Consider the following 144,179-nt stretch of genomic DNA (forward strand, 5'->3'; position numbering starts at 1 on the left):
AATTAATGCATCTATATACTTGGTAAAGGGTGGCAGGCTCGGCCTTATGCCTGGTGTTTTGTTCCACTCTTGTCGCCCTAGTTTCCGTCATATCGGTGTTATATTCCCGGATTTTGCGTTCCTTACATGGTTGGGTTATAATGGGAACCCCTTGACAGTTCGCCTTGAATAAAACTCCTCCAGCAAGGCCCAACCTTGGTTTTACCATTTGCACTAACAACCTACCACCTTCCCTTGGGTTCTGCAGACTCAAGGGTCATCTTTATTAACCCCCCCGGGCCAGTGCTTCTCTAAGTGTTGGTCCGAACCGAGTAGACTGTGGGGCCACCTCGGGGCAACTTGAGGGTTGGTTTTACTCGTAGGATGTCTCATCTGAGTGTGCCCTGAGAACGAGATATGTGCAGCTCCTATCGGGATTTGTCGGCACATTCGGTCGGCTTTGCTGGATTTGTTTTACCATTGTCGAGGATGTCTTGTAACCGGGATGCCGAGTCTGATCGGATTGTCTTGGGAGAAGGAATATCCTTCGTTGACCATGAGAGCTTGTGATGGGCTAAGTTGGGACTCCCCTGCAGGGATTGAACTTTCGAAAGTCGTTCCCGTGGTTATGGGCAGATGGGAATTTGTTAATGTCCGGTTGTAGAAAACCTGAAACTTAACTTAATTAAAATGCATCAACCGCGTATGTAACCATGATGGTCTCTTCTCGGCGGGGTCCGGGAAGTGAACATGGTGTTGGAGTTATGTTTGACGTAGGTTGTTCTAGGATCACTTCTTGATCATAGTTGTTCGATCATGCTTTTGCCTTCTCTTCTCGCTCTCATTTTCGTATGTTAGCCACCAAATATGTAGTCGCTTGCTGCAGCTCCACATCATACCTTTTACCCTTCCTATAAGCTTAAATAGTCTTGATCGCGAGGGTGTGAGATTGCTGAGTCCTTGTGACTCACAGATACTTCCAAAACCAGCTTGCAGGTGCCGATGAAACCGTGCAGGTGATGCAACTGAGCTCAAGGAGGAGCTCGATGAGATTCGCGTTTGTTATGTTGTTCCGTTTCCAGTTGATCAGTAGTGGAGCCCAGTTGGGACGATCGGGGATCTGTGTAGCACTTGGGGTAGTCTTCTTTTATTTTGGTTCCGTAGCCGGACCTTGATTGTATCTGATTGATGTAATGCTTTATTCATGTATTGTGTGAAGTGGCGATTGTAAGCCAACTATGTATCTTTTTCCCTTATGTATTACATGGGTTGTGTGAAGATTACCTCACTTGCGACATTGCTTTCAATGCAGTTATGCCTCTAAGTCGTGATTCGACACGTGGGAGATATAGCCGCATCGAGGGCGTTACAAGTTGGTAATCATAGCCTTCCCCGACTTAGGAGCCCCCTGCTTGATCGAATCGTTGGCGTTGTTGAGTCTAGAAAAATGTTTTGAGCCTTATAGGATTATATATATCGGAGAGTAGGATTCTTTTTACTCCTCAGTCCCTTCGTCGCTCTGGTGAGGCATCCTGACGTAGAGTTTTGACTCTTCTCTTCTCAAATTTCACTAAAAAAATTTAGGATCACGCGGGTATCTTGGAATCGTTCTGATGGTTTTGTGACGAGAACATTGTTCTTGGTGCCTGGTGACATTTAGGGGTTGTGGCAGTGTCCCGGGGAGTTGAGCTCCAAGGTGTTGTCATCACAATTTTATCGTTGTAGTTCTGGAATACCTGAGTTTCGCCGACATCAAAAATCTCTTTTATGCAGTTGTTGGTGATATAACCTCGACGCCACCCAGTACTGGGGCGGGTGTTCGGGAGTATTGCCATAACTCGTATAACAGATGCTTTTCGAAGGTTGAGGTAAACGATTTCCGAAGGTTTCTTGGTTATGTGTTGAAGGATGGATACAGCTGGATGTAGGATTTGCTAGTTTTGGGTGAGATATTATGCTTCCCCTATATCCCCAACACCTGATTGCATAACCGGAAAATTTCGGGAGTTTATAAGTGGGAATTCAAGTAGCTCTTAGGATATCTTTCCGACAGATGTATGATATGAAATTGGGGTTCGATGTCTAGTGGTCCGCCTATCCACGGTTGGTTTTACAGTGGTCTCGTTGTGTCTTAAAGAGTCCTTGGCTATGCCGACTCGGGGACGCTTCGTATGTCATGTGCACTGACTTGTACATGATGGAGTTGTACGATCGAGCCCGTGTGGGCCCCACCACGAAAACTTCGGATGAAATCTCTATCATATGTTTGTTCCAGCTTATTCTGCAAGCCAATCCTTTGTTTTGTTTTGAGTTGTGGTATTCGAGTTGCTTCAAAGTCAAATGGTGATTCCATACTTTTCCTAAACGGTGTTCTCATATTCCTATGTGAATACTAATCCTTCTCGTTTATTGAGATTGTCATGTCAATCCTTTTCATCGGTGTGTTTCTCTTCAAGTGGTTCCGATCATTTCAACAACTGCAAGATCAAGTATCAGTTCTTCTCAACGGTGTTTGTTTCATCCGCCTCCAAGTTGCCTTTGTTTTTCCCGCCCACCCACCCTTTTTATTCAAGGACTAAGATTTCTTTATCAAGTATCTATCTTATGATTATGAAGTCTCTCCATTCTTTTCTGTCAATGTTCTTACCCAGTGATTCTCATGAAGATCCTAACGGAACCTCAAGTTCATCATTATTCATTCTCTTTCTTCTCCGGTGGAACCAATTCAAGCTTTGTTGATCATATCCTTTCCTCGTTTCAAATGCCTTCTCATACCGGTGCACCTCATAATAATTCACTTCCCACTATTCATTTGTTCCGGAGTGCTCAAGATATCTCAAAAGGCTCGTCTTGTCATTCAAGATCCGTTCAACCTATTTCGAGGTTGTTATCTCATTCAAGCCTTTTAAATCAACCAGCGCAATCTCTCTTTTAAATCGTTCAATGGTGTATCTTTTCAGTGGGCCCTAACCCACAGGTCTTTTTCCAGGATCTTACCTGACTCTTCTAATTGTACCGGAGTTATTCTCAAATCTTTTAAAGTTTGATGTAAGTATGAATTTTCATCAGTCAGGTGGTTTCTCCAAGATCTTTCAAATTCTTTTCATCATTGGTTCAACCTTTCTATTCTTCATTATCCCGGAGTACCTCAACAATTCATGGTGTTGTTTCTCTTCGTCATTCGCAACACTTGAAGACCGAAGAAGAGTTTTCCTCCATATCTTCCTCCATTCTCTTCAAGATTCAGGGTTCTAGCCTTTTGCCATCCTCTTATAATTATTTTCGATCACGAAAATTCTTTTCACCCACCCGGAGCTTTTCATGAGTAGTTTCCATTTCTTTCCTGTGAGGGCCATTATCGCAGATTTATTCATTCTCAGCTGTCAGTTATCATTCTCCAATCTTACCGGTGCATCGTTCAAGTGATCTCTAATCATTTCATGATTCCTTCGTTCTCATGTATCTAGATTGTCTCAAGTATGTTCATTCATTTCACAATTCTTACCGGTGATTCATTCCTTTACTTCGTTCGTTTTTCAATTCTTACGGTGGTTCTTCCAAGATTCTTCTTCCTTCGTTTATCATATCAATTTATTCATTCATGCCTTCTCCAATCCTTCTGGTGGTTCGTTGAAGTCTTTTCTCAAGTTTATGTTATATCTCTCTTAATCTTTTCTACGAGAATAAGTAATATGTCAAATCCGTTGATTGCCATCAATTTAATTGGTGAAGGATAAGCATAATGTAATTCTTATTCTTGTTTCATCGAGTATATTCAATTACTTATTCCGGAGGCTCATCAAATTCTCGGTTTCATTTGTTTCATCTTTTCTTTTCCCGGAGTTTCAAGATCTCTCATTTATCTCGTCGCAAAGCTCCATTTAATCATTCCAAGGCTTCACCTTATTTTCTCAACTTCTCTTTCTTTTGTCATCCTTTTGATTACCGGAGTTATTCATGGAGGCTCTACTTGATGGTTCATAAAGGATTTAATTCCTTCTCGAAGTTTTCATCGAGATTCTTTTCTAAGGAGCTCAAGTATTCTTCGTCTTGCAATCCGGAGTGCAATTCTTTTTACCTTATCTTTTGAGGTGGTGTTATGTCATAACTGACGATTTCTATTCGTGCTTCATGTTTCATAAGTTGTCAGGAATGAGATATTTAAACACATCAATCTCTTCATTGGAATTATCTTGGGTTATATTTCACCTAAAACTTTCCCTAAGGATTGTTGCTAATTACGGTGCTTATAAATGATCCAAATTCTTCATTTATCCTCCCGGTGAAATAAGTTTCTTGTCTCCTTGTTGATATCAATCCAATCTATTATTTTTCGTCAGTGGCAGAATTTCACCTCATAGTTTTGAGATGTTTTCCATAAGCCCACAACAAGCTTATCCTTTTCGTTGTTGTTAATCCAACAACTCCGTCCAATCCTTTTTTAAGGATGCTTTTCAAATTCTATTGTGGTAGAAGATGTCATTTTCTTCTCAACTCTTTCCTTTCCAACGATCCAACTTCTATTCTTTTGTTCCGGAGGCATCATGATGTTGTTCTCTTCAACCCATCTTCTTGTTTTGTCAGGATCGTGTTTTTTTCATGCTTATCAATTTAACCGGAGTGTTTTCTCCTCTGCGCAAGATCTATTCGCCTTATCAAGTCTTGCATCTCTTTTCAACCGGAGTGCTGCCCGAATTTGTTCTTCCTTCTTCCTCCTTCCTAACGAAGTGCTCTCAACTTCGTTTATCTTCGTTGTATCCTTTTCTTTAAATGGTTTAACTTTTCAAGGATCTTTGGTTTCACTCGTTTGTCAAAGAAGCAATTTAGTTCTGCCACTTCTCTTTCTCTTCCGTTTTCCCCTCCGGTGCCATTCTAGATCTCGGGTCGAGATCCTCTCGTAGTGGTGGAGTGTTGTGATGCCCTGAGACCGTTGCGCCAGGTGTCTTCCAGTTACTCGCCGTCGTTGCCATGTCATTTGCTTGTGTGTTGCATCTTGCCATGTCATCATGTGCATTGCATCATCATGTTTTCAAAACTTGCATCTGTCCCGGTCTCCCAGTTTCTTCCGTTATCTGTTCTGAGCCCAGACACACTTGCACGCACCCGCGGCATGTCCGAAATATTATTTTATATGTGGCCGGAAAATGTTCTCGGATTGGGTTGAAAGTTGGCATGCGGTGTATTTTTAGTGTTAGTAGACCGCCTGCCAAGTTTCATCGCATTCGGAGTCCGTTTGATGCCCCAACGGATAACTATAGCGGCAATATAGCCGGTCTTTTCGTCGGACATTTTCGGTCTCGGGAAGCCGCTACCGGGCCTCTCTCTCCTTTCTCTCTCCTCTATCTCTCCTCTCTTCTCAGCCCATCTCTCTCTAGCACATCCCACAAACCCCACCTAGTTCCCCTCCGTCCGGAGCCGTCCGATCGTGATCCGAGGGTCCGAAAAACATACTAAAACCCCCCTCTTCTTGCCTATTCCTATAAATGGATACCCCCTCCTCCAATTTTGGAAACCCTAGCCATCACCCCTTGTTTTCCGCACCCCTCCACAGTGCCGCCGCCACTTGGTGCCTCCTCCTCCACCTCCAAGCCACCGCGGCCCTGCAGGCCCACCGCGAGCCCATCCGGGCCCGAAGCGCCGCTGCTCCTCCCATAGTGCCTGATCCAGTCTAGATCGAGGCAACTGCCTCTGCCCCGAGCGTCGCCGGGAGTCTGCACCGCCCCCGTCAGCTCGCCGTACGGTCGCCGGCAAGCCTCGCCGGAGGACCTCCCAGACCGGATCCCGCCGCCCTGCTCCTCCTTCCCTGGCCATCTCCTTCTCCTCCTTCCTCTAACCTCTCTCTATCTCCAGCCTTGTATAGGGACCCCATGGCCGCCGGATCTGGGTGCCCCGCCGTCGTCCTGCCCGTTTTTGGCCTTCCCTGCCGCTGCCTGACCCGGATCAGGTGGATCCGGCGAGCTCATGCCGTGTCGCCATCCGGCATCAAGTCCCGCCGCCCTGCCAAAGGCCATGGAGCCGCCTTGCCTGCTGCTGATTCCTGCAACGCCAGCCAACGCATGCTTCGCTCGTCCCCAAGTCCCACTTCTCCGCCTCCTCAAGTTGCGCCCTCGCTGGCCGGAGTTCCTGCTGTCGCCGCCGTCGTTTGAGGCCAGCGCCTCGCCTCTACTTCGAAAACAGAGACCAACGTTGCCTGCTCCCTGTTGATTGCGTCCTGAACCGCCTGGAAAGGCCTTTTTCTTCCAAGGCCCAGCCGCCCTCCTTTCCTCTCTACCGCGTGGGCTGAGCCCCTCTGGTGAGGCCCAGTCAGCCTCAGTTTTGGCCCATTTCTGTTTTTTTAGTTCTGCGATTTTAGCAATTATCCAGAGAGCAACAGTTTTGCAGTTTAGACCCTAAACTTCATGCATTTAATAAATCACCAACCATGCATCTTTTGTAAAAACTTTATATATGAAAGATGCTTAGAATTTTGTGTAGGTTCATATTGTGCAACTTTCATCAATATTTAAAATGTTTAAAATGTTGTTTGTTTAAATTTGCTTAAATAACTTGCTAAAATGATTTAATTCATAACTACTTAACCATAACTCGGTTTGTAACAAACTTTATATGTAAATGGGGTGGAAAAATGCCTAGTTTAACATGGTGGCTTTACTTTGCATGTTTAATAACTCTAAAATTGTGTTTAGGGCAGAACAGTACCAAACCTAAAATATGCACATGGGTTTTTTTCTGGACTTGTTGTTTGTTATTCCGGCCTCATTTAAACTTGCCTAGATAGGTAGTTATCTTTTGCTTCACCCCTTGCCATGCTAACCAACATTTAACATTGTTGAGTACCTAACGAGAGAGAACTAAATAAGTCATGTGGTGTTTTCTTCAATATGCAACTCAGTTGCATATTGAGCTCCACTTAATTTGTAGTTTTGTTTGTTGCACTTTGCCATGCCATGCCATGTATCATTAAACCAGGCATGCATCATACTTGTTGTGCATCATGCCATGATTATGTGATGGTTGTTTACTATGTTGTTTGCTTCTTTCCGGGTTACTTCTCGCGTTATCTTCGGTTTTCGTTCCGGAGTTGTGAGGATCTGTTCATCTACGTCCGTTTGTCTTCTTCATGGACTCGTTCTTCTTCCTTGCGGGATTTCAGGCAAGATGACCATACCCTAGAAATCACTTCTATCTTTGCTTGCTAGTTGCTCGCTCTTTTGCTATGCCTATGCCGCGATACCTACCACTTGATTATCATGCCTCCCATATTATTGAGCCAAGCCTCTAATCCACCTTGTCCTAGCAAACCATTGTTTGGCTATGTTACCGCTTTGCTCAGCCCCTCTTATAGCGTTGTTAGTTGCAGGTGAAGATTGGAGTTTGTTCCGTGTTGGAACATGGATATTTTGTTGGGATATCACAATATCTCTTATTTAATTAATGCATCTATATACTTGGTAAAGGGTGGAAGGCTCAGCCTTATGCCTGGTGTTTTATTCCACTCTTGCCGCCCTAGTTTCCGTCATGTTGGTGTTATGTTCCCGGATTTTGCGTTCCTTACACGGTTGGGTTATAATGGGAACCCCTTGACAGTTCGCCTTGAATAAAACTCCTCCAGCAAGGCCCAACCTTGGTTTTACCATTTGCACTAACAACTTACCACCTTCCCTTGGGTTCTGCAGACTCAAGTGTCATCTTTATTAGCCCCCCCCCGGGGCAGTGCTTCTCTAAGTGTTGGTACGAACCGAGTAGACTGCGGGGCCACCTCGGGGCAACTTGAGGGTTGGTTTTACTCGTAGGATGTCTCATCTGAGTGTGCCCTGAGAACGAGATATGTGCAGCTCCTATCAGGATTCGGGCGGCTTTGCTGGATTTGTTTTACCATTGTCGAGGATGTCTTGTAACCGGGATGCCGAGTCTAATCGGATTGTCTTGGGAGAAGGAATACCGTTCGTTGACCGTGAGAGCTTGTGATGGGCTAAGTTGGGACTCCCCTACAGGGATTGAAATTTCGAAAGTCGTGCCCACAGTTATGGGCAGATGGGAATTTGTTAATGTCCGGTTGTAGAAAACCTGAAACTTAACTTAACTAAAATGCATCAACCACGTATGTAACCGTGATGGTCTCTTCTCAGCGGGGTCCGAGAAGTGAACACGGTGTTGGATTTATGTTTGACGTAGGTTGTTCTAGGATCACTTCTTGATCATAGTTGTTCGATTGTGCTTTTGCCTTCTCTTCTCGCTCTCACTTGCGTATGTTAGCCACCAAATATGCTAGTCGCTTGCTGCAGCTCCACATCATACCTTTTACCCTTCCTATAAGCTTAAATAGTCTTGATCGCGAGGGTGTGAGATTGCTGAGTCCCCGTGACTCACAGATACTTCCAAAACCAGCTTGCAGGTGCCGATGAAACCGTGCAGGTGACGCGACTAAGCTCAAGGAGGAGCTCGATGAGATTCGCGTTCGTTATGTTGTTCCGTTTCCAGTTGATCAGTAGTGGAGCCCAGTTGGGACGATCGGGGATCTGTGTAGCACTTGGGTAGTCTTCTTTTATTTTGGTTCCGTAGCCGGACCTTGATTGTATCTGATTGATGTAATGCTTTATTCATGTATTGTGTGAAGTGGCGATTGTAAGCCAACTATGTATCTTTTTCCCTTATGTATTACATGGGTTGTGTGAAGATTACCTCACTTGCGACATTGCTTTCAATTTGGTTATGCCTCTAAGTCGTGCTTCGACACGTGGGAGATATAGCCGCATCAAGAGTGTTACAACTCTCCTTTGCGTGGAAGGCAAGCTTGACGATTCGGATATGTAGATCTCCTCCCTTGTAACCCGACTCTGTGTAACCCTAGCCCCTCCGGTGTCTATATAAACCGGAGGGTTTTAGTCCGTAGGACAACAACAATCATACCATAGGCTAGCTTCTAGGGTTTAGCCTCTCCGATCTCATGGTAGATCAACTCTTGTAATACTCATATCATCAAGATCAATCAAGCAGGAAGTAGGATATTACCTCCATCGAGAGGGCCCGAACTTGGGTAAACATTGTGTCCCCCGCCTCCTGTTACCATCCGCCTTAGACGCACAGTTCGGGACCCGCTACCCGAGATCCGCCAGTTTTGACACCGACAGCTGCAACTTCACGTGGATAAATTATCCAAAGCCCTCTTTTCTCTCCAAAACTACTATGTGCACTAGGAGATCATCGGGGAGATTCAAATTTTCTCTCTCTTTCTTCCTTATTTATTCGCGTACCTTTGATCAGAGGTGAGGTTTAATGATCATGGTCAACATGACAGCCTGGGAAAAGGAACTCATAAAGGAACTATTTTTTCCAGAAGATGTTTCTTATGTTAAATAGTAATATAACATATCTCTTCGCATACCTTTGTTTACAAAATCATATGGCTAGATTGCCTTGTTTGATGTAAACCTTTACCCTCATAAAGGCTTTATAAAGTAGGACAAACACTCCCCGACTACTGGCCGAGGAGGTTGAAGCTGATGGTCGGTCAACAAAGTTTTGTACAATGCGGATCCAAGCGTTAATGATGTAAAGTACTTGGATACATAGAATAATTAAAACTAAATTTTGATTAAAGTCAATTAAATCCAGCCCATCTATTAAAGACTCAAGGGCACAATCTTGTTGAGACAACTGAGCAGGTGACATAGCGCTCTCATAATTCATGTTGGCTTTGATTTCCTTTCCATCAAACCCCTTGAGGTCGACCTTGGCAAGCTTGGCTTTCACTAGCTCCGACTCCTTTAAGATATATTTATTCTCTTACCAAGAAGTCTGTATTAAACAAAACAAAATTGTTTATCAAACAGGTATCAATCCTTATTTCAGCCACCTGTGCCCAAATTAAGGATCGGGGGCTACTAGGCTTTGTGCTTCTTAATTAAAAGCCATTAAAGGGGTACATCAATTCCCTAACCTGGTGTTCCCACCCGACCAGTGGCTCGGGGGCTACTGCATTGAAAATTCAATGTAGGGAAATTAGAAGTGCAAAATACTTCCCGAGAAGATTACGATCCTCGGGCTTCTCGGTCGCACCCAACCTGAGTCTCGGGAGCTATAGTGCACCGCGTTTTCGTTCCTAAAGTATGTTGCCAAGAAAGAACTTGATCCTCAGGCCAATTTTTTGAATTGACCTGAGTCTCAGGGGCTACTGTGATCAGTGGTTTATGTTATCCTTCAGGTACATACCATACTTTTGAGCCTACAAGCACCTTGAAGGCTACTAGCTATACATCTCGGTAGAGAATAAATTGTAACAATCAAAAATAAATTCAGCAAAAATCATCCCAAGGCTGAGGTGGTGCACCACCTCGGACGTAGTCCGTCATAAAGCTCGGATGTGAGTGGCTAGCTCCCTAGAGGATGTTTTCGGCATTAAGCTCATCTGAAATCCTTCAACTTTTTCAAAATACCAAGGTAATCTATGACACCTCAGAGGCCGATTGGCATTGGATCTCGGCTGCAAAAAGACACCTTGATGCGGTTCGACGATTGGAGCTCGATTTCAAGAAGATACCGCTGCATGGGAAAAACTTCAAACCCGATGTGTGGAGTACAAATAACAAGGCATTGGTAAAGGCGGAGAACTTAAAAGGGCCCTCGAACACCCAACATGTGAACTTCTCGGATACCCGATGTGTGAACTCTTAGGCTACACCTCGGTGATCCTCAAGATCAGAGATGGGAAGAATTGTTGAACCAGCTTTCAAGACCGATGACGAAGAACCAAGGAGTGTCCCCAACTTGAAGACCGATTCAAGGGGCTACTGATGGAGTCTTGGACTAGGGGGTGCTCAGCATGTCATCTCCCTGCCAGGTGGGTTGGGACGAGGGCCCCCATGGAAGTGCACTAATGGGCCACTTAGGGCAGCCCATGAAGTATACAAGGAATATTCCACAAGACTTGGCGCACAAGATGAGGACTCTTCCAAATCCTAGGCCTCTGGTACATTATATAAGCCGAGGCTAGGCTAGTTCATAGATGATATTCCACATCATTAGAATCATACACAACAATCTCGTGGTAGATACATGTACTATGTACCATCCCTTGTATCAATACAATCAAAATCAGGACATAGGGTATTATCTCTTCTTCGAGAGCCCGAACCTGGGTAAAATATGGTGTCCATGTCACCATCGCTCCAAGATGCCTAGCTTAGGACCCCCTACCTTGAGATATGCTAGATTTAGCACGGATACCGAGGGAAATATCTTGGTTGCCAAGAATGGATCCTTTCTAGAGAAGGAGTTTCTCTCAAAAGAAGTGAGTGGGAGGAAAGTAGAGCTTGATGAGGTAATCGTACCTTCTCTCGAATTGGAAAGTAGCGCATCACAGAAAGAAGTTCCTGTGATGCCTACACCAGCCATAGAGGAAGCTAATGATGATGATAATGAAACTTTGGATCAAGCTGCTACTAAACTTCATTGGTCAACCAGGAGACGTGCCGCCCCTAAATGGTATGGTAATCCTATCCTGGAGGTCATGTTGTTGGACAACGATGAACCGATGAACTACGAAGAAGCAATGATGAGCCCGGATTATGACTAATGGCTTGAGCCATGAAATTCGGGATAGGATCCATGTATGGGAACCAAGTATGGACTTTGGTAGACTTACCTAATGACCGAGAGGCCATTGAGAACAAATGGATCTTTAAGAAGAAGATGGACGCTGATGGTAATGTCACCATCTATAAAGATTGACTTATCGCAAAGGGTTTTTAACAAGTTCAGGGGTTGACTACGATGAGACTTTCTCACCCGTAGCGATGTTGAAGTCTGTTAGGATTATGTTAGCAATTGCTGCATTTTTCGATTGTGAAATATGGCAGATAGACATCAAAACTGTGTTCCTTAATGATTTCTTAAGGAAGAGTTGTATACGATGCAACCGGAAGGTCTTGTCGATCATAAGGATGTTAATAAGGTATGCAAGCTCCAGAGATCCATCTATGGACTGGTGCAAGCATCTCGGAGTTGGAATGTTTGTCTTGATGAGGTGATCAAAGCTTTTGGTTTTATACAAACTTATGGAGAAACTTGTATTTACAAGAAAGTGAGTGGGAGCTCTGTAGCATTTCGAATGCTGTATGTGGATTACATGTTGAAAATGATATAGAATTTCTGGAAAGCATAAAGGGTTATTTGAACAAGAGTTTTTCAATGAGATACCTGGGTGAGGCTTCTTACATATTGGGCATCAAGATCTACAGAGATACATCAAGATTCTTGATAGGACTTTCATAGAGCACATACCTTGACAAGATCTTGAAGAAGTCCAAAATTGATCAGTCAAAGAACGGGTTCTTGCCTATGTTGCAAGGTGTGAAGTTGAGTAAGACTCAAAGCCTGGCCATGACAAAAGAAAGAGAAAGGATAAAAGTTGACCCCTATGCCTCGGCCATAGGCTCTATAATGTACGCCATGTTGTGTACTAGACCTAATGTGTTCCTTGCCATAAGTCCGGTAGGTAGGTACCACAGTGATCCATGAGTGGATCACAGGAAAGCGGTCAAAAATATCCTAAGTACTTGAAGAAGAGGACTAAGGGAATGTTTCTCATTTATGGAGGTGATAGATAGCTCATCGTAAAGGGTTACGTCGATGCTAGCTTTGACACTGATATGGATGACTCAAAGTCTCAAACTGGATACGTATTTATTTTGAATGGTGGAGCAGTCACGTGGAGTAGTTCCAAGTAGAGCGTCGTAGCGGGATTTACATGTGAAGCAAAACATATAGCTACTTTGGAAGCAGCGTAGGAAGGATTCCGGATGAAGGAATTCATATCCGATCTAGGAGTGGTACCTAGTGCACGGATCCAATGAATATCTTTTGTGACAACACTGGTGCCATTACCATTGCCAAGGAACCAAGGTTTCACAAGAAAACAAAGAACATTAAACATCACGTCAACTCCATCCGTGATTACATCAAGGAGGGAGGCATAGAACCTTGCAAAGTACATACGAATCTGAATGTTGCAGACCCATTGACTAAATCTCTTCCACGAGCAGAACATGATCAGCACCAGAACTCTATGGGTGTTAGATTCATTATGATGTAAACTAGATTATTGACTCTAGTGCAAGTGCGAGACTATTGGAAATATGTCCTAGAGGCAATAATAAAGTAGTTATTATCATATTTCCTTGTTCATGATAAATGTTTATTATACATTCTAGAATTGTATTGACTGGAAACTTAAATACATGTGTGGATACATAAACAACACTATACCCCTAGTGAGCCTCTTACAGACTAGCTCATTGATCAAAGATGGTTAAGGTTTCCTAACCATAGACATGAGTTGTCATTTTATAATGGGATCACATCATTAGGAGAATGATGTGATGGACAAACCCAACCATAAGCTTAGCATCAGATCGTATCGCCTAGTTTATTTGCTACAGCTTTCTTCATGTCAAGTATCTATTACGTAGACCATGAGATCACACCACTCACGAATACTGGAAGAATACTTTGTGGGTTATCGAACGTCACTTCTTAACTGGGTGGTCATAAATATGCTCTACAGGTATCTTGGAAAGTGTTTGTTGGGTTGCATGGATCGAGACTGGGATTTGTCGCTCCTGTGACGGAGAGATATCTATGCGCCCTCACGATGATAAAACATCACAAGAATCTTCCAAGCATGTGACTAATGAATTTAGTTACAGGGATCTTGTATTATGGAACGAGCAAAGAGACTTGCTGGTAATGAGATTGAACTAGGTATGGAGATACCGACGATCGAATCTCGAGCAAGTAACATATCTCAGGACAAAGGGAATTGTATGTGGGATTAACTGAATCCTTGACATCGTGGTTCAACCGATAAAGATCTTCATTGAATATGTGGGAGTCAATACGGGCATCCAGGTCCCTTCATTAATTATTAATCAGAGAGGACTCTCGGTCATGTCTACATGTTCTCGAACTCATAGGGTCACACACTTAACGTTTGGTAATGCTAGTGTGGTATTGGGAAATTAATAGTGGTGAGACCAAATGTTGTTCGGATCCTTGGATGAGATCCATGATATCACGAGGAGCTCCAGAATGGTCCAAAGGTACATATTTATATATGGGAAGTCATATTCAGGGTTTCGGAAAAGTTTGGGAATTTTTAGTAGAGTACCGCGAAGGTTCTAGAAGGTTCCAGGGGTTCCACCATGGGGCCCAATGACCCGAGAAGGTCCCACATGGACCGAGGGGTGGGGATACAGCCCACATGGTTGGCCGCACCAATCCCCAAGTCCCATGTCGTTTAAATCTAGAGGTAAGGTCTTATCTCTCAAGTTAAAGGCTTGAATCTAGAGATAAGATGTTATCTCCAAATTTAAAGGCATTTCTTCCTTGTGGCTGGCCCCGGGAGGGTTTTGGATGCCCTCCCCTGCCCCCTAGACTATATAAAGAGAGGGGAGGCACATGGGGGAAGCCACCTTCCACCCTTGGCCGTCGTCTCTCCCAACTCCTCCCATCTCCTCGTGTAGACAACTTGCCCTACATGGTGTGGACTAGAGGATGAATTTGAGCTACTAGATCAAGATATGAATTCCGGAATTGGGATATGGCTAGGGTTTCGGGAGGGTGGAGGGATGTGGAGCTAGAGGGGTGCTTTTGGAGGGGTATGGCTACAAAATGGAGAGGGGGAAACCCCAGAAGAGTGGGAGGAGGCTCCTCAAGGTGAGGGGTCTTATATAGGAGAGGTGGGATGCTCTGATCCGTCGGATGGTGATATGATGGCTCAAACAGGAAAGGGAAGAAGGTGGAGATAGGTGGGATATGGTCTATATGCACTAGGTGGCCTCGAACCAATAACAGTTTTATTCGCAAATATTTATCATTTAGAACGACTAATACCACTTGCATATTTGAAGTTTTGGGTAGCAACGACTAATGCCGCTTGCATATTTGAAGTTTTGGGTAGCATACGGACTCCATTTCGATGAAACTTGAAACGTAGCCTCACTAAACAGTTCTGAGACCGCATAAATCATACCAACTATATGGAGGCCGTTTGGCATATACTTAAAAAAATATGCATTCATTTAATAGACGGAGGGTTTGCGTGATGGTGACAGCTAGGCTTATGCAAAAGATGTGAAATAATTTGTGTACCCCCATAATACTACAACGAGGTCGTGTTTGATTGTTCGAATCATAGTCTCGATCCAAAAGATCTCAAGAGAGAAGGTGGCTTATTTATTCACCATTTAACTAAATGGTGAAATAAAATATTCAAGATAATTATTTAATTAGGGAAACCAATTTTAATTAGGGAAAAACTTTGGGATGTTACATTGGCGAGCTGGTCATTGAGTGTGGATTCCCTGGTCGAGTGGGAGGCCTTGTAGGTCCCATGGTTATGATATTTGCATGGGTCGCTCATGATCTCCTTGTAGGTGCGTCCTGGTCACCTTTCCTTGCTCTCCTACTTCTTCTTCTTGGTTCCAGGCTGGATGGCCTCGTTGGTTGCTGCAACAAGGTCTGAATCTTGTTCTTCCTTCCTAGTGGTCCTAGTTGTGGTTTTTGTTCCATCCTCTTGAGCCCTCGCCATCAACGGGCTCCTGGGTGTCCGGTATTGGCATCGGGCGCGGGACGGTGCTGGCAGTTCTTTTGCTTGTGATGTAGTCATTGGCGGCCTTCATGAGTTGTGCCACCATGGCGAGCCTTCCACCAGCCTGCTTCTTGTAGAACTTGTGATGGAGGAAGGGGTCCTGATCACAATTGATGAAGGCGTCTATCACCTGCTAGCCGATGACCGTCGTGAGATTGTTCATTTTCTTCATGCAGCGTGAGATGAAGTTGCAGACGATTTTGTTGTCGCCTTGGATGTAGTTGTGGAGTTCATACGCGCTTCTAGGGTGTTGGTATGTGCCCCCAAAACTATTGAGGAAAGCCGTCTCGAAGTCCAACCAGGTGCGGATGGAGCTGGGTGGAAGCCCATTGAGCCAAGTACGTGTTGAGCCCGTGAGGCATATGGGTGCGTAGCGTAAGGTGTTCCCTAAGCCGTAGTTCTCCATGCCGACTACTTTGAGGTAGTCGTTGAGCCAGTGGTCTGACTTTGATTTGCCGGAATATTTTTGGACACCTCATAGTTGTTGTCGTAGTGTGCCATCTCGCAGGATTGGAGGTGATCACAGAGGTCGGGTGGTGACTCAGGCAATCATGCACCAGTGGAGCCCATAGTGGGAGGGGTGCCAGGCTCCGACCTATGGCGGAGATTGCTTGTTGAGGTTTCTGGCCTCCCCTATTGGTGTGGCCTCCGACATGGGGACCGAGGCATGTCGATTATCCTAGGGTAGGCGCTCCATAGCTGAAAGGACGTTGTTGGTGCTGGCCAGACGCTGCATGTACTCGTTGATACTCTCCTAGAGCTCCATTTTGTTGTGGAGCACCCTTCTGAGATTTGTGATGATATTCGGGTTCCTGGTGTTTCATGGAGCATGTAGGCCGGTACCGTGGCAGCTTGGAAGCTGTGGGCTGGTGTTTGGAGCAGGGTGACGTCTGTGGGCTTGTTGAAGCCCATATCGGCCTCATAACCTAAGGCCATGAGGGCGCTGGTGGTTGCCGGCTGACGTCGTGATTGGCATCGCCTCACGTTCGTAACTGTCTCAAGCCATCACGCCTCCTGCGTGGCAACATCCACCATGCCTTGTTCGAGCTGTTGTTGGGCGACTAATGTGGCTTGCCGAAAGGTCTCAGTTGCCTGTGTGGTGGGTCGCCCACTAGTATGGGGGTGCTGAGGAATCGCAACGCGTCTTAAGTGATGATGGGTTGCGTCATTGTTACACCGATGTGGCCAGGAATTCTGTCCCTAGGAGTAGCGAAGCCCATGGGCGACACCGAGGGATGTTGGATGTGCCTAGATGGTGTCTGAGCGGAGGTGGGGCCGGAGTTGTTGATGGAGCAATGACTGACAGCTATGAAGCCAGAGGAGCGACGGGAGGCCCCTTGTGTGATGTTGCAGCCCTCATTGGTTCTGAAGAGGTCTCGGTTGGTGTTGTCATCATGACCAGTTGGAGAGTGATGGCTTGTGGGGTCTCGTTGTCATTCAATGTTGGTGCGGGAGTTGAGGCCGACTGGCTGTCTTCGGCCTCCAAGGCTAGGGTCCGGAGTGATCTCGGCTTCAAACCCTCCACATCGGAGAATTGTATGACGTCGACTGTGTTGATGCTGCAGTCGAAGATGTGTCCGTCAATGATGCAATCCTCTCGTATATGGTCTATGAAGCAGTTGTCGCACATCATGGCGACTAGGTGTGACATTGGGGCGAACTGGTGGTATTCCGTGAGATTGGCACAGCATGCCGACCACGGGGTCAGGGCCCAAGCCCCGATCATCAAACTCATTGGGGCCAGGGTCATCGCCTTCCAAGTCGGAAGTTGGTGGTGAGGACGTCGTGGAGCTTGACAAGTCTGGCCAGGCTCTAACGTCACCGTCAATCTAGTTGTGCGAGCAAGGGAGGCTAATGGGTTGATGTCGACCTGGCCCATCCCATCTGCAGTGAAGGTGAAGGAGCCAAAAGTTAGGCTTTCTCTTGGCGTGAGGCTGCCGAAAACCGGAGGAGGTCCGATCTAGGATCGACCTCCGGCCAATGCATCCCGTGCCTAGCGTGCCAACTAATGGTGCATAATTCCGTTAGTGCCCATGGTAAGGTAGCGGACGTAGCCGAGCGTACCAGATCAGAGGCCGCACGGAGAGTTTACCCAGGTTCGGGCCTCCGAGAAGGACTAATACACTACGTCTTGCTTTCTGTTTGTATTCATGGTGGGATAACTCATGTGGGGGAATACAATGGGAGATGGAGAGTGAGTCTACCGAGAGTATGGTTCTACGGATATACATGAGAATGAGAGCCCCTAGCCTCCACCTTATATAGATGGTGAGGCTAGGGTTTTATAGAGGGAGTAGATCCAATATGCCCGCCGCCATATTGACTTGGGGACTAAGATGGTCTTTGGATGCATATTCAATCCTTCGGGCTCCTTCCTGTCGCCAGATCCTTGGTGGCCCCCTAGGCCCCGTGGTAGGCCTGCTGTTGGGCTCCCCTTCAAGAAGCCACCCCCGATGTATTCTGTCGTTGATGGCACTCTTCTTCGGGTTGTCAATCATCTGGTTGGTTCGCTTGGTTTCCTTCTGCTCATGTGGTTACAGGTGGAGGGGTCCGATTCCGATGGTTTGGGTCATTTGTTGCGGGGGTGCGGTCGGGTTTTCTCTCTACTCAAGCAAACGACGTATGTATCACCAAAGAAATACATGAACAATGATCACCGTTGTTGTCTGTCATTAGTAAATACAACGTAAATACAAACGCAATACAAAGATAATCACTTGCAGACAGTTCAAGAAAAACATCTTTCAAATAGTTCGCCTAAGTTCTCATTGTATTTGTTTTTTGCATTCATAAAATATGTAGTTCATAAATTGTTTGACTTTAATTGGTCTTTCGGCAAGGATGCAACGGGTCATCTAATATGATGGATAAATTCGTACTATTCTAGAAAAATGTCAAATAAACTTGGAGCAAGATTTATTTTTCCTTAAAAAAATACATGAGCGGGATTTTGTTCCTCTAAATAGCAAAAACTTGTAGAGAAAATATCTCGTGGAACTATTTGAATGACTGCTATTACATAAAACTCAACATCTTATCCACTATTTGAATGAATGCGATTACATACATAAGAATCAACGTCTTAACTACTCTCTTCGTTTCACAAATATGCTCCCTCGTCACACAACATAAGAGCATTTTTAACACTACACAAATATACGTAGGATTTTCTAACTTTTTTCTGAATTAGATGTAGATGTTTGTTCTAGGGATCTATGAGGTCGATGTGGAATTCTATTTACTCAATTTAAGTTGAGTATTTGTTTCCCTCCTTTTCCAGCCAGGATCGTTAGTGCTAATGGTAGTCTGGATGCTGTGGAAAGAGCGCAACAACCGTGTCTTCCAGCGCGTGGCCGCCGTCGCCTCAGAGCTTTGTCATCAGATCATGTCGGAGGTCGGACTTTGGAAGATCTCAGGCGCGGTAGGGTTGACACACATTTGGCATTAGAGGCTCGGTCTTTCCCAGGGCGCTGTTTCTTCATGGTACCTTTGCGGCGGCCCTCCCGTACCAGCGCCATTTGTGGTGCTGCAACAACCTGTAAACGAACTCTGTATCGTCTGCTCTCCCTCTTCTAATACATCGACACACAAGTCTTTTGCGTGTTCGCAAAAAAAAATCCTGTATTTTCAATATCCATACAATCGAGTCCTTAGGTTTCCGAAATAGTGTAATAGAAAAAGAAGTGGTTCGAATCATTGCTATTTTACTCGGACCTATTCTGAAAAAGTCGAGGTATTTCGATATTGGGAAAGTCCATAAAATTTAGGAACATTAGAGTTCTCATTAAAACAAATTTCGTTTGGTAGTATCGTTTCCATTTATTTCTTATAATAAACTCTGCATAAATTTCAAGTCATGTGTAGTGAAGACTATATTCATACACTTCGACTATACAGGTAAAAGAGAAACATCTTTAACAAAATATGCTACTACTATACCAATATAACATTCAATCGGATTCCATGTGCTTGTTGTCTCAATGTTTTGGTACATGTTAGACGTGGAGCTGAAGTTAGGTAATAACTTGGAAGCAGGCTTCATCCCTGCACACAAATTTGATCAGGCGGCGGCGGCGGCGGTGGAGGTGGAGGTGTTGGTGCACTCTCCGCATGTCTATCTGTGCTGCTGGTGTTAGTCTTGTGAAGTAGAAAAGTCCCTGCAACAATAGTCACGAACCCACATAGTTGAGTAGCTATCTGTGTTGCACTCTGTGAAACCCAATCCTGAAATGGGGAAATAATCATGGCCTTAAGCCAGATAAAAATTATGTATACATATTACTTAAGAAAGGATCAATTTATTAATGCACATAATTATGCCAGGATATTGTTTATAGTACACGACTCATCAAGTAAAGAAGCAACCACTTCAATATTACTCCCTCTGTAAAGAAATTTAAGAACGTTTAGATCACTACACTACTCTAGTGATCTAAACGCCCTTATAATTCTTTACAGAGGGAGTACAAGATTAATCTTACAGGAGCACATAAAATGTCGCATATTTCCACTATCTACGTGTTGTGGAGATGGGCTAGAGGCGTACATATGCAAGGCAGTGACTACATTATCGGATTATTCCATGTGTTGGTTATGAAAGCCTTAGGCACGGATTTTTATGGTTATTTCTACTTGCCGGCTATCGAGACGAGGGGTGGCATCTTGGTTGCTTGGATTAGTCGCACAGTTTGGATGAGCAACGTCCACTTATCGGACAATTGTGTGACGTCTCTGGTCTCCCCCTCCCTTGAAGACCATTGGTCGGTGGACAAGGTCGCTTTGCTCGAAGAGATGCGAGATGTCCGACTAGGCCACTAGGTCGTCATTTAGGGACTTAAAAGATGCTCTACCGTGACGAGGACAAGAGCAATGACAACCTCCACCGCTTCATGGTGAGGAGATTATGCCGTTTCCTCAATGATTGCAAACTTAAATAACTTTACTGAATCAGCACCAGGTTATAGAGGAACAACTCCACCTTAACGCTACAAAGTGTACATCACTAGTGTTGAAGAACTACTTTAACGTATTGCGCCACATATCGCTCTAGAAGCAACTATAGGCCGATATGGCAGCATGAGTGCAGTCCAAAACTCCTTAAACACAAGATCTAGTCCAAGATCTTAGATTAAAACACCAAGTTCTATTATAGGCAGTGAGTACAAAGGTTGGTTAGAAACTAGAGATCAGGACCTCTATTTAGGCCTTATACAATGCAAGGTGCTTAGGAGAGGTGCTTGAAGAAATAAACTAGGCTTTTCTTAAGCACCGGTGCTTATTTGTACAGGGTAGACGCTTAACTAGGCGTCTCTCCTGTAGAAATAGGCACTGGTGCTTGAGAAAATTCGGTTTATTTTTCTAAGCACCTCCCTAAGCATCCAGCATTGTACAAGGCCTTATAGGGCCTTAACAAGCCTTCACATCTTAACTTCTACTTATAGCTGAAGACTCTGGAAAACATTACTTAAGGTTCAGCCTCTACTCATAGCTAGAAGACTCTAGAAACATTATCTATCGGATAAGAAAACAAATACAACAACTTGTGTTCTACCCGATTTTGCGAATACTTTTGAGATTGAATGTGATGCAAGTGGAACTGACATAGGCAGCGTGCTTATGCAATCAAAGCAAACAAGCAAACCATAGGGGTGACCTGATCTTCACGAACTGGAGATGGATGCGGGGAAGAACATAAGCAGAGGAAAACGCTCAACAAGGACAAGATTCACAACCAAACACACTTCTCATAACCAAAAGTTAACATAGGCGGTACTTCTTGATCCAAACACAACAAAGGAAGATGGAAACCAAAAGATAGTTCATCTCTTTTTGACCACGAAACCGTAGAACAATAGTTCTACGGTATATTTTCATTAAAAAGTAAGTATGTACAAGCAAAGGAAATAAAGGGAAAATACATGGCATCTACCCAACTCCAGTTTTTTCTAACATGATGAAATATTATCTGTCGGGGCTTATGAGAGTAGGGAACTTATCCATTGCTCAAGAGCGGCAACGTTCTTCTCTTTAGTTCTATACTTGACTAGAGAAAGATCTTGGTATAAACCCTGCTTCCAGGCATCTATTCCTGGGGGGACATTATTGAAGATTTTCCCATTCCTTTGCATCCAAATGTTCCAGCATCCCATAATCACAATGTCCATGGCAATCTGGGTTGGAAAGCATTGCTTTAGGAAGATGGTATCATCAAAAGCAGAGGCACCTCTGTGTCTGTTTGGAGCAATAGAATCCCAGCAGGAAAGGGCAAATTGGCAATCTCAGAGGAGATGTAATGATGTTTCCTCAACATGATCTTGGCAGAGGGCACATTCATAACTCTGAAGCAAGAAATTTTTCCTTTTGAGCAGGCTTCTGGAGCTAATTGTCATGAAGTAACAGCCAAAAGAAGATTTTGTGCCTTATTCTGCTGGCCGCTTTCCATAGATCTCTGAACAAGTGGTGAGTGTCAGAAGGTCCCATCAGATGTTTGTACATCTTACTGACAGAGAAAATACTAGATTTTCACTTCCAAGAATCATTAGAATTTCCCAGGTGTTGCAAAATGGGTGTAATATCATTCAGTTGCTGGAAGGCAATGGAGGAGAGTGGAGTATGAAATTGCTGCATGATATCCAATGACTGTTTCATGTGTGCAACTGAACATTGGCCATCAATTACGAAAGAGTGTAATTCAGGATATTGATGTGCCAGGGGGTTTTCGTGCCAATTATCAGTCCAGAACAAAGTGGTCTCTCCAGTGCCCACTGTAGAGTGTGCCACTTCCTTGAAGAGAGGAATTAGCTTCAAATGTGCTTTCCACCAAAAAGAACCTTCCACTTTGCCTTGAGGTGGATTGGTGGTGTAGTAAGATTCCCACAGCAAATTGACCCAGGGCAGATTTTGCTTGTTGAAGAATTTGTACAGATTTTTGATGAGCAGAGTTTTATTGTGCAGTTGAATATCTACCACTCCTAGTCCCCCATGAGACTTAGGTTTGCAAACTGTCCCCCAGGAAATCATTGCTTTTCTAGTTTCTTCAGAACCAAATTTTCTCCAAAAGCAGTGCCTAAGGTATTTATTAATCTGATCAATTACTCCCACTGGCAAGGCAAAGGCAACTCATGAAGAATGTTGGAAGGGCAGAGAACACTGATTTAATCAATTGTAGTCTTCCATCATAGAAGATTAAAGTTGAACAGCCAGATATTCTTCTCTCAATTCTTTGCAGCATAGGACAGAAAACTTCAATTTTCAGCTTATTGACACTGAGGGGCAATCCTAAGTAGGGAAAGGGGAAACTTCCTTCCTTGCATTGAAGTATGCTAAGGATATCACCCATTTTGTGAGATGCCACATTGATTGGAATCACAATGGATTTGTTGTAGTTGACTTTGAGTCCAGTTTGGGCAGTAAAATGTGCCAACAGATTTTTTATCAGCATTAATTGCACGTCCTTAGCAGGAAGAACCATAATGGTATCATCTGCATATTGGATTACAGGGAAATCAGGACAACTGTTTACTTGTAATGGAGGGGAGATTATCCTTTTCCTCATGGCTTCATTGAGGATGGACTGAAGCAAATCAGCAACCAAAACAAATAGGAGTGGTGAGAGAGGATCTCCTTGTCTGACTCCCCTCTTGCAGTGAAAAACTTTACCAGGTATTCCATTTAGCAGCACAGCAGATGTACCAGATTTGAAAATCATATCAATCCAGTTTATCCATCTCTTCCCAAAACCTTTGGCTGATAGGATAACAGTATGGGATCGATCTATTGCTCTCTGAAGTAGTAGCTGTTACAGATCGAGTACATAGAGCGGCGCTCTCGAATGGGGAAAACAGGAAGAACTAGGGTTTGTGAGGGATTAGGTAGCCGCCGCCGACTCGTGCCGTGATCCACTGGATGTCGATGCCGTCTCGCTCTCCCCTTCAAGTAGCTGCGCCAGTGGGCTTCAGTTAGCCTACGTTGGCCCGAAGATGCGTGGGTTGGGCTTCTTGGGCCTTGACGACCGTGGCGCCTGGACGACGCGGTCGCTGTTGTTGCTGGCTTGTGGCCCTGGCTGGTCAGGGGCGTTGACATCCCCCTCTTCTTGAGTAGAGGCTTGTCCTCGAGCCTCCGCGAGCGGGAAGCGCTCCTGGAGACTGGCCTTGTCCTCCCACGTGTCGCCCAGCACCTCGGAATTGGACCAACGCACGCGCACCTGCTCGCGCATCTTGCCCTTCGAGAGCCTCCATCTTGACTGAAGAATGGCTACAGGAACTGCAAGTTCGTCAGTACACTGAGGCAATTGAGATTCGACCGTCATACCCGAGTGCATCACGCGGCGTAGCAGAGAAACGTGAAACACCGGGTGAATCGTTGCTTGCGGAGGGAGTTGAAGCTTGTATGCAACTTCGTTGATCTTGGCTATGATCGGAAACGGGTTGTAGTACTTGTACGCCAGCTTGTGATTTGCTCTTGGCGCGACGGAGGTTTGGATGTAGGGTTGCAGCTTCAGGAACACTTGATCACCCACTTCGAACGTTCGAAATGAGCGCTTCTTATCTGCCTGACTCTTCATCACCTGCCTTGCTCTATTCAGATGCTGCTGCAAAAGTTCTTGTACTGTATCCCTTTCTTCGATCCACGCTTTGAGTGCTGGCACGGAATAGGTGTTCTCGGCTGTGATCCCCCAGTGCCGCGGCTCGTACCCAAACATGGCTTTGAAAGGTGTCATCCCTATAGCCGAATGATGAGAGTTGTTGTACCAGAATTGAGCTAGCGGAATCCAGAAACTCCACCGTCTTGGGCATGCTTGCGTGAAGCATCGTAAGAAAGTTTCCACACACTGATTAACCCGCTCGGTTTGGCCATCTGTCTGCGGGTGATTGGCCGTGCTGAGCCTGAGCTGAGTGCCTGCGGCCTTGAACAATTCCTGCCAAAAATGACTGGTGAAAACCGGGTCACGATCTAACACAATAGCTCCTGGTAGTCCATGAACCTTGTAAACTTGTTGGATGGAAAGCTGGGCTACTGATGCTGCTGTATACGGGTGGGCTAGAGGCAAAAAGTAGCTGAATTTGGTCCTTCTATCGACGATCACCAACAGGCAGTTGAACCGGCTTGATTGGGGAAGGCCCTCCACGAAATCCATGGAGATCATGTCCCAAGGCTTGGTAGGGATCGGTAAAGGCAACAAGAGCCCGGGTGAAGCCGCTCTGTCCGGTTTGGCTTGCTGACACACCGCACAGCACTGCACGTAATGTTTAATTTGTATCTTCATCTTGGGCCATGCGAAAAGACGTCTGATATGTCTGTAAGTCACCGGGAACCCTGAGTGACCTCCGACTGGGCTATCGTGGAAAGCTTGGATGATGCGCTGCTGTATGTGAGTTCCTCCTCTCAGCCAAATTCTCCCTCTGAACCGGATAATGCCTTGCTGCAGCTGAAACCTGCCCTTGGGATCTTCACGCACGGCTAGTTGTTCCAAAAGCTTCTGAGCATGGGGGTTGCTGTTATAGCTGCTGAGGACGTCTTCCAGCCAACTGGGTTGACACGATGTGACCATAGCTAGAACTTCTGTTTGGTTGGCGCGCGATAACGCATCTGCGCCGTTGTTTTCAGCTCCTTTCTTGTACTTGATGCGATACCTGAGTCCCAAAAGCTTGGTAAAGGCTTTCTGCTGCCATGGAGTATTCAATCGTTGCTCTTCTAGGTGGGTGAGGCTTTTTTGGTCCGTGTAGATGATGAACTCCGAGTGCTGAAGATACGGGCGCCATTGGTCCACTGCTACGATGATAGCCAGGTACTCTTTCTCGTAAGTGGACGGGCCTTGATATCTCGGGCTGAGTGCCTTGCTCATGAAGGCGATGGGGTGTCCCTGTTGCTGCAGAATTGCCCCTATGCCTCGATCGCACGCGTCTGTCTCCACTGTGAACGGCTGATCAAAATTGGGTAAAGCCAACACCGGAGCTGTGATGAGTTGTTCCTTCAAGACTTGAAAAGCCGTTTCTGTGATAGAAGTCCAGAGAAATGGAACCCCCTTCTTCAGTAAATCGAACGGTGGCCCCGCAATCACTCCGAAATTGCGGACGAAGCGGCGGTAGTAACCTGCCAGCCCCAAGAAACTGCGGACTCCCTTGACATCTTGCGGGGAGGACCAGTTGACCACTGCAGCTATCTTGGACGGATCCGTGGGTACCCCTTGTGCGCTGATGACGTGGCCCAGGTAGGCTACCTTGCTTTGCCCGAAAGCACATTTGCTGAGCTTCACCTTCCATTGGTCTTTGCGAAGCAGTTCCAGAACTTGCCTCACATGGCATTTGTGTTCCTCTAAGGTGGCGTTGACATTGGCCTTCAAGATATCTAGGATGGTTTGGTGCTCTATTAAATCAAAGGCTTTTTCAAAGTCCAATTTCAGGATGAGTATTTCCTCTTTAGATTGCTGGCATTGGTGAAGATAGTTCATCTCCATGGGATCTTGAATTCGTAGAGGAATCTTCTCCACAAGGGAGGTCTTGAACTTCAATAGAGTTTCTCCACAAGTGGGAGGCCTTAAACTCACTTGAGGATATCCCATTGGGTAGATAAAGGAGCAAAGCTCTCTAAGTTTGTGTTCTGAACTTTGTTAACCCTAGAGAGGAGGTGAGCAGAGCCCTTTTTGTCCCGCATTCAAGGATACTATTGCGAAGACCTCTATTTATAGGGCTTTAGGAAGCTTTCACATCTCAACTTCTACTTCTAGACAGATGACTCTAGAATACATTACTTACTTAAGGTTCAGCCTCTACTCATAGCTAAAAGACTCCAGAAAGATTATCTATAGGATAAGAAAACTAATACAACAAGCAATGACTTATGGACCAGCTTGTCTAGATTGGAGTAGAAGTATGTAAAAGTCAAAAAGGTTTTGACTTCTGTTTTTCTCTCTTTAATTTTCTCTAATGTTTCTCATCATTCTCCCGTGGTTGTTGGGAAACCAACCTCGAGTTGTCTTCATAAAGGGCTTGCTCTGGGTGGTAGAGTGTCAAGTCTACAACATTGAATGTGTTAGATATACCCATCTTGCTTGGAAGATCGATCACATAAGCATTATTGTTTATCTTCCTCGGAATAGAAAAGGGCCCATAATTTCATGCCTATGCCTCCCTTTAACACCTAAAGGCGGTCTTTCTTTCCGGAGGTATACCATCACCAACTTAGAATGATTTCGACCTCTTCTGCAGTCAGCTAACTGTTTATACTTCTGATTATGTGCTTCCAAAACCCTACGATCTTCAAATAGTTCAGTGTAGTTATCAGCAGAAGACAATGCTAATTTTTGGTTTCCCCTTGATGGTAGCTTCATCAGGTCCATGTCTTGAAACTTTAGTGCAGATAATGGAGAGGACTCCTTCATGTCGATCTATGCCTTGTGTTGTTGCAGGAGAACTCGAAAAGAGATAAAACCAAATCCCATTGTCCCTTTCTTCCTCCACATGCAACGGATCAGATTACCCAAATATTTGTTCACCTCTTTAGTTTAACCACATGTTTCTGGGTGGGCAGTGCTAGAAAATTTTAATTCAGTGTTGAATTGCTTCTACAAATTTTAATATTTGGAAAAAAGAAGAGACTGCCTTATGGCAGAGATCGAGGGACAGGAAAATCTTAGAGGGGGATAGGAACAATGCCTATTTTCAAGCTCTTGCTAACCATAGACATAGAAAGAACCATATTACTGAACTGAACAGCCCAGGGGGGGTGGTTACTTCCACCAAAGATATGCTTGATGTGGCTACTTCCTTTTATAAGGAGCTGTTTGCTTTTGAACCTAGATTTCTGGGAGGTGGATGAAATGGTTTGTGATGAGGAAAGAGAAGCCCTAGAGAGATCTTTTTCTGAAGATGAAATCAAACAAGCTATAATGAGTTCTTTTGCCAGTGGTGCTCCTGGCCCTGATGGCCTTTCTTTTTTATTCTACCAAACTTTCTGGGATTTAATTAAAGAGGATTTTATGTGGATGGTTAGAGATTTTGAGATTGGTGTTCTAGATATGTATAAGCTGAACTATGCCATCATTACCCTCATTCCTAAAGTTCCTATGGCTAGAGATATGAAAAACTTTAGACCTATTAGTTTAAGCAATTGTGCTGTTAAAATTTTCTCCAAGGCCATGACCACTAGGGTCTCCCCTTTGTGTGACAAACTTATTTCATCTAACCAAACTGCCTTTATTAAAGGTAGGTTCATTTTGGAAAGTGTGGCTATCGCTCATGAGGTCATTCATGAGATTCATAGGTCTGGTTCCAGTGGTTTAATCCTTAAGCTAGACTATGAGAAAGCCTATGATAGAGTAAGTTGGGATTTTCTGAAGGAAATGCTTCTTTCTAGAGGCTTTGGCAGTAAATGGGTGGGGTGGGTGATGTCTACTATTCACCAGGGGACATTCCAGGTCAGAATTAATGACACCAATGGCCCTCAATTTGCTGGTGGTAAAGGTTTAAAACAAGGCGACCCCCATTCACCCCTGCTGTTTAATTTGGTGGCTGATGTTTTTTCTAAAATGCTGCAGAAAGCTGTTAATAATAACTTGATATGTGGGCTTCTGCCTAATGCAATTCCTGGGGGAGTAGTCAGCCTGCAATATGCTGACGACACTATCCTGTTCCTTGACAATTCTGTAGTGTGCCAAGAACCTGAAGTGGATATTAACTTGCTTTGAGAAACTTTCTGGTTTGAAAATTAACTTTCACAAAAGTGACCTACATACTATCAATGTACCTAATCAAATGGCTAAGGAATTTGCTCAGGTGTTTTGCTGTCAGCTGGGGGATTTCCCCTTTAAGTACTTAGGTGTGCCTCTGCACTTTAAAAAACTTAGGAAAGAAGACTTGCAACCCATTATAGACAGGATTATCAAGAATATAGCTGGGTGGTTGGGGAGATTTCTCTCTTATAGAGACAAACTGATCTTGCTTACTACCTGCATTGCTAGTATCCCTACCTATCTGATGTCTATTGTTAAATTTCCTAAATGGGCCATTGACATGATTACTTCTCAGATGTCCCATTTTTTCTAGGGGAATGTGGGAGATACTCATAAATATCATCTTGCTAGCTGGGGCCTGATCTCCAGGAGGAAGGAGTATGGTGGTTTGGGGGTACCCAATCTTAGGGATTTCAATATGGCCCTCCTGGCTTCCCGGGGAAAAAGATTTTTTGATGATAGAGCTAGTGACTGGAAAAAGATTCTGGCTTACAAATATAATGTTGATAACCCAAACCTCTTTAGTACTAGAACTACCATGGGATCCCCATTCATGAAAAGCTTAGCCTGGGCTTTGACAGCAGCTAAAAACTTCTATAGGTGGATCCCTGGAGATGGTAAGACAATTGCCTTTTGGCATGACACGTGGATTGGGGATTGTTCCCTGAAAACTGCCTTTTGGGACTTGTTTGAAATCTGTCAACAACAAGAAGCTACTCTGGCTCAAGTGTGGGTTGGGGGTGAACTCCAACTAACCTTTAGGAGATGTGTGAATGGAGAAACTCTATCCAGATGGAGTGATCCTGTTAATCTAGTGAAACAAGTTGTTTTATCTGATTCACCAGATCAGCCTGTTTGGCGGCTGGAACCATCTGGTAAATATTCCGTCAAGTCTTTTTACAAACTGATTAACTTTGGAGGGATCACTTCTGAGATCAGAGATGATATATGGAAAATTAAAGTCCCCCCTAATATTCATGTCTTCCTTTGGTTGATCTATTACAATAAGAGCCTGACCAGAGACAACTTAGCCAAACGTAGACATGTAGAGGATAAGACTTGTGTCTTTTGTGAGGAATTAGAAACTATCCAACATCTGTTTTTTGACTGCATTGTTGCCAGGCAGGTTTGGGAACTGTTAGCTGAATGCTTTAAGATTAGTGTACCTGACTCTTTTACTGTATTATCCTCCTTCTGGAGGAAACGAAAACAATGTGAAGCTTTGAATATATCTGCTACTGCTGCCTTGTGGAGCTTATGGCGTTTGCGAAATGATTTTGTTTTTCAGGGGCGAAGATGGCGAAGTATACGCTGTGTTTTGAATCTGCTGGGGGCAACAATCAGGCAGTGGAAAATCCTATGCTCAGAAAATCAGGGTGTGCTTCTCCTTCGGTGTTTAAAGCTGCTGGACTACCGAAGAGGGGAATTGCTTAGAATCGCCTGGAGCTGAATGGAATAAAAAGAGCACCCTGGACCCATAGTTGGGGCACGTCTTGCTAGTTGTCTAGGGCTAGCGTATGTGTTTTTACTGGCTATGCATCCATTCGTGAGACTTGTGTTGGAAAACACCAACTGTAATAGGGATAGTTGTTTGAACCCTGCTCATGTTCTCGTCTGTGACAGCTACTCTTTGGCTGTTGCCGAGCGCTGCTTAACAGTCTGTGTGTGTTGGTTTGCCTTGGCTTTCAATAAAAAGTTGGGGTGGAGGGAAACCCCTCTCATTTCAAAAAAAAAAGTGAGCCAAAATGCCGCAAGAAACTTGCTTTCACGGGCTAAGATGGTCATCGGAACACCTGAAGTCTGACCACTTCCCAAAAGAAAAGATTTGCCACATCATGAGCATCTAGTGCCTTGTGTCATGGAATGAAATGAGCCATTTTAGAGAATCCATCCACCACCACAAACACAATATCACTCCCTCGTCTTGTTCTTGGCAAACCCAAGACGAAGTCCATAAAGATATCCTCCCATGGAACGACAAGAATAGGCACAGGCATGAATAACCTTGTTTTTGGACTTGACCTTCGAAGGTTTGACATATGGGTCACTTCTGAACAAAATTCTTAGCATCTCTTTTTCAGAAAGGGCATCTTGGTGCATGTAGCTCCCGCTTACGCAAGGTTCGGGGAAGGGTCCGATCACTTTGGGTCTTTCGTAAGCAACCTTTCCCTACATTTCTGCAAGAGGCTGTTTCCAGTACTCGAACTGGTGACCTCGTGGTTACGAGGCAGCAACTTTACTGTTGCGCCAAGGCTCCCCTTCCCAGCATCTCTTCTTAGTTGTGGCCAAAAGTAATAAGCCTAGAGGTTAGCGATACATGGCCACTAAGATCACTTGAATGGAGCTCTCTAATCAGCTTGAAACGTAGAAACTTCTTTGGATGCATAGACGACCATTCTTGTAGAGATAGCCATCATGCACAAGATAGTCTTCACCTAATGGCTGGTCTCCACGCCCCTGCCGATGTCTCTAGCAGAGGTTCCTGGGTACTCCACCTCCACGCCCATGGTGCCGGACCCTGTCCTAGTCACGCCCCACCCCCCGCCACGGACCGGGACAGACCCGCTACTGTGCGCGGACCCCGTCACTCTGCAGCTCCTCCGGCATCTCCGCGCTCCTTTCCATCGCCCGCCCCGCCCACCTCCTCTCCGTCGGCCGTGTCTACGGTGGCGGCCTCGGTGGTTACCACTCCGGTGGCTGCCCACCCGCTGCTGCCGCGGACGACAGCATACACCAAGCATGGCAGGTTGACCTCGACGCCAGTGACGTCCTCGCGCCGCAGTGCTCGGATCGACGCTGCCAGGCCGGTGAGCAGCCCGGCACTGCCCATTCCTGAGCGGGCAGAGCTCCAGGCCGCGGTACGGAACCTCGAGCCAGGTACCACGGACATTCCTGCTACTACTTCTACTTGCTCGTTCTCCGCACTTGAGTCGGCTCCGCTCGGCCACCTTGCGAAGGTCGCGGCGGACTCGGCGATTGTATTTAGGGGAGAGGTTGCTCCCCATTTAGTCCAGATCGAGGCAATCCGCGCACAGGAAATCTTGGATGGGCAGTTGGCCGAGGCTCGGGAACACATGGCCAATCCTTCAACCATCGGGTCTCCTGGCCCGCCTCCCCACACGCGGCAGCACGGCCGCGGTTGTTGAGGTCCGCAGCCGCACCCACTCCCGCACCGCCGCCCTTCACGCCCAAAGCGCCTCTCGTGTCCTAGGGTCAAGCAGCCCCCCGATGACTCCTTGATGCGGACCCTTATTTGGAACATCCGCGGCTTCGGCCAAGATGGCCGTCGCCGCCAATTCGCTGAGTATATGCGTGACGAACACATTGACATCGTGTCCATCCAAGAAATCGTGCTCACAGAGTTCTCCCTTTCAGAGCTCGAGCGCTTGAGCTCTCACTTGTTTGCCTGGCATTGGCTCACATCTAGTGGGATCGCCGGGCACTCAGGTGGCATCCTTTTATGCGTGAAGGATGCCACCTTCGAGGTAGGTAGCATGGACCGAGGATCGAGCTCTTGAGCTGTCACTTGTTTGCCAGGCATTGGCTCCCATCTAGTGGGATCGCCGCTCACTCGGGTGGCATCCTTTTAGGCGTGAAGGATGCCACCTTCGAGGTAGGTAGCATGGACCGGGGTGAGTTCTACGTCATCATGGAGCTCTTTGAACGGGCGGTTCACTTCAAGTGGGAGGTCATAATCGTCTATGGTCCTGCCGACCACAGCCGGTCGGCCTCCTTCCTCAACGAGCTTATGAGGAAGGTGTCGGCTACCCAACTCCCGGTAGTGGTGGACGGCGACTTCAACCTCCTCGGCTACGCGGAGGATAAGAGTAATGACCTAGTCAACTATCCTCAGATGCAAATGTTCAATGACTGCATTGCTGAGCTCGGCCTCCGAGAGTTAGATAGGGTTGGTGCCAGATTCACCTGGACCAACCGGCAGGTAGACCCGACCCGCTCCGTCCTCGACCGTGTCTTGGTCTCGCCAGAGTAGGAGCTTCGCTTCCCCCTTGCCTCCCTCCGCGCCATCACCCGTATCGGCTCGGACCATGTCCCCCTTCTCCTATCCTCGGAGGATGAGCGCCCTGCCACCCCCACCTCCTAGAATCCGCTTTCAGACGTTCTGGCTAAACCAGAATGGCTTCGCCGAAGCCGTTCGGGATAGATGGGTGGAGCCACGTCTCTCCCCACCATGCCCTCTCGGTTGTCGACGATTGGCATTTTTGTGCCGAACGCGTGAGGCAGTTTATGAAGGGATGGGCACGAATCTCGACCGCGACTTGCGGGAGCGCAAGAAAGCCATTCTCAAGTCCATCCAGGCCCTTGACCTTCAGGCTGGCTCGGTTGGACTGGCCCCCAACAAGTGGTTGCTGCGGTATGACCTTGAGGATCAGCTCACGGTCATTTACACGGACGAGGCATATTGGCATCTTCGTGGGGCACAAAAGTGGGTCCTTAAGGGTGACGCCAATACGGCTTACTTCCAAGCCATCGCCAATGGCCGTAGGCGGCGGAACACTATCCCTTTGCTCTGGGATGGGGTGACCCTCCTGCAACATCCGGCAGACATCCGGGCCCATGTGGACGGCTTCTATAAAGCCCTCTTCTCCTCTCCCCTCGGGGAGACCTAGCTTTAGCGGCAAATTTCTGGAGTGGCCACCAGTGCGTCTCTGCCGCGGAGAACGCTGCCCTCACGGCACCATTCTTTAAGGAGGAGGTCTGGACTACTATTAAAGGCATGAACCCAGCATCCGCCCTGGGCCCCGATGGACTCCCGGTTAAATTCTTCCAGACATTCTGGACTGTGATCAAACGCGAGGTGATGGCCCTCTTTGAGGAGTTCTATGTAGGCGCCATCGACCTTCACCGCCTCAACTACTGGATCATCACCTTGATCCCCAAGGTCCTCAAAGCCTTCGACATCCGGCAGTTCCTCCCGATCACAGTGATCAATGTGATATTCCGCGTCCTGGCAAAGGGGTTCACCAATAGGGTGTCTCCTCTGGCCAACCGAATCACCCACCCTGAAAAGTTGGCTTTCATCCAAGGGCGGTACATCTTGGACGGGGTCCTTGTCTTTCACGAAGTCCTCCACGAAGTCCGCATCAAACACCAGAAGGCCGTCTTCCTGAAAATCCACTTCCACAAAGCATATGACACGATCAGCTGGAACTTCCTTCGGGAAGTGTTGCTCCGGAAGGGGTTTGACGATCGATGGGTCACCCGGGTCATGCAGTTGGTCTCCTCCGGACAAACCGCGGTCAACATCAACGGCGAGATCGGTCCCTACTTCCCCACCCTCTGTGGGGTTAGGCAGGGGGATCCTTTCTCCCGGTTCCTCTTCAACATGGTGGTCGATGCATTGGCTACCATCCTAGACAAGACGAAGGCCGCGGGACACATCCGCGGTATAGTTCCTCACCTGGTGGGGGGACATGGTGTGTCCCTACTCCAGTACGCAGACGACGCCATCATTATGATGGAGGGGTCCACGACGGATATCACGATGTCAAATTCCTCCTACTCTGCTTCCAGCAGATGTCGAGCCTTACAATCAACTTCGCTAAGAGCGAAGTGATGGTGATGGGCTATTCCCCCGCGGAGAGCCAGAGTATAGCCAGCCGACTCAACTGTCAGTTAAGCTCCTTCCCCACCACCTAGCTGGAGATTCCCATTAGTGACTCTCGGCTCTCGTCGCGGACTTGAGACCTTCAATGCTCAAGCTCCATCACCATATCGAGCCCTGGCAGGGTAGATGGCTGTCTAAGGCAGCACAGACGATTCTCATTAACTCATCCTTGTCCAGCCTACTCCTGTTCATCATGAGCTTCTACAGCTTGCCTGAGACGCTCCACCATGAGATCGGCACGGTCCAAGCACGTTTTTTCTGGGCTGGCGAGGGTGATAAGCAGAAATATCATATGGTGCGTTGGACCGACATCTCCAAACCTCGGGACCAGGGCGGACTCGGGATCATGTCCTCCAAACGGATGAACATTGCTCTCCTGACACGTTGGCTATGGCGGATCGCCAATGGGGAGGGTGGGCTGTGGATGCATATCATCCAGAACAAATACCTGCGCGGCCAGTCGCTCGCCTTCTGCCAGCGGTCTAGGGGCTCCCAGTTCTGGCAATCTATCATCCAGTTGCTCCCGGTCCTCCGCATCGAGACCTCCATTACAGTGGGCACAGGGACCGCCACCCTTTTCTGCTTTGACAGGTGGGCTAGGGATGCCCCCTTCGCGGCTCGTTTCCCGGACATGTTCTCCATCGCGGTGGACCCTCGGGTCTCAGTTGAGGCGGCCCTTATTGACTTAGGGCGCCTCACGTTCCAGCGGCCACTTGGGCCCCCGAAAATAGCCGCCTGGCACGAGCTCCTAGACGTTGTGGCGCTCCACGAGCCGGATGGAGCTGGCGCACGACCGCCCATCCTGGTACCTAGAGCCCTCGGCCAAATTCTCCATGAAGTCCCTATACCGGGCCATCGCTGCCACTCCTGGACCCGCGCCCCTAGAAACGATCTGGTCGATCAGACTCCCTCTGAAGATCAGGATCTTCCTATGGCAATGGATCCGAGGGCAGGTGCCTTCTGGTGTGGAGGTGCTGAACCGGAATGTCCCGGGAGATGGGACATGTCCCTTGTGTGGGACGGAAGAAGACTCAAACCACATCTTCTTCTCGTGTGTCTCCGCCCAGTTCCTCTGGAGTTGCCTACATGAGGTAGTCATTGGTCGTTGGTGTAACACCTCTTCGCCGAGCTTCAGGCCTCGCCCCCAGTGCGTCACCACATTAGGTGGCTGGCCATTGGGGTCCTTGCGTGAATGCTATGGACGGTTCAAAATAAGCTTGTGATCCAGCATGTTCCTCTTCGACGTGCTGGTGTTCAAAATGTGTGGCTACTTGCAGCTTTGGCGGCCGCTTAGCTGCCACCAGGACCAGGACGCCATCAACACTATCATTGTTGATCTTCGTGCAATGGATCTTCGCTTGGCGCCGCCGCTCCCTCCGCCACCACCTGAGCCAGATTAGCATCTTCATTGTAGTGCCTCCTCCCTGTCTTTTATTTTCAGGGCTTGTTGAGTTGTGCCCTCAGCAGAACCCTTCTGTACTATTTGTCGTGCTACCTTTGTGTGTGTGTGTGTGGACCTGTGTGGTACTTTGTGGCTGTGGTGGTTTGCTTTATATATAAAGCAGGGCGAAAGCCTTTCTCCGTAATGGCTGGTCCCTGATGTGCTTTACCCAAACATGAACAAAGTCTTTGTCGTCCTCATACAACTCCTTTGCTTAATATAAACCCTAGCTAGTTTCCCCTCTAAAATTAGTGATCTGATTTGGGACACACCGCGTCTTCACCGACAACAGAGAGCCGATTTCGCTCCCGGCAGTTTCCTGGTGCCAGGACGCGTTAGGAAAAGACAGACAATAAGGGAGGGCCTTGATTAAGCGCCGCTAGATCTCGAACATCAGGGGTCCTGAGCCCTCAGACCCTTAAGCGGTACATCTAGGTCTAGCATATGGTGCACGGGGTATTGTTTTCCACTTCGCTAAAAGTCCTCCAATGGTGATGGACACCGAGGGGTCATTACACGTGCAAGAGCTGCTATGAAGCCCTCTTTTAGAGAGCGGTCGGTTGGAGCTCTTAGAAGTAGACAAAGTCCCAGGCTCCCTCCGGGGTCAGGTTATTCATGTGGCTCACCTATCAAGACCATTGCTAGATCGCTGAGAGACTGGCAAGACGATGCCTGCAAAAAGCACCAAGTTGCATGCTTTGCGACTAGTTAGAGTAGACAATGGCCCACCTCCTCACAGGTTGCTCTTTTTCATGCACGGTATGGCAGGAGGTGCTTTCCTAGATCCGATTGACGCCCCCCCCCCCCCCATGGGCAACGCTGCTGCTAGGAAGAGCACATCCTCAGTCATATGATGTTGGTACAATGGTGTATCCGTAAGCATCATAATGCAATCATCTCCGACAACCCTCAGCTCAGCCTAGTCATCCTCCTTGACACTATAAGGTGGAAGCCAAGCAATGGGCAACAGAGGGCGCATGGTGTCTGACGGCGTTGTTGCCAGCAAGGGAGACGCATACCATTTAGTGTGACGCAAGGCTTTTGTGTTTTCTTGAAAAAAAAAGATTACGATAAAAGAAATAGAGATTTAATATAATAATATCCGGTTAAGATAGTGTTATGGATGCAACTTATCTCTATTACATAGCCCAAAGATTACTTTTAAACCGTTAAATGTTTAGCAAGCCTTAACTAGTTCTGTGGCAAGCTATGATAGACACAGTTTTTCTATATATTACATTTGGAATTCAAATAGTTATTCTATATATTACATTTGAAATTCAAATAGTTACATTCCTGTTGATTCACTACGTAAAATTTGGCATAAAAAATTAAAATATAGGTCATAAGACAAGAAAATTTGTAGTTTATGTATATTTTACACTATGTTTTTACGTTTGTAATTTTACGGAACATGAAATATTTTCTACGGCGGTAATATATTTTCTTACGGACTCTTTTTACATCGGAAATAAGACAAAATTTACGGAACGTAAAATTACGGTGCATTGATGATAAAATAGAGGGGGTGAAGAATAACTATTCCTTACGGTCTCTTTATACACCCACGGTGCAGAATAAGTAATTCTTCACCCGAGGTAATTTTACGAGTAGGATTTTCTACAAGTGCTTGCCACAGAACTAGTTAAGGGTTTCAACGATGCAAAAGTTCTCAAAAATTCTAAAAAAAATACTGTACCAACACACCTATAATATAACATGATCCAACGGAGGGATTAAAAAAATACGACTGTATGTGTCCTGGACAAAAGAACAAATAGTTTAGTATATATTTATGTCGCAGTGAGCTGAAATGCTTATTATTTTTGCCGAGGACACATAGATGCATATTTTGACAATCCCTCCATTGGATCATCTTATTACATTAGAGAGATGCTCCCATATTTATTTCATATTTTTTGATAACTTTTGAGCCGTTAAAAGTTTAGGGACACTTAACTAGTTCTGTGGCAAGCTATGGTAGACACAGTTTTACCTATATATATATATATATATATATATATATATATATATATATATATATATATATTACGTTCCCTTTTTATGTATGAAATAAGACAAAGTTTACTAAACGTGAAATTACGGTGCATTAGTGTCAGAATAAAGGAGGGTGACGAATAACTATTCCTCACTCAGGGTGACGAATAGTCAATCCCTATATATATATTACACAAGACATGGGTACAAGGAAAGAGGCATAGGCTAATAAGGACTCCTAGACCAATAATACCCCTTAACACCCCCCCCCCATCAAATGCAAAGCGTATGCAATAGCATTGCATTTGAAGAAGTGTAACACTAGAGAAAATAAAATGATAATCCAAAATCCACGTCTTGAGAATGTCGTCGTACCATTAAGAGTCTTCAAAAACATGTCAAGCTAAGCCAAAGGGAATAATGAGAAGATAGTGCATCAATAGAAGATACAAGAGAAGTATCAAGAGAAGATGGATTGTCAAAAGAAGATGGGACATCAAGAGAATGAAGCATTGAGCACAAAATAGTTAGCCCAAGAAAACCGACGGCGGAAGAATCTCGACGGCAGGAGAATGATCGTAGACCAATGATGCAAAAAGAGGCCACGAAGATACAGTGGAAAATGTAGAAAACTAGAAAGCACATACTAGACTAGATGCGATGGGAACCAGGCACAGAAGGCGGGATCCAATGGTCAGGCGGCTGGTGTGGCAAGAGGACGGACGGAAGGCAGCGAATGGAGCGCCGATCTAGTGGCTTCACGCAACGGCTGCAGGAGCGATCTGGTGGCTTTACACAACGGCTGCAGGCTGGTTGACTCCATGAGCGAGCCCTCAACGGGACAAGCCGCAGCGGCTTAACAACAGACCAAGCCAAGCGGCCGGATCAGAAGCCAACACAGGAGCGTGCGGGGATGAAGTAGTGTTGACCGACCAATAGAAGGCAGCGGCCGCGCAATACTTGATCAGGAGAGCACAAGTTGCGCGTGCGAATATTTTTTCTAGGGCTCTAATACCATGTTATGGATGCAACTTATCTCTATCCTAAAGGGCATATGTATTACACAAGACTTAAAGGAAAGAGACATAGCCTAATAAGGAATCCTGGACCAATACTATTGAGAAAACACAAGACTTGCGTTTCTTTGTATTGAAAAGATAGAGTTTGTTACAGCCTCCTAGGAGGAGCGATTACAAACAGTGGTCTAAATCAGTGGGCGTCCCAGGTTTGTGGTAGGATGGCACGCAGGCCACGGGCGCCAGCTCTTGCCCAAAGTGTAGCTTCATCCTTGATCCGTGCGATCAGCAAGTTGGTCGAAGGGGTCGCGCCGTTAAACACGTAGTCATTGCAATGCTTCCGGGTCATCAAGGGATCAGCAGAGTAGCGGTGGTAAGGCCCTTTTTCATAAGCTTTGGCGTGTTCCGCCGCGCCGAGCGCCACCACTCGGACAGGGATTCCTCACTGGAGGGCGCGGTGCATGGCAGGCGTAGCCAGGACAGGATCTCGTGCCACACTTGTCTGGAGAAGGGGCATTCCAATAGTAGATGCCGGATCGATTCGGGCTCCTGGTCACAAAGCGGGTAGCGAGGGGGGTGCGGCAGTCCGCGACGAGCAAGGCAATCAGCCATCCAGCAACGCCCCAGGTGAGCGAGCCAATGGAAGAACTTGACACGCGGAGGTGCCCAGCCATTTCAGTTCAGTTTCCATGCGGGGCAGGAGATCGAGCCTTGGAAAGTGGCGAGGTAGGCGGATTGCGCCGTGTAGATGCCTGCCGCATTCCACTTCCAATGCAGGCGATCCGGCTCGACAGTGAGCTGATGTGCTCGACCGCATGCCAGGTGATCAGGTACTGGCCGATCTCGCGGATGCCAAGAGTGCCCTGGATGTCGGATGCCCATTGGTGCGCTTGCAGGCCGTCCGCCACGGTCCTGCTCTTGCGGCGATGCTTTGGGATGAGGGCATGAAGTTGTGGCGCTAGTTCCGAGATGGAGCAGCCGTTGAGCCATCGGTCCCCCCAGAACAGCGCGCGCTGGCCGTTGCCGAGGATCATGGTGGTGGACGCGAAGAAGAAGGCGCACTCCGTAGCATTGAATTGAAGGTCGAGGCCAGACCATGCCCGGGTGTCATCTGTGCGGGCGAACCAAAGCCATCTGGTACACAAGGCCAGGCCCGTGCGCTCCAGGTCATGCACTCCAAGTCCACCAAGGTGAGTTGGGCGGCAGACGCGTTGCCAGTTGACGTGACAGTGGCCACCGTGCGCCTCCGTGCGGCCTGCCCATAGGAATCCTCGTTGGATTTTCTCCAGGAGCTTGAGGATCTTCTTTGGCGGCGCGAGCACTAGGAGCTGGTGGATGGGGATCGCGCTTAGTACCGATTTGACGAAGGCGAGGCGTCCGGCCTTGTTCATGAGATGCGCCTTCCAGGGGGGGAGTTTTCCAGCAGTTTTGTCGACGAGGGGCTGGAGTTGTGCAGCAGTTGGGCGTCCAAGGGTGAGCGGGATCCCCAGGTAGGTGACGGGCATCGCCGCGGTTGGGCAACCCAGGTTGGCGATGGCCGGGGCAGCCATGTCACCGTCGCATTTGATCAGCGTGGTTGTGCTCTTCTCGAAGTTCACTCGTAGGCCTGACGCCCGGCTAAATAGCTGCAGGATTTCCTAGACAGCGAGTGTGTCACGTGTCGAGGGGTGGCAGAAGAGTATGACATCATCCGCGTACAGCGAGAGGACGGGTAGCGCCCGGCGGGGGTGCAGTTTTTGCAGCACGTTGCGCTCGGCAGCGCGGCGAAAAAGGCGCCCCAATGTGTCGACAGCAAGCACGAAGAGATGTGGCGATACCAGATCGCCTTGACGAAGCCCACGACGGTGCCAGATCGCTGGTCCCGGCGCACCATTGAGGATGACCTTTGTGCTTGCCGACGATAGGAGAATGGCGATCCAGCCGAGGAAACGGTCGCTGAAGCCATATCAACACAAGACCTCAAAGAGGAATGGCCAGGATACGGAGTCAAATGCTTGCGCGAGGTCGAGCTTCAGGAGGATGCGCGGGGCGCCCAGCTGGTGGAGAAGACGGGCCGATTGTCGGGCAAGCACAAAATTGTTGTGTAGGCTTCGTCCCGGGATGAATGCGTTCTGAATGGGGCTGACCAGCTCGTTCAGCTTGGGCGCTAGGCGGAGGGACGGCACCTTTGCGAATATCTTGGCGACAAGGTGGATTAGGCTGATGGGCCTATAATCGCCCAGCCCGGCTGCATCGGAACGCTTTGGGATCAACATGAGCAGCGCTTGGTTCAGGCAGCTGAATCCCCGTCCTCGGAGCGCGTAGAGCTGCTGGAAGATACGGACGAAGTCATGCTTCACAATAGGCCAGCAGGAGCGCAGGAATTCTGCGGTGAAGCCGTCCGAGCCGGGCGCTTTGCGCGTCGGCAAACGCTTGACAGCCTGCCAAAACTCCTCTTCGCCAAAGGGGGTGTCCAGGTCATCCAGGTTGGAGGGCGTGATGATGTCGTCGAGGTTGAGGGCACACTCGCGAGGGTGATAAGTTCCGAGCAAGGAGTCAAAGTGCGCGAACGCCGCGGCGGCCAAGTCTGCTGGATCAGTGAGAATGGCTCCCTCAACCGTCAGAGTGTGTATCCTGTTCTTCTGCTTGCGGTACGTGCATTGATGATGGAAGAAGGAGGTGTTCGCGTCTCCATCCTTGAGCGATGTAACACGTGCGCGTTGGCTCGCAAGGGTACGTTCGAGCGAGGCGAGGCCGAGGTAGGAGAGCTTGATCTGCCTTCGTAGCCAATCCTCATGTGGCGTCAATTGGCGACTCTCCTGGGCCATGTCAAACCGCAGCAGCAGTTCGCATGAGATCGCGAGCTGGTCGCGGATATTGCCCACGGTGCGCGCGCTCCAGCTCGTGAGCTTGTGTGCGGTGGCTTGCATGCGTCGCATGATGCAGCGAAACGGGTCCACGTCGTCCACAGAGTGCCACGCGTCTGCGACCACGTCATGAAATCCATCGACTCGTGTCCAGTAGTATTCGAAGTGGAAGCGCCGGCGTGCTGGGGGTAGGGGCGAGCGGTCAAGGAGGAGGGGGTTGTGGTCAGATATGACCGAAGCCAAACATCGCAGGTGACACTCGCCATTCCGCTCTTCCAAATCAGCGGTGCATAGGACGCGATCCTGGACCAATACTAATACTCCTTAACAGAGAGAATGTATCTGGTGTATTGGACATCCATCTACAATGTCAAAAGCTTTAAAAATATATAAAAATAATTGAGTGCGTAGACACAATGATGTATAACAATCTAAAAAAAATTCAAATCCAAATTCAAAAGACAGTTTGTAAAACAAAAAGACCAACTCAGTGTCAATAGAGATAATTGGACGAATTCACAACCCAAATTAGATTAGCTACTATTCACTGAGATTTGTCTTTTTTTTTTGCTTCTCGAGTTGTGTATTATTATGTGCTGATTTGTTTTCCATTTTTTTATGACTTTTAGATGAGTGCACTGAGGTTGGGTGCACCGTGGGCACCACAAGCCTTGGTGCACTGGATACTCTCTCCTAATCCTCCTGGTAAAGCTCTAGCTCAGATTAGGTCCTGCAGTAGCCAGACAGGGACAGTGCCCTATCCTAGGTCTTCGGATTATTCTACCCAAACCATCTCGTTAAAGCTTATATAATGTGGAAATAATTTCTTCTGCAACATGCAAACACAGTTTAAAATTGTCTAATCAATTAATACATTAAAGACAAAAGGAGATACAAAAGAAAGTAGAACAATTTAGTTCCATATATCCCTGGCGATGAAACTTTCGACCCTTATCACTTATAAATGGTTTCATCGAATCAGTGACAATCTGCTAGTTCATCGTTACTATGCAGTACAATTCCTATCTAGGAGTAAATAAGCTATGAATGTTATCATGCAAAGATATTTGCAAGTTGACACACAGATATATCACCTTGTACATAATCATGTTAGCGAGAATCGTAAGAATGGTGAACATCACGTAGTATACCGGAGAGACCACAGCCGTATTGAAAGAGTCCAAAGCCTAGAACAATTCAACAAGAGGTGAAATAATCACAAGAGACTAGTTAGAACAGATTTCAGATTAACCTCTTTCTGCAGCATTTAAGATATCCGTAAAACATTGTAGAACAAGAACTCACCATTTGTATGAATAATTTAGAATTCTACCTGCTTTTTTCTTTTAAAGCAATATTTTGTGTTAGTTATCTTTGGATGACTAACTAGTCAGGATTGAGAGAAGGATAAATTTATTACCAGGCTCTTGCAAGTGTCCTTACATTTGCAAAATCTAAACTAAACAAAGAATCTGCAAGTTTCCCATTTAAACCAATAGCATGCTTACAAAGATATTCTATACTAAGAAAACTCTGCTTGCTAAGATTATCAGTTAAAAACAAACAGAAATATGCTTGGAAAATCAAGAGATAAACCATCAGATGCTTTAGGGGTTGTTTGGATAAGCAGAATATACAAAACCCGATCGCCATAAACTAGGAAAACAGACTAACAGAATAAAACCTTGTTTGGCCGCTGTAACAAACCATGGATATAGGAAACTCAGTTCTCGTAAAACCCAGAATTTTGCGTTTATGGAAAAACGAGTATTAGTGGTTTTTCCAAAAACGCGATTTACATATACCCGATCCCATACAGTTTCTCTTCTTCCTTCGTATCTCCTCACGCTCGTCCTCCTTGTCGCGACTGCGCGGAAAGCATGCCGATATGGCGTTCCTGTGATTAGCAGGCCTCCATCCACGACACTAGCTCCCCCGTGTGGCTTACCGCCGAGGGCGTCACCGCCAACCGCATCAAGCACTCGCATGAACTCTCCGCTGCCGGTGTCGAGGGGCTACACGCCCGCAGGCCGACCTCGTCTCGTCGGGCAGAGCTCGTAGGAGGACCAAAGAATGGCGGTAGGTAGTCGCGTTGAGAGGAAGCTTTGGCGTCTGTGTGCCGAATCATGGAGGCCTGATGGGAGGCGAGCAGAGGATGAGCAGTAGACATGGGGAGCGATCCCCCGAGTTGGGGTGGCTGCATGATGCACCGGCGACAAGGAATTAACAGTTGTACCTTGGGAATTGTCAATCAAAGGAGGAAAAGAAAAAAAGTGCAGAGAATATTACGAGGCAACAGAATAGGCCCCGTCCGTAACCAAACATGGAACAGGAAGAACTAGATTTGCACTTTCCTAACCCCAAACATGATTTTCTTTAAACTGATTATTCCATAAAAAAGGGGTAAAACCGGTTTTGCTAAAAACCAGCTACAAACTCGTTCTGTACAAATCCATCGCTAATATTTGCTATCCAAACAACCCCTTAGAGTGATTAGGGCATCCCCAATGTGGCTAAGCAAACAGACCCCATCAAATGTCCATGGACACGTCCGGGCATGTCCATGGACATCTGGCCAGGTGTTACATCCCATAATTTCTAAATTTGGAATGTTAATAGAATCTTTAATTTGCACCATTATTTCTGAGCATATTTTAAATTTTTTTTGGAATATTCAAAGTATTTTTCAACTCAAGGCAAATTATTGGAGGAGATAATATGAGTTCTCTATTGTTATATATAGTTGGAAAATGTTAAGAACATTTTTATGGACTTTTAGAACCAATTTTGGGAATAGATTAAACCCTAAATATTTTTTAGGAAATTATATTAAGACTCAAGTTCACTCTATTTGGAGAAAATGAATTTACAAAATTGCATTGAGGCTGGAAATATTTTTCCTATGCTCTATACTAGTACTGGTATATTTGTGATTTGTCTGGTATTTTTAGGAAGTAAATTGGCATTTTATTTAGACACGTTTACATAATGTATTTAATAATTAGGAATAAAACCAGGCAAACCCTAGCCTACTCGGGCTGCATTGTGTGAGCCCAAGGCTATGTTCCCCCGTGTGCGCAACGCAGCTTCCCCTCTCCCTCGTTCGGCCCAGCCCATGTTCCACTTCACATTTTTCTCCCCAAACGGTATGTGGAGCTCCCAAGACCGTCAGATCCACTTAAAATTGAGCACGCGCCACGCCGCCCTCTCACCAGTGACGGCGCTAGCCCACCCGCTCATCTTCAACCTCTGCACACTATCTTGTTTCCTTACGACAATCGTGTCATGCCCGATCCAAATTTGATCGATTTGGTTCAATGATTTGACCCTCGGCCACGCCTCGATCCTTATTAAATAATCTCCACCTCATCTTCCAAATTTTCGAATAATCTTGATTTGTCGTGCCCTAGAGCAACCGCACGATCTCTAGCAAACGTACCTTGACCTGAAGCCAGTTTCCACCATCGCCGCTCCAGCCAATCACTGTCGTCACAGGAGCAAGTTCGCCGCCAAGGACGGATTCAACATCACCAAGAACCACCACAGACGTTGCTGTCACTAATTCCGAGTTGCCGCGGCGTTCTTCTCCAATTCCGACAGCTAGATCCCATCTCTTCGGTGAGCCACTCCGCCACATTCCAATATGTTTCCTAATGGCGAGATAATATCGCGAAGGGGTACGCGCCCTGAGCCCTCGGATCTCAATTAGACGTCCCATGCCCATCCAGTTAACCAAAGAGGTTTTGAGGAATCAGAGCCTACCACGTGGCACATCCTCAGTAAATGTGGCAACATTGACAGATTCATACTATTTTTTTGTCATGGACCCGTTTAGGGGCTACCGACGGTGTTACGGCCCAGGGGTGCCTCAAGCCATCGGAAGTCGGCCCATCAGGGTAACCAAAGGCCCCTTAGGTCACTACACGGCCCCAGCCATCAACCCGGCATGTGGGCCCTCTAGAAGGAAGGAACCGACATCTTGGCGTCCAAGGCAAGAAGACCGAATCTCTAGGAGTCTCCACACCTCCCTAGCCGACTAGGATTCGTGTAAACCTAGGCCTCGACGCCCTTTATAAGTCGAGGCCGGGCAAACCATTAGGGCACCTTATCATCATCCCTCAGTATACCTACGATCCTAGGGATCACCATTGTACACCCGATTACATCAATACAATAAGACAGGAGTAAGGTTTTACCTCCAGAAAGAGGGGCCGAACCTAGGTAACTGCCTCCTGCTTCCCCTCTAGGCTTTCAAGCTAGTCGTGACACCCTACCGAGGGGTCTGTCAGATTCTACACTTGCAGAAGGCCATCTTGCAAAGCAAAGGATGGCTGAATGTTGTTGAGATAGGTGAATGTGGAGACAGCGTCAGGCGAAAGAGAGGCGGCAATCATTAACGCAGGAGCCGTCGCGAGAAGGTGATGATGCTTGCGCTCAGCCACGTCATTCTAAGAATGAGCACCAGGACAAGAAAACTGAGCAAGAGTAACCTGCTCAACAAGGACTCCACACAACATCTTGAAGATATAATCTCCTGCAGAGTCAGCACGAAACAAACGAATATGCGTAGAGAACTAAGTGTGAACCATGGTAGCAAAACACTTATATATAGGTAAGACCTTACTACGAGAAGACATAACATATATCCAGATGTGTCTAGACAAATCATCTATAATGATAATATAGTAGCGATGACCTCCTTTCGAGGCAAAGGGAGCTGGACCCCAAACATCAAAGTGAACAAGATCGAAAGGACGCCGACACAATCTCGCTAAGGTAACTGGACCTGTTTACCAAGCAGACAACCCTGACAGTCTGAGGACACACCATCGGAGACGGATCCGAGAAGACCAGGTCAAACTAAGGAATGTGAGACGAGAGCCACACAAGTGACCAAGGAGATGATGCCTGCTGAAAAGAGCTGGTAAACAAGGCAACATTGGCAGACAGAGAGGCGGTGGTAGCGGAGGGAAGGTGGAGCCAGTCAAGTTCCCAAAGGCCCTAGGAGTCACAGTGTCAAAGGCCAGCACCAAAGAGAGCACCAGTGTGACGATCCTAAACAAAACATGAGTCAAAGCCGAAAATGACCCTACAACCATAGTCAACAATCTAACCACCAGAAATGAGTTGCATGGTAAGTCAAGGAAAATGAGCAACATCAGGAACGATAAAAGATGAAGTGCCAAGAATGCATCAACCATTAACCAGGCAAGGAGAATTCAGAGGGTGAATAGAGAACAGAGTGGATGAATGATGAGTCATATGAAAAGATGCTCATGTATCAAGAATCCACAGAGATGTACCTGCCTGTGTAGAAGGTGGTCTCACAATGCCAGAAGAGTCGGTAGCAGAACCTACCGGTTAAGAACCAAAGGACGCAGCTAGCAGGAATCGAAGTCGCGTAATCTCCTGCTCAGTCAGGGGCTCGACGGGGTCAACGTAGATGCCCCAACAAGGAAGAACTAGAGGCAATAAGTAGGTCATGGAGTTGCACAGTATCCTACTGAGTTAAGGATACAGCTTGAGTAGTCGACATAGTAGCACCGAACAAGGAGCAGCGACCACCACCTGTGGAAGCCGCTAGAGGAGGCGGTGTAGGATGACCAGGAGTGGAGACGAGGTCGCATGCAGACAAGCACCAAGCGCCAAGAGTAGGCGTGTGTGCGAGGCTTAGTCGATGGGGCCATATGCACCAATACTGCCGGTGAAAGTCGCTAGAGGAGTCTGTGTAGACCGACAATGTAACACCCCGGATGTAACTTGCCATATTTGTAACTTCGACTCTTACCATTTTCGGCTTTAAGTTATGAGATTCCCTTCGTGGTTGGGTTTTGTTTTTCGTTTTGCATTTTGTTCATGTCATGCATTTCATATCATGTCATCATGTGCATCGCATTTGCATTCGTGTTCGTCTCATGCGTCTGAACCTTTTCCCCGTTGTCCGTTTCGCAATCCGACACTCCTACATGCACCGGCGCACCCCTCTTGACTCTTTTCGTGAGCGGGGGTTAAACATTCTCGGAATGGGCCGAGATTTGTCAAGTGGCCTTGGTACACCACCGGTAGACCGCCTGTCAAATTTCGTTCCATTTGGAGGCCGTTTGATGCTCCAACGGTTAACCGGGTAACCGCAAAAGCCCCTTGTGTGTTGCAGCCCAACACCCCTCCAAAACAGCCCAATAACCCATCTAAACCATCTCCATGTCCTCCGTCGTCGGATCACGATCGTGTGGGCAAAAACTACACCTCATTTGGACACTCCAAACTCTCTCTACCTATATAAAAGCCCCTTCCCCTCCATTTTCAGGCGAAACCCTAGCCACCACCACCTCCGCGCCGCCGGACACATCCGCCGCCGCCGCCCGCAACCAATCCCTGCCCGCCACGTGGCACTCCGCCGCCGCCCACCACCGCCGGCCCGCGAGCCCGTAGCGAGCCCGCTGAGCCCATCGCCGCCGCCATTCGCCCACCTCGCCGGCCCCACCGCCCGCAGATCCGCCGCGCCTGCCGCCGCTCCTTCTCATCGCCGGCTCAAGCTCCGGTCGGATCCGGCGAGCTCTGCGAACTCCGGCCATCTCCTTCCTCCACTCCGGCCACTTCTCCGATGAGATCCGCCGCCGCCTCGGTTCCCGTACCCGGAACCCTAAATCCGGACCCGGAGGTTGACCCTGAAATTCTCTAAGTCCCTGTTATTTTTATGCCATGTTCATCACATCGTATCTCAGTGACTGTAGCTCCAAATGATGCATATGATATGTCGAATTGTTCGTCTCTTTGAGCTCTTCATGCCAGTAGCATTTCCATGCATGATACTGCCCATTATGATGTCATTTTCATTGATGCAAGAGTGCTATAAAATGTTAACTGCCAGTACTTATCAGTTAATGAGGTTTTGTCATTTTTGTTGCATTTGATGTGTGCATCTTTTGAGCATGAGGTCTACATGTGTTTTGATCTACAACATGCCATCTTTACAGGGGTGCTTGTCTTGTATTTTTGTGATCTATATGGTGGCTAGCACAAGCATGCAAACTAGGCTCCGTGATGTTGCTGTTTTCAGGGATTTAGGATTTTTTGCTAAGTCATTTTCCTGCTGTTATTTTGATGCCATGTAAACTTGATGCTACAGTGAGATCCATGCTTATTTTAAGGTACTTCATTAAGGATGTTTTTGAACATGTGGTTATGCTCTATCCATTCATGCCCTTGTTTGCAATTATGGAGTGCTCTAGCATGTCATTTTCTTGCTCTACTTTTGCTATAAAATGTTCCTGGCTGAATGTTAACATGTTAATCAATATTGCCATGGTTGTTGCTAGTGATCCATGCATCCTATGAACTTGCTATTGCCATGGTTAGCTTCATGAACATGTCATCTTGCTATTGGTATGCTTACTTTGTCATGCAATGCTTTGTGGTGAGTGGCATGAGCTTGCAAAGTTGCTATCATGAATCTGTTTATGACATGCTTTGTTTTTCTACTAAGGCTGAAACTGTTAATAAAACTTGCTATATTTACAAGGGTGCCATCATATCTTCTGTGCCTTTTTGACTCATGTTCAGTAAGGGACTTTTGTTCTATGCATTTAGTAAAATCATGCCATGCCTTTGATTGTTATGATATGTTCCTGTAGCATGTTGTTTGCTTGCTCTAAACATTGCTTCCTGATGTTATTTTTGACATGTTAGTATTTCCACCAAGTCTGTGAAGCTGATATCTTTTGCACTTTTGTCATGCTTGTTTGAACATGCTCTTATGTGTTTTAGCCGTAGCTCAGTGTTCATGTTTTGTCAAGCATCTCTTGTACATCACTGCCATATGCTTTGTTGCTATGTTGGAGTAAGTAGCTTAGTTTCTTGTTGCATTCTAGATGACATCATGCTGTTAATCGCAGTTTTGCGTCATTCTTGTTTTGCTTGCCATTTGCAAAACGTGCATCCGTTTCCAGTAATCTTTATATCGATTTCAACCGAAATCATCTCATCTTTCCAGCGGCATACTTGGTTTGCCAAGTTGATGCCTTGTTCATTATTTCCCTTCCGGAGCACGCATATGTATTGCATATCATATCTTGCATATCATGCCATGTATTGCATCATGTTGCTTGTGCATTGCACCGTGATTGATTGTTGGTCCTTTGCTTGTGTTCTTGCTTTGGGTAGAGCCGGGAGACGAGTACGTGAACGAGGAACCTGTTGAGTACGCTAATGAGGATCAAGCTTTCGACAACTCTGAGAACTTTGCAGGCAAGATGACCATACCCTCGAAATCACTTCTATCTTTGCTTTGCTAGTTGTTCGTTCTATCGCTATGTCGCGCTACCTACCACTTGCTATATCATGCCTCCCTTATTGCCATGTCAAGCCCCTAACCCACCTTCCTAGCAAACCATTGTTTGGCTATATTACCGCTTTTGCTCAGCCCCTCTTATAGCGTTGCTAGTTACAGGTGAAGTTGAAGTTTGTTCCATGTTGGAACATGGTTTTTGTTGGGATATCATTATTATCTCTTATTTACTTTAATGCATCTATATACTTAGCAAAGGGTGAAAGGCTCGGCCTTTTGCCTGGTGTTTTGTTCCACTCTTGCCGCCTTAGTTTTCGTCATACCGGTGTTATATTCCTTGATCCTGCGTTCCTTACGCGGTTGGGTGTTATGGGAACCCCTTGACAGTTCGCTTTGAATAAAACTCCTCCAGCAAGGCCCAACCTTGGTTTTAACATTTCGCAAGCCCGAGGGTCATCTTTATTTTAAACCCCGAGCCAATGCTCCTCTGAGTGTTGATCCAAACCAGAGCACCGTGCGGGACCGTCCCTTGGCAACTTGGGTTATGTTGGTACCTGTACGCTTAGCTTATCCGGTGTGCCCTGAGAACAAGATATGTGCAGCTCCTATTGGGATTTGTCGGCACAGTCGGGTGGTCTTGTTGGTCTTGTTTTATCATTGTCGAAATGTCTTGTAACCGGGATTCTAAGACTGATCGGGTCTTTCAGGGAGAAGGAATATCCTTCGTTGACCGTGACAGCTTGTGATGGGCTAAGTTGGGACACCCCTGCAGGGTATAAACTATTGAGAGCCGTGCCCGCGGTTATGTGGCATATGGGAATTTGCTAATATCCGGTTGTAGAGAACTTGACACTTAATTAAAATGAATCAACCGCGTGTGTAACCGTGATGGTCTCTTCTCGGCGGAGTCCGGAAAGTGAACACGGTCTTGTGTTATGCTTGAACGTAAGTAGTTTCAGGATCACTTCTTGATCACTTCTAGCTTCTCGACCGTTGCATTGCTTCTTTTCTCACTCTTATTTGCGTAAGTTAGCCACCATATATGCTTAGTGCTTGCTGCAGCTCCACCCCACTACCTTTTCCTACCCATAAGCTTAAATAGTCTTGATCTCGCGGGTGTGAGATTGCTGAGTCCTCGTGACTCACATTTTTTGAGTGTCTATTTATTTTTGATTAGTATCTATGGATTGATCACAAGCCGAAACATGGTTAGAGCTCTAATATGTCTTGAACTTATATTGAATTCAATTAATCTAAATCTCGTAACATTTTCTGATCTATTTGATAGTCGCCAATTAAAAGGAGATATTTTCGCAATTTTTGTTATAGCCCTTGCTACGTCCCAACTGGGCTCCAACAGGTGCCGAGGATACCAGTGCAGGTGACGATACCGAACTCAAGTGGGAGTTCGACGAGGATTCGGGCCGTTACTATGTTTCTTTTCCGGATGATCAGTAGTGGGGCCCAGTTGGGACGATCGGGGATCTAGCATTTGGGGTTGTCTTCCTTTATTTTGGTTCCGTAGTCGGACCTTTCACTGTACTTTGGATGATGTATGGATTATTTATGTATTGTGTGAAGTGGGATTGTAAGCCAACTCTTTATCCCTTTCTTATTCAGTACATGAGATGTGTGAAGATTACCCCTATTGCGACAAGCCTACCATGCGGCTATGCCTCTAAGTCGTGCCCCGACACGTGGGAGATATAGCCGCATTGTGGGTGTTACAGACAATCACCGGTGAAAGTCACAAGAGCCTGTATAGAGCGATAATCACCATGTGCGGAGGACGCAAGAGTAGTCGCAGAAGAGCGGCCAGTACAACCTGAGAGAGGTGCCAACGTAACAAGCGGACGAGCACCAAACAATGAAGGCAGGCGCATGTGCGAAACGGGGTAAGCAAAACCTCCTTGTCCAATCTGACACATCATATTGCTTTCTCCCTCCTTGCTTGCACTAGAATCACAATGTTGTAGTGGTATTGCGATAACTATACTTTTGCATAGCTTGATTATTGTCACCTTGATATTGCCTTTACTTCTATTCCTAACCTGTTGCCTGATGTTGCTTTTGGGGTATCACACATTTTAACCCGGCTCAGATACATTTTTTGTTATGTGATAAGAGTTAATTATGTTAATATGCAATTAAAGGCAACGGTGGGAGGCCATGTTTAGAGCATCGGATCTCTTCCATTTAGGCTGCACTAGGAGCGGAGTTCTTGTTAACTTGATCCAAGACCGAGCGCGCTAACCACTTATGGGGCCACTTTAGTTCGGGCTTTCCATTTGGCATACGCAAAGTTGCATGAAACATCTTCGTCAACGGTAAGTATGAGATGTTATTTAATCATTGGGTGAGGTTATCACCTAATATTTGCATACATATAGGAATGTGGTGCAGCAAGCGGTTATCCTATATGGCTCTAGCCGATCCTTGTTCCCGCTCACAATGGTTGAGTCTGACACATAGCAACCGCATAATATCATTCCCAGGACGCCCACCGAACACAACGTGCATGTCATACTATGAGGTTAACACTTGTTCTGTATAGTGCCGGTCCCGGAGCGTTACATGGGTAAAGTGTACAAAACTCTGCAGAGTATAAAAACTAATCATGATTTGCCACTCCCCAGTTATGGACAATTTTTGAGCAACTGGACTTGAAACCTCTGGAAGATCTTATCATCTCAAATGACTAATATGAAGTGGGTTTAATTAAAACCTATGATCCTCGAAGGCTCTCATAGGCGGGTTAAATTGGAGGAGATGCAATTTAACAATAGGTTAACAAGAGATGAACAAGACTTGACTAGTAAGTAGAAGTGGGTCGAAACCAGCTTTCTGCAAAACAAAACCAAAAGCCTTTTCTTTTGTGCTCAGCCAGTTAAGGCTTTGACAATGTAAGATATTTTAGATTGATTATATGCTTAACTAGCTGTGGTTCTGTTCATATATTGCTATCGATCAGGAATAAAATGTTAATGTAAAATAGACCGAAAATTCAATGGTGGCTCATCATGGTCAAACATCTATACTTTAAAAAGTATGTGAATTCACGCATAGTTATACACAATGACACTCATAAGAACCATGCAAGTTCATATATCAGATGCCACTAAATCCAGTATTATGCCATTTGATTGAAACTGAAGTGCTATACCCAATTTCTCAAAAATGCAAACTTATACAGGGGGGGGGGGGGGGGGGGGGGGGGGCTGAGAGATTTATAATGGTTACCTTGTTTAAATAGTTCAACTGCACCAAGCAGCAAATAATGACAACAAATATGAAGAACCACGTCTGGACGTAGATGAATTGGTTTGATTCACTAAATGACAGCTTCAAGGCAATGGCAACTGCTTTTACGCTGATAACCTGTCCAGTCAAAAAAATATGTCACTGAACAATCACTAACTTGATCCATTTAATGATTTCATCAGATGGTATTGCACTTCTAATGTACCGTGAGTGATCCCATTAGTGAACAGATTGCAATATAGACGAGCATCTTCCTATGACCAGAGCGTTTGACAGCCCAGAAAATCAAAAAAAGAGCACCAACCACAGCCACACATGAATAAACAATGAAACCTGCAGAAATTACCCTTGCATGTCAATGTTGAGAGTGCCAACAAAGATACAGCCAGATCAAAAGGGAGCAAGGCAAAACAAAATAGTGTAAGTATATCTTTCCCCTGAAGAAAAGTTTATTAAGTTAAAGTTCTCTTTTCATATACTGAATCGTTGTGATCAGCGATCCTTAAGAAATGCCATGACCAGAACAAGGGGAAACTTAACTAAAATACTCGAGTGAATTATAATCTAAAAGGTAAGTTAATTCTTAGATATTCATACGTTTGACCAACAGTTGCCAAATTCTACACTATCTGCAATTGGACAATTTTCCATGAAATCCAAACCCATGGTCAAGTCATGAAATATCAAACATTGAATGCATGATCATGCAATTAGCAGCATTGCATCAATAAAGCATGAAATACTACAGGTTTCTATTGACAGGAGCAGGTCTTCAAGTTGCTACCTGGCTGAGTTGCAAAATGCCATATTTCCTCCACTGAATTAATCTCCCTCTCCTTTGGGGCATGCAAAACTATACCAACAGACCCAACAACACACAAGATGCAACCAACAACACCAAACATATGCAATCTCTCTTTCAGGATGAAGTGTGCGAGCACTGCACTGCATCAGCAAAAGATTAAACAGAAACATATACTAGGACAAATAAGTAAATTCAAGAAAATGGTATGGCTGCTACCTAAATATGATGCTCAGAGCTCCTAGAGGAGTAACAAGTATGGCAGGGGCAAATGCGTATGCTGCAAAGTTTGCTATCTCGCCCAGAATCACTGCAAATAAATAAATAAATAAATAAATAAATATCAAGATACGCATCAAGAGTGTTTCAGCTACCATTCCATGCTACAAATGTTGTTACAGATGAAATGACTGTAATTATAAGTATTAAAAAATGTCAATTTGAACTTCGCTAGAGGTTGTCCTTATGCACTTACAAAGTAGAAACTGAAACTAATGAAGGCTAAACGGCGAACACGGCCCACCAATCTGGCTCCAATGCGGTCTGCGCCAGGGAGACCCCGTGTCCCCGCAGCTCTTTGTGCTCGCGGTCAACACCCTCAGCCGCCTCATGCGACGCGCCCACGACTGCAGCATACTACGGCCGCTACACCCCAGACGAGCTATTTTGGCGATCTCACTCTACGCCGACGATGTGATGATATTCTGCCGTGCCACCCAGGACGACGTGGCAGCCATCAAGGGCATCTTAGCCCTGTTTGGCCGAGCTAGTGGGCTCCGGGTGAATTATGCAAAGAGCTCAGCTACCATCCTCCATGGCGAACCCGCGACGGCCGAGATGATCACCCAACTTGGATGCCCGGTGGTTGAGCTGCCCATCACCTACCTTGGTATCCCGTTAACACTCCGTCGACCCTCTGCTGCACAGCTACAGCCCCTCGTCGACTCGGTGGCCACCCGGCTCCTGACATGGAAAGCTTGGCTCATGAACAAAGCCGGGAGGCTCGCACTGGTCAAGTCGGTGCTGAGAGCTATCACAGTTCACCAGCTGCTCGCCTTTGCCCCACCCAAGAAGACACTGAAGCAGCTAGAGAAAATCCAACGTGGCTTTCTGTGGGCCGGCCGCGCCGTCGCCAATGTAGGGCACTGTCATGTCAATTGGCGCCACGCCTGCCGCCCCGTGGAATATGGTGGCCTTGGGATCCGCGATCTGGAGCGCGCAGGCCTAGCACTACGGCCGCGATGGATGTGGTTTGCCCGCACAAACACTGACCGCACATGGCAGGGCCTTGATCTCCAGTTCTCCAAGGAGGAGCGCGCACTGTTCTTCGCATCTACCACTATGATGCTCGGCGATGGCCGGACAGCACTCTTCTGGGACAACCGATGGATAAACGGCCAATCCGTCCGTGAGATAGACCCCATGCTATACCAATGCATCCCCAAGCAGCGACGCAAGACGAGAATAGTGGCAGAAGGCCTGGACGGGAACACTTGGGCCCGCGATATCCAGGGGACCATCGGGATACACGAGATTGCCCGGTACCTGATGCGCTAACCAGGACCGATGTTGGACGGCGTCGAGGCTGGCCAGCCGCGGCCTGCAGCACTACCCTAGGTGCCTCCTTTACCGAAAAAGGCTTTCGCCCCGCTTTATAAATAAAGCAACCGCCGAGCACAAAGTCAAGCAAGTACCAAACGAACAACACACACACACACCGCCACCGCAGGCAAGGTCCAACAGACAAGCACACCAACACCACACGGGTTCAGCTGTGGGCACAGCACAACAAGCCCAACACAGACACAACCAACACGCACAACACACACGGCGGCGCCTCCTTTGCGACCAAGACCCGGAGACCATCCAACACCTGCTACTAGCGTGTCCATTTGCTAAGCAGACTTGGCACATCATCCTGGACTGGGCGCATATACCTGCCCAACCGCCAGCTAACGAAATCACCTTGATGAACTGGTGGCTGCGTACGAAGGCACAAACCCCTCCTATACTACGCAAAGCTCTGCAATCGATCACACTTCTCGTCCCCTGGATGATCTGGAAACAGAGGAGCAAATGCGTCTTCGACAATGCAAGACCCTCGATAGATGCGCTAGTTGATAGGATTAAAGACGAGGCCAACTGTTGGGCAAAAGCTGGGGCACAGGGGCTGCGGGTAGTCTTGCCCGCCTCCTGGGATGTCCACTGATCGGAGGCGCTAGGACTCTGTAAATATAACCTCCTAGGAGGCATGTACTCTCTCTCACCTTTTCAATGCAATGAAACGCAAAAATCACTTTGCGTTTTCTCGAAAAAAACTAATGAAGGCAAACAGAGAATAATAAATACTGCAACAATCTAGTCATTTAGACTTGCAAGTCATATGTATTAACGGTCACTTCGCTCCCTTCCTGAAGGCGTTGCTGTTGAAGAACATCATTGTCCTTGTGGTGTCATGATAGTTGGTGTGGATGTGGTCATTGCTATAGATTGTCGATCGTGGATTTGATCCCTTTGGGTTTTTTTTCTTTTTTCTCGCTTAGCCATAGCTTTGGTCTTATATGACTTTGCTATTGGCCGGCGTGTTTTAGTGTGTGTTGTGGTGTTGGCTGTGTGCATCCTAGTTATGCAAAGGCCGGATGTGTACTCATTGTGTTTGTATCCTCTTGATGCTTCATTTTTGAGTTAATAAAATCCACCCTTTGTCGAAAAAAAATGAATTAACGGTCACTTTAGTCAAAGATTCACTAAACGATGAAAAACCACAGATAAACCGATGAGATGAAACCAATCTGATAAATCTTCTTAGAGATAAGCTAGGAGAGGCTCTCTAACAGAACTGCTGTGTTCTCCAACAGAACAGAATAGATGTCCTAATTATTGAGCAAGTTCTACTAGTATTTTAAATCTGGTATTTCACAGAGGATTTCTAAATGTAAGAAGAAACTCCTAAATCTTTTTATATTTTAACTGAAGTCATATACTGTAAGAGAAGGCATGTAACACTAATGATATGAAGTTGTCCAAGTCTTCCTATCTGGGGAGAGGCTACAAAACTTTGATGCTACTCGTAGCATTTATATGATGAAATATTATTTAACCCAGCATCCAAATAGTTCTTGTTTAAAAAAAGTTATGGTTAAGGTAAACAAACAAATACAACAAATATCATGTATTCAACTTACTGAAGTTGTGTAGCCTAACTTTGTTATGAACAATGAGTTACAAAATGTTAAACCAGTATGGGCCTTGCCCATCTTCACTTAAAGCCCATGTGGCCCAGGCCCATGGCTTTGACCTAGGAGAGGTTGCGCCAGCCAGTGTCTGAAGAGGTGCAAGAGCTTCACACATCACACCATCCAACCCCAGAGAAGAAAGAGACGCAGAAGTGAGACCCTCCCTGACTAAACATGGTATCAGATGCCGGTGACGGCAGGTGATGCGGAGCATCCCAAGGCCATCCTCATGGACCCAACTACATCTCCTACGACACCTCTTGGACCCATGACACGAGCACATGCAAGAGCTCTTGAAACCGAGGTGACATCTCTCCTCTCACAATTCCACTTCGAGGCACACGAGACATGGCTACTACCTCATATGGACACATTATGCATGCTTAGGTATCATGGAGACGCTAAGGAGCAAGGACAAGAAGAGGAAGATGGACGTGAAGATGGAGACGAAGAAGAGGAGCTGCAGGAAAAGTCCCAGCCACCGGACGACCGGCCGGGAACGGACGTCCGGTCCAGACCGGACGACCGGCGCACCCGCATCCAAGCCAAACGAGCGGACGTCCGGTCCAGACCGGACGACCGGTGCCCCTGCACCCGAGGCAAAAGAGCGGACGTCCGGCCCCGACCGGACGACCGGCGCGACCGCACCCGAGCCACCATCAGCGGAAGTCCGGAGCTACCAGACGTCCGGCACCCCCATCACAGAGCAGAACCAGCGGACGTCCGGAGGACACCGGACGACCGACCACCAGCGGATGTCCGGTACCTGGCTGCGTCCAGATTCGGGCCCGAGGCCCATGTACCCCTACTTTCGCCCCCATTTGCACTTTAGACTATAAATAGACCTCTCCCTCCTCCTTTCTAGGGTTAGCATTGGTTTAGCTCATTTGAGAGATAGAGCATTGCTCATCCACATCGGATCTACTCCTCGTGAGAGACCGCGGCCTCTTCGGAGAAGATCCCTTTGGATTCAAGACCTCCTTTTGGAGAAGAACTCAAGACCTCCTCACGGAGAAGACCGGTTACCGTGTATCGTCCGTTGTTGACTTTGGATCGTGTATCTTCTCTTATGTATTCGAGGATCTAGCGCTTTTTTGACTTGTTCTTGTTAGTTTGAGTGTTCCTCTTGTGTTTCCCCTTGTGATTTCCCTTGTTTCCCTCCTTGTGTTCTTCGTGTTCATCACGGGATCCGCTCCTTTCGTGAAAGATCAGCCCCTAGGGTTCCTACCCTACATCAGCAGGGCCTGATGGGAATGCGGCGGCAGACCTGGCTGAAGAGGGGGTGGTCTGCGAGGCGGCGCGGCAGGGCTGCATGGCTGTGGAGGCAAGGGAAAGACGTCGGAAAAGGTGCCCTGCTGCTATATTGGCTGTTGTTCCTCCTGGCGTTGATCCTGTGCTGCTGCTGCATGAAGGGAGGCAGGTGACGAGAGCGCTGGCAGTGTAGCTGCTGCGCGCAGCTGCTTGACAGGGGGGCAGGAGACCTTGCTGCTGCATGCAGATGATCCGGGCCAGTGAAGGAAAAGGAGGAGGTGCGCCTGCATGGGGTTCCTGGAGGCTGGACGTTGCTGCTGCTCTTTGCAGAGGAGAAGAAGCAGTGACTGCTGCGTGCTGCTGCTGTTGCTGAAGTTTTTTACTGGTCGTGCTCGGCTGCTTGCACGTTAGGGTGCTCTTTGCACTGCTGCTGCTTGCTGTTGGTGGTGAGTGTTAGGAAAGCAACTTGTATTACTAGGAGGCAAAAGCCAACATATATACATGTACAAGAGAATGTCAAAAGACAAGAATATAGGTCAAAAGACATGATCAATATAACTCATCAAGGACATGTACGATAATGTTGTGACAAGCGTTCGAACAAGTGATGTCGACACTGATGACTTCCCGATTAAGATAGGACTGCATCAGGGGTCAGCTTTGAGCCCTTATCTTTTTGCCTTGGTGATGGATGAGGTCACAAGGGATATACAAGGAAATATCCCATGGTGTATGCTCTTTGCGGACGATGTGGTGCTAGTTGACGATAGTCGGATGGGGGTAAATAGGAGTTAGAGTTATAGAGACAAACCTTGGAATCCGAAGGGTTTAGGCTTAGTAGAATTACAACATAGTACATGATGTGCGGTTTCAGTACTACTAGGTGTGAGGAGGAGGTTAGCCTTGATGGGCAGGTGGTGCCTGCCTCAGAAGGACACCTTTCGATACTTGGGGTCAGTGTTGCAGGAGGATGGGGGTATTGATGAAGATGTGAACCATCGAATCAAAGCCGGATTGATGAAGTGGCGCCAAGCTTCTGGCATTCTCTATGACAAGAGAGTGCCACAAAAGCTAAAAGGAAAGTTCTACAGGACGGCGGTTCGACCCGCAATGTTGTATGGTGCTGAGTGTTGGCCGAGTAAAAGGCGACATGTTCAACAGTTAGGTGTGGCAGAGATGCGTATGTCGAGATGGATGTGTGGCCACACGAGGAAGGATCGAGTCCGGAATGATGATATACGAGAAGATAGAGTTGGGGTAGCACCAATTGAAGAGAAGCTTGTCCAACATAGTCTGAGATGGTTTGAGCATATTCAGCGCAGGCCTCCAGAAGCTCCAATGCATAGCGGACGGCTAAAGCGTGCGGAGAATGTCAAGAGAGGTCGGGGTAGACCAAATTTGACATGGGAGGAGTCTGTTAAGAGAGACCTGAAGGATTGGAGTATCACCAAAGAACTGGCTATGGACAGGGGTGCGTGGAACCTTGCTATCCATGTGCCAGAGCCATGAGTTGGTTGCGAGATCTTATGGGTTTCACCTCTAGCCTACCCCAACTTGTTTGGGACTAAAGGCTTTGTTGTTGTTGTTGTTAAAATTACCTTCATATTGGTACGTATAAAACAATATACTAAAAAAATAGTACATACTACCTAAAAAGTAGGATATATGCTACCCAAATGTTCTTATATATACTACATACTACACATACATACTCTCGGTTTTGACAGATACTACATACAACATACAAAACTCACATGAGGGTAACTACCCCTGGGTGGTAGGAAACATACAACATATATATAGGATAAATGTTTCATACCACCTAGGGGATGCAATAGAGATAAGTTGCATCCATAACACGAATGTTGGTGTCCCTCTAGAAACGCAGGTTTGTAAGTATGGATGTCACCTTCAGGAGGTCTAAGCCATTTTGTGGTGAGCCAAAAGATCTCTTTGTTGTTTGAAAAGCTTACTATGCCGATTGGACAAAATCATCAAGTGAAAGCTCATTTGGGTGAAGCTAGTGAATAAGATTATCATAAATTGGTTGGGAGGTAATTGTACTTGGTCATACCAGGCCAGACATTGCGTATGTCGTGGGTGTGGTGAGCATACATGCATGAACTAAGGAGCAGGCATCTTGATACAGTGCACAAAATACTAAGATACTTAAAGGGCACTCCGGGAAAAGGGTTGTGGTTTGCGAAGAGTGGACATCTTGAGGTGGATAGGTATAGTGATTTTGACTGGGCCAACTGTCATGATGATAGAAGATCAACCTCGGGCTACTGTGTGTTTGTGGGAGGAATTTTGGTGTCATGGAGGAGCAAGAAACAGACAATTGTGTCTGGATCAATAGCAGAATCTTAGTATAGAGCGTTATCTCAAGGGTTGAGTGAGATGTTATGGGTGAAGAACCTGCTGAGCCAGTTGAAACTTCTTAGGAAGGGACACTTGAGAGTATGGTGTGACAATCAGTCAGCTATAAGCATCGCCAATAACCCAGTTCAACATGATAGGACAAAACATGTGAAAATTGATCGCTTCTTCGTCAAGGAGAAACTTGCTGTTGGGATCATCAGCCTTACTCATGTCAGCTCTGGGCAATAGATTGCAGATTGCTTGACAAAGGGACTAAGATCAAAGGACTGTAACTTGGCATGTGACAAGATGGGGTTGATAGATATCTACCACCCATCTTGAATGGGGGTGTTCAACCGGTATGGGTCTTGCCCATCTTCAATTAAGCCCATGTGGCTCAGGCATGGCTTTGACCTAGAAGAGGTTGAGCCAGCCAGTGTCTGAAGAGGTGCGAGAGCCACACACATCACACCATCCAGCCACCAAAGAAGGAAGAGACACAGAGGTGAGACCCTCCCTGATTCAACACAAAGCATATAAGCTAGATATAAAATCTACACAAGCACAAACGAAAAGAAAAAAGACTGCAGAATTGTAGTCGGCTGCAATAAGCAGTATAGCTAACTTCATTATTTTATAGTACAGTGCTAATTGCTTCAAAAGCATTATCTTAATCCACACTTACTAGTGACCATTCCCAGCCACCATAATGGTTCATACAAGTATGAATGACCTCCAGAACCTACAATGCATTAGCATAAGAAATCGAAATTATTAAGTTATACTATATAAAATCTCAATAGATATCGTACATATCATTCATATTGCATAAGGCTCAAAAGCATTTAAGGATTCACTCAACGATGCTATGCAATTAAGTCTTTGATCTGATTACGTAGGTGTCAGAAGAGGCATAACCTGCTCTTGCTCTAGCCCCAGAATCCCCAGCCTTCTTCAGCCCAATTTTCTTGATTACAAAGCTTGAACCGATGAATGCACTGGATGACATGGCTAAAGTCAAGCCTCTCACATTATCTAGAGAGGCCACCATATTTGAGGAAATACTTTTTTACAAACTAAAATAACCCAGGAACCAATTCCTACAATCCAAAGAATAAGAAAGGGTAAGGAAAGATAAAAAGAGAAACTGCATATAGTGAACTGCTAAAGAATAGCTCAATCTTCCTTGCTCACTAGAAACTTACAACCTCGGGTTGCTTTTGCTTGAACTGCCAAGAACAAATTTTTGCACTAATAAAGACACGCACTGTTATGTTTCATTTGAAGATGTCATAACGAAAGAAACCAACCTTTAATTGCTGAAGTTTCTACAGTCAGTGTCAGTCCACCATGAGAAGGAACTGATGCGGAAACACAATGTCCCTCAGGAGCAGGACTTCTCTTTATTCCGTGCTAAAACCAATATGGACAGAAAAGAATATTTATGACACTCCAACTCAAGCCCATGTCTCAAGAAAGACTGAAGAAAAAATACCAAACAGTTGCATAAAAAGACCTAGTCATAATAATGAAAAAGTAGGGTTGCGAGACCGACGAGTGTGGGTGGTTGCGCTAGAACACGCACCATGTGTGAATTCCTAAGCGCAGCTAAGACACACACAGATGTCCTGCTCCTAGAGTTGGATTTCCAGCTGAGGCGTAGCCGGCGCATCGCCAGCCAAGGGGGCAGTCTCAACACTGGGCTATGTGCCCTTCGGAACATGCTCCGTAAGTGGGGCTTGTAGAGGGGAGTGAGAAGATCTAAGAGGAGGTGATTACCGTTTACCACCGACTATTTGTGCTCCCATTGGGTGACAACATGATCAAGGTGATCACGAAGCTTTACGGGTGGTCCATTGGTTCCCTTTGACGTGGCTCCATGGGTGATCGACAGGGGGTGGGTAGCCTTGTTGATGTTTGACCCTGCCGGTTCGCTAGGGCGTACCATGTCGAACTGTTAATGATAGAATTCGTCTAGGTGTACATATTAGTTCGGATTTTCATTTTTGTGCTCCAAGTCTTTTGTACTATATATTTCCCCATGGGCTTTACAATACAATCAAGTTGCATCCATAACATGGTATTGGAGCTAGTTTTTTCCGCACACGCAACTCATGCTTCTTTCTCCATGCAGATTTTTTTTTTTGGTTCATCTTGATCGATCGATCGATCTCCATAGATCGGTCTTCTGACCGAGTCCCGATTTTCTTGTTCGACCTACTTGATTCCCTAATTTTTCAAAGCCCATATCAAAACCCACGGTGTCCTACTCAATTGGATCAGTCACCTCCAAGCAAGCCAACCAACGGCTTCTGCTCGTCCCCACCTCCCCACCTGATCCTGCTCGACGTCTGCTCTCCAGTTCGCCTCGCCGATACCACCACATTTTGGTCGCCTCATCTTCTTCCTCAAGCCGACGTCGCCTCCTCCTCCTCAAGGTCGCCGCCACCACCACATTTCGGTCGCCTCATCTTCCTCCAAAAGCCGACGTCGTCTCCTCCTCAAGGTCACCACCTCAAGATCGACGTCGAGCGTCGCCTCTCTGGTTGTCGGCGCCACCTCTAGATCGACATCCCACCGCCACCGACACCGACGCCTTCTAACCGGAGCTCTGCATCCCATATGTATCTGGGGCACAATCCTCTGTTTCATTAGGGCTCTGATCTCAATCGCTGAGAACTTTTCTGAAGAAAAAAAAGGAACATGTTAGGCTATGTTTCCGTCCCTCGTTTCTCAGTGATTTTTTATGATGTTAATTGCACCAACTTCATTGCCTACATGTGTCATCTCTGGGGCGCTCTCTCAGCAAGGTCCCTTGTTCACAGTGTCATATTGACCTGGTGGTGCCTATGCCGCTGGCACCACCTGCTCTTTCCCCCAATGTTGCATTGTTGACGATGTTGTTGTTGTCGTCTACAACCAACAGGTTTCAGACTACCTGATAGCTTTTGACACTTACAGTAATCAGCTAGCTGCCAATGCTCGGTAATTTGATGATGATGCTCATTCTGCGAATGTTCTTTATGCCAGTGTCATGCCTCAGCTTTCCTCCATGGCATTCTCTACAGCCTTCGAGATAACTCACCTTCGCCAGCGCTATCAACCCTCCAATGACGCTCTCTATATGTCTATGGTTCACCAGGAGCATGCACTACAACAGGGTGATTCCACCATCGACGACTTCTAGGCACTACAACAGGGTGATTCCACCGTCGACGACTTCTATTCTCAAAATAACACTATTTGGCGCCAGCTCGATCCGCTTTGTATTATTGGTTGTCACTCATCTGTGTTGCCAGGATGCTCATCCAGACTGAGTTTCATCTTGTTTATGAGTTCTTGTCTCGGCTCCATAAGGAGTTTAAGCCGCGACATGCCCAGCTCTTTGCACGCATACCTCATGTCTCTCTTCACGGGGCCCTCTCAGAGGTTTGTGATGAGGATACTCGTCTGCACGGTGTTGGTCTATTGGAGGTACCCTCGATGCTTGCCACTCGCTCACCTGCTCCGTCTACTCCTGTACCGGATGCTTCTCGCTTAGTGCTCCGCTTCTTATATTATCTCCAACCGACGCTAGTGGTCGCCCTAGTCCTCCTTGCACTTGCTACGATATGCGTCAATATGAGTCTTCTTGCTACAATTAGAAGCGGCGCCTTTCACGAGGCTCTTCTAAAAGGACTGGTGATTCTATTTCAACCTCTTCAACCATGGCCTTCATTGAGCAAGATATTGTGCAACTTAGGGTTTTGCCAGTCTTGCTACTGACTCTTCAATCTTAAGGAGACCACCTTATTCATAGTCGGGAGCATCGCACGGGAGCTTTGTTTGGTTCTGGCCCTCGCCGCCACGATTCTCATGCCATTTGCAAGCTTAACTAGCTTCATGCTTCTTCCGCTGCCACCGCCGCCGGTCTCTCTGCTTCATTGCCTAGTCTAGTATGTGCCTTCCAGTTTTCTATATTTTTCACTATGTCCACCAAACCCGTTGCTCTTTCGTGTTTTTCATGCCTTCCAGTTTTCTGGTCATTATTCTTTTTATAGGATTTTTGTGGCCTCCTTTTGCATTGTCGTTGATCTAAGTTAATTATTTGGCTGTCGAGCTTCTTTCATCACCGGTGTCTTGGGCCAGGATTTTTTGTGTAATGTTTCATTCTCTTGATGTGCCATGTTCTTATGACAACCATCTACTCTTCATACTCATCTTGTATCTTCTCCTAATGGGTTATCTCCCTCTGATGCGTCATCTTCTCGTTATCTCAAAGAACTCGTGACATGGTGAAACTCCAAGTCCGAACAAATAGTCTAACAACAGGAACATGAGCCACAAGTAATGCGAGAAGAATCAAGTTGCACTAGATAGCATAACTCTAAGCGTAGAACGCATCGACGGTGGCATCACCCTGATGAAAACTCAGAAGAAAACCAAGGCAGAACACTGGCACAAAGGACAGCCCCAGAATGAGTGTCATCATCAAGCCCAGAACATAGGCTGTTAGTTCATGGCGGTAAGTGTCAAGAGCCGTTTGGTAGTCTGGGATCATTTTTGTTGCGGCAGCAATGGCAGCAGCATCAGCAATCTTGTCAGCATCCTTAGCAGCCTGGTAGGCATCCGGGGTAGGAGCCAGTGGTGTCGGCAGCATAGGATCTACAGGGGCAACAGAGTGCAGCGCAGAGTGCAGTGAAGAGGAGACCTTGCTAGAGAGAACATCCCAGAGAGTGCATATGGATGCGCCTGCGGGCCACAAACTCGGTGTTGTTAACACCACCAAAAATCACCAGGCAATGAGGGATGCAAATGTAACGCGATGACGAAGATATTATACCTTTTTTTACTCATTTTTTTCCAAGATCTAGCAGCGCGAATAGAGCAAAACTTGACGCTGACTTCCAGTGTCCCCATGAATAGTGCAACGAGCCTTGGAGACGGTAGCGCTCAGGGAAGAGGTGACCTCGAGTTGGACGAAGGCAGAGACAACGCTAGGTAGTCAAGGACAAGGTGATGGTCAGCACACGGTAGGGAAGCATGGCATGATTTCTGCAAAAGGAGGTACACGGCAAGCATTCGTTGGCGGGGCAGAGTCACTATCCAATCGGAAAGATGGGACTTGCGGCCTGATCCAATCTGGACATCGACAATTGAGAGCGCCGGTGGCGGCGTCCTGTTGATAGACGGGCAACTGTGAGGTGGAGGTTGGCATGGAGAGGGTCGATCCAGTCGAGGAGATGGCGATCGAACGCGTTAACCGCAGAAACGACAAGAACAAAAGAAGACCAAAACCGATCAAGATTGAGCGCAAGTGTGTGTGGAGAAAAAAAAAACAAGGGTTCTCATACCTGTTAGGATAAGCAACTTGTATTACCATGGGGCCATAGGACAATATTATATACATGCCAGGAAATATGCACAAGCCCCTTATACAACAAGGAAAATAAAAACCTTCACGGCTACACACACACACACACACACACACACACGCATATCTACCAGCGTCAATGAGATAATCTCTGTGTGTGGTTACCTAAGTTCTTTTGCTAGAGGTGTCCATAATATCTTCTGTGTAACCAAGATAATGTGTCAGTTGCATCCAAAAGATACTTCTTGTGTTAGTTGCGTCCACAAGAAGCTGAATTCCCGTGTTAGTTGCGTCCACAAAAAAATATGGTCGTTTAATAGGGGCTTCTACAACACATGTTCTTCTGGAAGTTGTGTCCACAAGTAGAGTTCTGCTGTTAGTTGCGTCCACAAGAAAAGAAACTTTAAATTCTATATGTTGAAGCAGACCTTGAGACATATTAGTGCTAAGATTAATCTTCTCAATACCCTAAAAATATGCATATTATACATGTTACATGTCCACAATGTGAGAAGGTGCTAGAAAGTTCATGCACTATCAGATGCTATGGTGGTAAAGTGAAGAGAAAGAAGTCAATTTAGATTTGTTGCCATGTAGCTTAGCTAAATTTGATTTGTAAAAAAGCACTCCCTCCATTCCAAAATAATTTTCGTGGTTTTAGTTCAAATGTTAGCCACCGTACCAGTGCCCCTACGGTCTCTATATAAGGGCAGGCACCACATATGTAACCACCACACCCATCGATGGGGTTGCGAGCAGGGTCCCCAAAAACATGGGCCAACCACCAGAGAGAAAAACAACTGAGCCTCCCTGTTCATGATTTCGTCCGCTTCATCCTAATCTGCATGGGTCGCTTGATCGGAAGGACACCACCTCGCCTGTAGCATCCCAGGTGGAGTGATCGGTGTTGGTTGCTAGATATGCGAATCGCGCAATGCCATGATCTAAGCGGCTGAAAAGAAGCAGAAATCCCTACCATTGAATTTCCCGGTCAGCCGCCCCTGCTGCTTGTCAACACCCCGTCTTGTATGGCTGTATGTTCCACCGTTCGCGCGAGCCTGCTACACTGACCCTAAACCGCCTAGTGGGTCGTTACTTGACACAATACACTAAGTTGACAACTATTTCATTACTAGATGATTCAGTTACAGATAAAAGTTTTAAATTTTAAGGCCACCTTTTTTATTTCACTACGAGACTCCAAATTCCTAGAGTCGGTCCTGGATAATCACAAGCTTGTTGATAATGATGTAAGCCAATAGAGTATAATACTTTTTTCGACAAAGGATGGATTTTATTGACTCAAAATGAAGCATCAAGTGGATACAAACACCATGATCACACACCCAGCCTCTGCATAGCTAGGATGCACACAGCCAACACCAACGCGCACACACACAAATAAACACGCTAATAGCAAAGTCATACAAGACCAAAGCTATGCATAAGAGGGAAAAAAGAAGATAAAAAGACAAAGCGATCAAAAAACTACATTAACGACTATATCCGCATCAACCATCTTGACACCACAAGGACAATGAGGTTCTTCAATAGCAACGCCTTCAAAAAGGGAACAATGCTCGAGCGTCGTCGTCATAGGATGCTACCACCAAAGCCAAATTCTAGGTTTTCTTCCAGAAGAACAAGTACGAGCATATCTGAGCCATGCCTTCAACAAGGAAACGACGCAAAAAAATCACCATTGCCAGGTATAACCAACTCGGCCAGACATAGGGATTATAGGGTTTTCATCCCAAAGCTCGAGATCAAGTGCTCGAGAAGCACCATCATATCGAAGTCAATCATGTGTTGCCACCACCCCTTTTACTCAATCCTAACAGCCACATGCGATGGGCTAGAAATCCCACTGCTGCTGAACAACCATATTCTCTATGCCAAGCCGTCGTCCATAGATTGCATCGACTGGACTGAGAGCCGTCAAAACAAACAAACGACACCCCCTCTCACGTGTGACGCAGGAAGTCAACACGTGGATAGACTCGGAGGTATGGCTCAAGACGCCTATACACGAACACAAAGGGGGGAACGACAATTTTTGGATAACCTGCGAAAGCCAGGACTTGAACTCAAGACCTTAGCCCTGATACCATGTTAAGCTTCATGCACTAGCCAATGCAACCAAAAGTCCGAACTGATGGAAACAGTTAGGCAATCCACGTATATACTTCAACACCTCTCACGTGTGATGCGGGAAGTCAACACGTGAACAGACTCAGAGGTATGGCTCAAGAGTAATATACGTGGACACAGAGGGGGCAGCAACAATTTTTAAATAAATTGCGAAGCCAGGACTTGAACTCAAGACCTTAGGCCCTGATGCCATGTTAAGCTTAATGCACTAGCCAACGCAACCAAAAGTCTGAACTAATGGAAAGGGCTAGGCAACCCACATATACACTTCAACACCCCTCTTACGTGTGATGCAGGAAGTCAAACACGTGGATAGACTCAAAGTATGGCTCAAGAGGCCTATACATGGACACAAAGGGGGGAACAACAATTTTTAGATAAACTGCAAAAGCCAGGGCTTGAACTCAAGACCTTATCTTTGATACCACGTTAAGCTTCATGCACTAGCCACGCAACCAAAAGTCTGAACTAATGGAAAGTGCTAGGCAATCCACATATACACTTCAATAACCAGTACGAGTCGCCGGCAGCAACCACTGGTTCTGGAGGAAAACACTCAAGAAGACCTTTGGTGGCCACGCAAACCACACTAAGGGCGTCGCCACAAGCCGGATTGGCCACCACACAGGCCAGCACCGACGATGGAGCACACCTGCTGACTACCACCTCACTGGAGAGAGCCTTGCACCATGCTCACGGAAACGATCGAAGCCATGCTTGCCGACACGAACTATCGCGCTACATAAAGAGCCGAAGCTTGCCAGCAAAATCAACCTCTCACATGTATGTGCACAACAAAGTCGTTCCGGACACGATGCGGAGCATCCTACGGACATCACCATGTCAAGAGTCCGTTCGGCAAGTGACACATGCGACATCTACTTCACATACATAAAGGTTAATCATCTCCTTTACACGTGTTCACTTGACCCCTTCGAGGATGGTATACTACTTGACATCCCTCTCATGTACATGCATAGGTATTACCGGAGCTTCGTCGACGACGAGGAGAAGTTCAAGCGCAAGAGAACATCTACACCATCCAAGAAGAGAGAAGGAGGAGGAAGAGGGACCCCAAGACGCGAAGCACCGGAGGCCTCTGACCACCCCGGGTGCCCGGGCCCTCAACCCCCGGGTGCCCGGGCCGGCGGCCCCAAAGGGCGCAGCCCGTCTGTCCACCCCGGGTGCCCGAGCTTTCACCATCGGGTGCTCGGCCCCCTTCCCAGGCGCCGCCCCGGGTGCCCGAAACCCTCCGGCCGTGCCTGCATGCACTGGGTCCAATGACCCATGTACCCCCATTTTACGCCCAAACTTTCCCTAGTCTATAAATAGTCATCTCCTAGCTCGAAATTAGGGTTAGCAAAGTACATGATATGATCTTGAGAGCTTTGCTCCTATCTACCCTCTCCCATGGAGATCATGACCTCCATTGGAGAAGATCCTTAGGGATTCAAGACCCCCATGAGGGAAGGATCTATCTAGATCATCAAGACCTCATCTCCTTTGGATTTGAGATGAACTTTACCATGTATCTTGTTTCCCTTTGATTGTTCTTGTACCTTGTGAATCTTGTGTGTTTGCTGATCTAGTGGATGTGTGATTGGACTTGTTCTTGAGTGTTCCTCTTGTGATTTCCCCTCTTATTCTTCATGTTCTTCACGTTCTTCGTGGATCCCCCTCCAATTCATGAAAGACTCCACTTAGGGTCTCCACCCTACAACATCTTGGTATCTAGAGCCACGTTGATCACGAATTTGGAGTCTCCCCCACCGCTTTCTAGCCTAATTTTGTGTGTTTTTGTCCCAATTCGAAAATTCCCTACAAAAAGAGCCCCAAAAAATTTCTTGCATTTTTTTGGTACTTGTGAGTTTTTGTTGATTTTGATCCATGGATCTAGTGTTTGGCAAGTGGATCTACCTCCCTTGGCGTTCTCTAGCCCCATTTTTTCTTTTTCCCCATCCAATTTGTAGCTTGAAATCAAGTTCTTCCGCACCTAGTTCGAGATCTGAAAATTTCGCTCAAAATCGAGTCTTCTCGGCCTACCCCGAGTACCCGGACCCCTTTACCCTGGGCACCCGGACCCCCGGGACATTTCCGTGCAACTTCCCCGACCACCCCGGGCACCCGGACCCCTTTTCCCCAGGCACCCGGACCCCCGGGCAACTTTCGCCCAGACCCCCTGACCACTCCGGGCGTCCGCACCCCTTACCCCCGGGCCACTTTTCCGCCCAACTCCCTGACCACCCCGGGCACCCGCACCCTCCCACCCCCGGGTGCCCGCACCCACTAGTTTCAACCCACTTCCGAAAACCGTTTTGGCCATAACTAATTCATCCGGAGTCCGATTTTCGCTTTCTTTAGCTCGGTTTGTAGCTATTGACATCCTCCATCCCACAAAAATACTAACACCATCATTTGCCATCATCAAATTTTTTAAATTTTGACATCTTTGCATAGGCCCTCCGCCATAACTTCCGCACCACCACATAAAACTTTCACAACCTAACCCATTTTGGTTCTTATTGCATTTGTGGTTGTGTGAGTTGTGATTTGAGTCTCCTAAGGTGTTTCGGCTACTTAGGGACGGTTACATCTTCATCCACCACCGGACACTTATATCGTTCCATCGACTACATCCACTACGAGCTTCCGCATCGACGACGCACATCCATCCTTTGAGACCATCTTCAACCGGAAGCAAGGCCGGTAACCCCCGATTTCGTGAAAGGTTAAGTGTGACGAAGGTATCCATTCCGTCATATACTTTTCCTTCCTTGCCATTACACTTTGATAGCCCCACCATCTTTGTGAATACCTTCATACCTACTGAGACTAGCTATCCGAGTATTGTCGGGCTTCGCGAAAACTTGAGCACCTTAGTGACACGATATCATGTTGTTGCATCATTTGATATATCATATAGTGCAATTGCTTGCTCCTGTGCATATCTTGTGATACTTGTCTCATGTGTTTGGTTGAGGCTCAATAAGCATAGTGGAAAGGAAGAGAATATCAAAAAAAAAACTTTTAAGCAAGAAAGAAAGATCAAAGCTTATAAGCAAAAGAGAGTGGAGCATGAAAAGAGGTACTTGTGCATGAGGATACATGGAAGGAAACATTTAGCTTGCATACATATAGGTTGGTGCCAAGTGGTGAATCGTGCCCAAGCGTGCAATCAAGCTAGCGTCTCTCCTAGTGTTTGTGCAAGACGAGCTTAGTCTTCATTAGGCAATTTTGTATTGCTAATCCCTATAGTTGCACAAGCCCCATTATCCCACCGTGTATGTTTCTTTATTGCCCTCCTCTATATTTGTGATCACTTGCTTTGCATCTTGAGTCCTTTGGATTTATTTCAACATTTACAATATCTTGGACTTCAATTTGCATGAATTTGTGCCACTTGTCCTAACCAAGCCACTCGATAAGCTTTACTTTGTAGGGGTGAGTGAACAAGTCCGGTACCAATTCCACTATTCACATTGAGTGAAACGGTATACATCCTCAACTTTGGGAAAAGGTATTTTGGTATTGTTTATCTCATTTTCTACTCACCTTTGCTTGAGTCTTGTGATGGACAGGCAAAGCACATCTATTTCGGTCTACAACCACGACGACGAGTTCGATGCCACGAAAAACTTCATCAACGGCAAGATGGATGCTCAAATGGAGGAGCTCAAAGCCCTCATCAACAATCGCAAGAGGTCTTCATCATCTTCGAGAAGGCACTCAAGTGCACATGCTCCGAGCTACCATCTTCGGCAAGGTCACATCGGCATCGACACCATCACTGACAAGAACGTGAATGTCAAGAGCTCAACACCAACCACCGATCTACGACTTCGCCATCTACACTGGCATCTTCGCCAAGTGACTTCAAGGCATCTTCGCCTTTGGATATGCGGCATCTTCGCCAACAAGCACCTCAAGATTACGCTCAAGAGAAGCTCCCCAAGCTCAAGTTTGCGTCTTCCACCAGCTACTACGACCTCGACACCGACCACGAGATTCCTTTCTATGGGACTCAAGACCCCGAGGAGTATCTCAAGTGGGAGCGCAAGATGGACGACTACCTCAAGCGACATCAAGTACCCTCCGAAGATCAAGTGAGGTGCGCCACAAGTAACTTCCACGACTACGCGTTGACATGGTGGCTTCACACATTCAAGGAGCTTCAACATGAGTTGGCCCAAGACGAAGAGAGCTATGCGGCGAGAATTTGTGCCTTCCACCTACACGGAACATCTTCAATGCCAAGTGGAGAACACCATACAAGGATCCAAGTCCCTCGACATGTACTTCAAGAACATGAAGAAAGCCTTGTGACGAGCCAGTGTGGATGACCCCATTTGGATGAAGTTCTACTTCATGATGGGATTGAACAACAACATCGCCAAGACTATCTTCACCAACAACTACGAGTCCCTCGACGACATGTACAATGGTGCTCTCAAGGCGGAGCAAGAACTCAAGAAGGCCAAGTTTACTCGACCCCAAGCACACTTCATGATGACCACGCTCCAAGACGGCGAGCATGAGGCTAGTACCACCGAGATGTCCAAGCCCGACGAGCTACAAGATGACGTTCCCAAGGTTGACTTCACCGCCATCCCTCTTTGTGGCATTGATGATGCCGAGTCTACTACGACTCTTTTTCAAGACGGTGCGGCGACGAGTACGACTACGGAGCAACTCCAGGACCAAGATTTGGAGGCAAGCAACATGGTGGAGAGCAAGGATGATGCTTCCATCTTTGGAGGCAAGAGTGATGATATGCCATCTTCGGCCTTCATCCACGGCAACGACTACGAGATGGTTGAGCATGGGATTTTCTCTTCGATCGAGGAGGCGTATGGTGATGAGTTGAGTGACTTGTGCAACCATATTGAGAGTGAGAGTGACTTCACCACTTGCCCCATATATGATGAGCTGCCCCAATTCCCATGTGAGGAGAGCCACCACCACCACCACTTGAGTGATTTGAGTGACTCCACCATATGTGACATTGAGTGCACCTATTTTGAGGGAGTGATCCACCACAGGTAGTTGATAGGGCATGTGAGGCCATTTCGATTCTAACAACTTAATCTCTACCTCTATTGTGTCTTCTCATTTGGTGCTAGGTCCCATATATGATGACGCGCCAATCCTCGACGACTTACTTTGTCCTTCCTTTGGACAAGACGATGGCCATGGTGGACTATGATGCACCCCCCACATGGTTCCATCACGATAATGATATTGACCACGACTTGGTCTTTGCCACCTCACCTACACCACATGAGTGGAATGACAAAGGTAACATAAGTGATGGTGATGATCTAGTCCCACTGGTGGACATTTATGACATTGGCTTGCATGATGTTGATCCTCCTATTGACACGCTTCATGCTAGTGCGACTTCCTCATGCGACGATTTACCCATTTATGATAAGTTTGATGATTGTCATGTGGAGTCTATTAGTTGTGATGCCATGTTGCATAGGATTTCTTATAATAATTCTCTCGGTCACATCATGTTTGCCAATCCGCTTGACTTGTCATATGCTATGAATGAGATCAACCATATGTCATATTTGCAATCTCATTGTAGTGATTATGCATATGCCATTAAACTAAACCCAATTTGCACATATGGCATAGATGACAAACCCATGGTTATTGGCATTTATTTTTCTTGTGATGATATTGATATGCTCCCTTTGCATCATTTATCTCATATGCCATGCCATGACCACCTAGCTTCGGACAGACATTGTTTGCCATGTTTTCAATTTTCTCCATATTATACTTCCGCTATTGCACTTGAGGAGACACCCATAGTTTCCTCATACATTTTAGGAGATTTTGATCCATACCATCCATTGCATGATCCTAATACTTGTGTGCACAAAATGCTTACCATGAATTATGTGCCATATAATTGCATGCTCAATTTGTGTCCCCATCATGTTATACATAACAACTATTCTTTCATGATGGATGACATGTTTTTATACCATGCATCAAATTTCTTTGAGCGATGCCTATCTTGTGCTAACTCTCACACGCACGTGCACATCATGATGGATGATGTGTACATTTACCACTCACACATTTTGGTTCGTTTGTCTTCTTGTTGTGTAACTACACATGCTTCCTCATCAACCTCACAATCCCATGAGTTGACGAAACGAGCTCTAAAGAGCAATGATGATTTGAGATCCCGTGGATTATCCTTACCATCGCTCCCTTTGCGCAAAGACTTCGCCAACAAGCAAAGCCAGAGCACGTTCGATAACCCGGCCTGCTCGAACCTCTCCCAGTCCCAGATGACGCGTGGAAGGTGGTCACCATGGACTTCATTGACGGCCTTCCTTCTTCAGGCAAGTTCAATTGCATTCTCGTCGTGGTCGACAAGTTCGCCCGCTACGCCCACTTCCTTGCTCTAAGCCATCCATTCACGGCGGCGAAGGCGGTCCACTCTTATCTGGAGAACATCTACAAACTGCATGGCCTCCCTGAAGCAATAGTCTCTGACAGAGACCCCGTGTTCACCAGCAGCTTTCGGCGCGAACTCTTCAAAACTATCGGCACCAAACTCAATATGAGCACGCCGTATCACCCACAAACAGATGGGCAAACGGAACGCGTCAATCAGTGCCTGGAGATATACCTCAGATGCTTCACCCACGCCAACCCAAACAAGTGGCGCCATTACTTGGCTCTCGCGGAATTTTGGTACAACTCCAGCTTTCACTCTGGTCTCAATACTTCTTTCGCAGCTCTCTATGGCCACGAGCCACGCCATTGGGGAATCGAAGCCGCTTCTACATGCAAGCTACCGCAGCTCAAAGACTGGCTTGAAGAGCGCAAGCACATGCAGCAAGTACTTTCGGAGCACTTGCATCGAGCGCGCAACATTATGAAGAGCCAAGCTGACAAGAAACGCACTGATCGCTCCTTCGTCGTTGGGGACTCTGTCTTCGTCAAGCTATAGCTGTACATTCAGACGACGGTGGCCCGTCGCTCCAACCACAAGCTCTCCTTCCGCTACTTCGGGCCCTACAAGATCATTCGCGTTGTCAACCCCGTCGCCTACGAGCTCGAGCTTCCCGCCGGCGCCAAGGTCAACCACGTCTTCCACGTGTCGCAGCTCCGCCAAGCCTTGTCCGCTTCTACACCGGTCGAGACGACGCTGCCAACCCCCATGGACGAACCTCTGACACCGGTCGAGATCATCAATACAAGATGGCGCCACACCCCACAAGGACGACGTGAACAAGTCCTCGTGCGCTCGTCTGATCCCTCCATCCTCGACGCCACCTGGGAAGACGTCAAGACGATGCGAGACCGCTACCCCGCGCCCCTGCTTGGGGACAAGCCATCTCTCATGGAGGGGATGTCAGCGCACGACCTGCCATGAAAGCAAGTGACAAGAGTGCTGCCGCGGCAGCAAAACACACTGCCAATGACGGCCTGGTGGCAAGGCGGATCGACGGCAGGCCCAAGAGGATCGCACAGCCCAACAGAAGATTCGTTGTGCCAGAGTGGGGCCACTGAGTCACGCATCACCGTTGACTCCTCCTTATTCCCTGGAGCGACGATGGCAGCGGCATCCAGAAGGATCAGAACGAATGGTGGCTCTCTCCCCCTTTCCCCACCTACCTTCCTTCTTCTTCTTCCACAAGAACAACGAGAGTGCTGGTTGTAATCGAATTCGAGACTTGTATCCGAGATAGAGTGAATAGATCGATTCGGTACCTAACATCTACTCCCTCCGTTCCAAAATAGATGACTCAACTTAGTACAAAGTTGGGTCATCTATTTTGGAACGGAGGGAGTAACACTTAGCACCACGCATATCGCCTACTCCTATCATCCTGTTTACCTTTGGCCTTCCCACAATGATTATTAGAGAACTAGGAATACTGCAATCAAGTGCGTGTATCATCTCACATTTCTTTTTTCCGGGGCGAACTGTTGCATGGCACACCAAATCCGAAACAGCCATCTAATTCAAGCACTACATATTTATCTACAGCCATTCAATACGTTGCTGAAGCGCTAATGCTCTAGCACACGGCAAGCATCTTTCGTGCGTTTTCGTTTACAAGCCAAGGGCATAAAAGATAGATCCGCGCGAACAAACCACAGAAAACCGCGCTGGAGCATACTCCTACTCTTTTGAGAGGTGCTTTCTTCGGCAAATCGAATATTTCGGAAGAACCAGTCAGAACTCCAACACGAAAACTGCAGTGCTCCAAATGAACAGGCGATTGTTGCTATTATTCAACGAATGAAAAGGGGAAAGGGGGGAGGAGGTTACCTTGAACAGGCGATTTTTTGAAGGTGACCATCCATCAATCAACCAACCGAGATGCAAATTTCAGATCGAGAAGGGCACCGGTTACCTGCCCGAGCCCAGGGGCTGCGATGCGAGGCCGCTGCGACGGCGAGCAGGACAGGAGTCGTGGAGAACGTGGCGGGAGAACGTGGGCGAGGCGCAGACTTGTGGCTGGCAGGAGAAGTTTGCTCCAGTAGGGTTTTTTTCTCGTGCGTTTCACCATGAGGCCCCTCATACTGTCGGCTGGCTCATAAGTGTGTGTTTGAGCGTGCTAGGGCGTGATTGGTTGCTGTGTACAACAGTAATTGTATTGCATACACTTCTTCACTTAGTCTGGCTCTGAAAAAACAGTCTCATATGCGACATCTGCAAGTTGTTTGGTTGCCTACATCTAGAGTCCCTGCATTAGGTAATACGCAAGTGCATTTTGTTTGATTGTCTGCATTGGCCCAAGCGGCACATGAACAAGGTGTTTGGTTGCACGCATAAGGTATGATGAAGAGCTACCACTTGCACTTAGCACACAAGGTTAAGAGCTAGTAGAGAAAAGGGGAGAAGAAATGCAGTGTGCGCTGGACCATGGCGACTGCGGTGGACAGTGACCGTGGCGCCATGTCCAACATGACGAGCACGAAGTCATGGGCGAGCGACCCCGTCGGCGAACTAGTTGGAGTGGTCGCTCAAAGACAATGGACAGAGAGGAGAAATGCAGTGCTCACGCCATGGCATCGTCAGTGTAGTAGGACGAGAGAGAGAGGAGCTGAGATGATCGACGCCGGAAATGACTCCAGTGTGGTAGGACGAGAAAGAGGAGGTCGGGAGAAGACCAAGATGATCGACTCCATCGATGACAGAGAACAGAGGAGAAGAACCCTGTCAGTGTGCGTGCCATGGCGGCTTAACTACAGTAGGATCATGGAGAGAAGACCGAGATGAACGACGGCGATGATGTTGCTGCCACAACAAGACCCGAGATAGGAGATTGAGAGAAACCACACCGGCTAGAGGAATAATTAAGCGATGTCTTAAATCACAGCACACATAACCATATGTACAGCCATGAGAAATATGTAGATCTTCTCATCTACGATCGTCGAAACAGGAAACTTGCAACACGAATGTTGTGCAAAACTGCGAGATTAGGCTACTGGTCAAAGGAAATTTCAAACAATCGATCGTGTGCGACGAATCTGACAAAATTCATCCAAAACAGCTTCAAACGGGAACAAGAAATTGAGCATATACGGTCGATAAAACTACAAACCGATCGCCTGAATAGACCCGTAGTATCGATGTGCATCTTTTTCGTGTAGAGATTACCTCGAATCGAAGCACCGTTGTGTAGATTAGAGGGACATGGAAAAGAGGAGATTAGAGAGGAGCTTACTGGAGGTTGAAGAAGACACCACGTAAACACCTTGCATCCCTCCCGTTTCTCCTCGTGCAGGGGCCCGCTCGCTGCGCTTCCGCTCGGCGTGGCTCGGGAGAAACTGCCGATTTGAGCATTTCCAGCGAGTCAGGCCTAGAGATGCTTTAAGAAATGTGCGATGCAGGTCAATAGTGTATGCGGGTTACCAAACAGGCCAATTTCTTCTCACACAGGCCTAGTTGGGCCAAATCCAGGCAACCAAACACGCCCCTAGTGGTTGGCATCACGAGCCGCTTGAGAGGGGGTTGTGTCCACCTCATCTTCATCTTAAAATTTAAAAATATTCTTATGTCACATGGACATCATATTCGTCTTAAAAAGAAAAATGCTAGAAAAAATTATAAAAAAGTCTCACTTCCATCTTCAAAAAATAATTTCAAACTTTCAAAATCTTCCTCATCGTGATCAACCAGCATGCATCACGTGGCATAGCTGGTTGGCCATCTTTTATGACTACTAGTGGACCCGTTGTGCCAAATGACGCAGAGGCACGCTAAATCTATGTGCACGATGAAAATAATATACATGGTTTAATCGCCTTTAATAGGAGACATGGTGAATTGTTGTCTATAATAAGTCTCGTTTTAAACCATGAGCACTTTGAAAAAAAAGCATTTGTTAGTAAGTTTAGGTCTGGACAAGCACATGGGATATCAATTGTAACTTTTTTATACAAAAAATGAAAGACTTATCTTTTCAAATATGTGCAATATGTCAAGCAGGTTAAAACACATTTGAGTACATAAAAACATGGCCAATAGATTCAACAAAAGAGCAAGTCCAAATAGTCGTCATCATAGGTGATACATTGTAGTTAAGATAGTACATGATAAGAGAGACTTCACTGGATTTGCAAAATTGCCTTTCCAAACGTGGTTGTGGATTCACAATTCACTACTCATTACCGTGGTTGCTGCACAATGTGCCGAACAACCCCCTCTTTGTAGTTCTTTGTTCAAATATATCCTATACACGGTGTTCTGCCAATCAGACCAAGAAGAAAAAACAGAATGAAAGAATAAGTTTTATCCTAATGCAATACATGTTGAGTAGGGAAGAAGGTTTGTCCCGCTCATCAATTTGCGTTGATTGCGGTCATTGGAGGCTAGACAGGAGCTTGGAACATGGTATTGTGCATCTGTAGAGTGGAGTATGTGGTTGGTGGCTCGGCTGGGAACCCGAAAGCTTTCAAGTCATATCATGATTACAACACAGTCCAATACAAAGAAATTCTTAAGGTTGCATGATCGCAGCAATTTATCTTTGAAAATATATACCTGAGCATAAATAATTTGTTGTGTTATTCGAGTGGCAGAGGCATAATTGTTGATAAGGTACATTGTTACTGGGAAAGAAAACTAAGGCCGCTCCATGAGCATTCCACCTTTTTGTTGTTCTCAACACCACAGACCATTAACCATAGTCCAGTTGTTTCCTCATAAACAATGGAGACATACCAAATATGTGAGATCTATTCATTTCCTTTCTTTTTTGAGTGAGGATCTATTCATTTCCTAGAGGGGAACACAGTTACATGAAAGGGTGCAAACAGTCACACCCAAAGCTTAGAGCATGACCGTCGAAGGGGAAAAGCTAGAGCTATAAGATTTTCATTCTTCTCCTCAACCACAGCTTTCACCAGATGTCAGCAAGGAAAGGCTAGCTTTCACCAGATGTCAGCAAGGAGAGGCTAGCTTTCACCAGATGTCAGCAAGGAGAGGCTAATGTGCAAAAGATCCTGTAATACAATGAACCGGATTAGAACCACAAATTTTAATTGTTTTTGTAAATAAGAACTGGTACTGGGTGGCAGATAGCAGAGGTAGCATACCTGTATACACCTAATAGTTACAATATTCCACCAGAAACAACATAGGAAAAGCCCTTCTTTTACCACCGATATCTAAATAATAACAAGATATTCAAATTTTCAGTAGACCTAGCGAGTGTGCATAGTACGACTGTCAATCCAAAAAGTTTGTAAAAGACAGTTTCTACCGAAACATGTATGCAAGGCATAGTGGTGATTTAATATCTTTTTTAGGGCAAATTGTAATGTAAATTGGTAACCGTATGTGGTATAAACAGCATTGAAAGCTCTATCAATATAGTTTAGAAAAGTCATTATTAACTGAGTATGGTAAAGATTGCCATGAGACCAGGCTGGTCTTACCAAGGATTCTCAATATACAGATAAACAAAGATCAGTTGTCCAAATTAGTGGAAATTAGTGAAATGGTCTGTGGTCTGGTACAAATGACCCTAACCCTCGAGAAACGATCTAAAATACCATGAAGTCCATGAGTAATGAAAGCGAAAAAGATGTCGTCAAGCTTTTCCATCTTCTTCGCGCCACTTTGCCCGGTCTCTCTTAAACATCAAGCACTGCATGTAAATATAGCCAGCAAAGCATGAGTGCTTTACTCCAATCAAAGTCTAAGCTATATGTAGCTGACATAAGGTCAGTCCAAAATAATTATCCGTCGGTCGAAGTTCAAGATCAAAAGTGATTAACAATAATAACAAGACTTTGGAATTTTGGCAAATCAGTGATATGTTGCGGTATAAAATTGTTGTAGATGTTTGTCGGAATGAACAAACAAATGGGGAGAGGGAAACTCGAGATTCTGCACATGATATCAGTGAACGGTCCTCTAGTGTGCCACCATACGCTGCAACAGCATATCTAAATATCATTGGCACGAGTGTTTGACATGTAATGCATGCTTAACTTACTATGCAGTAATGCAAGTACCACTACATATTCATCTGTACTGTTACTATTGTATATACCCAGGTTACTACGAAATACATGAATGGAAGCAAGACTAAACAATAAAAATAGTAGACCATATAGTTTATTTAGTATAGCAGTTTTTCCTTCCGATGGATTTGGAATAGCAGTAAGGACCAATAGAACTCCATTATCCTGATTAGATGTTGGAGCTAATATACCAAGTTTTTGTATGTTGAGCTAAAGTATCCATGTTTTGGTCATCACATAAGTCTACTTGTGAAAACTTATCTGTCTCATTCAGTAAGTAGAAATAAGCTTAGCTTTGTCTAAGGATGAGTTTAATTGTATGAACATTGTATCAGCATCAGATTCAAGCAGGAAACAATATCATCCTACTCTATAATCTCTCTCCTTCATTTGAGTATCAGGCAAAGAAATTGGATAGAACTCACCAAGTCCACACTGATGCAGGCTAGACTCTTTATGATGCATATGGCCAGTGAAAGACAATAGAAAGACCCCCACCTTTGTCATAGGTTTCCCATAATCAAAAACATTAGTTTTCCAAAATTGAATTATCTATGGGGAGGCGAGGAGGATGGGAGCACACCTACCGCGTCCACCGACAACCACTGAATCCTCGTCAACATAATTATCGTTGTCAGCATGAGAAAATACTACCACCCAAAGCCCCAAACCAAATCATTTCAGGGCGCACATGAACATCTACACAGCAGTCAAGTAGAAAATATTTTGTTCTCTAAAACTTGAAATATCCCTTCGCCTTTTATTCATCTTTTAATATTAAAGTGTATCGAGCAATAAGGCAACATTCCATGAATCTTCGAAATCTCAAGTATATTCCAACAGAAGCAGCGACAATGTATATACCCAGGTTACTACAAAATACATGAATGGAAGCAAGACTAAACAATAATAATAGTAGACCATATAGTTTATTTAGTATAGCAGTTTTTCCTTCCGATGGATTTGGAATAGCAGTAAGGACCAATAGAACTCCATTATCTTGATTAGATGTTGGAGCTAATATACCAAGTTTTTTTATGTTGAGCTAAAGTATCCATGTTTTGGTCATCACAAAAGTCTACTTGTGAAAACTTATCTGTCTCATTCAGGAAGTAGAAATAAGCTTAGCTTTGTCTAAGTATGAGTTTAATTGTATGAACATTGTATCAGCATCAGATTCAAGCAAGAAACAAGATCGTCCTACTCTATAATCTCTCTCCTTCATTTGAGTATCAGGCAAAGAAATTGGATAGAACTCACCAAGTCCACACTGATGCAGGCTAGACTCTTTATGATGCATATGGCCAGTGAAAGACAATAGAAAGACCCCCACCTTTGTCATAGGTTTCCCATAATCAAAAACCATTAGTTTTCCAAAATTGAATTATCTATGGGGAGGCGAGGAGGATGGGAGCACACCTACCGCGTCCACCGACAACCACTGAATCCTCGTCAACATAATTATCGTCGTCAGCATGAGAAAATACTGCCACCCAATGCCCCAAACCAAATCATTTCAGGTCGCACATGAACATCTACACAACAGTCAAGTAGAAAATATTTTGTTCTCTAAAACTTGAAATATCCCTTCACCTTTTATTCATCTTTTAATATAATCGGGTCGGGCCGTGTCGACCCGCGTGCTCAACCTTCAGGCCCAGGCAGCCCAGGGCATGCCGGGCCCGACCCGTGCCGTGCCTGGCCCAAGGCGGGTCGTGCCGGCGTGCTCACGGGCCGGCCCAAAAAAACGGCTCATTTGGCCAGCTATACTCGCCACTGCCGTCGATGGCAAGGAGGAGGAGGTGGGTCGAGGAGCCTTGATTGTTTGTATCTGTGTTGGTATTTCCCCAAAGAGGAGAGGATGATGCAGCACATCAACGATAAGTATTTCCCTCAGTTATGAAACCAAAGTTATCAATCCAGTAGGAGAACCAAGCAACACTATGTAAGCGGTAACTGCACACAAATAACAAATACTTGCAACCCAACGCGTAAGAGGGGTTTTCAATCCCTCCTCGGTATTGAGATAGATAAAACTATATAAGATTGGATAAATAAATCTAGCAAAAAACAAAATAAAATAAAGAAAGAAAAAGTGCAGCAAGGTATTCTTGGGTTTTCAGAATAATAGATCTGACAATAATATGATATAAAATAGACCCGGGGCTGTAGATTTCACTAGTGGCTTCTCCCGAGAAAATAGCATACGGTGTGTAAACAAATTACTGTTGAGCAATTGATAGAAGAGCAAATAATTATGATGATATCCAATGCAATGATCATGTATATAAGCATCACGTCCAAGATTAGTAGGCCGACTCCTGCCTGCATCTACTACTATTACTCCACACATCGACCGCTATCCAGCATGCATCTAGTGCATTAAGTTCATGAAGAAACGAAGTAATGAGATAAGAATGATGACATCATGTAGACAAGATCTATTCATGTAGGAATAGACTGCATCTTTTTATCCTTAATAGCAACGATACATACGTGCCTCGCTACCCCTTTTGTCGCTGGGTGAGGACGCCGCAAGATCGAACCCATCACAAAGCACCTCTTCCCATTGCAAGAAAAATCAATCTAGTTGGCCAAACCAAACCAAAGTTTCGGAGAAGAAATACGATGCTATAATAATCATGCATATAAGAGATCAAAGAATACTTATTCATAGATAGAACTGATCAACAAACACACTACAAAAAGTCATTACATCAAATAGATCTCCAAAAACATTGTAACGCCCTCGATGCGGCTATATCTCTCACGTGTCGAAGCACGACTTAGAGGCATAACCGCATTGAAAGCAATGTCGCAAGTGAGGTAATCTTCACACAACCCATGTAATACATAAGGGAAAAGAGTTACATAGTTGGCTTACAATCGCCACTTCACACAAATACAAGAATAAAACATTACATCATCCAGATACAATCAGGGCCCGACTACGAAGCCAAAATAAAAGAAGACTACCCCAAATGCTACACAGATCCCCGATCGACCCCAACTGGGCTCCACTACTGACCAACTAGAACGAAACAACACAAAGGACAAGTTCTTCATCGAGCTCCTCCTTGAGCTTGGTAGCGTCATCTGCACGGTTCAACGGCACCTGCAAACTGGTTTTGAAAGTATCTGTGAGCCAACGGGACTCAGCAATCTCACACCCTCGCGATCAAGACTATTTAAGCTTATAGGAAGGGTAAAAGGTATGAGGTGGAACTGCAGCAAGCGACTAGCATATATGGTGGCTAACCTACGCAAATGAGAGCGAGAAGAGAAGGCAAAAGCACGGTCGAACAACTATGATCAAGAGGTGATCCTAGAACAACCTACGTCAAGCATAACTCCAACACCGTGTTCACTTCCCGGACTTCGCCGAGAAGAGACCATCATGGTAACACACGCGGTTGATGTATTTTAATTAAGGTCAACTTCAGGTTTTCTACAACCGGACATTAACAAATTCCCATCTGCCCATAACCGCGGGCACGGCTTTCAAAAGTTCAAATCTCTGCAGGGGTGTCCCAACTTAGCCCATCACAAGCTCTAATGGTCAACGAAGGATATTCCTTCTCCCAAGACATGCCGATCAGACTCGACATCCAAGTTACAAGACATTTCGACAATGGTAAAACAAGACCAGCAAAGCCACCCAGATGTGCCGACAAATCCCGATAGGAGCTGCACATATCTCGTTCTCAGGGCACACCGGATGAGCAAGACGTCGGGTGGGCCAGCCCAGAGTTGCCCTTGGTAGCTCCGGACATCGCTCAGTTGGACCAACACTCAGAGGAGCACTGGCCCGGGGGGGGGGGGGTTAAAATAAAGATGACCCTTGAGTCTGCAGAACCCAAGGGAAAGAAAAGGCTAGGTGGCGAATGGTAAAACCAATGTTGGGCATTGCTGGAGGAGTTTTATTCAAGGCGAACTGTCAAGGGGTTCCCATTATAACCCAACCGCGTAAGGAACGCAAAATCCAGAAACATAACACCGATATGACGGAAACTAGGGCGGCAAGAGTGGAACAAAACACCAGGCATAAGGCCGAGCCTTCCACCCTTTACCAAGTATATAGATGCATTAATTAAATAAGAGATATTGTGATATCCCAACAAAAACCCATGTTCCAAACATGGAACAAGCTCCAAATCTTCACCTAAAACTAACAACGCTATAAGAGGGGCTGAGCAAAGCGGTAACATAACCAAACAACGGTTTGCTAGGACAAGGTGGGTTAGAGGCTTGGTTTAACAATATGGGAGGCATGATAAGCAAGTGGTAGGTATCGCAGCATAGGCATAGCAAAAGAGCGAGCAACTAGCAAGCAAAGATAGAAGTGATTTCGAGGGTATGGTCATCTTGCCTGAAATCCCGCAAGGAAGAAGAACGAGTCCATGAAGAAGTCAAACAGACATAGATGAACGAATCCTCACCACTCCGGAACGAAACCGAAGCTAACGTGAGAAGTAACCCGGAAAGAAGCAAACAACATAGTAAACAACCATCACATAATCATGGCATGATGCACAACAAGTATGATGCATGTCCGGTTTAATGAGGCATGGCATGGCAAAGTGCACAAGCAATTCTACAAATTAAGTGGAGCTCAATATGCAACTCCGTTGCATATTGACGAAACACCACATGACTTATTTAGTTCTCTCTCGTTTAGGTACTCAACAATATTAAATGTTGTTAGCATGGCAAGAGGTGAAACATAATGAAACTATCTATCTAGGCAAGTTTATATGAGGCCGGAACAACAAAACGACAAGTCCGGAAAATCCCCATATGCATTTAGCAATTTAAAGCAAACAACAATTTTAAACAGTCTTGATGTTATTATCATGATGCAGGTGACATGTTCAAGTTTTATGCAATTTTTGTTAAAAGTTGACATGAGCATATTATGAAGCATTTGTGTCACCGTGGTAGAAAGAAAGGGGTGCCACGGCGACGAAACATAAATGATGCCACATCAACATTTCAATGATCCGGTAGCTCACGGGGATACCGGTGCAAAAGGAAGTGGGTGCGAGTGTGTCATGCAAGAAGATGGGGTGCTCCCGGATTCCGGGTTCCCACATGACGGTGGCAAGGCAAAAGAGGGGCTTCGTGCAATGTACAACTCGGACACGGATCAACACACGGTCCAACTCATACAACGCAAGCATTCGTTCACGGACGTCGTCTCGAGGTTATACCTTCGAAGCGTGCAAGCGGGACAGTTCTCGTTCGGTGCAAAGTAGAGGAAGTAGACGTTCTCGCGACGGCGTAGTGGAAGTAGTCGTTCTCGCACGCTCTAGGGTCGACGGTAGAGGTTCTCGCGATCTCGGTGACGGCAGTGGTACATGTTTATCGTTGCACGAGTTTCTGTAGACGTTCATGTCCTCGTTGTCGTGGTACTTGGGGTCTTTGGACTTTCCGGTCCCGTTCTTGCGACGGTAGTCGTTCACGTTCGTAGGCGTTCGGGTCTCCTGTAGAGGTACTTGACGCATGCGTTACACGGGTCTTCAACGACGGTAGTGGTGTACGGGACTTTTGGCCCTGGTCGTCGTACACACATCCGAAGAGGAACTCTGCGTTCCGATGCGGTGTAGGGGTACATGCCGATGGTTGTCGTGGTACTTGGCGTTTCCTTCAGCACTCGTTCGAGCATCCCTGTGGTCTTGTCGGTGGTGTACTTGGCGATCTCCAAGGCGGCCTTGACGCATCCGTTCATAGAGGTACTTGGTGGTTCCGTACCATCGGTCTTGCCGGTCTCGGTAACGTGGTTGTACAATAGCGTCATCGAACTTGTCGAACCCGAACTCTTCGGGGAGGGGGGGGGGGGCGTCGTGGTACTTGGCGAGTCCTGGACTGTCTTGGCGGTCTCCGGTGGAGGCGTTTGTTCCTTTGACCGAGGAAAAATAGTGGCAGCAGCAGGCATCGCATGAGCTAAAGGGCGGCTGCATGTTTGTAGGAGCAAAGCAGGGGTGCAGGCGCGCGTGGAGAGGAGCATGGTGCAGGACCCGTGGGCGACGGAGCACACAATGGACATGGAGGCAGGGCGCCCCTGGCCCTGAGGTCACGGCGGAGCTCGGGTCAACGGCATCGAAGACAGGGGCGCGCGGCTGGAGGCGCTGGGGATAACAGCAGGCGGCGGCAACGGACAAGTGGGGCGAGGCGGGGGTCTGGCAGGGACGCAGCTGCAGGTGACGAAGCTCCTGGCGAAGAAGGTTCCATGGGGCGGCGGCGCTGGGAGCTTCGTGGTGGTGCCATGGCGGGGACGCGGGGTAGAGCTGCGGCTGCTCGCGTACTCCGACGCGGGTGGAACCAGCAGCGAGGAGGAGAAGGGAGCAGGGGCGCTGAAGAAACGAGGCGGTGGAGCGGAGCCAAGCAGATGGTGGGGAGGCCGGCGAGGATTCATGGAGGTTCGGGCACGGGGACGGGGTCGACCCGTACTGATCGACGTCGGCAGCTGGCGATGCACAGGATCGGCCGGGCGCGAGCAGGGGATGCGCTGGTCATGGAGGAGCTCAGGTGCGGCAGGGCGGCAGAGGAAGATGGCAGTGGAGGGTCGCACGATGGAGGCGGCGAGGGGATCGGGCGTCGAGGGGAGCTCCTCTCCCTGTCCCGATACGCGCGTGGGGAGAGTGGCGGCTGTGGACAGGAACGAGAGGGAGAGATGGGGATCGAGTGGAGGGTTCGCTGCGCCTAGGTTATAGCAGGGCGCCGGCTGGGCCTTGGGCCTTTTGGTCAGGCCGCAGGAAGAGAGGAGGGGGGGTCAGCTGGGCCTAAAGGGCCGGCCTAGTAAAGAAGGAAGTGACCGGAGGCCTGGTTGGACTGATGGGCTCTCTCTCCTCCTCCTCTCTTATTATTTCTTTAACAGAAAACAAGAGAAGAAAAAGAAATGAAGAGGGGGTTTAGGGAGCGAAGTTGGACCCGCGAATAAATTTCCCGGACTCACAAAAATGAGTTTGACCCAAGAAAAATAGAAACGACAAGATTGAAAGATACAAATTCAAACTCATTTGAATTTAATTCGAATGGGTTTGAACTGAGACTTGGTAAAAGGAAGGTCCAAAAATGTTCGGATTTTTGGTGGAGCTCTGGAAAATGATGAAAGAGTATAAGCAAAGTTTGGGGACCAAACTTGAAGCGAGAAAAAGCATGTGATTATTTGCAAGTGTGTTCATGGGTGATTCTGAAAATGGAATATTTAATATAGCTCCCTAATATCGGGAGGATATGTTATAAAGAGATGTCATCCTCCCCTCAATTTAAATGGATCGAAGATCCATTCGATTTATTTAAAAGAGTTTTGAAACGGGTGCAATAATAATGGCATGATGACATGATGCAATGCAAAAATAAAAAATAAAAGGAGCAAGCAAAAATAAAACACACGGAGAAACCCGGAACCTATGGAAGACTTCTCGAGCATCGCTGTTGGGGTGTCACAACACTCCACCACTACGAGAGGATCTCGTCCCGAGATCTAGAATGGCACCGGAGGGAAAAAAGGAAGAGGGAGAGAAGAGGTAAAACTAAGTTGCTTCTTTGACAAACGAATGAAACCAAAGAACCTTGAAAAGGTTAATCCATTTCGAGAAAAGAATACAACGGAGATGAACGAAGTTTAAAACACTCCGTTAGAAAAGAGGAACATGGGAGAACAACTTCGGGCAGCACTCCGATTGAAAAGAAAAGGAATTGAATAAGAACTTGGCCAGTTGAGAACATACTTGATGAAATCACAACACACTGCCTCCGAAACTATTGAATGAATGTAACAAGGGGTAAGAACGGTTTCAGACGGCACTCCGGTTGAGAAGGGAGCCAAAACTTGACAGAATGGGAAGAACTTGAAAAGAGGGCATGACACTCCGGTTAAATGGATAAACCAAGAAAAGAACACGATCTTGACAAAACAAGAAGATGGGTTGAAGAGAGCAACATCACAATGCCTCCAGCAAAAAAGAAAGAATGGAATGTAATGAACGAAGGGAAACAAGATCTTGAGGGAGCACGCTTACAACAAATGCTAGAACGGAGTTGTAGGAAAACCAACAACGAAAAGAATAAACTTGATATGTTCTTATGGAATATATCTCAAATATATGAGGTGAAAATCTTCCACTAACGAAAATAGTAGATTGGATTGATATCACCAAGGAGATGAGAAACTATTTCACCGTGAGGTTAAAAGAAGAACTTGGGTCATTTATAAACACCATAAATAGCAACAATCCTTAGGGAAAGCTTTAGGTGAAATGTAACCCAAGAAAAATCCAACGAAGAGATTAACGGATTTAAATATCTCATTCTTGATAACTTGTGAATCATGAAGCACGAAGGAAATTATCAAGAATAACATAATACCACCTCCAATGATATGGAAGAAAGGAATTGCACTTCGGATGCAAGATGAAGAATGCTTGAGCTTCCTAGAAAAGAATCTCGATGAAAACTTCGAGAAGGAATTAAATCCTTGATGAATCACCATGTCGAGCCTCCATGAAGAACTCCGGTAAACAAAGGAATGAAAAGAAAGAGAAATTGAAAACACAAGGTGAATCCTTGCAACGATTTAGATGGATCTCCGTGATAATTAGAGCTTGGAACTCCGGGAAAGAAAAGATAAAGCATCTCGAACCAAGAATGTGATATGATGAACCTCCGGAATAAGGAATTAAATCACTTGGATGAAACAAGAATAAGAATTACATTATGCTTATCCTTCACCGATTTAAATTGATGACAATCAACGGATTTGGCACACTACTTATTCTCGTAGCAAGGATTAAGAGAGATATAGCGCCAACTTGGGAAGGTCTTGAACTAACCACTGGTGGAATCGAAACAACGAATGAATTGGTATGATAAAGAAGGAAGAGAAATCTTAAATGAACCACCATAAGGATTGAAAAAAAACGAATAAAAGATAACGAATCACCGAGAAGAATTATGAAATGAACGAAGATTCTTGAGAGAATTTAGATGTAAGTGAATGAAGACATCCTGAGCTGATTAGAGAATACTTGAATGATGCACCGGTAAGATTTAGAGAAAAAGAGCTGAATGCTGAGAATGAATAATTCTGAATTGATAGCCTCCGGAGAATCAAATTGAAAATAATCTTGAATTGTTCCGGATGGATGAAAATAATTTTGACAATCGAAAAACAATTAAGAGAGGATGGCAACAAGCTAGAATCACGAATCTCTGAGAGAAAGGATAGGATATGGAGGAAAAACTCTTCTTCGGTCTTCAAATACAGAGAATGACGACGAGAAACACCACCAAGAATTGTAGAGGCACTCCGGAATTAAAATTGGAAAAGGTTGAACCAACGATGAAAAGAATTTGAAAGATCTTGGAGAAAGGCATTTGACTGATGATAACTCATTCTTACGTCAAACTTTGAAATGAATTTGAGACTAACTCCGGGAGAATAAGAAGAGTCAGGTAAGATCCTGGAAAAAAACCTATGGGTTAGGGCCCACTCAAGAGAAAACATCGTTGAAGGATTTAAAAGATAGATTGCACCGGTTGAATTAGATGGCTCAAAAGAGATAACATCCTCGAAAGAGCTTGAATGAAAGCAGAGTGGAAACACGATTCTTCTAGATATTATGAGCACTCCGGAACAATTGAATAGCGAGGAAAGAATGAATATGAGGAGCACCGGTAAGAGAAGTTACTTGAAACGAGGAAAAAGGATATGATCAACACCAAAAGCTTGAATTGAATCCACCGGAGAAGAAAAAGAACGAAGAATGATAAACTAGAAGCTCCGTTAGAATCTTCATGACAATCACCGGATACGAACATTGACTGAAAAGAACGAAGAGACTTCACATGAATAAAATGGATATTTGATTAAGAAAACTGAGTCCTTGAAGAAGAAGGTTGGGTGGGTGGGAAAACAAAAGCAACTTGGAGACGGATGAAACAAACATCGTTGAGAAGAACTGATAATTGATCTTGCGGATGTTGAAATGATCGGATCCACTTGAAGAGAAACACGCCGGTTGAAAAGGATTGACATGACAAACTCGATGATCGAGAAGGATTAGTATTCACATAGAAATATGAGAACACCGCTTAGGAAAGGTATGGAATCAACACTTGACATTGAAGCAACTCGAATACCACAAGTGAAAACAAAAACACAGGATTGGCTTGCAAAATAAGCCGGAACAAACATATGATAGAGATTTTGTCTGAAGTTTTTGTGGTGGGGCCTACACGGGCTCGATCGTACAGCACCATCATGTACAAGGCAGTGCACATGACATACGAAGCGTCCCCGAGTCGGCATAGCCAAGGACTCTTTAAGACACAACGAGACCACTGTAAAACCAACCGTGGATAGGCGGACCACTAGACGTCGAACCCCAATTTCATATCATACGTCTGTCGGAAAGATATCCTACAAGCTACTTGAATTCCCACCTATGAAACTCCCGAACCTTTCAGGTTATGCAATCAGGTGTTGGGGATACAGGGGAAGTATAATATCTCACCCAAAACTAGCAAATCCTACATCCAACTATATCCATCCTTCAACACATAACCAAGAAACCTTCGGAAATCGTCTACCTCAACCTTCGAAAAGCATCCGTTATACGAGTTATGGCAATACTCCCGAACTCCCGCCCCAGTACTGGGTGGTGTCGAGGTTATCTCACCAACAACTGCATAAAAGAGATTTTCGATGTCGGCGAAACTAATCTCAGGTATTCCAGAACTGCAACGATAACATTGTGACGACAACACCTCGGAGCTCAACTCCCCGGGACACTACCACAACCCCTAAATGTCAGGAGGCACCAAGAACAATGTTCTCGTCACAAAACCATCGGAACGATTCCAAGATACCCGCGTGATCCTAAATTTTTTTTAGTGAAATTTGAGAAGAGAAGAGTCAAAACTCTATGTCAGGATGCCTCACCAGAGCGACGAAGGGACTGAGGAGTAAAAAGAAGTCCTAACTCTCCGATATATATAATTCCTAAATGACTCAAAACATTTCTAGACTCAATAACGCCAACGATTCGATCAAGTAGGGGGCTCCTAAGGTCGGGGAAGGCTCTGATTACCAACTTGTAACGCCCTCGATGCGGCTATATCTCTCACGTGTCGAAGCACAACTTAGAGGCATAACCGCATTGAAAGCAATGCCGCAAGTGAGATAATCTTCACACAACCCATGTAATACATAAGGGAAAAGAGTTACATAGTTGGCTTACAATCGCCACTTCACACAAATACAAGAATAAAACATTACATCATCCAGATACAATCAGGGCCCGGCTACGAAGCCAAGATAAAAGAAGACTACCCCAAATGCTACACAGATCCTCGATCGACCCCAACTGGGCTCCACTACTGATCAACTAGAACGAAACAACACAAAGGACAAGTTCTTCATCGAGCTCCTCCTTGAGCTTGGTAGCGTCATCTGCACGGTTCAACGGCACCTGCAAACTGGTTTTGGAAGTATCTGTGAGCCACGGGGACTCAGCAATCTCACACCCTCGCGATCAAGACTATTTAAGCTTATAGGAAGGGTAAAAGGTATGAGGTGGAACTGTAGCAAGCAACTAGCATATATGGTGGCTAACCTACACAAATGAGAGTGAGAAGAGAAGGCAAAAGCACGGTCGAACAACTATGATCAAGAGGTGATCCTAGAACAACCTATGTCAAGCATAACTCCAACACCGTGTTCACTTTTCGGACTCCGCCGAGAAGAGATCATCACGGTAACACACGGGGTTGATGTATTTTAATTAAGGTCAACTTCAGGTTTTCTACAACCGGACATTAACAAATTCCCATCTGCCCATAACCGCGGGCACGGCTTTTGAAAGTTCAAATCCCTGCAGGGGTGTCCCAACTTAGCCCATCACAAGCTCTCACGGTCAACGAAGGATATTCCTTCTCCCAAGACATTCCGATCAGACTCAGCATCCAGGTTACAAGACATTTCGACAATGGTAAAACAAGACCAGCAAAGCCACCCAGATGTGCCGACAAATCTCGATAGGAGCCGCACATATCTCGTTCTCAGGGCACACCGGATGAGCAAGACGTCGGGTGGGCCAGCCCAGAGTTGCCTCTGGTAGCTCCGGACATCGCTCAGTTGGACCAACACTCAGAGAAGCACTAGCCCGGGGGGGAGGGTTAAAATAAAGATGACCCTTGAGTCTGCAGAACCCAAGGGAAAGAAAAGGCTAGGTGGCAAATGGTAAAACCAATGTTGGGCATTGCTGGAGGAGTTTTATTCAAGACGAACTATCAAGGGGTTCCCATTATAACCCAACCGCGCAAGGAACGCAAAATCCGGAAACATAACACCGATATGACGGAAACTAGGGCGGCAAGAGTGGAACAAAACACCAGGCATAAGGCCGAGCCTTCCACCCTTTACCAAGTATATAGATGCATTAATTAAATAAGAGATATTGTGATATCCCAACAAAAACCCATGTTCCAAACATGGAACAAGCTCCAAATCTTCACCTAAAACTAACAACGCTATAAGAGGGGCTGAGCAAAGCGGTAACATATCCAAACAACGGTTTGCTAGGACAAGGTGGGTTAGAGGCTTGGTTTAACAATATGGGAGGCACGATAAGCAAGTGGTAGGTATCGCAGCAAAGGCATAGCAAAAGAGCGAGCAACTAGAAAGCAAATATAGAAGTGATTTTGAGGGTATGGTCATCTTGCCTGAAATCCCGCAAGGAAGAAGAACGAGTCCATGAAGAAGTCAAACAGACATAGATGAACGAATCCTCACCACTCCGGAACGAAACCGAAGCTAACGCGAGAAGTAACCCAGAAAGAAGCAAACAACATAGTAAACAACCATCACATAATCATGGCATGATGCACAACAAGTACGATGCATGTCCGGTTTAATGAGGCATGGCATGGCAAAGTGCACAAGCAATTCTACAAATTAAGTGGAGCTCAATATGCAACTCCGTTGCATATTGACGAAACACCACATGACTTATTTAGTTCTCTCTCGTTTAGGTACTCAACAATATTAAATGTTGTTAGCATGGCAAGAGGTGAATCATAATGAAACTATCTATCTAGGCAAGTTTATATGAGGCCGAAACAACAAAACGACAAGTCCGGAAAATCCCCATATGCATTTAGCAATTTAAAGCAAACAACAATTTTAAACAGTCTTGATGTTATTATCATGATGCGGGTGACATGTTCAAGTTTTATGCAATTTTTGTTAAAAGTTGACATGAGCATATTATGAAGCATTTGTGTCACCGTGGTAGAAAGAAAGGGGTGCCACGGCGACGAAATGTAAATGATGCCACATCAACATTTCGATGATCCGGTAGCTCACGGGGATACCGGTGCAAAAGGAAGTGGGTGCGAGTGTGTCATGCAAGAAGATGGGGTGCTCCCGGATTCCGGGTTCCCACATGACGGTGGCAAGGCAAAAGAGGGGCTTCGTGCAACATACAACTCGGACACGGATCAACACACGGTCAAACTCATACAATGCAAGCATTCGTTCACGGACGTCGTCTCGAGGTTATACCTTCGAAGCGTGCAAGCGGGACAGTTCTCGTTCGGTGCAAAGTAAAGGAAGTAGACGTTCTCGCGACGGCGGTAGTGGAAGTAGTCGTTCTCGCACGCTCTAGGGTTGACGGTAGAGGTTCTCGCGATCTCGGCGACGGTAGTGGTACATGTTTATCATTGCACGAGTTTCTGTAGATGTTCATGTCCTCGTTGTCGTGGTACTTGGGGTCTTCGGACTTTCCGGTCCCATTCTTGTGACGGTAGTCGTTCATGTTCGTAGGCGTTCGGGTCTCCCGTAGAGGTACTTGACGCATGCGTTACACGGGTCTTCAACGACGGTAGTGGTGTACGGGACTTTTGGCCCTGGTCGTCGTACACACATCCGAAGAGGAACTCTGCGTTCCGATGCGGTGTAGGGGTACATGCCGATGGTTGTCGTGGTACTTGGCATTTCATTCAGCACTCGTTCGAGCATCCCTGTGGTCTTGTCGGTGGTGTACTTGGCGATCTCCGAGGCGGCCTTGACGCATCCGTTCATAGAGGTACTTGGTGGTTCCGTACCGTCGGTCTTGTCGGTCTCGGTAACGTGGTTGTACAATAGCGTCATCGAACTTGTCGAACCCGAACTCTTCGGGGGGGGGGGGTGTCGTGGTACTTGGCGAGTCCTGGACTGTCTTGGCGGTGTCCCGTGGAAGCGTTTGTTCCTTTGACCGAGGAAAAACAGTGGCAGCAGCAGGCATCGCATGAGCTAAAGGGCGGTTGCATGTTTGTAGGAGCAAAGCAGGGGTGCAGGCGCGCGTGGAGAGGAGCATGGTGCAGGACCCGTGGGCGACGGAGCACACAATGGACATGGAGGCAGGGCGCCCCTGGCCCTGAGGTCACGGTGGAGCTCGGGTCAACTGCAACGAAGACAGGGGCGCGCGGCTGGAGGCGTTGTGGACAACAGCAGGCGGCGGCAACGGACAAGTGGGGCGAGGCGGGGGTCTGGCAGGGACGCAGCTGCAGGTGACGAAGCTCCTGGCGAAGAAGGTTCCATGGGGCGGCGGCGCTGGGAGCTTCATGGTGGTGCCATGGTGGGGACGCGGGGTAGAGCTGCGGCTGCTCGCGTACTCCGACGCGGTGGAACCAGCAGCGAGGAGGAGAAGGGAGCAGGGGCGCTGAAGAAACGAGGCGGTGGAGCGGAGCCAAGCAGATGGTGGGGAGGCCGGCGAGGCTTCATGGAGGTTCGGGCACGGGGACGGGGTCGACCCGTACTGATCGACGTCGGCAGCTGGCGATGCACAGGATCGGCCGGGCGCGAGCAGGGGATGCGCTGGTCATGGAGGAGCTCAGGTGCGGCAGGGCAGCAGAGGAAGATGGCGGTGGAGGGTCGCACGATGGAGGCGGCGAGGGGATCGGGCGTCGAGGGGAGCTCCTCTCCCTATCCCGATACGCGCGTGGGGAGAGTGGCGGCTATGGACAGGAACGAGAGGGAGAGATGGGGATCGAGTGGAGGGTTCGCTGCGCCTAGGTTATACCACGGCGCCGGCTGGGCCTTGGGCCTTTTGGTCAGGCCGCAGGAAGAGAGGAGGGGGGGCGTCGTGGTACTTGGCGAGTCCTGGACTGTCTTGGCGGTCTCCGGTGGAGGCGTTTGTTCCTTTGACCGAGAAAAAACAGTGGCAGCAGCAGGCATCGCATGAGCTAAAGGGCGGCTGCATGTTTGTAGGAGCAAAGCAGGGGTGCAGGCGCGCGTGGAGAGGAGCATGGTGCAGGACCCGTGGGCGACGGAGCACACAATGGACATGGAGGCAGGGCGCCCCTGGCCCTGAGGTCACGGCGGAGCTCGGGTCAACGGCAACGAAGACAGGGGCGCGCGGCTGGAGGCGCTGGGGACAACAGCAGGCGGCGGCAACGGACAAGTGGGGCGAGGTGGGGGTCTGGCAGGGACGCAGCTGCAGGTGACGAAGCTCCTGGCGAAGAAGGTTCCATGGGGCGGCGGCGCTGGGAGCTTCGTGGTGGTGCCATGGCGGGGACGCGGGGTAGAGCTGCGGCTGCTCGCGTACTCCGACGCGGGTGGAACCAGCAGCGAGGAGGAGAAGGGAGCAGGGGCGCTGAAGAAACGAGGCGGTGGAGCGGAGCCAAGCAGATGGTGGGGAGGCCGGCGAGGATTCATGGAGGTTCGGGCACGGGGACGGGGTCGACCCGTACTGATCGACGTCGGCAGCTGGCGATGCACAGGATCGGCCGGGCGCGAGCAGGGGATGCGCTGGTCATGGAGGAGCTCAGGTGCGGCAGGGCAGCAGAGGAAGATGGCAGTGGAGGGTCGCACGATGGAGGCGGCGAGGGGATCGGGCATCGAGGGGAGCTCCTCTCCCTGTCCCGATACGCGCGTGGGGAGAGTGGCGGCTGTGGACAGGAACGAGAGGGAGAGATGGGGATCGAGTGGAGGGTTCGCTGCGCCTAGGTTATAGCAGGGCGCCGGCTGGGCCTTGGGCCTTTTGGTCAGGCCGCAGGAAGAGAGGAGGGGGGGTCAGCTGGGCCTAAAGGGCCGGCCTAGTAAAGAAGGAAGTGACCGGAGGCCTGGCTGGACTGATGGGCTCTCTCTCCTCCTCCTCTCTTATTATTTCTTTAACAGAAAACAAGAGAAGAAAAAGAAATGAAGAGGGGGTTTAGGGAGCAAAGTTGGACCCGCGAATAAATTTCCCGGACTCACAAAAATGAGTTTGACCCAAGAAAAATAGAAACGACAAGATTGAAAGATACAAATTCAAACTCATTTGAATTTAATTCGAATGGGTTTGAACTGGGACTTGGTAAAAGGAAGGTCCAAAAATGTTCGGATTTTAGGTGGAGCTCTGGAAAATGATGAAAGAGTATAAGCAAAGTTTGGGGACCAAACTTGAAGCGAGAAAAAGCATGTGATTATTTGCAAGTGTGTTCATGGGTGATTCCGAAAATGGAATATTTAATATAGCTCCCTAATATCGGGAGGATATGTTATAAAGAGATGTCATCCTCCCCTCGATTTAAATGGATCGAAGATCCATTCGATTTATTTAAAAGAGTTTTGAAACGGGTGCAATAATAATGGCATGATGACATGATGCAATGCAAAAATAAAAAATAAAAGGAGCAAGCAAAAATAAAACACACGGAGAAACCCGGAACCTATGGAAGACTTCTCGAGCATCGTTGTTGGGGTGTCACAACACTCCACCACTACGAGAGGATCTCGTCTCGAGATCTAGAATGGCACTGGAGGGAAAAAAGGAAGAGGGAGAGAAGAGGTAAAACTAAGTTGCTTCTTTGACAAACGAATGAAACCAAAGAACCTTGAAAAGGTTAAGCCATTTCGAGAAAAGAATACAACGGAGATGAACGAAGTTTAAAACACTCCGTTAGAAAAGAGGAACATGGGAGAACAACTTCGGGCAGCACTCCGATTGAAAAGAAAAGGAATTGAATAAGAACTTGGCCAGTTGAGAACATACTTGATGAAATCACAACACACTGCCTCCGAAACTATTGAATGAATGTAACAAGGGGTAAGAACGGTTTCAGACAGCACTCCGGTTGAGAAGGGAGCCAAAACTTGACAGAATGGGAAGAACTTGAAAAGAGGGCATGACACTCCGGTTAAATGGATAAACCAAGAAAAGAACACGATCTTGACAAAACAAGAAGATGGGTTGAAGAGAGCAACATCACAATGCCTCCAGCAAAAAAGAAAGAATGGAATGTAATGAACGAAGGGAAACAAGATCTTGAGGGAGCACGCTTACAACAAATGCTAGAACGGAGTTGTAGGAAAACCAACAACGAAAAGAATAAACTTGATATGTTCTTATGGAATATATCTCAAATATATGAGGTGAAAATCTTCCACTAACGAAAATAGTAGATTGGATTGATATCACCAAGGAGATGAGAAACTATTTCACCGTGAGGTTAAAGGAAGAACTTGGGTCATTTATAAACACCATAAATAGCAACAATCCTTAGGGAAAGCTTTAGGTGAAATGTAACCCAAGAAAACTCCAACGAAGAGATTAACGGATTTAAATATCTCATTCTTGATAACTTGTGAATCATGAAGCACGAAGGAAATTATCAAGAATAACATAATACCACCTCCAATGATATGGAAGAAAGGAATTGCACTTCGGATGCAAGATGAAGAATGCTTGAGCTTCCTAGAAAAGAATCTCGATGAAAACTTCGAGAAGGAATTAAATCCTTGATGAATCACCATGTCGAGCCTCCATGAAGAACTCCGGTAAACAAAGGAATGAAAAGAAAGAGAAATTGAAAACACAAGGTGAATCCTTGCAACGATTTAGATGGATCTCCGTGATAATTAGAGCTTGGAACTCCGGGAAAGAAAAGATAAAGCATCTCGAACCAAGAATGTGATATGATGAACCTCCGGAATAAGGAATTAAATCACTTGGATGAAACAAGAATAAGAATTACATTATGCTTATCCTTCACCGATTTAAATTGATGACAATCAACGGATTTGGCACACTACTTATTCTCGTAGCAAGGATTAAGAGAGATATAGCGCCAACTTGGGAAGGTCTTGAACTAACCACTGGTGGAATCGAAACAACGAATGAATTGGTATGATAAAGAAGGAAGAGAAATCTTAAATGAACCACCATAAGGATTGAAAAAAAACGAATAAAAGATAACGAATCACCGAGAAGAATTATGAAATGAACGAAGATTCTTGAGAGAATTTAGATGTAAGTGAACGAAGACATCCTGAGCTGATTAGAGAATACTTGAATGATGCACCGGTAAGATATAGAGAAAAAGAGCTGAATGCTGAGAATGAATAATTCTGAATTGATAGCCTCCGGAGAATCAAATTGAAAATAATCTTGAATTGTTCCGGATGGATGAAAATAATTTTGACAATCGAAAAACAATTAAGAGAGGATGGCAACAAGCTAGAATCACGAATCTCTGAGAGAAAGGATAGGATATGGAGGAAAAACTCTTCTTCGGTCTTCAAATACAGAGAATGACGACGAGAAACACCACCAAGAATTGTAGAGGCACTCCGGAATTAAAATTGGAAAAGGTTGAACCAACGATGAAAAGAATTTGAAAGATCTTGGAGAAAGGCATTTGACTGATGATAACTCATTCTTACGTCAAACTTTGAAATGAATTTGAGACTAACTCCGGGAGAATAAGAAGAGTCAGGTAAGATCCTGGAAAAAAACCTATGGGTTAGGGCCCACTCAAGAGAAAACATCGTTGAAGGATTTAAAAGATAGATTGCACCGGTTGAATTAGATGGCTCAAAAGAGATAACATCCTCGAAAGAGCTTGAATGAAAGCAGAGTGGAAACACGATTCTTCTAGATATTATGAGCACTCCGGAACAATTGAATAGCGAGGAAAGAATGAATATGAGGAGCACCGGTAAGAGAAGTTACTTGAAACGAGGAAAAAGGATATGGTCAACACCAAAAGCTTGAATTGAATCCACCGGAGAAGAAAAAGAACGAAGAATGATAAACTAGAAGCTCCGTTAGAATCTTCATGACAATCACCGGATACGAACATTGACTGAAAAGAACGAAGAGACTTCACATGAATAAAATGGATATTTGATTAAGAAAACTGAGTCCTTGAAGAAGAAGGGTGGGTGGGTGGGAAAACAAAAGCAACTTGGAGACGGATGAAACAAACATCGTTGAGAAGAACTGATAATTGATCTTGCGGATGTTGAAATGATCGGATCCACTTGAAGAGAAACACGCCGATTGAAAAGGATTGACATGACAAACTCGATGATCGAGAAGGATTAGTATTCACATAGAAATATGAGAACACCGCTTAGGAAAGGTATGGAATCAACACTTGACATTGAAGCAACTCGAATACCACAAGTGAAAACAAAAACACAAGATTGGCTTGCAAAATAAGCCGGAACAAACATATGATAGAGATTTTGTCTGAAGTTTTTGTGGTGGGGCCTACACGGGCTCGATCGTACAGCACCATCATGTACAAGGCAGTGCACATGACATACGAAGCGTCCCCGAGTCGGCATAGCCAAGGACTCTTTAAGACACAACGAGACCACTGTAAAACCAACCGTGGATAGGCGGACCACTAGACGTCGAACCCCAATTTCATATCATACGTCTGTCGGAAAGATATCCTACAAGCTACTTGAATTCCCACCTATGAAACTCCCGAACCTTTCAGGTTATGCAATCAGGTGTTGGGGATACAGGGGAAGTATAATATCTCACCCAAAACTAGCAAATCCTACATCCAACTATATCCATCCTTCAACACATAACCAAGAAACCTTCGGAAATCGTCTACCTCAACCTTCGAAAAGCATCCGTTATACGAGTTATGGCAATACTCCCGAACTCCCGCCCCAGTACTGGGTGGTGTCGAGGTTATCTCACCAACAACTGCATAAAAGAGATTTTCGATGTCGGCGAAACTAATCTCAGGTATTCCAGAATTGCAACGATAACATTGTGACGACAACACCTCGGAGCTCAACTCCCCGGGACACTACCACAACCCCTAAATGTCAGGAGGCACCAAGAACAATGTTCTCGTCACAAAACCATCGGAACGATTCCAAGATACCCGCGTGATCCTAAATTTTTTTTAGTGAAATTTGAGAAGAGAAGAGTCAAAACTCTACGTCAGGATGCCTCACCAGAGCGACGAAGGGACTGAGGAGTAAAAAGAAGTCCTAACTCTCCGATATATATAATTCCTAAATGACTCAAAACATTTCTAGACTCAATAACGCCAACGATTCGATCAAGTAGGGGGCTCCTAAGGTCGGGGAAGGCTCTGATTACCAACTTGTAACGCCCTCGATGCGGCTATATCTCTCACGTGTCGAAGCACGACTTAGAGGCATAACCGCATTGAAAGCAATGCCGCAAGTGAGGTAATCTTCACACAACCCATGTAATACATAAGGGAAAAGAGTTACATAGTTGGCTTACAATCGCCACTTCACACAAATACAAGAATAAAACATTACATCATCCAGATACAATCAGGGCCCGGCTACGAAGCCAAGATAAAAGAAGACTACCCCAAATGCTACACAGATCCCCGATCGACCCCAACTGGGCTCCACTACTGATCAACTAGAACGAAACAACACAAAGGACAAGTTCTTCATCGAGCTCCTCCTTGAGCTTGGTAGCGTCATCTTCACGGTTCAACGGCACCTGCAAACTGGTTTTGGAAGTATCTGTGAGCCACGGGGACTCAGCAATCTCACACCCTCGCGATCAAGACTATTTAAGCTTATAGGAAGGGTAAAAGGTATGAGGTGGAACTGTAGCAAGCAACTAGCATATATGGTGGCTAACCTACACAAATGAGAGTGAGAAGAGAAGGCCAAAGCACGGTCGAACAACTATGATCAAGAGGTGATCCTAGAACAACCTATGTCAAGCATAACTCCAACACCGTGTTCACTTTTCGGACTCCGCCGAGAAGAGATCATCACGGTAACACACGCGGTTGATGTATTTTAATTAAGGTCAACTTCAGGTTTTCTACAACCGGACATTAACAAATTCCCATCTGCCCATAACCGCGGGCACGGCTTTTGAAAGTTCAAATCCCTGCAGGGGTGTCCCAACTTAGCCCATCACAAGCTCTCACGGTCAACGAAGGATATTCCTTCTCCCAAGACATTCCGATCAGACTCAGCATCCAGGTTACAAGACATTTCGACGATGGTAAAACAAGACCAGCAAAGCCACCCAGATGTGCCGACAAATCCCGATAGGAGCCGCACATATCTCGTTCTCAGGGCACACCGGATGAGCAAGACGTCGGGTGGGCCAGCCCAGAGTTGCCTCTGGTAGCTCCGGACATCGCTCAGTTGGACCAACACTTAGAGAAGCACTAGCCCGGGGGGGAGGGTTAAAATAAAGATGACCCTTGAGTCTGCAGAACCCAAGGGAAAGAAAAGGCTAGGTGGCAAATGGTAAAACCAATGTTGGGCATTGCTGGAGGAGTTTTATTCAAGACGAACTATCAAGGGGTTCCCATTATAACCCAACCGCGTAAGGAACGCAAAATCCGGAAACATAACACCGATATGACGGAAACTAGGGCGGCAAGAGTGGAACAAAACACCAGGCATAAGGCCGAGCCTTCCACCCTTTACCAAGTATATAGATGCATTAATTAAATAAGAGATATTGTGATATCCCAACAAAAACCCATGTTCCAAACATGGAACAAGCTCCAAATCTTCACCTAAAACTAACAACGCTATAAGAGGGGCTGAGCAAAGCGGTAACATATCCAAACAACGGTTTGCTAGGACAAGGTGGGTTAGAGGCTTGGTTTAACAATATGGGAGGCACGATAAGCAAGTGGTAGGTATCGCAGCAAAGGCATAGCAAAAGAGCGAGCAACTAGCAAGCAAAGATAGAAGTGATTTTGAGGGTATGGTCATCTTGCCTGAAATCCCGCAAGGAAGAAGAACGAGTCCATGAAGAAGTCAAACAGACATAGATGAACGAATCCTCACCACTCCGGAACGAAATCGAAGCTAACGCGAGAAGTAACCCGGAAAGAAGCAAACAACATAGTAAACAACCATCACATAATCATGGCATGATGCACAACAAGTACGATGCATGTCCGGTTTAATGAGGCATGGCATGGCAAAGTGCACAAGCAATTCTACAAATTAAGTGGAGCTCAATATGCAACTCCGTTGCATATTGACGAAACACCACATGACTTATTTAGTTCTCTCTCGTTTAGGTACTCAACAATATTAAATGTTGTTAGCATGGCAAGAGGTGAATCATAATGAAACTATCTATCTAGGCAAGTTTATATGAGGCCGAAACAACAAAACGACAAGTCCGGAAAATCCCCATATGCATTTAGCAATTTAAAGCAAACAACAATTTTAAACAGTCTTGATGTTATTATCATGATGCGGGTGACATGTTCAAGTTTTATGCAATTTTTGTTAAAAGTTGACATGAGCATATTATGAAGCATTTGTGTCACCGTGGTAGAAAGAAAGGGGTGCCACGGCGACGAAATGTAAATGATGCCACATCAACATTTCGATGATCCGGTAGCTCACGGGGATACCGGTGCAAAAGGAAGTGGGTGCGAGTGTGTCATGCAAGAAGATGGGGTGCTCCCGGATTCCGGGTTCCCACATGACGGTGGCAAGGCAAAAGAGGGGCTTCGTGCAACATACAACTCGGACACGGATCAACACACGGTCAAACTCATACAACGCAAGCATTCGTTCACGGACGTCGTCTCGAGGTTATACCTTCGAAGCGTGCAAGCGGGACAGTTCTCGTTCGGTGCAAAGTAAAGGAAGTAGACGTTCTCGCGACGGCGGTAGTGGAAGTAGTCGTTCTCGCACGCTCTAGGGTCGACGGTAGAGGTTCTCGCGATCTCGGCGACGGTAGTGGTACATGTTTATCGTTGCACGAGTTTCTGTAGATGTTCATGTCCTCGTTGTCGTGGTACTTGGGGTCTTCGGACTTTCCGGTCCCATTCTTGCGACGGTAGTCGTTCATGTTCGTAGGCGTTCGGGTCTCCCGTAGAGGTACTTGACGCATGCGTTACACGGGTCTTCAACGACGGTAGTGGTGTACGGGACTTTTGGCCCTGGTCGTCGTACACACATCCGAAGAGGAACTCTGCGTTCCGATGCGGTGTAGGGGTACATGCCGATGGTTGTCGTGGTACTTGGCGTTTCATTCAACACTCGTTCGAGCATCCCTGTGGTCTTGTCGGTGGTGTACTTGGCGATCTCCGAGGCGGCCTTGACGCATCCGTTCATAGAGGTACTTGGTGGTTCCGTACCGTCGGTCTTGTCGGTCTCGGTAACGTGGTTGTACAATAGCGTCATCGAACTTGTCGAACCCGAACTCTTCGGGGGGGGGGTGTCATGGTACTTGGCGAGTCCTGGACTGTCTTGGCGGTGTCCCGTGGAGGCGTTTGTTCCTTTGACCGAGGAAAAACAGTGGCAGCAGCAGGCATCGCATGAGCTAAAGGGCGGTTGCATGTTTGTAGGAGCAAAGCAGGGGTGCAGGCGCGCGTGGAGAGGAGCATGGTGCAGGACCCGTGGGCGACGGAGCACACAATGGACATGGAGGCAGGGCGCCCCTGGCCCTGAGGTCACGGCGGAGCTCGGGTCAACTGCAACGAAGACAGGGGCGCGCGGCTGGAGGCGCTGTGGACAACAGCAGGCGGCGGCAACGGACAAGTGGGGCGAGGCGGGGGTCTGGCAGGGACGCAGCTGCAGGTGACGAAGCTCCTGGCGAAGAAGGTTCCATGGGGCGGCGGCGCTGGGAGCTTCATGGTGGTGCCATGGTGGGGACGCGGGGTAGAGCTGCGGCTGCTCGCGTACTCTGACGCGGTGGAACCAGCAGCGAGGAGGAGAAGGGAGCAGGGGCGCTGAAGAAACGAGGCGGTGGAGCGGAGCCAAGCAGATGGTGGGGAGGCCGGCGAGGCTTCATGGAGGTTCGGGCACGGGGACGGGGTCGACCCGTACTGATCAACGTCGGCAGCTGGCGATGCACAGGATCGGCCGGGCGCGAGCAGGGGATGCGCTGGTCATGGAGGAGCTCAGGTGCGGCAGGGCAGCAGAGGAAGATGGCGGTGGAGGGTCGCACGATGGAGGCGGCGAGGGGATCGGGCGTCGAGGGGAGCTCCTCTCCCTATCCCGATACGCGCGTGGGGAGAGTGGCGGCTATGGACAGGAACGGGAGGGAGAGATGGGGATCGAGTGGAGGGTTCGCTGCGCCTAGGTTATAGCAGGGCGCCGGCTGGGCCTTGGGCCTTTTGGTCAGGCCGCAGGAAGAGAGGAGGGGGGGGGGCGTCGTGGTACTTGGCGAGTCCTGGACTGTCTTGGCGGTCTCCGGTGGAGGCGTTTGTTCCTTTGACCGAGGAAAAACAGTGGCAGCAGCAGGCATCGCATGAGCTAAAGGGCGGCTGCATGTTTGTAGGAGCAAAGCAGGGGTGCAGGCGCGCGTGGAGAGGAGCATGGTGCAGGACCCGTGGGCGACGGAGCACACAATGGACATGGAGGCAGGGTGCCCCTGGCCCTGAGGTCACGGCAGAGCTCGGGTCAACGGCAACGAAGACAGGGGCGCGCGGCTGGAGGCGCTAGGGACAATAGCAGGCGGCGGCAACGGACAAGTGGGGCGAGGCGGGGGTCTGGCAGGGACGCAGCTGCAGGTGACGAAGCTCCTGGCGAAGAAGGTTCCATGGGGCGGCGGCGCTGGGAGCTTCGTGGTGGTGCCATGGCGGGGACGCGGGGTAGAGTTGCGGCTGCTCGCGTACTCCGACGCGGGTGGAACCAGCAGCGAGGAGGAGAAGGGAGCAGGGGCGCTGAAGAAACGAGGCGGTGGAGCGGAGCCAAGCAGATGGTGGGGAGGCCGGCGAGGCTTCATGGAGGTTCGGTCACGGGGACGGGGTCGACCCGTACTGATCGACGTCGGCAGCTGGCGATGCACAGGATCGACCGGGCGCGAGCAGGGGATGCGGTGGTCATGGAGGAGCTCAGGTGCGGCAGGGCAGCAGAGGAAGATGGCAGTGGAGGGTCGCACGATGGAGGCGGCGAGGGGATCGGGCGTCGAGGGGAGCTCCTCTCCCTGTCCCGATACGCGCGTGGGGAGAGTGGTGGCTGTGGACAGGAACGAGAGGGAGAGATGGGGATCGAGTGGAGGGTTCGCTGCACCTAGGTTATAGCAGGGCGCCGGCTGGGCCTTGGGCCTTTTGGTCAGGCCGCAGGAAGAGAGGAGGGGGGGGGGTCAGCTGGGCCTAAAGGGCCGGCCTAGTAAAGAAGGAAGTGACTGGAGGCCTGGCTGGACTTATGGGCTCTCTCTCCTCCTCCTCTCTTATTATTTCTTTAACAGAAAACAAGAGAAGAAAAAGAAATGAAGAGGGGGTTTAGGGAGCAAAGTTGGACCCGCGAATAAATTTCCTGGACTCACAAAAATGAGTTTGACCCAAGAAAAATAGAAACGACAAGATTGAAAGATACAAATTCAAACTCATTTGAATTTAATTCGAATGGGTTTGAACTGGGACTTGGTAAAAGGAAGGTCCAAAAATGTTCGGATTTTTGGTGGAGCTCTGGAAAATGATGAAAGAGTATAAGCAAAGTTTGGGGACCAAACTTGAAGCGAGAAAAAGCATGTGATTATTTGCAAGTGTGTTCATGGGTGATTCCGAAAATGGAATATTTAATATAGCTCCCTAATATCGGGAGGATATGTTATAAAGAGATGTCATCCTCCCCTCGATTTAAATGGATCGAAGATCCATTCGATTTATTTAAAAGAGTTTTGAAATGGGTGCAATAATAATGGCATGATGACATGATGCAATGCAAAAATAAAAAATAAAAGGAGCAAGCAAAAATAAAACACACGGAGAAACCCGGAACCTATGGAAGACTTCTCGAGCATCGCTGTTGGGGTGTCACAACACTCCACCACTACGAGAGGATCTCGTCCCGAGATCTAGAATGGCACCAGATGGAAAAAAGGAAGAGGGAGAGAAGAGGTAAAACTAAGTTGCTTCTTTGACAAACGAATGAAACCGCAGGACAGATTATCGACCAGATTATCGATGCCACCGCAGGACATGACTCACTATGCTTCCTCGATGCATATTCCGGATACCATCAAATCAAAATGAAGGAGTGCGATCAAGCCGCAACGACATTCATTACCCCATATGGGCCATTTTGCTTCGACAGCATGCCCTTCGGACTCAAAAACGCTGGGGTCACCTACCAACGCATGATTCAAACATGCCTGGAGAAACAGATCGTCAAGACAGTCGAAGCATACATGGACGACGTTGTCATTAAAACTAGGCACGTCGACTCACTAATAGACGATTTACGTCTCACATTCGACAACCTCAGTGCATATGACATCAAGCTCAATCTAGAAAAGTGTGTTTTCGGCGTCCCTACCGGAATGTTGCTGGGCTTCATTGTTTCCAATAGAGGAATTGAAGCAAATCCAGCCAAAATCCAAGCCTTGTCACAATTGGCTATGCCAACGGACCTTAAACAGGTCCAAAAGCTCGCAGGATGCGTGGCAGCTTTAAGCCGCTTTATCTCCAGATTGGGAGAAAAGGCATTGCCACTGTATCGTCTCCTCCGGCGCACCGATCACTTCGAGTGGACGGATGCGGCAACAGCCGGATTGGAAGAAATAAAAACCCTTCTTGCGAGCAACCTAATCCTGGCCGCACCGAACGTCGGCGAACCCATGTTATTATACATATCGGCAACACACCAGGTGGTGAGCGCCATGCTCGTTGTGGAGCGAGAGTAGGACGGACACAAATTCCCACTTCAGAAGCCGGTATATTACGTATCCACCGCCCTCACACCATGCAAGTCCCGGTACCCTCATTATCAAAAGATAGCATACGCGGTCTTCATGGCATCCCGGAAGCTATGACACTACTTCCAAGAATGTTCTATCACGGTGGCTTCCGAAGTACCACTCAATGATATAATACACAACCGCGATGCTACGGGCCGGATAGCCAAATGGGCCATTGAGCTCCTTCCATTCGACATAACATACAAACCGCGCCGAGCCATCAAATCCCAAGCACTGGCGGACTTCGTCGCCGAATGGACAGAGGTCGATCTCCCTAAAGAGTACGACACATATTCCAACTGGGTTATGTATTTTGATGGTTCCAAAATGCTGGCAGGATTAGGAGCGGGCGTCGTTTTAACGTCCCCCACTGGAGACATAGTCCAGTATGTGCTCCAAATATTATACATAGACTCCAGTAACGCAGCCGAATACGAGGCCTTATTGCATGGTCTCCGGATGGCTACCTCCATGGGCATACAACGTCTGGAAGTGCGCAGGGACTGAAACCTTGCAATATCTCAAATAAATGGAGATTTTGATGCCAAAGATCCAAAGATGGCGGCTTATCGCAACACCGTCCTAAAAATGTCGGCTCGGTTCGAGGGGCTTGAGTTTCATCACGTGGCTCGAGAAAGTAATCAAGCGGCGGACGTCCTTGCCTGCATCGGCGCTAAGCGCGACCCCATCCCACCTAACATCTTTCTGGAAAGGCTTTTTAAGCCATCCGTGGTGTGGCAAGGGGAGAGTGGCAACACCAGTGCAGAACCGAACACAACCCCAAATTCCGAACACAGCGATATCATCAACGACTCAGCCACCGAAATAACACCGTCGGCCCACCTCATCATGGCAGTCATTGCCCCATGGACCGAACCCTTCTTGGCCTACCTTAATAGGAAAGAACTCCCAGAGGATCAGAATGAGGCTCGTCGCATTGTCCGACGTTCGAAGGCCTACAAGGTCCACGACGGAGAGCTCTACAAGAAAAGCGCTACCGGAGTTCTTCAAAGATGTATCTCCGAGGAAGAGGGGCGGTAGCTCTTGGCTGAAATTCATGCCGGTCTTGGCGGGCACCATGCCGCAGCTCGGGCCCTTATTAGCAAGGCCTTCTGTACAGGTTTTTACTGGCCGACGGCCCGAGCAAATGCACAGGACCTGGTCCAACATTGCATTGGATGCCAGCTCTTTGCCAACCAAAGCCATATGCCCCCCACCGCTCTACAAACGATCCCCATCATTTGGCCTTTCGCGGTCTGGGGCTCGATATGGTCGGACCCCTTAAAGGAGGAAGCCATAAGAGGAAGTATCTGCTGGTCACGGTGGATAAATTCACTAAGTGGATAGAGGTCAAACCAGTTAAGACGGCTGAGGCGGGGCCAGTGCTAGAATTCATATCCGGCGTGGTGCACCGTTATGGTGTTCCACATAGCATTATCACTGATAATAGCTCCAACTTCACAGCCGATGAGGTGAAAACTTGGTGTGCTAATTTGGGCATTAAGCTCGATTACGCCTTTGTCTATCACCCGCAAACAAATGACCAAGTCGAACGAGCCAATGGTCTTATTATGAGCGGCATCAAACCCAGACTAGTGCGATCTTTGAGAGAATCAGACAAGCACTGGCTTGAGGAGCTCGACTTCGTACCCTGGGGGCTGCGGACCACGCCTAACCGAACTACTGGATACACACCTTTCTTCATGGTGTACGGCGCGGAGGCTGTGTTGCCCTGTGATATTATTCATGACTCATCTCGAGTGCGCATGTACGAAGAGAGAGAGGCCGCGCTTGATTGGCAGGACAGCCTAGACGCCATGGAGGAAGAGCGCGATGTTGCAAAAGCCCATTCCGCATTTTACCAACAACATGCCCGCAGATATCAAAGCAGAGAAGTACGGGCCAAGACTTATAATGTTGGCGAACTCGTTCTATGCTTACCGGGGAAGAAAAAGAACAAACTCAAGCCCAAGTTGGAAGGTCCCTTCATAATTGACGAAATTCTCACGGGAGGAGCGTACCGCCTGCGTGCTGCATCAGATAATCGCCTAGAGCCGAACCCCTGGAACGCGGCCAGACTCCGAAGATTCTATGCCTAGCGCCGAACTATTCGTTCGTCTCCTTCTCCCTATTGTTTCCTTTATTTTTCTTTCTCTCTTTTCGTTTTTTTCTAAGCCTTAAAGCTTTCGAATGGCTAAACCGTGCACCTGTGATGTACACATCCCTGAGCATGTACATCCATTATACCTGGGGGCTTCCCGGATAGAAGCTTATTCTTATTTTCCGAGCATCAAGCTCATCACATATGCGTATTTACCCATATGTACCTTTTCTTCGCCATTATATGCATCGATATGACTTAAGTTTTGGCCAAGATGGGTTGCCTGGCTCCTGTGCTTATGCCCTACGTTCCCATTAGTTCGGCTAGGGCATAAAGGGAGCACCTCTGTGATTGTTACCGCCGGGTCATCCGGATGTGTACCTCGGACTGGGTGAAGCCGAAAGCAAGCGTTCTTAAGATAATATTCGGTCGGCAGACTAAAGATGTTTTATATTCCTTCCATTATGAACCCCTATATGATTACCTATACTGTGATGTTACCAATCACAGTTCAGACATGCATTTTAACGCATGCACACCCAGGGAAAGGAACCCTTAACGGAACTATTCTCTCTGGAAGATGTTTCTTACAATCATGATGTAATATAACATAACTAGTCGGATACAAATTGTCTGTTCAAGAAACTATGACCCCTACGCCTGGTTTCCACGCATACCCCGGTCTATTTTACCGCTGAGGTATTCAGAAACACTCCACACCTTCGGGTCTAGAGGTCGAAGCGAAAAGGTCTGCCATGAAAATCGTTTTTACAATTCAGCTAGAGCTGCATATGTCAAGGAAAGTACATAGTCACTAGGACTCAAAAATTTCCTCCTCTATGCCGTCCAGCATGCGGTCTAACTTACAATGTGTTGGGAATACTTGGTGGCTACTTCTACTTGGTCATATACCAAATTAATGAGAACTTATTTTCCATCTGACACTAGAGGTCCGACCCGAGCCATATGGTTCAGATCAAGCTTGGTATACCATGTTTTCACCATGGCCCAGGCTTCTCGTGCACCTTCCCGACAGGCCGATATCTTCCACAGTCAAAAGCGCCGCCGCGCTCCCTTGAATAACTGTATAAGATCCTCCATCTTTCTCGGAGGGGAGGCGGATGGCCATAGGGCCTTGGCAACACTTCGCATCGCCTGCTGAGCCTGCTCGTGCACCTGCGACAGCTCTTGTAGCAGATCGCTGGAAGATCCGGACATCTCTTCTTCGGGACGACCGGTCAGCATACCTGCAAACATAACTCTAACAGTCCCTTCTATCTCCGAATTATTCGAAGGTAAGTTCGACCACATACTGAATATGCCGCCCCGCAGCCTTTTATTCTCCTTTACGGAGTCCGCCAGCTGGGCTCGTACATCTTTCAGTTCCTCGCCCAGTTGGGTATTGGAATCCTGGAGCTTGTTTTTCTCCATCACGACTTCTGTTAGCACACGCTCGCCCGCGACTAGCAGTTTTTGGGCTTCTCATTCTCCACCTCAAGTAGCATTCAGTTGCTCTTGCATTTGATCTAATGATCCTATTAAGAGGCGAGCAACCGTGTTAGCATTATTGGCATACCAGTATGTTTTGTCACTGGAGGGGAACATTACCAGGAGACGCCTTCTTGGATTTCTCCAGTTTGGCATTGGCAGCAGTTAGCTGGGCCCGATACTTTTCTAGCTCTTGAGATAGCAGGCTGTTCTTCTCCGTAAGCACATGGTTATACAATGATCCTTAAATCAGTTGTATCAACTGCTTTAAGTATCGGGGGCTACTAGTGTATGATTATTAAGTCAACACTTACCCGCATATCTTTCAGATGCTGGCCCATGGCTTTGGAAAGACCATCCCGAGCAGCTCGGATGTACGCATCGGCCAAGCTGAAGGCATCAAATGCCTCCTTTGAAAAGCCGGGGTCACGAAGCGCGACCCTCCAACGACAATGGTTCATGGCGCTCTCCACCTCAGAGTTCATGACGGACATATCGTCTGAACCCTCTGTGGAAGGATAGTTCGGTGCCACTCCCATGTCAGCCCCCGTCCTCAGGGCAGGGTCCAGAACCTGACTAGTGGATGCACGTCCGGCCGGATCCCCGGACGTAGTCCGGCGGATACTTTTCCCGATAGAATGCGGCAAGTGACGTCACAATTTGATGTGGCGATCAGAGGATGTATTCCTCAAAGGAAAGCTTTACCTCTTTGGTGAGGGTTCTGTCGTATTGTCATTTGCCTTCCTCTTTGAAGATGTGCTCGGCGCGGGCACCGCTCTCCTTGGAGACGCTTCTGGTGCACGTTGCGATGTCGAGTGCCTCCCCTTTGAAACACGAAATAGTGTGGTGGGTGAGGCATAGTAAGGGAACTCTTTTGAAGAAAGTGCCTTTTAAAGTACTTACATGCGAAGCAGGAAGGAGGCCAGGGTAATCGGCGATGATAGGTATTTCTGTACCATCGTAGCTCATCTGATAGAATATTCCATCCTCGAGCTCCACAAATATGTCCGGATCTTCTTCAAACCCAGGTTCAAGATCCCGGTTGTGACTCTCCGGCTGAGGGGCGGGGTTATGGATACCTTCGATAGCTTTTCGCCATTCCTGTTATGAGTGGATAGGATACTATCCATCAAAGATAATTCGGGGAGAGGAGTAAAATGGTGGGGTCAGAGCTTACCCAGCTTGGAGAATTATACATGGAAAATCCGTCTTGACATTGGAGATGGGTGAACTCCTCCTTCTCCCCTTTATACAGTTCGGCCAATATTTTGGCCAAAGCGGCGGGGGTCTTTGGGCCCTTCTAACCGTAGCGTGAGGCGTCATCTTCCCCATTATAGTGGCACATGGGAAGCCCTCTGTATTGGATTGGTTGGACCCCCCGCACTATGGAGATCGCCATTACCTCGACTATTGACAATCCGGACTGGGCAAGCATCTTAATCTTGCCCATCAACCGACTGATTTCTGCACTATCCTCCTCCTCGAGGCACTAAGGACGCCAGCTATGGCATTTCTTCAACGGGGCGCTTGAAAATTCGGGGAGGCCCATTCGGACTGGGCCGGGAAGAGCGACGTCGTTGATATAGAACCATTCGGAAGGCCACTCTTCGGAAGCCTTCTTCGGCGTGCCGGACAGGTATCCTGTCCCGGCAATGCGCCACTGTCACATCCCTAGTTCTGGTATGCACTAGGCTAGCCTTTCATGTGAGCATCATGTTTAAATTCAAATGAAATATGAATTGAGGAATTTTCAAAGCCTTAGAAACCTTTTAAAAATGATCAACATTAAAATCTTCTCAAAGAAGCCCAAGAAAATGTTCCTGTTAAACCTTGAAAAATATTGGAAAGAATAAAATTCAAACCAATATTTTTGGAGGCTTTAAAATATTTATTTTCTGCCTTTGAATTAAATTAATAACATATTTGAGTTGGACTTATTTCTGTTATATAAGAGATAAAGTTCAAATAATTTTTTTAAGTTTGCATGTGGCCTTGGACAAGTTTCCTGAGCTCACATAAAAATTTACAGAAAGTTCTAAATGATTTGATGCTTCAAATCAAATCAAACAAATTACAGAAAATAGAAAACAGACAAGAAATGAAAGAGAGAGAGGAACCTCACCTGGGCTTACCTGGCGGCCCAGCAGAGGCCCAGCCCACTGGCCTCTGCCAGTCACCACCTACCTCTCGCTAGGAGGACAGCGCATGCGTGGCCGCCCTGCGCAAGCACGTGCCCCGCCACCTCCTGCTTCCCGCCGCTGCCCCGACACGCCTAGGCGTTGCCACGCACCCCCGACCCCCCTCGTCCACTCCCCTCCCCTCTGGTCGCCCCTCTCCTCCTCTGCTCTCTTCCCCGCTGCTGCCCGAGCGCCACCATCGTCACCGACGCTGTTCGACGCGCCCACCGTAGTCTCCTCACCCCGCCGACGTGACCATGAGCTCCGCAGCAACCTCGCTTTCCTCCTTGCCGAGTCACGTGACCAGGAGAGACCCGAAGCGACGCCCTCAACATCATCTTCAACCACGGCCGGCCGAGATCGCCGCCCCCGTCTCGTCGCCTCCATGCCTCCCCCGAGCACGCTGATCATCCCATTGTCTTCTCTGTGAGTTCACGGACCGAACCCCCTCCTCCCCACATCGATTTCTCCGTGTAGCCACCGTTTTCACCAGAGCTGAGAGCACCTCACCGCCGGCCAGGTCACCATCGTGGCTACGGCAGTGCAAACACACGTACGAGCTCGCCACTACATTCAGTGCACCCCAGGAGTCGAACGCACCTAGTTTTGGCTCTTTCCGTGCCCTGCCGCATCGATTCTGAGCTCACCCGAACTCCGGCCGCCGCCGCAAGCTCTACTCCAGAGAGCTCCGGCGTCCCCGCCGCCTTCCACCTGCTCCCCTGGATGCAGGCGAGCCCTGGCTACGCCCCTGTGGTCTCCGCGCGTCCAGCCGCCGCTCGTAGCGCTGGTCCGGCGAGCTGCCGCCGCGGTATTGGTCGTCGCCGGCCGAACTCTGGTGACATCCGACGTGGCGAGGTCATTAGCACTAATCCACACCAGTTGGACCACCTCTAGACACTGTCTGCGAGCCCCACAGTGGGTCAAAGTACAAGTCAACGAGGGATTAACCTCTATATCATTGACCAGCGGGCCCCGCTAGTCAGATTTGACCCTAGCTGGCCCGTTGCCTTGCTGACGCAGTGTTGACATCATGCTGACGCTATAAATCATTTTCTGGATTTAAGTTTATTCAGGAAATTCCAGAAAATGCCCAAAACTTCTAAAAATCATAGAAAATTATCTATAACTCCAAATGAAATAATTTATATATGAAAAATTATCAGAAAAATTCAAGGAATCCATCTGTACCATTTTCATGCATGTTTGAGCAAGTTAACCTCACTGTTTAGGATGAAACATGATTAGGGCGAATTTCATAATAGGTTTGGAGTTGGAATTTGATGTAGTTTTGAATTCCACTTCAATTAAAATGACTTTCTATTGCATTAGCCCAAATCACAGCATATTGCCGTGTCATGACCATGCATCATATTGTTGCATTACATTGATTGTATTCTTCCTTGTTTGCCGGTAATTGCCCCCTCTCAGTAGACGATGTTTCCGACGATGTGATCGATGACACCGATGAAGAGCTATACTATCTCCAGAAGTGCCAGGCAAGCAAAACCCCCTTGTTCATTCCGATACAATCCCACTCTCTCGCTCCTGCTCTCTTTTACTGCATTAGGACAACACCAACTGTTACATGCTGCAGTAGCTGAACCCCTTTCGTCTGCATGACCTATCATTGCCACAGTAAATAGACGAAACCCACTAGCATGAGTAGGAATTGTTTGAGCCCTGATGTGCCTACTCATTCATGCTTGTTGTCATGCCTGCTATTGCTTAGAGTTGAGTCAGGTCTGATTCATCGGGAATGAATTGGAATGTGGTGAACATGTCCTACCGTTGAGAGCTAAGTGTGTGAACACGATTTGGTAAAGGTAGCGGTGAGAGGCCATGTAGGAGTACATGGTGGGTTGTCTCATTGCAGCCGTTCTCAGGAACTGAGTTCTGTGTTTGTGATCCATGAACAGTTACTACCACACATTGGGTTCCAGTAACTCGGCCCCTCTCGGCTTATTAATCAACTCGATCTCTGTCGAGGAGTTGCAACTAGTTTCTGGTGTTTGTAGGTAGTGTTAGTAGTCTACCAAGTGGCACCCGATACAGGTGGGCTTGGGACAGACTAGGCACAGTGGCACGGTGTACCAAGTGGCACCCGGATGGTGGGCTTGGGAACCCTGCTCACATCATTTGGGGCCGTGAGCGACACCCCGGCCGGATCTCCTTACGGATGGAACCCGAATAGGCGATAAAGCTGGACTAGAGACTTGTTGGTTAGTCAGGTTGTGGCCGACACCCTCGCCCGGCTTCCGCTTGAAGGTTGCCGAGGTACATGACGTGTACAGGGTGATAAGTGGCTAGAGCATGTGTGAAGAAGTACACCCCTGCAGGGTTATCATTATCTATTCGAATAGCCAGATTCCTCGGATATGGAAACTTGGACCCCTTGCATAGTTCATTGACAAGTGAAAGTGGATATTCTAAAATGCGCAAGATAAGTGTGAGTGCTATGGATGGCGTTCTCGCAGGGAGACGGGAGCGGATCCATAGTGGTGTATTGGTATGGTGAATTTGTGGACTCGTGTGCGCCACCTCAAAAGAGTTACTTACAGTCGTAGTTCAGGTTAGCCACTGAGTCAAAGCTGGCTTGCTGCAGTCAAACTCCACCACCCCTTTGTTGATACCGATGCATATGTAGCTAGTTCTGATGTAAGTCTTGCTGGGTACATTTGTACTCACATTTGCTTAATTTATGTTTTTACAGAGAGACTTCAGTCTCGCTAGTAGTTCCGCTTGGACTTCGACGTTTAGCTTGTTACCTCAGCTACGATCTTGTGCCCTCGGCAGGATCTAGTAGATAGTCAGGCTTCTCAGCCTTTTTCATTTGTAGATGTCTGTACTCAGACATGTTAAGCTTCCGCATGTGCTTTGTCTGGTATGCTCTGAATGTTGGGTCATGAGACCCATGTTTGTAATATCTGGCTCTTCGGAGCCTAATGAATTAATACTTTGAGCCATAGAGTTTTGTTGTGATGCCATGTTGTATTTACACATATCGAGCATATTGTGTGTATGATTGAAATGCTTGGTATGTGTGGGATCCGACAACCTAGTTGTTTATCCTTGGTAGCCTCTCTTATGGGGAAATGTAGTCTTGTGCTTCCATGAGCCATAGTAGTCCGCTACAGCCCGGTTCACCGGAGTCCTGCTAGCCTAGCACTACTGCTCCGGAACACTTGACTGGCCGGCATGTGTTTCACTTTGTTCCTGTGTCTGTCCCTTCGGGGAAATGTCACGCGGTGACATCCGTAGTCCTGCCTAGCCTGCTACAGGACGGTGCACCGGAGTCCTGTTAGCCCAGTGCTACAGCCCGGATTCGCACGCTGCTGACCGACATGCTCGATGTTGATTCATGTATGTCTGTCCCCGTAAGTTAGTGCCACTTTGGGTTCACGACTAGTCATGTCGGCCTGGGTTCTCTGTTATATGGATGCTAGCGACACTATCATATACGTGAGCCAAAAGGCGCAAACGGTCCCGGGCCAAGGTAAGGCGACACCCGTGGGAATACCGTGCGTGAGGCCGCAAAGTGATATGAGGTGTTACAGGCTAGATCGGTGTGACTTAGAATCGGGGTCCTGACAGCCACACTTCGGCTCCTCCCACTTCGAATATTGACCCCCCTTGATTACGAGGGAGGAGGCAAAACAGTCTTCTCCATAAATCAAATTGGGCCTCGCAGCCTAGGAATAGCTCGCATAGAGCAACATAACCCGCAATGTGCAGGATGGGGGAAGGAGTGAAACTATGCAGTTGGAGGCCATAGTACTCTAGAATCCCTCAAAGGAAGGGATGGATTGGAAATCCGACGCCTCTTAGCAAGAAGGGTACAAAGCATACTCGTTCCCCCTTGGACGGATTGGGAATGTTCTCCGCATGAACCCCTCCATTGAAGGACGTCAGCCCTGCTCGTACGGGGACTAAATCCGCGGGAGGTAGAAAGCCCTGTTTTTGCAGCTTCACCAATTGAGTGTGAGATACGGAACATCTCTCCCAATCACCCTTTTCGGAGCTGTGGGATGAGAGGAAGAGCTGGGAGCGCTAGCCATGTTGGGGTGGTTCTGCTCAGCAAGCTCTGAGGGTTTTTTCCATGAGGCTTGGAATGGATCTGAGATCTATTCTCTTTAAATAGGCACCTTTCTGGTACGGCCAGGGTGGTATGTGTAAAAATACCCCAAACTCTTATATTCACTCGACACGTGGAAGCTAAAGTCAGGAAGGCGCAGGAGCCGAGGGGTACGACATTAAATGGAAAGCCGGATACATCGCTTTGAAGTCATCGGAGGAGGAACCCGCCTTGCAATGCCGAAGACTATCTGCGCGCCAGACACATTGTCATTGAAGTCTGGTTCGAGGGCTATTGAGGGAGTCCTGGACTAAGGGGTCCTCCGGCGTCCGGCCAATTAGGCATGGGCTGGACTGATGGGCTGTAAAGATACAAAGACCGAAGACTCTACCCGTGTCCGGATGGGACTCTCCTTGGCGTGGAAGGCAAGCTTGGCGACCAAATATGAAGATTCCTTCCTCTGTAACCGACCTTATGTAACCCTAGATCCTTCCCGTGTCTATATAAACCAGAGGGCTAGGTCCGTAGATAGATCGACATAATCATAGTCAGACAGGCCAGACTTTTAGGGTTTAGCCATTACGACCTCGTGGTAGATCAACTCTTGTAACACTTATATTCATCAAAGATCAATCAAGCAGGAAGTAGGGTATTACCTCCATAGAGAGGGCCCGAACCTGGGTAAACATTGTGTCCCCTGTCTCCTGTTACCATCGACCTTAGACGCACAGTTCGGGACCCCCTACCCGAGATCCGCCGGTTTTGACACCGACACACACCCACTTAGTTCTTTTGTTGAGCTTTCATACACTTATAGCTCTAGTGCATCCGTTGCATGGCAATCCCTACTCACTCACATTGATATCTATTAATGGGTATCTCCATAGCCCGTTGATATGCCTAGTTGATGTGAGACTATTGAGGGAGTCCTGGATTAGGGGGTGTTCGGGTAGCCGGACTATACCTTCAGCCGGACTCCTGGACTATGAAGATACAAGACTGAAGACTTCGTCCCGTGTCCGGATGGGACTTTCCTTAGCGTGGAAGGCAAGCTTGGTGATGCGATATTCAAGATCTCCTACCATTGTAACCGACTCTGTGTAACCCTAACCCTATCTGGTGTCTATATAAACCGGAGGGTTGTAGTCCGTAGGCAATCAACTCCATACACAACAATCATACCATATGCTAGCTTCTAGGGTTTAGCCTCCTTGATCTCGTGGTAGATCTACTCTTGTACTACCCATATCATCAATATTAATCAAGCAGGAGTAGGGTATTACCTCCATCGAGAGGGCCCGAACCTGGGTAAAACAAAGTGTTCCCTGCCTCCTGTTACCATCCAGCCTTGACGCATAGTTCGGGACCCCCTACCCGAGATCCGCCGGTTTTGACACCGACATTGGTGCTTTCATTGAGAGTTCCTCTGTGTCATTGCTTTTAGGCCCGATGGCTCCTTCGATCATCAACAACGATGCAGTCCAGGGTGAGACTTTTCTCCCTGGACAGATCTTCGTCTTCGGCGGCTTCGCACTGCGGGCCAATTCGCTTGGCCACCTTGAGCAGATCGAAAGCTACGCCCCTGGCCATCAGGTCAGGTTTGGAAGCCTAAACTACACGGCTGACATCTGCAGGGACTTGATCTTCGATGGATTCGAGCCACAGCCAAGCGCGCCGCATTGTCTCGATGGGCATGATATAGCTCTGCCACCGAATAGCGCCTTGGAGGCCGCACACGCATCGGTTCCAACCATTGATTCGGAGCCTACTGCACCGATCGAGGATCAGCGGTTGTACGCTGCCTCAGGGGCTGCAATCTCAGAGGCGATTGAGCTGAACTCCAGCCCCGCACTCCGCATGGCCCATGACTCCGAGGAGCCGGATTCCTCTCCGAGCTCTGAGCCCCCCCGCGCCCCTGCCGATCGAATCCGATTGGGCGCCGATCATGGAGTTCACCGCCGCGGACATCTTTCAGCACTCGCCCTTCGGCGACATCCTGAATTCTCTAAAGTCTCTCTCTTTATCAGGAGAGCCCTGGCCGGACTACGGTCAGCAAGGTTGGGATACGGACGACGAAGAAATTCAAAGCCCGCCCACCACCCACTTCGTAGCCATTGTCGACGACTTAACCGACACGCTGGACTTCGACTCCGAAGACATCGACTGAAGGAAATATGCCCTAGAGGCAATAATAAAGTTATTATTTATTTCCTTATAATCATGATAAATGTTTATTATTCATGCTAGAATTGTATTTACCGGAAACATAATACATGTGTGAATACATAGACAAACAGAGTGTCACTAGTATGCCTCTACTTGACTAGCTCGTTAATCAAAGATGGTTAAGTTTCCTAACCATGAACAATGAGTTGTTATTTGATTAACGAGGTCACATCATTAGTAGAATGATCTGATTGACATGACCCATTCCATTAGCTTAGCACCCGATCGTTTAGTATGTTGCTATTGCTTTCTTCATGACTTATACATGTTCCTATGACTATGAGATTATGCAACTCCCGTTTACCGGAGGAACACTTTGGGTACTACCAAACGTCACAACGTAACTGGGTGATTATAAAGGAGTACTACAGGTGTCTCCAATGGTCGATGTTGGGTTGGCGTATTTCGAGATTAGGATTTGTCACTCCGATTGTCGGAGAGGTATCTCTGGGCCCTCTCGGTAATACACATCACATAAGCCTTGCAAGCATTACAACTAATATGTTAGTTGTGAGATGATGTATTACGGAACGAGTAAAGAGACTTGCCGGTAACGAGATTGAACTAGGTATTGGATACCGACGATCGAATCTCGGGCAAGTAACATACCGATGACAAAGGGAACAACGTATGTTGTTATGCGGTCTGACCGATAAAGATCTTCGTAGAATATGTAGGAGCCAATATGGGCATCCAGGTCCCGCTATTGGTTATTGACCGGAGACGTGTCTCGGTCATGTCTACATTGTTCTCGAACCCGTAGGGTCCGCACGCTTAAGGTTACGATGACAGTTATATTATGAGTTTATGCATTTTGATGTACCGAAGGTTGTTCGGAGTCCCGGATGTGATCACGGACATGACGAGGAGTCTCGAAATGGTCGAGACGTAAAGATTGATATATTGGAAGCCTATATTTGGATATCGGAAGTGTTCCGGGTGAAATCGGGATTTTACCGGAATACCGGGAGGGTTACCGGAACCCCCCGGGAGCTATTTGGGCCATAGTGGGCCTTAGTGGAAAAGAGAAGGGGCTGCCCTAGATGGGCTGCGCGCCCCCCCTTCCCCTAGTCCTATTAGGACTAGGAGAGGTGGCCGGCCCCCTCCTCCTCTTTTCCCCTCCGAGGAATCCTAGTTGGACTAGGATTGGAGGGGGAATCCTACTCCCAGTGGGAGTAGGACTCTCCTGCGCCTCCCCCCTTTGGCCGGCCAGCCTCCCCTCCTCTCCTCCTTTATATACGGAGGCAGGGGCACCTCTAAACACACAAGTTGACACAAGTTGATCCACGTGATCGATTCCTTAGCCGTGTGCGGTGCCCCCTGCCACCATATTCCTCGATAATACTGTAGCGGAGTTTAGGCGAAGCCCTGCTGCTGTAGTTCATCAAGATCGTCACCACGCCGTCGTGCTGACGAAACTCTTCCCCGACACTTTGCTGGATCGGAGTCCGGGGATCGTCATCGAGCTGAACGTGTGCTCGAACTCGGAGGTGCCGTAGTTTCGGTACTTGATCGGTTGGATCGTGAAGACGTACGACTACTTCCTCTACGTCGTGTCATCGCTTCCGCAGTCGGTCTGCGTTGGGTACGTAGACAATACTCTCCCCTCGTTGCTATGCATCACATGATCTTGCGTGTGCGTAGGAAATTTTTTGAAATTACTACGAAACCCAACAGTGGCATCCGAGCCTAGGTTATTGATGTTGATGTTATATGCACGAGTAGAACACAAGTGAGTTGTGGACGATACAAGTCATACTGCCTACCAGCATGTCATACTTTGGTTCGGCGGTATTGTTGGACGAGACGACCCAGACCAACCTTACGCGTACGCTTACGCGAGACCGGTTCCCTCGACGTGCTTTGCACAGAGATGGCTTGCGGGCGACTGTCTCTCCAACTTTAGTTGAACCAAGTATGGCTACGCCCGGTCCTTGCGAAGGTTAAAACGGAGTCTATTTGACAAACTATCGTTGTGGTTTTGATGCGTAGGTGAGATTGGTTCTTACTTAAGCCCGTAGCAGCCACGTAAAACATGCAACAACAAAGTAGAGGACGTCTAACTTGTTTTTGCAGGGCATGTTGTGATGTGATATGGTCAAGGCATGATGCTGAATTTTATTGTATGAGATGATCATGTTTTGTAACCAAGTTATCGGCAACTGGCAGGAGCCATATGGTTGTCGCTTTATTGTATGCAATGCAATCGCGATGTAATGCTTTACTTTATTACTAAACGGTAGTGATAGTCATGGAAGCATAAGATTGGCGAGACGACAACGATGCTACGATGGAGATCAAGGTGTCGCGCCGGTGACGATGGTGATCATGACGGTGCTTCGGAGATGGAGATCACAGGCACAAGATGATGATGGCCATATCATATCACTTATATTGATTGCATGTGATGTTTATCCTTTATGCATCTTATCTTGCTTTGATTGACGGTAGCATTATAAGATGATCTCTCACTAAATTATCAAGAAGTGTTCTCCCTGAGTATGCACCGTTGCCAAAGTTCGTCGTGCCCAGACACCACGTGATGATCGGGTGTGATAAGCTCTACGTCCATCTACAACGGGTGCAAGCCAGTATTTGCACACGCAGAATACTCAGGTTAAACTTGACGAGCCTAGCATATGCAGATATGGCCTCGGAACACGGAGACCGAAAGGTCGAGCGTGAATCATATAGTAGATATGATCAACATAACGATGTTCACCATTGAAAACTACTCCATCTCACGTGATGATCGGTTATGGTTTAGTTGATTTGGATCACGTAATCACTTAGAGGATTAGAGGGATGTCTATCTAAGTGGGAGTTCTTAAGTAATATGATTAATTGAACTTAAATTTATCATGAACTTAGTACCTGATAGTATCTTGCTTGTTTATGTTGATTGTAGATAGATGGCTCGTGCTGTTGTTCCGTTAAATTTTAATGCGTTCCTTGAGAAAGCAAAGTTGAAAGATGATGGTAGCAATTACACGGACTGGGTCCGTAACTTGAGGATTATCCTCATTGCTGCACAGAAGAATTACGTCCTGGAAGCACCGCTGGGTGCCAGGCCTGCTGCTGGAGCAACGCCAGATGTTATGAACGTCTGGCAGAGCAAAGCTGATGACTACTCGATAGTTCAGTGTGCCATGCTTTACGGCTTAGAATCGGGACTTCAACGACGTTTTGAACGTCATGGAGCATATGAGATGTTCCAGGAGTTGAAGTTAATATTTCAAGCAAATGCCCGGATTGAGAGATATGAAGTCTCCAATAAGTTCTATAGCTGCAAGATGGAGGAGAACAGTTCTGTCAGTGAGCATATACTCAAAATGTCTGGGTATAATAATCACTTGATTCAATTGGGAGTTAATCTTCCGGATGATTGCGTCATCGACAGAATTCTCCAATCACTGCCACCAAGCTACAAGAGCTTCGTAATGAACTATAATATGCAAGGGATGAACAAGACTATTCCCGAGCTCTTCGCAATGCTGAAAGCTGCGGAGGTAGAAATCAAGAAGGAGCATCAAGTGTTGATGGTTAACAAGACCACTAGTTTCAAGAAAAAGGGCAAAGGGAAGAAAAAGGGGAACTTCAAGAAGAACGGCAAACAAGTTGCTGCTCAAGAGAAGAAACCTAAGTCTGGACCTAAGCCTGAAACTGAGTGCTTCTACTGCAAGCAGACTGGTCACTGGAAGCGGAACTGCCCCAAGTATTTGGCGGATAAGAAGGATGGCAAGGTGAACAAAGGTATATGTGATATACATGTTATTGATGTGTACCTTACTAGAGCTCGCAGTAGCACCTGGGTATTTGATACTGGTTCTGTTGCTAATATTTGCAACTCGAAACAGGGACTACAGAATAAGCGGGCACTGGCAAAGGACGAGGTGACGATGCGCGTGGGAAACGGTTCCAAAGTCGATGTGATCGCAGTCGGCACGCTACCTCTACATCTACCTTCGGGATTAATATTAGACCTAAGTAATTGTTATTTGGTGCCAGCGTTGAGCATGAACATTATATCTGGATCTTGTTTAATGCGAGACGGTTATTCATTTAAATCAGAGAATAATGGTTGTTCTATTTATATGAGTAATATCTTTTATGGTCATGCACCCTTGAAGAGTGGTCTATTTTTATTAAATCTCGATAGTAGTAATACACATATTCATAATGTTGAAGCCAAAAGATGCAGAGTTGATAATGAAAGTGCAACTTATTTGTGGCACTGTCGTTTAGGTCATATCGGTATAAAGCGCATGAAGAAACTCCATACCGATGGACTTTTGGAACCACTTGATTATGAATCACTTGGTACTTGCGAACCGTGCCTCTTGGGCAAGATGACTAAAACACCGTTCTCCGGTACTATGGAGAGAGCAACAGATTTGTTGGAAATCATACATACCGATGTATGTGGCCCGATGAATATTGAGGCTCGTGGCGGATATCGTTATTTTCTCACCTTCACAGATGATTTAAGCAGATATGGGTATATTTACTTAATGAAACATAAGTCTGAAACATTTGAAAAGTTCAAAGAATTTCAGAGTGAAGTTGAAAATCATCGTAACAAGAAAATAAAGTTTCTACGATCTGATCGTGGAGGAGAATATTTGAGTTACGAGTTTGGCGTACATTTGAAAAACTGTGGAATAGTTTCGCAACTCACGCCACCCGGAACACCACAGCGTAATGGTGTGTCCGAACGTCGTAATCGTACTTTACTAGATATGGTGCGATCTATGATGTCTCTTACTGATTTACCGCTATCATTTTGGGGATATGCTTTAGAGACGGCCGCATTCACGTTAAATAGGGCACCATCAAAATCCGTTGAGACGACGCCTTATGAACTGTGGTTTGGCAAGAAACCAAAGTTGTCGTTTCTTAAAGTTTGGGGCTGCGATGCTTATGTGAAAAAGCTTCAACCTGATAAGCTCGAACCCAAATCGGAGAAATGTGTCTTCATAGGATACCCAAAGGAAACTGTTGGGTACACCTTCTATCACAGATCCGAAGGCAAAACATTCGTTGCTAAGAATGGATCATTTCTAGAGAAGGAGTTTCTCTCGAAAGAAGTGAGTGGGAGGAAAGTAGAACTTGACGAGGTAACTGTACCTGCTCCCTTACTGGAAAGTAGTTCATCACAGAAAACTGTTTCAGTGACACCTACACCAGTTAGTGAGGAAGCCAATGATAATGATCATGAAACTTCAGATCAAGATACTACTGAACCGCGTAGATCAACCAGAGTAAGATCCGCACCAGAGTGGTACGGTAATCCTGTTCTGGAGGTCATGCTACTAGATCATGATGAACCTACGAACTATGAAGAAGCGATGGTGAGCCCAGATTCCGTAAAGTGGCTTGAAGCCATGAAATCTGAGATGGGATCCATGTATGAGAACAAAGTATGGACTTTGGTTGACTTGCCCGATGATCGGCAAGCAATTGAGAATAAATGGATTTTTAAGAAGAAGACTGACGCTGATGGTAATGTTACTGTCTACAAAGCTCGACTTGTCGCAAAAGGTTTTCGGCAAGTTCAAGGAATTGACTACGATGAGACCTTCTCACCCGTAGCGATGCTTAAGTCCGTCCGAATCATGTTAGCAATTGCCGCATTTTATGATTATGAAATTTGGCAAATGGATGTCAAAACTGCATTCCTAAATGGATTTCTGGAAGAAGAGTTGTATATGATGCAACCAGAAGGTTTTGTCGATCCAAAGGGAGCTAACAAAGTGTGCAAGCTCCAGCGATCCATTTATGGACTGGTGCAAGCCTCTCGGAGTTGGAATAAACGTTTTGATAGTGTGATCAAAGCATTTGGTTTTATACAGACTTTCGGAGAAGCCTGTATTTACAAGAAAGTGAGTGGGAGCTCTGTAGCATTTCTGATATTATATGTGGATGACATATTACTGATTGGAAATGATATAGAATTTCTGGATAGCATAAAGGGATACTTGAATAAAAGTTTTTCAATGAAAGACCTCGGTGAAGCTGCTTACATATTAGGCATTAAGATCTATAGAGATAGATCAAGACGCTTAATTGGACTTTCACAAAGCACATACCTTGACAAAATTTTGAAGAAATTCAAAATGGATCAAGCAAAGAAAGGGTTCTTGCCTGTGTTACAAGGTGTGAAATTGAGTAAGACTCAATGCCCGACCACTGCAGAAGATAGAGAGAATATGAAAGATGTTCCCTATGCATCAGCCATAGGCTCTATCATGTATGCAATGCTGTGTACCAGACCTGATGTGTGCCTTGCTATAAGTTTAGCAGGGAGGTACCAAAGTAATCCAGGAATGGATCACTGGACAGCGGTCAAGAACATCCTGAAATACCTGAAAAGGACTAAGGATATGTTTCTCGTATATGGAAGTGACAAAGAGCTCATCGTAAAAGGTTACGTTGATGCAAGCTTTGACACTGATCCGGACGATTCTAAATCGCAAACCGGATACGTGTTTACATTAAACGGTGGAGCTGTCAGTTGGTGCAGTTCTAAACAAAGCGTTGTAGCGGGATCTACATGTGAAGCGGAATACATAGCTGCTTCAGAAGCAGCAAATGAAGGAGTCTGGATGAAGGAGTTCATATCCGATCTAGGTGTCATACCTAGTGCATCGGGTCCAATGAAAATCTTTTGTGACAATACTGGTGCAATTGCCTTGGCAAAGGAATCCAGATTTCACAAAAGGACCAAACACATCAAGAGACGCTTCAACTCCATCCGGGATCTAGTCCAGGTGGGAGACATAGAGATTTGCAAGATACATACGGATCTGAATGTTGCAGATCCGTTGACTAAGCCTCTTCCACGAGCAAAACATGATCAGCACCAAAGCTCCATGGGTGTAAGATTCATTACAGTGTAATCTAGATTATTGACTCTAGTGCAAGTGGGAGACTGAAGGAAATATGCCCTAGAGGCAATAATAAAGTTATTATTTATTTCCTTATAATCATGATAAATGTTTATTATTCATGCTAGAATTGTATTTACCGGAAACATAATACATGTGTGAATACATAGACAAACAGAGTGTCACTAGTATGCCTCTACTTGACTAGCTCGTTAATCAAAGATGGTTAAGTTTCCTAACCATGAACAATGAGTTGTTATTTGATTAACGAGGTCACATCATTAGTAGAATGATCTGATTGACATGACCCATTCCATTAGCTTAGCACCCGATCGTTTAGTATGTTGCTATTGCTTTCTTCATGACTTATACATGTTCCTATGACTATGAGATTATGCAACTCCCGTTTACCGGAGGAACACTTTGGGTACTACCAAACGTCACAACGTAACTGGGTGATTATAAAGGAGTACTACAGGTGTCTCCAATGGTCGATGTTGGGTTGGCGTATTTCGAGATTAGGATTTGTCACTCCGATTGTCGGAGAGGTATCTCTGGGCCCTCTCGGTAATACACATCACATAAGCCTTGCAAGCATTACAACTAATATGTTAGTTGTGAGATGATGTATTACGGAACGAGTAAAGAGACTTGCCGGTAACGAGATTGAACTAGGTATTGGATACCGACGATCGAATCTCGGGCAAGTAACATACCGATGACAAAGGGAACAACGTATGTTGTTATGCGGTCTGACCGATAAAGATCTTCGTAGAATATGTAGGAGCCAATATGGGCATCCAGGTCCCGCTATTGGTTATTGACCGGAGACGTGTCTCGGTCATGTCTACATTGTTCTCGAACCCGTAGGGTCCGCACGCTTAAGGTTACGATGACAGTTATATTATGAGTTTATGCATTTTGATGTACCGAAGGTTGTTCGGAGTCCCGGATGTGATCACGGACATGACGAGGAGTCTCGAAATGGTCGAGACGTAAAGATTGATATATTGGAAGCCTATATTTGGATATCGGAAGTGTTCCGGGTGAAATCGGGATTTTACCGGAATACCGGGAGGGTTACCGGAACCCCCCGGGAGCTATTTGGGCCATAGTGGGCCTTAGTGGAAAAGAGAAGGGGCTGCCCTAGATGGGCTGCGCGCCCCCCCTTCCCCTAGTCCTATTAGGACTAGGAGAGGTGGCCGGCCCCCTCCTCCTCTTTTCCCCTCCGAGGAATCCTAGTTGGACTAGGATTGGAGGGGGAATCCTACTCCCAGTGGGAGTAGGACTCTCCTGCGCCTCCCCCCTTTGGCCGGCCAGCCTCCCCTCCTCTCCTCCTTTATATACGGAGGCAGGGGCACCTCTAAACACACAAGTTGACACAAGTTGATCCACGTGATCGATTCCTTAGCCGTGTGCGGTGCCCCCTGCCACCATATTCCTCGATAATACTGTAGCGGAGTTTAGGCGAAGCCCTGCTGCTGTAGTTCATCAAGATCGTCACCACGCCGTCGTGCTGACGAAACTCTTCCCCGACACTTTGCTGGATCGGAGTCCGGGGATCGTCATCGAGCTGAACGTGTGCTCGAACTCGGAGGTGCCGTAGTTTCGGTACTTGATCGGTTGGATCGTGAAGACGTACGACTACTTCCTCTACGTCGTGTCATCGCTTCCGCAGTCGGTCTGCGTTGGGTACGTAGACAATACTCTCCCCTCGTTGCTATGCATCACATGATCTTGCGTGTGCGTAGGAATTTTTTTGAAATTACTACGAAACCCAACATCGACGGCATAGACGACGATGCAGGAGACGAACAAGAACCAGCACCTGTAGGGCGCTGGAAGGCCACCTCGTCATATGACATATATATGGTGGATATTCCAAAAGATGGAGATGGCGATGGAACAGTGGGGGATGATGCCCCCAAGAAACAGCAAAAGCGCCGGCGTCAGCGGCGCCGCTCTAAATCCCGCCAAAGCAAAAACGGTGATTCCGGCACGGGAGATAATACTACCCCGGATAGCGCCGAAGAACACCCACCTCAGCAAAATTCGGCACAGGAAGATGGAGAAACCAGCCCTCATGAAAGAGTGGCAGACCGAGAGGTCGAGGATGATAACTATACGCCTCCCTCCGAAGACGAGGCTAGCCTCGATGACGACGAATTCGTCATACCATCAGACCCCGCCGAACAAGAGCGTTTTAAACGCAGGCTTTTAGCCACGGCAAGCAGCCTCAAGAAAAAGCAGCAACAGCTTAGAGCTGCCCAAGAATTGCTAGCTGACAGATGGACTGAAGACCTTGTGGCCGAAGAGTATGAACTTGAACGCCCCTCCAAGAGTTACCCGAAGCGCAGGCCGCTACCCCGATCAGAGGAGGAAGCACCTACATCACCAGCGCATGACATGGCAGACCGGCTACCTCACAGTCGCGACAGAGAGGCCTGTCGGCCCTCCAGCCAAGCCATGCCCCGACGCCGCTCAACTAAGGCACGGGAAAATGCGCCCGACCTGTGAGACATACTGGAGGATAAGGCAAGACAAACAAGATCGATCTACGGATCGCGCAGGCGCCCTACGACATGTGACAATGATCTTCACTCCGGATACAACAAATCCGGCCGGGCCGAACACAACAGACATAGCTCTTCCGAGCTGCGTCGTGATATAGCCCAGTATAGAGGCGCCGCACACCCGCTATGCTTCACGAATGAAGTAATGGATCATAAAATCCCAGAGGGCTTCAAACCCATAAACATCGAATCATACGATGGCACAACAGACCCGGCGGTATGGATCGAGGATTATCTCCTTCACATCCACATGGCACGCGGCGATGATCTACACGCCATCAAATACCTCCCGCTCAAACTTAAAGGACCGGCCCGACATTGGCTTAATAGCTTGCCAGCAGACTCAATCGGTTCTTGGGAGGACCTGGAAGCCGCATTCCTCGACAACTTCCAGGGCACTTATGTGCGACCGCCGGATGCCGACGACTTAAGCCACATAATTCAGCAGCCAGAGGAATCGGCCAGACAATTCTGGACATGGTTCCTAACAAAGAAAAACCAGATAGTCGACTGTCCGGATGCAGAGGCCCTAGCAGCCTTCAAGCATAACATCCGCGACGAGTGGCTTGCCCGGCACCTGGGACAGGAAAAGCCGAAATACATGGCAGCCCTCACGACACTCATGACCCGCTTTTGCACGGGAGAAGACAGCTGGCTAGCTCGCAGTAACAACTTATCAAAGAACCCTGGTAATTCGGACACCAAGGACAAAAGTGCCAGGACACGTCGGAATAAGCAAAAACGCCGCGTCACCAGCGACAGCAATGAAGACACGGCAGTCAATGCCGGATTCAAAGGCTATAAATCCGGTCAGCGGAAAAAGGCATTCAAAAAGAATACTCAGGGCCCGTCCAGTTTGGACCGAATACTCGATCGCTTGTGCCAGATACATGGCACCCCCGAAAGGCCAGCCAATCACACTAACAGGGATTGTTGGGTGTTCAAGCAGGCATGCAAGTTAAGGGCCGAAAACAGAGACAAGGGGCTGCACAGCGACGACGAAGAGCCCAAGCCGCCGAACAACAATGGACAGAAGGGCTTTCCCCCACAAGTGCGGACGGTGAACATGATATACGCAACCCACATTCCCAAGCGGGAGCGGAAGCATGCGCTACGGGATGTATACGCGATAGAGCCAGTCGCCCCAAAGTTCAACCCATGGTCCTCCTGCCCGATCACTTTTGATCGAAGGGACCATCCCACTAGCATCCGTCATGGCGGCTTCGCCGCATTGGTTCTCGACCCAATCATCGACGGATTTCACCTCACAAGAGTCCTCATGGATGGCGGCAGTAGCCTGAACCTGCTTTATTAGGATACAGTGCGGAAAATGAGCATAGATCCCTCAAGGATTGAGCCCACAAGAATGACCTTTAAAGGCGTCATACCAGGTGTAGAAGCCAACTGTACAGGCTTAGTAACACTTGACGTGGTCTTCGGATCCCCGGACAATTTCCAAAGCGAAGAGTTAATCTTTGACATAGTCCCGTTTCGTAGTGGCTATCACGCCCTGCTCGGACGAACCGCATTCGCAAAGTTCAATGCGGTGCTGCACTACGCATATCTCAAGCTCAAGATGCCAGGCCCTCGAGGAGTAATTACGGTCAACGGAAACACCGAACGCTCCCTCCGTACGGAGGAGCATATGGCGGCTCTCGCAGCGGAGGTACAAAGTAGCCTTCTCAGGCAATTCTCCAGTCCGGCCATTAAAAAGCCAGACACTGCCAAGCGCGCCCGGAGTAATCCACAGCAGGACCGCCTGGCACGCTCTGAGCAAGCGTAGCAATGCGTCCCCAACCCCAGCTTTCGCAATATAGCGAAACCAGTACCTCGCGTACATAAGTACGCCCTGGAAATACCATGGGCACAGGGGAAGGGGCACAATAACGGCACACCCAAAATACGGCTTAAAACGTACTAGGGGCTGCCGGATTCTTTTTTTAATTTTTCTTACTTTCAGGACTCCATACTTCGGACGACCTGTTCGGCAATTCGACTGCCGCACAAATGATGCAAGATCCAGGGAGGCAGACAAGCCATGCCGCATTATGGAATCCCAGGTGGTCTCTGTTACGAGCGCTATACCTGTTTTAAATACAATTCCGCGGCCTGCCCCTGGTCAGGACATACTGAATAGTCCAATATCTTCTGCTTACCGCACTATTTGTATCGTTTGGCTTTGATAAATAGCCTCTCTATAAACAATGCTTAGCTTTTTGTCTATTTTTTGCATTACTCTCTTTTATATATGTTCATTAATGACATGTTGCACCCGTACACTATGGTACGACAAGTACGCCAGGGGCTTCAGTACCCTTTAATATGGTGTGAGAAGCCCGTACACTTTCACAAGTGCGGCACCCCGAACTTATAGCACTATATGCATCGGCTCCGAATCATGATTTGGGTCAATAGTTGGGTTTACCCGGCTCCTATGTTTTGGTGCCTTACATTCCGCTATATCGGCTAAGGTAGCACTAGGAGAACCACTGCGATTGTGCCCCGGTTGAGCTGGGTTAAGCACCTCAGTGGAGAAAGCTAAAACTGACTGTCATGATGAGGCGAGAGACCGGTCGCTGTTCGAGAGGTTTTTCGAGACCCTAAAGACTTATGCCGCTTCGAGCGAGGAGCTGGATAACCCCAGCCAAGGCGTGGATAGCACCCCAAACTCGGTCTTCCGAACTAGGGGCTTCGCCGAAATTTAAAATTATAAAGTTCTATGGCTAAGTGAGAGTGTTCAAGCATTATAGTCTGATTTCCTGGTTCGTCGTGCTGAGCGCCTCCCTCGAAGGACCCAAACATGGGAAAAAGAGCGCACAGGTTTATCACCGAACACCCCAGCACTAGTGGCATGGGGGCAGAAGCCGACGACTGGCCATCTCTCAATTTTTGATAAACGGCCGCACAGAAAATAATATTTTAAATTCAATAAGCATTGCTTAGCGCATATGAACAAGTTTTCAGCACACAGGATAAAATCGAGCGAGTTCATTCAAAAATTACATCCTTGGTACACTCATCTTCTACAAGGCGGGCACCCGCAAGAACATCCTTATAGTAGTTCTCGGGCTTGCGATGCTCCTTCCCCGGCGGTGGCCCGTCCCTAACAAGCTTCTCACCGTACAGCTTACCCTAGTGCACCTTTGCACGGGCAAGGGCCCTACGGGCACCTTCGATGCAGACGGAGCGCTTGATGACCTCGAGCCTTGGACAGGTCTCCACCAGCCGCCGCACCAGCCCGAAGTAGCTCCCAGGCAGGGCCTCTCCGGGCCACAGTCGAACTATGAAGCCCTTCACGGCCTGTTCGGCCGCCTTGTGGAGCTCGACCAGCTATTTCAGCTGGTCGCTCAAGGGCACGGGGTGTCCGGCCTTAGCATACTGAGACCAGAACACCTTCTCCGTCGAGCTGCCCTCTTCAGCTCGGTAGAATGCGGCAGCGTTGGATACGCTGCGGGGAAGATCTGCGAATGCCCCTGGAGAGCTCCAGATTCGGGTAAGTAACAAGTAGTTTACTTTTATATTTCTGCTTTGCATGAAGAATGCCTTACCCGCTGCTATCTTTTTCACCTCCTCCAACTCTTGGAGGGACTTTTGGGCTTCGGCCTTGGCAGACTTGGCAGTCTCAAGGGCCATCGCGAGCTCGGACGCTTGGGTCTTTGACTCAAGCTCAAAACTCTCATGTTTTTTCATGAGAGCCTGAAGCTCTTGCTGCACCTCGCCGACCTGAGCCCCAAGTTTCTCTCGCTCGGTGCGCTCCGCGGCCGTTTTCTTTTCGGCCTCAGATAGCGCCTGCTTGAGGGTCGCCACCTCAGTCGTGGCCCCTACAATAAGCAGCACAATCCTATTTTTTTTTGCAATCACGCCTCTCTATAGGCACCTTTTTCTGTAAGGTATTTCGTACCTTCTTTCTCCTCGAGCTGCCGCTTGGCAAGGCCGAGCTCTTGCTCGGTCCGCCCGAGGTCTTGTTTCAGGACACCCACCTCCGCAGTCAGTGCGGCGGTGGATAGCAGCGAAGCCTGCATATGCATATTGACTCTTTATTGTTAGACTCCTGCGAAATTTAATAGATCCTCTATTCGGCTTTTCTTTCCGAACGCCAAACAGAGCATCAGGGGCTACTGTCTATGCGGTAATAGTTTTACATATTTTTTACTTACCTCGAAGCCTGTTAGGAGGCTAGCACAAGCTTCACTCAGTCCGCTTTTGGCGGACTGAACCTTCTGGATCACCGTACTCATAATAGTACGGTGCTCCTCTTCGATGGAGGCGCCTTCAAGCACCTCCAGCAGATTGTCCGGCACCTCCGGTTGGACGGAGGCTGCCGGCTCAGAAGGCAGGCGAACTCCTAATCGTTGAAGATTCCGGCACGGTGTACGGCTCAAAGCCGGACTTGGAGCCCTGGGGGGTCTTGTCCCCTTTACTCCTGGAGTCCGGGAGGTCGCCTTGTGGCTCCTCCAGGACCACCTCCTCCTGCCCCGGAGCTCGTTGCAACGCCACTTCGGCGTCGTTCGTGGTGCGGGGGGAGACAGCGGGCGGAACTGAGTTCACGTCCGATGAATCCAGGGAGCCGCTCGACGACTTGTTGAGTTCGGCCCGGGGCGGGCTGCATGATTATATTCGACATTAGGGAAAGCTGTGCAACGAAAGGAATATCATGAGTTACTCTGGTATCCGAACACTTACGATTTCGCCGGACGCCTGGCCCTGTCCGGTGTGATGCCCCGAGACCGATGTGCCAGGTGTCCTCCAGTTATTCGTTGTTGTTGCCATGTCATTCGCTTGCGTGTTGCATCTTGTCATGTCATCATGTGCATTGCATCATCATGTTTTCAAAACTTGCATCCGTCCGGGTTTCCCCAGTTCCGTCCGTTGTCCGTTCTGAGCCCAACCACACTTGCACGCGCCCGCGGCATGTCCGAAATGGTATTTTATAAGTGGACGGAAAATGTTCTCGGAATGGGTTGAAAGTTGGCATGCGGTGTTGTTATGTTGTAGGTAGACCGCCTGCCAAGTTTCATCGCACTCGGAGTCCGTTTGATGCCCCAACGAATAAATATAGCGGCAATAGTAGCCGGTCTAACGTCGGACGTTTTCGGTCTCCGAAAACCATGCCGGGCTGCTTCTCCCCTCTTCTCTCAGACCAACTCGCTCTTCACAATCCGCCAGACCCAACCTAACCTCTCTCGTCAGTCCGCGGACCTCCTCGCGCGCGTGTCCGAAAAGCTGTCCCGGACCCGAACCGGACTGTCGCCACCGTTGTGTCTAGATCATCCCCAAAGGTCTACAAAACATCTCCGTTTTATTATTTGGACTCCCTAGCCTATTTTTCTCGACCGCCCGATTTCGATCGGAGGGTCCAACCTCAATCGTTTTTACCTATATATAGTCCACCGCCTTCTAAATCAGATCAAACCCTAGTCTAAACCTACCCCTAGACCCTCCCCTAACCTCTCAGCCGCTGGCCAGCTACTCCCACTCCTCAATTTCTGCAGCCACCCTCTCCCACGCTGCCACTTGGTGCCTCCTCCACCATCAGCCGCCGTGGCCCGTGAAGCCCATTCGGGACCCGCCCAGGCCTGGATCTCCCACGTCGCCCGTACGCCGCTCCCGAGCTTCTCCCGCTCGATCTGGGGCATCCCCGCGCCGGCCAAACCTCCTCCTCCTCCTCACATCGTCGCCGGCCGGCGCCGTCGTTGGACAAGCCGACCAGGCCAGTACCCCGCTGCCCTGCTCCTTTTCCCTGACCATCTCTTTCTCCTCCTCCCTCTAACCTCTCTCTCCTGCCATGTTCAAGGTTCCCCCATGGTCGCTGGATCGGGGTGCCGCCACAGTCGTCCTGCCCGTTTCCGGCGTCCCCTGCCTCTGCCTCGCCCGGATCAGGTTGATCCGGCGAGCTCTTCACCGCTGTCGTCCGCATCGAGCTCCTGCTCGGTCCCTGCTGCAGGAACGAGTCGAGGACGAGCCAGGCATGTCCCGCATTGACCCTCTGCATCGGCCGCGTCTAGCTGCTCGATCCGCCAGCACCTCGCCTCGATCTGGAGAGGCCCAGCTCCATCCCCCGCCGGGCCCGCTGCAGCTGGCCTGCTTCCCCGACCCAGTTCCAGCGCCCCATCCCAGATCTGCCGGCCCAAGGCCCGCTGTGAGCAGATCCCCCAGCCCCTCCTCTCTGTTCAGCCCAGCAGTGCACCAGATTCAGCCCGTTGATGTTTTTTTTTCAGGATCTGTGAATTTACCTATTATCCAGAGTTTGCCAGTTTTGCAGAAAAGACCCCCATGTTCATGCATATAATAACTCACAATTTGTGCATTGGATTAAAATGATTTATATATGAAACTTGCTTAGAATTTTGTCTAGATTCATAATATCCAACTTTCATCCATGTTTAAAATATTTAAAATTATGTTTGGTTAAATTTACTCCTATGCCATGTTAAAATGATTTAATTCATAACTATTCAACCGTAGCTCCAAATCTAACAAACTTTATATGTATATGGGGTAGAAAAATGCCTAGTTTAACATGGTGACCTTTTTTTGCATGCTTAACAACTCTAAAATTCTGTTTAGGGCAGTATAGTACCAAATCTATAATATGCTCATGAGGAGTTTCCGGACTTGTTGTTTTGTGGTTCCGGCCTCATTTAAACTTGCCTAGTTAGATAGTTTCATTATATTTCACCTCTTGCCATGCTAACAACATTTAATATTGTTGGGTACATAAACGAGATTCGAACTAAATAATTGATGTGGTGTTCCGTCAATATGCAACCCGTTGCATATTGTGCTCCACTTAATTTGTAGGATTGCTCGTGCACTTTGCCATGCCATGCCTCATTAAACCGGACATGCATCATACTTGGTTGTGCATCATGCTATGTTGATGTGGTGGTTGTTTACTATGTTGTGTGTTTCTTTCCGGTGTTGCTTCTTCGGGTTGGTTCCGGTAACATCGCGTTTGTGAGGAACCGTTCGACTACGTCCGTTTGTCTTCTTCATGGACTCGTTCTTCTTCCTTGCGGGATTTCAGGCAAGATGACCATACCCTCGAAATCACACCTATCTTTGCTTGCTAGATGCTTGCTCTTTTGCTATGCCTATGCTGCGATACCTACCACTTGCTTATCATGCCTCCTATATTGTTGAACCAAGCCTCTAACCCACCTTGTCCTAGCAAACCGTTGTTTGGCTATGTTACCGCTTTGCTTAGCCCCTCTTATAGCGTTGTTAGTTGCAGGTGAAGATTGAAGTTTGTTCCTTGTTGGAACATGGAGATGTTGTTCCTTGTTGGAACCTGTTTACTTGTTGGGATATCACAATATATCTTATTTAATTAATGCATATATATACTTGGTAAAGGGTGGAAGGCTCGGCCTTATGCCTGGTGTTTTGTTCCACTCTTGCCGCCCTAGTTTCCGTCATATCGGTGTTATGTTCCCGGATTTTGCGTTCCTTACGCGGTTGGGCTATTATGGGAACCCCTTGACAGTTCGCCTTAAGTAAAGCTCCTCCAGCAATGCCCAACCTTGGTTTTACCATTTGCCTCACCACCACCTACTTTTCCCTTGGGAGTCGCTCTCTCGAGGGTCATCATTATTTTAACCCCCCCGGGCCAGTGCTCCTCTGAGTGTTGGTCCGACCGAGTAGACTACGGGGCCACCTCGGGGCAACTTGAGGGTTGGTTTTACTCGTAGGATGTCTCATATGAGTGTGCCCTGAGAAAGAGATATCTGCAGCTCCTATCGGGATTTGTCGGCACATTCGGGCGGTGTTGCTGGTTTAGTTTTACCCTGTCGAAATGTCTTGTTGTACCGGGATACCGAGTCTGATCGGAACGTCTCGGGAGGAGGTCTATTCCTTCGTTGACCGTGAGAGCTTGTGATGGGCTAAGTTGGGACACCCCTGCAGGGATTTGAACTTTCGAAAGCCGTGCCCGCGGTTATGGGCAGATGGGAATTTGTTAATGTCCGGTTGTAGATAACTTGAACCTTAACTTAATTAAAATGCATCAACAGCGTGTGTTACCGTGATGGTCTCTTTCCGGCGGAGTCCGGGAAGTGAACACGGTGTTGGAGTTATGCTTGACGTAGGTTGTTTTAGGATCACTTCTTGATCATACTTTCTCGAATGTGCTTTGCCTTCTCTTCTAGCTCTCCTTTGCGTATGTTAGCCACCATATATGCTAGTCGCTTGCTGCAGCTCCACCTTATACCTTTACCTTACCCATAAGCTTAAATAGTCTTGATCGCGAGGGTGTGAGATTGCTGAGTCCCCGTGACTCACAGATACTTCCAAAACCAGCTTGCAGGTGCCGATGAGACCGTGCAGATGACGCAACCAAGCTCAGGAGGAGCTCGATGAAGATCTTGTCCTTTATGTTGTTTCGTTCTAGTTGATCAGTAGTGGAGCCCGGTTGGGGTCGATCGAGGACCTTTGTCGCATTTGGGGTTCTTCTTTTATTTTGGTTCCGTAGTTGGACCTTGATTGTATTTGGATGATGTAATGCTTTATTCATGTAATTGTGTGAAGTGGCGATTGTAAGCCAACCATGTATCTTTTCCCTTATGTATTACATGGGTTGTTTGCGAAGATTACCTCACTTGCGACATTGCTTTCAATGCGGTTATGCCTCTAAGTCGTGCTTCCACACGTGGGAGATATAGCCGCAGCGAGGGCGTTACAAGTTGGTATCAGAGCCTTCCCCGACCTTAGGAGCCCCATTGCTTGATCATTTTTAGCGGCCGAGTTGTGTCTAGAAAAATGTTTTGAGTCATTTAGGAATTATATATCGGAGAGTTTAGGAATTATTTTTACTTCCTAGTCTCCTCATCGCTCTGGTAAGGCATCCTGAGGTAGAGTTTTGTCTCTTCTCTTCTCAAATTTCACTAAATTTTTTTAGGATCACGCGGGTATCTTGGAATCGTTCCGATGGTTTTATGATGAGAATGTTGTCTTGGTGCCTCCTGTCAGGGGTTTTGTGGAAGTGTCCCGGGGAGTTGAGCTCTGAGGTGTTGTCATCATAATTTTATCGTTGCAATTCTGGAATACCTGAGTTTAGTACGCCGACATCGAAAATCTCTTTTATGCAGTTCGTTGGTGAGATAACCTCGACGCCACCCAGTACTGGGGTGGGAGTTCGGGAGTATTGCCATAACTCGTGTAACGGATGCTTTTCGAAGGTTGAGGTAGATGATTTCCGAAGGTTTCTTGGTTATGTGTTGAAGGATGGATACAGCTGGATGTAGGATTTGCTAGTTTGGGTGAGATATTATGCTTCTCCTGTATCCCCAACACCTGATTGCATAACCGGAAAGGTTTGGGAGTTTCATAGGTGGGAATTCAAGTAGCTCTTAGGATATCTTTCTGACAGATGTATGATTTGAAATTGGGGTTCGACGTCTAGTGGTCCGCCTATTCACGGTCGGTTTTACAGTGGTCTCGTTGTGTCTTAAAGAGTCCTTGGCTATGCCGACTCGGGGACGCTTCGTATGTCATGTGCACTGCCTTGTACATGATGGTGCTGTACGATCGAGCCCGTGTAGGCCCCACCACGAAAACTTCGGACGAAATCTCTATCATATGTTTGTTCTGGTTTATTCTGCAAGCCAACCCTTTGTTTTTTGTTTTGAGTTGTGGTATTCGAGTTGCTTCAATGTCAAGTGTTGATTCCATTCCTTCCCCAAATGGTGTTCTCATATTCCTATGTGAATACTAATCCTTCTCGATCATTGAGTTTGTCATGTCAATCCTTTTCAACCAGCATGTTTTCTCTTCTAGTGGATCCGAACATTTCAACATCCGCAAGATCCAATCTCAGCTTTCTCAACGGTGTTTGTTTCATCCATCTCCAAGTTGTCTTTGTTTTCCCACCCTCCCACCCCTTTTCTTTAAGGACTCAGATTTCTTAATCAAGTATCCTTTTATTCATGAGAATTCTCTCCATTCTTTTTTTCCTTCATGTTTTTACCCGGTGTTTCTCATGAAGATGCTCTACAAGTTCATCATTATTCATTCTCTTTCTTCTCCGGTGAAACTAATTCAAGCTTTGTTGATCATATCCTTCCCTTGTTTCAAATGCCTTATCATACCGGTGCTCCTCATGTTCATTCTTTTTCTCGCTATTCAATTGTTCCGGAGTGCTCATAATATCTAGAAGAATCGTGTTTCCACTCTGCTTTCATTCAAGCTCTTTCGAGGATGTTATCTCTTTTGAGCCATGTAATTCAACCGGTGCAATCTATCTTTTAAATAGTTCTACGGTGTTTCTTTTGAGTGGGCCCTAACCCATAGGTTTTTTTCCCAGGATCTTACCTGACTCTTCTAATTCTCCCGGAGATATCCGTAAAATTCTTTTCAAAGTTTGACGTAAGAATGAACTGTCATCAGTCAAATGTTTTTCGCCAAGATCTTTCAAATTCTTTTCATCATTGGTTCAACCTTTCCAATTTTAATTCCGGAGTACCTCACTAATTCATGGTGGTGTTTCAGTCATCATTCTCAGATTTTGAAGACCAAAGAAGAGTTTCTTTTAAATCTTGCCCCATTCTCTGCCATCCTCTCATAATTGTTTTGATTGTGAGAATTCTTTTCACCTATCCGAAGCAATTCAAGAGTCTTCTCAGTGTGTTATCCGGAGTCCACCAATTCAGTTTTATTCATTCTCAGCTGTCAGTTATCATTCTCCAATCTTACCGGTGCATCATTCAATATTCTCTAATCAGTTCATGATCTCTTCGTTCTCATGTATCTAAATCCTAGCAAGCATCTTCGTTCATTTGCTAATTCTTCCCGGTGTTTCTTTATCTTTTCTTCGTCCATTTTAAATTCTTACGGTGGTTCTTCCAAGATTCTTCTTCCTTCATTTATCATATCAATGCATTCGTGCTTTCCAAATTCTACCGGTGGATCGTTGAAGACCTTCTCAAGTTGAGCTATATCTATCTTCATCCTTACTACGAGAATAAGTAGTATGCCAAATCCGTGGATTGTCATCAATTTAAATTGGTGAAGGATAAGCATAACATAATTCTTATTCTTGTTCATCCAAGTGATTAATTCCTTATTCCGAAGGTTCATTGAAAAATTCTCGGTTTGTTTGTTTCATCTTCTATTTTTTCCCTAAGTTCCAACCTTTTTCAATTACTTCACCACGGAGATTCATTTAAATCGGTACAAGGATTCACCTTGTGTTTTCAACTTCTCTTTCTTTTCGTTTGATCAGTCTTTTATTACCGGAGTTCTTTGAGAGTTTCTTCATGGTGGCTCATCAAGGATTTAATTCCTTCTCCAAGCATTCATGAAGATTCTTTTCAGATGAGTTCAAGCATTCTTCATCTTGCAATCCGGAGTGCAAATTCTTTCTACCATATTATCGGAGGTGGTATTATGTCATTCTTGATAATTTGAGTTCATGTTTCATGATTCACATATTTTTAAGAATGAGGTATTTTAAATCCATCAATCTCGTCATTGGAGTTACCTTGGGTTATAGTTCACCTAAAGTTTTCCCTAAGGATTGTGGCTATTACGGTGCTTATAAATGACCCAAGTTCTTCTTTTATCCTCCCGGTGATATAGCTTTCTCGTCTCCTTGTTCTTATCAATACAATTCTTTTTCCCGTGAGTGGCTGGTTGTCACCTCATAATTTGAGATGTATTCCATAAGACCATATCAAGATTATTCTTTTCGTTGTTGGTTTTCCAACAATTCCGTTCTAGCATGTGTTGTAAGTGTGCTCTCATTTTCCCCTTCATTCATTCCATTCTTACTTTTGTTCCGGAGGCATTGTGTTGCTGCTCTCTTCAAACCCATCTTCTTGTTTTGTCAGGATCATGTTCCTTTCTTGGCTTATCCATTTAACCGGAGCATTGTGTCCCTTTTGCTCACGTTCTTTCATTTCACCAAGTCTTCATCTCTTTTCAACCGAAGTGCTACCCGAATCGGTTCTTTCTTATTTGTCTTTCTTAACGGAGTGCTTTCAACTTTGTTCTTCTCTGTTGTTTTATTTCTTTCAATTTGTTCAACCTTTTCAAGGTTCTTTGGTTTCATTCGTTTGTCAAAGAAGCAACTTAGTTTTACCTCTTCTCTTTCTCTTCCGTTTTCCCTCCGGTGCAATTCTAGATCTCGGGATGAGATCCTCTCGTAGTGGTGGAGTGTTGTGACGCCCCGAGACCGATGTGCCAGGTGTCCTCCAGTTATTCGTTGTTGTTGCCATGTCATTCGCTTGCGTGTTGCATCTTGTCATGTCATCATGTGCATTGCATCATCATGTTTTCAAAACTTGCATCCGTCCGGGTTTCCCCAGTTCCGTCCGTTGTCCGTTCTGAGCCCAACCACACTTGCACGCGCCCGCGGCATGTCCGAAATAGTATTTTATAAGTGGACGGAAAATGTTCTCGGAATGGGTTGAAAGTTGGGAAGTTGGCATGGGGTGTTGTTATGTTGTAGGTAGACCGCCTGCCAAGTTTCATCGCATTCAGAGTCCGTTTGATGCCCCAACGGATAAATATAGCGGCAATAGTAGCCGGTCTAACGTCGGACGTTTTTGGTCTCCAAAAACCGTGCCGGGCTGCATCTCTCCCCTCTTCTCTCAGACCAACTCGCTCTTCACAATCCGCCAGACCCAACCTAACCTCTCTCGTCAGTCCGCGGACCTCCTCGCGCGCGCGTCCGAAAAGTTGTCCCGGACCCGAACCGGACTGTTGCCACTGTTGTGTCCGGATCATCCCCAAAGGTCTACAAAACATCTCCGTTTTATTATTTGGACTCCCTAGCCTATTTTTCTCGACCGCCCGATTTCGATCGGAGGGTCCAACCTCAATCGTTTTTACCTATATATAGTCCACCGCCTTCTAAATCAGATCAAACCCTAGTCTAAACCTACCCCTAGACCCTCCCCTAACCTCTCAGCCGCCGGCCACCTACTCCCACTCCTCAATTTCTGCAGCCACCCTCTCCCTCGCCGCCACTTGGCGCCTCCTCCACCATCAGCCGCCGTGGCCCGTGAAGCCCATCCGGGGCCCGCCCAGGCCTGGATCTCCCCACCGTCGCCCGTACGCCGCTCCGAGCTTCTCCCGCTCGATCTGGGGCATCCCCGCGCCGGCCAAACCTCCTCCTCCTCCTCACATCGTCGCCGGCCAACACCGTCGTCGGACAAGCCGACCAGGCCAGTACCCCGCTGCCCTGCTCCTTTTCCCTGACCGTCTCTTTCTCCTCCTCCCTCTAACCTCTCTCTCCCGCCATGTTCAAGGTTCCCCCATGGCCGCTGGATCGGGGTGCCGCCGCAGTCGTCCTGCCCGTTTCCGGCGTCCCCTGCCTCTGCCTTGCCCGGATCAGGTGGATCCGGCGAGCTCTTCGCCGCTGTCGTCCGCATCGAGCTCCTGCTCGGTCCCTGCTCCAAGAACGAGTCGAGGACAAGCTAGGCATGTCCCGCGTTGACCCTCTGCATCGGCCGCGTCTAGCTGCTCGATCCGCCAGCACCTCGCCTCGATCTGGAGAGGCCCAGCTCCATCCCCCGTCGGGCCCGCTACAGCTGGCCTGCTTCCCCGGCCCAGTTCCAGCGCCCCATCCCAGATCCGCCGGCCCAAGGCCCGCTGTGAGCAGATCCCCTAGCCCCTCCTCTCTGTTCAGCCCAGCAGTGCACCAGATTCAGCCTGTTGATGTTTTTTTTTCAGGATCTGTGAATTTACCTATTATCCAGAGTTTGCCAGTTTTGCAGAAAAGACCCCCATGTTCATGCATATAATAACTCACAATTCGTGCATCGGATTAAAATGATTTATATATGAAACTTGCTTAGAATTTTGTCTAGATTCATAATATCCAACTTTCATCCATGTTTAAAATATTTAAAATGATATTTGGTTAAATTTACTCCTATGCCATGTTAAAATGATTTAATTCATAACTATTCAACCGTAGCTCCAAATCTAACAAACTTTATATGTATATGGGGTAGAAAAATGCCTAGTTTAACATGGTGACCTTTTTTTGCATGCTTAACAACTCTAAAATTGTGTTTAGGGAAGTACAGTACCAAATCTATAATATGCTCATGAGGAGTTTCCGGACTTGTTGTTTTGTGGTTCCGGCCTCATTTAAACTTGCCTAGTTAGATAGTTTCATTATGTTTCACCTCTTGCCATGCTAACAACATTTAATATTGTTGGGTACATAAACGAGATTAGAACTAAATAATTGATGTGGTGTTCCGTCAATATGCAACCCGTTGCATATTGTGCTCCACTTAATTTTTAGGATTGCTTGTGCACTTTGCCATGCCATGCCTCATTAAACCGGACATGCATCATACTTGGTTGTGCATCATGCTATGTTGATGTGGTGGTTGTTTACTATGTTGTGTGTTTCTTTCCGGTGTTGCTTCTTCGGGTTGGTTCCGGTAACGTCGCGTTTGTGAGGAACCGTTCGACTACGTCCGTTTGTCTTCTTCATGGACTCGTTCTTCTTCCTTGCGGGATTTCAGGCAAGATGACCATACGCTCGAAATCACTTCTATCTTTGCTTGCTAGATGCTCGCTCTTTTGCTATGCCTATGCTGCGATACCTACCACTTGCTTATCATGCCTCCTATATTGTTGAACCAAGCCTCTAACCCACCTTGTCCTAGCAAACCATTGTTTGGCTATGTTACCGCTTTGCTCAGCCCCTCTTATAGCGTTGTTAGTTGCAGGTGAAGATTGAAGTTTGTTCCTTGTTGGAACATGGAGATGTTGTTCCTTGTTGGAACCTGTTTACTTGTTGGGATATCACAATATATCTTATTTAATTAATGCATCTATATACTTGGTAAAGGGTGGAAGGCTCGGCCTTATGCCTGGTGTTTTGTTCCACTCTTGCCGCCCTAGTTTCCGTCATATCGGTGTTATGTTCCCGGATTTTGCGTTCCTTACGCGGTTGGGCTATTATGGGAACCCCTTGACAGTTCGCCTTAAGTAAAGCTCCTCCAGCAATGCCCAACCTTGGTTTTACCATTTGCCTCACCACCACCTACTTTTCCCTTGGGAGTCGCTCTCTCGAGGGTCATCATTATTTTAACCCCCCTGGGCCAGTGCTCCTCTGAGTGTTGGTCCGACCGAGTAGACTGCGGGGCCGCCTCGGGGTAACTTGAGGGTTGGTTTTACTCGTAGGATGTCTCATCTGAGTGTGCCGTAAGAAAGAGATATGTGCAGCTCCTATCGGGATTTGTCGGCACA

At 47.1% G+C, this 144,179-nt stretch overlaps 1 protein-coding gene across 11 annotated transcripts; it reads right to left on the minus strand.

Moving 5' to 3' along the window:
* Positions 1 to 19,412: 19,412 nt before the first annotated feature.
* LOC123127378 (probable magnesium transporter NIPA2) lies at positions 19,413 to 76,586 on the minus strand. 11 transcript variants are annotated; one of them, XM_044547035.1, is made up of 11 exons: positions 76,293 to 76,586; positions 61,794 to 61,896; positions 61,692 to 61,712; positions 61,402 to 61,583; positions 61,169 to 61,225; positions 53,855 to 53,945; positions 53,618 to 53,778; positions 53,039 to 53,166; positions 52,813 to 52,950; positions 42,380 to 42,472; positions 19,413 to 19,876 (listed from the first exon to the last, which is right to left on the minus strand). In XM_044547035.1, exons 4-11 carry the CDS (start codon positions 61,532 to 61,534, stop codon positions 19,667 to 19,669), a joined length of 1,011 nt encoding a protein of 336 aa, XP_044402970.1. In that variant the 5' UTR covers positions 61,535 to 61,583; positions 61,692 to 61,712; positions 61,794 to 61,896; positions 76,293 to 76,586; the 3' UTR covers positions 19,413 to 19,666. The 11 variants fall into 11 exon arrangements, with proteins under 11 accessions (XP_044402970.1, XP_044402967.1, XP_044402968.1 ...); XM_044547032.1 differs by lacking the exon at positions 61,692 to 61,712; XM_044547033.1 differs by lacking the exons at positions 61,692 to 61,712; positions 76,293 to 76,586 and adding an exon at positions 65,306 to 70,169.
* Between the last annotated feature and the right edge of the window lie 67,593 nt (positions 76,587 to 144,179).

Source organism: Triticum aestivum, chromosome 6A, assembly GCF_018294505.1.
Source record: "Triticum aestivum cultivar Chinese Spring chromosome 6A, IWGSC CS RefSeq v2.1, whole genome shotgun sequence".
Taxonomy (NCBI): domain Eukaryota; kingdom Viridiplantae; phylum Streptophyta; class Magnoliopsida; order Poales; family Poaceae; genus Triticum; species Triticum aestivum.

Bases quoted from the DNA above. Each gene is read 5' to 3' on its own strand.
- LOC123127378 (XM_044547032.1), bottom strand. From the start codon at position 61,534: ATGGTGGCCTCTCTAGATAATGTGAGAGGCTTGACTTTAGCCATGTCA. The intron at 53,167-53,617 runs GTAGCAACTTGA...TAATTTCTGCAG, and splicing joins GCATTTTGCAACTCAGCCAG to GTTTCATTGTTTATTCATGT. The intron at 52,951-53,038 runs GTACATTAGAAG...TTGACTGGACAG, and splicing joins CACTAATGGGATCACTCACG to GTTATCAGCGTAAAAGCAGT.